Source organism: Lissotriton vulgaris, unplaced genomic scaffold, assembly GCF_964263255.1.
Source record: "Lissotriton vulgaris unplaced genomic scaffold, aLisVul1.2 SCAFFOLD_303, whole genome shotgun sequence".
Lineage (NCBI taxonomy): Eukaryota > Metazoa > Chordata > Amphibia > Caudata > Salamandridae > Lissotriton > Lissotriton vulgaris.
The window spans coordinates 1,671,808-1,813,667 of NW_028246227.1; positions in this window are offsets into that span (position 1 = coordinate 1,671,808).

Here is a 141,860-nt window from a genome sequence, read left to right on the forward strand (position 1 = left end):
CTGGCGGTGTCATGCAGCACCGAGGCCTGGCGGTGTCATGCAGCACCGAGGCCTGGCGGTGTCATGCAGCACGGAGGCCTGGCGGTGTCATGCAGCACAGAGGCCTGGCGGTGTCATGCAGCACAGAGGCCTGGCGGTGTCATGCAGCACGGAGGCCTGCCGGTGTCATGCAGCACGGAGGCCTGGCGGTGTCATGCAGCACGGAGGCCTGGCGGTGTCATGCAGCACGGAGGCATGGCGGTGTCATGCAGCAAGGAGGCCTGCCGGTGTCATGCAGCACGGAGGCCTGCCGGTGTCATGCAACACGGAGGCCTGGCGGTGTCATGCAGCACGGAGGCCTGGCGGTGTCATGCACGGAGGCCTGGCGGTGTCATGCAGCACGGAGGCCTGGCGGTGTCATGCACGGAGGCCTGGCGGTGTCATGCAGCATGGAGGCCTGGCGGTGTCATGCAGCACGGAGGCCTGGCGGTGTCATGCAGCACGGAGGCCTGGCGGTGTCATGCAGCACGGAGGCCTGGCGGTGTCATGCAGCACGGAGGCCTGGCGGTGTCATGCAGCACGGAGGCCTGGCGGTGTCCTGCAGCATGGAGGCCTGGCGGTGTCATGCAGCACGGAGGCCTGGCGGTGTCATGCAGCACGGAGGCCTGGCGGTGTCATGCAGCACGGAGGCCTGGCGGTGTCATGCACGGAGGCCTGGCGGTGTCATGCAGCACGGAGGCCTGGCGGTGTCATGCAGCTCGGAGGCCTGGCGGTGTCATGCAGCACGGAGGCCTGGCGGTTTCATGCAGCACGGAGGCCTGGCGGTGTCATGCAGCACGGAGGCCTGGCAGTGTCATGCACGGAGGCCTGGCAGTGTCATGCAGCACGGAGGCCTGGCGGTGTCATGCACGGAGGCCTGGCGGTGTCATGCAGCACGGAGGCCTGGCGGTGTCATGCACGGAGGCCTGGCGGTGTCATGCAGCACGGAGGCCTGGCGGTGTCATGCAGCACGGAGGCCTGGCGGTCTCATGCAGCATGGAGGCCTGGCGGTGTCATGCAGCACAGAGGCCTGGCAGTGTCATGCAGCACGGAGGCCTGGCGGTGTCATGCAGCACGGAGGCCTGGCAGTGTCATGCACGGAGGCCTGGCGGTGTCATGCACGGAGGCCTGGCGGTGTCATGCACGGAGGCCTGGTGGTGTCATGCAGCACAGAGGCCTGGCGGTGTCATGCAGCACAGAGGCCTGGCGGTGTCATGCATGGAGGCCTGGCGGTGTCATGCAGCAGGGAGGCCTGGCCGTGTCATGCAGCACAGAGGCCTGGCGGTGTCATGCACGGAGGCCTGGCGGTGTCATGCAGCATGGAGGCCTGGCGGTGTCATGCAGCACGGAGGCCTGGCGGTGTCATGCAGCACGGAGGCCTGGCGGTGTCATGCAGCATGGAGGCCTGGCGGTGTCATGCAGCACGGAGGCCTGGCAGTGTCATGCACGGAGGCCTGGCGGTGTCATGCACGGAGGCCTGGCGGTGTCATGCACGGAGGCCTGGCGGTGTCATGCACGGAGGCCTGGCGGTGTCATGCAGCACGGAGGCCTGGCGGTGTCATGCAGCACGGAGGCCTGGCGGTGTCATGCAGCACGGAGGCCTGGCGGTGTCATGCACGGAGGCCTGCCGGTGTCATGCAGCACGGAGGCCTGGCGGTGTCATGCACGGAGGCCTGCCGGTGTCAATCACGGAGGCCTGGCGGTGTCATGCAGCACAGAGGCCTGGCGGTGTCATGCAGCACGGAGGCCTGGCGGTGTCATGCAGCACAGAGGCCTGGCGGTGTCATGCAGCACGGAGGCCTGGCGGTGTCATGCTGCACGGAGGCCTGGCGGTGTCATGCATGGAGGCCTGGCGGTGTCATGCAGCACGGAGGCCTGACGGTGTCATGCACGAGGCCTGGTGGTGTCATGCAGCACGGAGGCCTGGCAGTGTCATGCACGGAGGCCTGGCGGTGTCATGCACGGAGGCCTGGCGGTGTCATGCACGGAGGCCTGGTGGTGTCATGCAGCACAGAGGCCTGGCGGTGTCATGCAGCACAGAGGCCTGGCAGTGTCATGCATGGAGGCCTGGCGGTGTCATGCAGCAGGGAGGCCTGGCCGTGTCATGCAGCACAGAGGCCTGGCGGTGTCATGCACGGAGGCCTGGCGGTGTCATGCAGCACGGAGGCCTGGCGGTGTCATGCAGCACGGAGGCCTGGCGGAGTCATGCACGGAGGCCTGGCGGTGTCATGCAGCACGGAGGCCTGGCGGTGTCATGCAGCACGGAGGCCAGGCGGTGTCATGCAGCACGGAGGCCTGTCGGTGTCATGCGCGGAGGCCTGACGGTGTCATGCAGCACAGAGGCCTGGCGGTGTCATGCACGGAGGCCTGGCGGTGTCATGCAGCACAGAGGCCTGGCGGTGTCATGCAGCACGGAGACCTGGCGGTGTCATGCACGGAGGCCTGGCAGTGTCATGCAACACTGAGGCCTGGCGGTGTCATGCAGCACGGAGGCCTGGCGGTGTCATGCAGCACGGAGGCCTGGCGGTGTCATGCACGGAGGCCTGGCGGTGTCATGCAGCACGGAGGCCTGGCGGTGTCATGCACGGAGGCCAGGCGGTGTCATGCAGCACGGAGGCCTGGCGGTGTCATGCAGCACGGAGGCCTGGCGGTGTCATGCAGCACGGAGGCCTGGCGGTGTCATGCAGCACGGAGGCCTGGCGGTGTCATGCACGGAGGCCTGGCGGTGTCATGCAGCATGGAGGCCTGGTGGTGTCATGCAGCACGGAGGCCTGGCGGTGTCATGCAGCACGGAGGCCTGGCGGTGTCATGCAGCACGGAGGCCTGGCGGTGTCATGCACGGAGGCCTGGCGGTGTCATGCAGCACGGAAGCCTGGCGGTGTCATGCAGCACGGAGGCCTGGCGGTGTCATGCACGGATGCCTGGCGCCTGGCGGTGTCATGCACGGAGGCCTGGCGGTGTCATGCACGGACGCCTGGCGGTGTCATGCACGGAGGTCTGGCGGTGTCATGCAGCACGGAGGCCTGGCGGTGTCATGCAGCACGGAGGCCTGGCGGTGTCATGCAGCACGGAGGCCTGGCGGTGTCATACACGGAGGCCTGGCGGTGTCATGCAGCACAGAGGCCTGGCGGTGTCATGCAGCACGGAGGCCTGGCGGTGTCATGCACGGAGGCCTGGCGGTGTCATGCACGGAGGCCTGGCGGTGTCATGCAGCACGGAGGCCTGGCGGTGTCATGCAGCACGGAGGCCTGGCGGTGTCATGCAGCACGGAGGCCTGGCGGTGTCATGCACGGAGGCCTGCCGGTGTCATGCAGCACGGAGGCCTGGCGGTGTCATGCACGGAGGCCTGCCGGTGTCAATCACGGAGGCCTGGCGGTGTCATGCAGCACAGAGGCCTGGCGATGTCATGCAGCACGGAGGCCTGGCGGTGTCATGCAGCACGGAGGCCTGGCGGTGTCATGCAGCACGGAGGCCTGGCGGTGTCATGCACGGAGGCATGGCGGTGTCATGCAGCAAGGAGGCCTGCCGGTGTCATGCAGCACGGAGGCCTGCCGGTGTCATGCAACACGGAGGCCTGGCGGTGTCATGCAGCACGGAGACTGGCGGTGTCATGCACGGAGGCCTGGCGGTGTCATGCAGCACGGAGGCCTGGCGGTGTCATGCACAGAGGCCTGGCAGTGTCATGCAGCACGGAGGCCCGGCGGTGTCATGCAGCACGGAGGCCTGGCGGTGTCATGCAGCACGGAGGCCTGGCGGTGTCATGCACGGAGGCCTTCCGGTGTCAATCACGGAGGCCTGGCGGTGTCATGCAGCAAAGAGGCCTGGCGGTGTCATGCAGCACGGAGGCCTGGCGGTGTCATGCAGCACGGAGGCCTGGCGGTGTCATGCAGCACGGAGGCCTGGCGGTGTCATGCAGCACGGAGGCCTGGCGGTGTCATGCAGCACGGAGGCCTGGCGGTGTCATGCATGGAGGCCTGGCGGTGTCATGCAGCACGGAGGCCTGGCGGTGTCATGCAGCACGGAGGCCTGGCGGTGTCATGCAGCACGGAGGCCTGGCGGTGTCATGCAGCACGGAGGCCTGGCGGTGTCATGCACGGAGGCCTGGCGGTGTCATGCAGCATGGAGGCCTGGCGGTGTCATGCAGCACGGAGGCCTGGCGGTGTCATGCAGCACGGAGGCCTGGCGGTGTCATGCAGCACGGAGGCCTGGTGGTGTCATGCAGCACGGAGGCCTGGCGGTGTCATGCACGGAGGCCTGCCGGTGTCAATCACGGACGCCTGGCGGTGTCATGCAGCACAGAGGCCTGGCGGTGTCATGCAGCATGGAGGCCTGGCGGTGTCATGCAGCACGGAGGCCTGGCGGTGTCATGCAGCACGGAGGCCTGGCGGTGTCATGCACGGAGGCATGGCGGTGTCATGCAGCAAGGAGGCCTGCCGGTGTCATGCAGCACGGAGGCCTGCCGGTGTCATGCAACACGGAGGCCTGGCGGTGTCATGCAGCACGGAGGCCTGGCGGTGTCATGCACGGAGGCCTGGCGGTGTCATGCAGCACGGAGGCCTGGCGGTGTCATGCACAGAGGCCTGGCGGTGTCATGCAGCATGGAGGCCTGGCGGTGTCATGCAGCACGGAGGCCTGGCGGTGTCATGCAGCACGGAGGCCTGGCGGTGTCATGCAGCACGGAGGCCTGGCGGTGTCATGCAGCACGGAGGCCTGGCGGTGTCATGCAGCATGGAGGCCTGGCGGTGTCATGCAGCACGGAGGCCTGGCGGTGTCATGCAGCACGGAGGCCTCGCGGTGTCATGCACAGAGGCCTGGCAGTGTCATGCAGCACGGAGGCCTGGCGGTGTCATGCAGCACGGAGGCCTGGCGGTGTCATGCAACACGGAGGCCTGGCGGTGTCATGCAGCACGGAGGCCTGCCGGTGTCATGCAGCACGGAGGCCTGGCGGTGTCATGCAACACGGAGGCCTGGCGGTGTCATGCAGCACGGAGGCCTGTCGGTGTCATGCAGCACAGAGGCCTGGCGGTGTCATGCAGCACGGAGGCCTGGCGGTGTCATGCAGCACGGAGGCATGTCGGTGTCATGCAGCACGGAGGCCTGGCGGTGTCATGCAGCACGGAGGCCTGGCGGTGTCATGCTGCACGGAGGCCTGGCGGTGTCATGCATGGAGGCCTGGCGGTGTCATGCAGCACGGAGGCCTGACGGTGTCATGCACGAGGCCTGGTGGTGTCATGCAGCACGGAGGCCTGGCGGTGTCATGCACGGAGGCCTGGCGGTGTCATGCACGGAGGCCTGGCGGTGTCATGCAGCATGGAGGCCTGGCGGTGTCATGCACAGAGGCCTGGCAGTGTCATGCAGCACGGAGGCCTGGCGGTGTCATGCAGCACGGAGGCCTGGCGGTGTCATGCACGGAGGCCTGGCGGTGTCATGCAGCACGGAGGCCTGGCGGTGTCATGCAGCTCGGAGGCCTGGCGGTGTCATGCAGCACGGAGGCCAGGCGGTTTCATGCAGCACAGAGGCCTGGCGGTGTCATGCACGGAGGCCTGGCGGTGTCATGCAGCACAGAGGCCTGGCGGTGTCATGCACGGAGGCCTGGCGGTGTCATGCAGCACAGAGGCCTGGCGGTGTCATGCAGCACAGAGGCCTGGCGGTGTCATGCAGCACGGAGGCCTGGCGGTGTCATGCACGGAGGCCAGGCGGTGTCATGCAGCACGGAGGCCTGGCGGTGTCATGCAGCACGGAGGCCTGGCGGTGTCATGCAGCACGGAGGCCTGGCGGTGTCATGCAGCACGGAGGCCTGGCGGTGTCATGCACGGAGGCCTGGCGGTGTCATGCAGCATGGAGGCCTGGTGGTGTCATGCAGCACGGAGGCCTGGCGGTGTCATGCAGCACGGAGGCCTGGCGGTGTCATGCAGCACGGAGGCCTGGCGGTGTCATGCACGGAGGCCTGGCGGTGTCATGCAGCACGGAAGCCTGGCGGTGTCATGCAGCACGGAGGCCTGGCGGTGTCATGCACGGATGCCTGGCGCCTGGCGGTGTCATGCACGGAGGCCTGGCGGTGTCATGCACGGACGCCTGGCGGTGTCATGCACGGAGGTCTGGCGGTGTCATGCAGCACGGAGGCCTGGCGGTGTCATGCAGCACGGAGGCCTGGCGGTGTCATGCAGCACGGAGGCCTGGCGGTGTCATACACGGAGGCCTGGCGGTGTCATGCAGCACAGAGGCCTGGCGGTGTCATGCAGCACGGAGGCCTGGCGGTGTCATGCACGGAGGCCTGGCGGTGTCATGCACGGAGGCCTGGCGGTGTCATGCAGCACGGAGGCCTGGCGGTGTCATGCAGCACGGAGGCCTGGCGGTGTCATGCAGCACGGAGGCCTGGCGGTGTCATGCACGGAGGCCTGCCGGTGTCATGCAGCACGGAGGCCTGGCGGTGTCATGCACGGAGGCCTGCCGGTGTCAATCACGGAGGCCTGGCGGTGTCATGCAGCACAGAGGCCTGGCGATGTCATGCAGCACGGAGGCCTGGCGGTGTCATGCAGCACGGAGGCCTGGCGGTGTCATGCAGCACGGAGGCCTGGCGGTGTCATGCACGGAGGCATGGCGGTGTCATGCAGCAAGGAGGCCTGCCGGTGTCATGCAGCACGGAGGCCTGCCGGTGTCATGCAACACGGAGGCCTGGCGGTGTCATGCAGCACGGAGACTGGCGGTGTCATGCACGGAGGCCTGGCGGTGTCATGCAGCACGGAGGCCTGGCGGTGTCATGCACAGAGGCCTGGCAGTGTCATGCAGCACGGAGGCCCGGCGGTGTCATGCAGCACGGAGGCCTGGCGGTGTCATGCAGCACGGAGGCCTGGCGGTGTCATGCACGGAGGCCTTCCGGTGTCAATCACGGAGGCCTGGCGGTGTCATGCAGCAAAGAGGCCTGGCGGTGTCATGCAGCACGGAGGCCTGGCGGTGTCATGCAGCACGGAGGCCTGGCGGTGTCATGCAGCACGGAGGCCTGGCGGTGTCATGCAGCACGGAGGCCTGGCGGTGTCATGCAGCACGGAGGCCTGGCGGTGTCATGCATGGAGGCCTGGCGGTGTCATGCAGCACGGAGGCCTGGCGGTGTCATGCAGCACGGAGGCCTGGCGGTGTCATGCAGCACGGAGGCCTGGCGGTGTCATGCAGCACGGAGGCCTGGCGGTGTCATGCACGGAGGCCTGGCGGTGTCATGCAGCATGGAGGCCTGGCGGTGTCATGCAGCACGGAGGCCTGGCGGTGTCATGCAGCACGGAGGCCTGGCGGTGTCATGCAGCACGGAGGCCTGGTGGTGTCATGCAGCACGGAGGCCTGGCGGTGTCATGCACGGAGGCCTGCCGGTGTCAATCACGGACGCCTGGCGGTGTCATGCAGCACAGAGGCCTGGCGGTGTCATGCAGCATGGAGGCCTGGCGGTGTCATGCAGCACGGAGGCCTGGCGGTGTCATGCAGCACGGAGGCCTGGCGGTGTCATGCACGGAGGCATGGCGGTGTCATGCAGCAAGGAGGCCTGCCGGTGTCATGCAGCACGGAGGCCTGCCGGTGTCATGCAACACGGAGGCCTGGCGGTGTCATGCAGCACGGAGGCCTGGCGGTGTCATGCACGGAGGCCTGGCGGTGTCATGCAGCACGGAGGCCTGGCGGTGTCATGCACAGAGGCCTGGCGGTGTCATGCAGCATGGAGGCCTGGCGGTGTCATGCAGCACGGAGGCCTGGCGGTGTCATGCAGCACGGAGGCCTGGCGGTGTCATGCAGCACGGAGGCCTGGCGGTGTCATGCAGCACGGAGGCCTGGCGGTGTCATGCAGCATGGAGGCCTGGCGGTGTCATGCAGCACGGAGGCCTGGCGGTGTCATGCAGCACGGAGGCCTCGCGGTGTCATGCACAGAGGCCTGGCAGTGTCATGCAGCACGGAGGCCTGGCGGTGTCATGCAGCACGGAGGCCTGGCGGTGTCATGCAACACGGAGGCCTGGCGGTGTCATGCAGCACGGAGGCCTGCCGGTGTCATGCAGCACGGAGGCCTGGCGGTGTCATGCAACACGGAGGCCTGGCGGTGTCATGCAGCACGGAGGCCTGTCGGTGTCATGCAGCACAGAGGCCTGGCGGTGTCATGCAGCACGGAGGCCTGGCGGTGTCATGCAGCACGGAGGCATGTCGGTGTCATGCAGCACGGAGGCCTGGCGGTGTCATGCAGCACGGAGGCCTGGCGGTGTCATGCTGCACGGAGGCCTGGCGGTGTCATGCATGGAGGCCTGGCGGTGTCATGCAGCACGGAGGCCTGACGGTGTCATGCACGAGGCCTGGTGGTGTCATGCAGCACGGAGGCCTGGCGGTGTCATGCACGGAGGCCTGGCGGTGTCATGCACGGAGGCCTGGCGGTGTCATGCAGCATGGAGGCCTGGCGGTGTCATGCACAGAGGCCTGGCAGTGTCATGCAGCACGGAGGCCTGGCGGTGTCATGCAGCACGGAGGCCTGGCGGTGTCATGCAACACGGAGGCCTGGTGGTGTCATGCAGCACGGAGGCCTGCCGGTGTCATGCACGGAGGCCTGGCGGTGTCATGCAACACGGAGGCCTGGCGGTGTCATGCAGCACGGAGGCCTGGCGGTGTCATGCACGGAGGCCTGGCGGTGTCATGCAGCACGGAGGCCTGGCCGTGTCATGCAGCACGGAGGCCTGGCGGTGTTATGCACGGAGGCCTGGCGGTGTCATGCAGCACGGAGCCCTGGGGGTGTCATGCAGCACGGAGGCCTGGCGGTGTCATGCAGCATGGAGGCCTGGCGGTGTCATGCAGCACGGAGGCCTGGCGGTGTAATGCAGCACGGAGGCCTGGCGGTGTCATGCAGCACGGAGGCCTGGCGGTGTCATGCAGCACAGAGGCCTGGCGGTGTCATGCAGCACGGAGGCCTGGCGGTGTCATGCAGCACGGAGGCATGTCGGTGTCATGCAGCACGGAGGCCTGGCGGTGTCATGCAGCACGGAGGCCTGGCGGTGTCATGCTGCACGGAGGCCTGGCGGTGTCATGCATGGAGGCCTGGCGGTGTCATGCAGCACGGAGGCCTGACGGTGTCATGCAGCATGGAGGCCTGGCGGTGTCATGCAGCACGGAGGCCTGGCGGTGTCATGCAGCACGGTGTCATGCAGCACGGAGGCCTGGCGGTGTCATGCAGCACGGAGGCCTGGCGGTGTCATGCAGCACGGAGGCCTGGCGGTGTCATGCACGGAGGCCTGGCGGTGTCATGCAGCAAGGAGGCCTGGCGGTGTCATGCAGCACGGAGGCCTGGCGGTGTCATGCAGCACGGAGGCCTGGCGGTGTCATGCAGCACGGAGGCCTGACGGTGTCATGCATGGAGGCCTGGCGGTGTCATGCAGCACGGAGGCCTGGCGGTGTCATGCAGCACGGAGGCCTGGCGGTGTCATGCAGCACGGAGGCCTGGCGGTGTCATGCAGCACGGAGGCCTGGCGGTGTCATGCAGCACGGAGGCCTGGCGGTGTCATGCACGGAGGCCTGGCGGTGTCATGCACGGTGGCCTGGCGGTGTCATGCAGTACAGAGGCCTGGCGGTGTCATGCACGGAGGCCTGGCGGTGTCATGCAGCACGGAGGCCTGGCGGTGTCATGAACGGAGGCCTGGCGGTGTCATGCAGCACAGAGGCCTGGCGGTGTCATGCAGCACGGAGGCCTGGCGGTGTCATACATGGAGGCTCGGTGGTGTCATGCAGCACGGAGGCCTGGTGGTGTCATGCACGGAGGCCTGGCGGTGTCATGCACGAGGCCTGGTGGTGTCATGCAGCACGGAGGCCTGGCGGTGTCATGCACGGAGGCCTGGCGGTGTCATGCAGCACGGAGGCCTGGCGGTGTCATGCAGCACGGAGGCATGGCGGTGTCATGCACGGAGGCCTGGCGGTGTCATGCAGCACGGATGCCTGGCGGTGTCATGCACGGAGGCCTGGCAGTGTCATGCAGCACGGAGGCCTGGCGGTGTCATGCAGTACGGAGGCCTGGCGGTGTCATACATGGAGGCTCGGCGGTGTCATGCAGCACGGAGGCCTGGCGGTGTCATGCACGGAGGCCTGGCGGTGTCATGCACGGAGGCCTGGCGGTGTCATGCAGCACGGAGACCTGGCGGTGTCATGCAGCGCGGAGGCCTGGCGGTGTCATGCACGGAGGCCTGGCGGTGTCATGCAGCACGGAGGCCTGGCGGTGTCATGCAGCACGGAGGCCTGGCGGTGTCATGCAGCACAGAGGCCTGGCGGTGTCATGCAGCACGGAGGCCTGGCGGTGTCATGCAGCACGGAGGCCTGGCGGTGTCATGCAGCACGGAGGCCTGGCGGTGTCATGCAGCACGGAGAGGCCTGGCGGTGTCATGCAGCATGGAGGCCTGGCGGTGTCATGCAGCATGGAGGCCTGGCGGTGTCATGCAGCACGGAGGCCTGGCGGTGTCATGCAGCACAGAGGCCTGGCGGTGTCATGCACGGAGGCCTGGCGGTGTCATGCACGGAGGCCTGGCGGTGTCATGCACGGAGGCCTGGCGGTGTCATGCAGCACGGAGGCCTGGCGGTGTCATGCAGCGCGGAGGCCTGGCGGTGTTATGCAGCACAGAGGCCTGGCGGTGTCATGCACGGAGGCCTGGCGGTGTCATGCACGGAGGCCTGGCGGTGTCATGCACGGAGGCCTGGCGGTGTCATGCAGCACGGAGGCCTGGCGGTGTCATGCAGCACGGAGGCCTGGCGGTGTCATGCAGCACGGAGGCCTGGCGGTGTCATGCACGGAGGCCTGGCGGTGTCATGCAGCATGGAGGCCTGGCGGTGTCATGCACGGAGGCCTGGCGGTGTCATGCACGGAGGCCTGGCGGTGTCATGCAGCACAGAGGCCTCTCGGTGTCATGCAGCACGGAGGCCTGGCGGTGTCATACATGGAGGCTCGGCGGTGTCATGCAGCACGGAGGCCTGGTGATGTCATGCAGCACGGAGGCCTGGCGGTGTCATGCAGCACGGAGGCCTGGCGGTGTCATGCAGCACGGAGGCCTGGCGGTGTCATGCAGCACGGAGGCCTGGCGGTGTCATGCACGGAGGCCTGGCGGTGTCATGCAGCACGGAGGCCTGGCGGTGTCATGCAGCACGGAGGCCTGGCGGTGTCATGCAGCATGGAGGCCTGGCGGTGTCATACACGGAGGCCTGGCGGTGTCATACACGGAGGCCTGGCGGTGTCATGCAGCACGGAGGCCTGACGGTGTCATGCAAGGAGGCCTGGCGGTGTCATGCAGCACGGAGGCCTGGCGGTATCATGCACGGAGGCCTGGCGGTGTCATGCACGAGGCCTGGCGGTGTCATGCAGCACGGAGGCCTGGCGGTGTCATGCAGCACGGAGGCCTGGCGGTGTCATGCAGCACGGAGGCCTGGCGGTGTCATGCACGGAGGCCTGGCGGTGTCATGCAGCAAGGAGGCCTGGCGGTGTCATGCAGCACAGAGGCCTGGCGGTGTCATGCAACACGGAGGCCTGGCAGTGTCATGCAGCACGGAGGCCTGGCGGTGTCATGCAGCACGGAGGCCTGGCGGTGTCATGCAGCACGGAGGCCTGGCGGTGTCATGCAGCACTGAGGCCTGGCGGTGTCATGCACGGAGGCCTGGCGGTGTATGCACGGAGGCCTGGCGGTGTCATGCACGGAGGCCTGGCGGTGTCATGCAGCACGGAGGCCTGGCGGTGTCATGCAGCACGGAGGCCTGGCGGTGTCATACACGGAGGCCTGGCGGTGTCATGCAGCACGGAGGCCTGGCGGTGTCATGCAGCAGAGAGGCCTGGCGGTGTCATGCAGCACGGAGGCTTGGCGGTGTCATGCAGCACGGAGGCCTGGCGGTGTCATGCAGCACGGAGGCCTGGCGGTGTCATGCAGCACGGAGGCCTGGCGGTGTAATGCAGCACGGAGGCCTGGCGGTGTCATGCACGGAGGCCTGGCGGTGTCATGCACGGAGGCCTGGCGGTGTCATGCAGCACGGAGCCCTGGCGGTGTCATGCAGCACGGAGGCCTGGCTTTGTCATGCACGGAGGCCTGGCAGTGTCATGCAGCACGGAGGCCTGGCGGTGTCATGCAGCACTGAGGCATGGCGGTGTCATGCAGCACGGAGGCCTGGCGGTGTCATGCAGCACTGAGGCCTGGCGGTGTCATGCATGGAGGCCTGGCAGTGTCATGCAGCACGGAGGCCTGGCGGTGTCATGCAGCACGGAGGCCTGGCGGTGTCATGCACGGAGGCCTGGCGGTGTCATGCAGCACGGAGGCCTGGCGGTGTCATGCACGGAGGCCTGGCGGTGTCATGCACGGAGGCCTGGCGGTGTCATGCAGCACGGAGGCCTGGTGGTGTCATGCAGCACGGAGGCCTGGCGGTGTCATACACGGAGGCCTGGCGGTGTCATGCAGCACGGAGGCCTGACGGTGTCATGCAGCACAGAGGCCTGGCGGTGTCATGCAGCACGGAGGCCTGGCGGTGTCATGCAGCACAGAGGCCTGGCGGTGTCATGCAGCACGGAGGCCTGGCGGTGTCATGCACGGAGGCATGGCGGTGTCATGCAGCAAGGAGGCCTGCCGGTGTCATGCAGCACGGAGGCCTGCCGGTGTCATGCAACACGGAGGCCTGGCGGTGTCATGCAGCACGGAGGCCTGGTGGTGTCATGCAGCACGGAGGCCTGGCGGTGTCATGCAGCACAGAGGCCTGGCAGTGTCATGCACGGAGGCCTGGCGGTGTCATGCAGCACGGAGGCCTGGCGGTGTCATGCACGGAGGCCTGGCGGTGTCATGCAGCACGGAGGCCTGGCGGTGTCATGCACGGAGGCCTGGCGGTGTCATGCAGCATGGAGGCTGTTGGACTTGGCCCTTCTGGCAGGTTCACCCCTGAACTTTTTGCCTAGTGATTTCTGGTCTTTGCGCACTTTGACACTGTGGCGCAGTGTAAAGTGCGTGCTCTCCCTGAGTGCATGTGTGAGATTGGCCTGCTCTCCCATAGGAATGCATGGGGAATGTCTGTGTCCCTGGTAGTTCCTGATGCGTGAGGCGTGCATGGTCAAGTTTGGTATGTGCGAACTCGTGAGAGTGAATGCTGCCCTGACCTTGGGAATGGTGATCCCTGACTGACCTCGACACGAGTCTTGGCCAGCCAGGGTCCCGTTTCTAACAGAGGCCTGGCGGTGTCATGCAGCACGGAGGCCTGGCGGTGTCATGCAGCACGGAGGCCTGGCGGTGTCATGCAGCACGGAGGCCTGGCGGTGTCATGCAGCACGGAGGCCTGGCGGTGTCATGCAGCATGGAGGCCTGGCGGTGTCATGCAGCACGGAGGCCTGGCGGTGTCATGCACGGAGGCCTGGCGGTGTCATGCAGCACGGAGGCCTGGCGGTGTCATGCAGCACGGAGGCCTGGCGGTGTCATACACGGAGGCCTGGCAGTGTCATGCAGCACGGAGGCCTGACGGTGTCATGCACGGAGGCCTGGCGGTGTCATGCAGCACAGAGGCCTGGCGGTGTCATGCAGCACGGAGGCCTGGCGGTGTCATGCAGCACGGAGGCCTGGCGGTGTCATGCAGCACGGAGGCCTGGCGGTGTCATGCAGCACGGAGGCCTGGCGGTGTCATGCAGCACGGAGGCCTGGCGGTGTCATGCAGCACGGAGGCCTGGCGGTGTCATGCAGCACGGAGGCCTGGCGGTGTCATGCAGCACGGAGGCCTGGCGGTGTCATGCAGCACGGAGGCCTGGCGGTGTCATGCAGCATGGAGGCCTGGCGGTGTCATACACGGAGGCCTGGCGGTGTCATACACGGAGGCCTGGCGGTGTCATGCAGCACGGAGGCCTGACGGTGTCATGCACGGAGGCCTGGCGGTGTCATGCAGCACGGAGGCCTGGCGGTATCATGCACGGAGGCCTGGCGGTGTCATGCACGAGGCCTGGCGGTGTCATGCACGGAGGCCTGGCGGTGTCATGCAGCACGGAGGCCTGGCGGTGTCATGCAGCACGGAGGCCTGGCGGTGTCATGCAGCACGGAGGCCTGGCGGTGTCATGCACGGAGGCCTGGCGGTGTCATGCAGCAAGGAGGCCTGGCGGTGTCATGCAGCACAGAGGCCTGGCGGTGTCATGCAACACGGAGGCCTGGCAGTGTCATGCAGCACGGAGGCTGGCGGTGTCATGCAGCACGGAGGCCTGGCGGTGTCATGCAGCACGGAGGCCTGGTGGTGTCATGCAGCACGGAGGCCTGGCGGTGTCATGCAGCACGGAGGCCTGGCGATGTCATGCACGGAGGCCTGGCGGTGTATGCACGGAGGCCTGGCGGTGTCATGCACGGAGGCCTGGCGGTGTCATGCAGCACGGAGGCCTGGCGGTGTCATGCAGCACGGAGGCCTGGCGGTGTCATACACGGAGGCCTGGCGGTGTCAGGCAGCACGGAGGCCTGGCGGTGTCATGCAGCACAGAGGCCTGGCGGTGTCATGCAGCACGGAGGCCTGGCGGTGTCATGCAGCACGGAGGCCTGGCGGTGTCATGCAGCACGGAGGCCTGGCGGTGTAATGCAGCACGGAGGCCTGGCGGTGTCATGCACGGAGGCCTGGCGGTGTCATGCACGGAGGCCTGGCGGTGTCATGCAGCACGGAGCCCTGGCGGTGTCATGCAGCACGGAGGCCTGGCTTTGTCATGCACGGAGGCCTGGCAGTGTCATGCAGCACGGAGGCCTGGCGGTGTCATGCAGCACGGAGGCATGGCGGTGTCATGCAGCACGGAGGCCTGGCGGTGTCATGCAGCACTGAGGCCTGGCGGTGTCATGCATGGAGGCCTGGCAGTGTTATGCAGCACGGAGGCCTGGCGGTGTCATGCAGCACGGAGGCCTGGCGGTGTCATGCACGGAGGCCTGGCGGTGTCATGCAGCACGGAGGCCTGGCGGTGTCATGCACGGAGGCCTGGCGGTGTCATGCACGGAGGCCTGGCGGTGTCATGCAGCACGGAGGCCTGGCGGTGTCATGCAGCACGGAGGCCTGGCGGTGTCATGCACGGAGGCCTGGCGGTGTCATGCAGCACGGAGGCCTGACGGTGTCATGCAGCACAGAGGCCTGGCGGTGTCATGCAGCACGGAGGCCTGGCGGTGTCATGCAGCACAGAGGCCTGGCGGTGTCATGCAGCACGGAGGCCTGGCGGTGTCATGCACGGAGGCATGGCGGTGTCATGCAGCAAGGAGGCCTGCCGGTGTCATGCAGCACGGAGGCCTGCCGGTGTCATGCAACACGGAGGCCTGGCGGTGTCATGCAGCACGGAGGCCTGGTGGTGTCATGCAGCACGGAGGCCTGGCGGTGTCATGCAGCACAGAGGCCTGGCAGTGTCATGCACGGAGGCCTGGCGGTGTCATGCAGCACGGAGGCCTGGCGGTGTCATGCACGGAGGCCTGGCGGTGTCATGCATGGAGGCCTGGCGGTGTCATGCAGCATGGAGGCTGTTGGACTTGGCCCTTCTGGCAGGTTCACCCCTGAACTTTTTGCCTAGTGATTTCTGGTCTTTGCGCACTTTGACACTGTGGCGCAGTGTAAAGTGCGTGCTCTCCCTGAGTGCATGTGTGAGATTGGCCTGCTCTCCCATAGGAATGCATGGGGAATGTCTGTGTCCCTGGTAGTTCCTGATGCGTGAGGCGTGCATGGTCAAGTTTGGTATGTGCGAACTCGTGAGAGTGAATGCTGCCCTGACCTTGGGAATGGTGATCCCTGACTGACCTCGACACGAGTCTTGGCCAGCCAGGGTCCCGTTTCTAACAGAGGCCTGGCGGTGTCATGCAGCACGGAGGCCTGGCGGTGTCATGCAGCACGGAGGCCTGGCGGTGTCATGCAGCACGGAGGCCTGGCGGTGTCATGCAGCACGGAGGCCTGGCGGTGTCATGCAGCATGGAGGCCTGGCGGTGTCATGCAGCACGGAGGCCTGGCGGTGTCATGCAGCACGGAGGCCTGGCGGTGTCATGCACGGAGGCCTGGCGGTGTCATGCAGCACGGAGGCCTGGCGGTGTCATGCAGCACGGAGGCCTGGCGGTGTCATACACGGAGGCCTGGCAGTGTCATGCACGGAGGCCTGGCGGTGTCATGCACGGAGGCCTGGCGGTGTCATGCACGGAGGCCTGGCGGTGTCATGCAGCACGGAGGCCTGGTGGTGTCATGCAGCACGGAGGCCTGGCGGTGTCATACACGGAGGCCTGGCGGTGTCATGCAGCACGGAGGCCTGACGGTGTCATGCAGCACAGAGGCCTGGCGGTGTCATGCAGCACGGAGGCCTGGCGGTGTCATGCAGCACGGAGGCCTGGCGGTGTCATGCAGCACGGAGGCCTGGCGGTGTCATGCACGGAGGCATGGCGGTGTCATGCAGCAAGGAGGCCTGCCGGTGTCATGCAGCACGGAGGCCTGCCGGTGTCATGCAACACGGAGGCCTGGCGGTGTCATGCAGCACGGAGGCCTGGTGGTGTCATGCAGCACGGAGGCCTGGCGGTGTCATGCAGCACAGAGGCCTGGCGGTGTCATGCACGGAGGCCTGGCGGTGTCATGCATGGAGGCCTGGCGGTGTCATGCAGCATGGAGGCTGTTGGACTTGGCCCTTCTGGCAGGTTCACCCCTGAACTTTTTGCCTAGTGATTTCTGGTCTTTGCGCACTTTGACACTGTGGCACAGTGTAAAGTGCGTGCTCTCCCTGAGTGCATGTGTGAGATTGGCCTGCTCTCCCATAGGAATGCATGGGGAATGTCTGTGTCCCTGGTAGTTCCTGATGCGTGAGGCGTGCATGGTCAAGTTTGGTATGTGCGAACTCGTGAGAGTGAATGCTGCCCTGACCTTGGGAATGGTGATCCCTGACTGACCTCGACACGAGTCTTGGCCAGCCAGGGTCCCGTTTCTAACAGAGGCCTGGCGGTGTCATGCAGCACGGAGGCCTGGCGGTGTCATGCAGCACGGAGGCCTGGCGGTGTCATGCAGCACGGAGGCCTGGCGGTGTCATGCAGCACGGAGGCCTGGCGGTGTCATGCACGGAGGCCTGGTGGTGTCATGCAGCACGGAGGCCTGGCGGTGTCATGCACGGAGGCCAGGCGGTGTCATGCAGCACGGAGGCCTGGCGGTGTCATGCAGCACGGAGGCCTGGCGGTGTCATGCAGCACGGAGGCCTGGCGGTGTCATGCAGCACGGAGGCATGGCGGTGTCATGCAGCACGGAGGCCTGGCGGTGTCATGCAGCACTGAGGCCTGGCGGTGTCATGCATGGAGGCCTGGCAGTGTTATGCAGCACGGAGGCCTGGCAGTGTCATGCAGCACGGAGGCCTGGCGGTGTCATGCACGGAGGCCTGGCGGTGTCATGCAGCACGGAGGCCTGGCGGTGTCATGCAGCACGGAGGCCTGGCGGTGTCATGCAGCACGGAGGCCTGGCGGTTTCATGCAGCACGGAGGCCTGGCGGTGTCATGCAGCACGGAGGCCTGGCGGTGTCATGCAGCACGGAGGCCTGGCGGTGTCATGCAGCACGGAGGTCTAGCGGTGTCATGCAGCACGGAGGCCTGGCGGTGTCATGCACGGAGGCCTGGCGGTGTCATGCACGGAGGCCTGGCGGTGTCATGCAGCACGGAGGCCTGGCGGTGTCATGCAGCACGGAGGCCTGGCGGTGTCATGCAGCACGCAGGCCTGGCAGTGTCATGCAGCACGGAGGCCTGGCGGTGTCATGCAGCACGGAGGCCTGGCTGTGTCATGCAGCACGGAGGCCTGGCGGTGTCATGCAGCATGGAGGCCTGGCGGTGTCATGCAGCACGGAGGCCTGGCGGTGTCAAGCAGCACAGAGGCCTGGCGGTGTCATGCAGCACGGAGGCCTGGCGGTGTCATGCAGCACGGAGGCCTGGCGGTGTCAAGCACGGAGGCCTGGCGGTGTCATGCAGCACGGAGGCCTGGCGGTGTCATGCACGGAGGCCTGGCGGTGTCATGCAGCACGGAGGCCTGGCGGTGTCATGCACGGAGGCCTGGCGGTGTCATGCAGCACGGAGGCCTGGCGGTGTCATGCACGGAGGCCTGGCGGTGTCATGCAGCACGGAGGCCTGGCGGTGTCATGCACGGAGGCCTGGCGTTGTCATGCAGCATGTAGGCCTGGCGGTGTCATGCACGGAGGCCTGGCGATGTCATGCAGCACGGAGGCCTGGCGATGGCATGCAGCACGGAGGCCTGGCGGTGTCATGCAGCACGGAGGCCTGGCGGTGTCATGCAGCACGGAGGCCTGGCGGTGTCATGCAGCACGGAGGCCTGGCGGTGTAATGCAGCACGGAGGCCTGGCGGTGTCATGCACGGAGGCCTGGCGGTGTCATGCAGCACGGAGCCCTGGCGGTGTCATGCAGCACGGAGGCCTGGCTTTGTCATGCACGGAGGCCTGGCAGTGTCATGCAGCACGGAGGCCTGGCGGTGTCATGCAGCACGGAGGCATGGCGGTGTCATGCAGCACGGAGGCCTGGCGGTGTCATGCAGCACTGAGGCCTGGCGGTGTCATGCACGGAGGCCTGGCAGTGTCATGCAGCACGAAGGCCTGGCGGTGTCATGCAGCACGGAGGCCTGGCGGTGTCATGCACGGAGGCCTGGCGGTGTCATGCAGCACGGAGGCCTGGCGGTGTCATGCACGGAGGCCTGGCGGTGTCATGCAGCACGGAGGCATGGCGGTGTCATGCAGCAAGGAGGCCTGCCGGTGTCATGCAGCACGGAGGCCTGCCGGTGTCATGCAACACGGAGGCCTGGCGGTGTCATGCAGCATGGAGGCCTGGCGGTGTCATGCAGCACGGAGGCCTGGCGGTGTCATGCAGCACGGAGGCCTGGCGGTGTCATGCACGGAGGCCTGGCGGTGTCATGCAGCATGGAGGCCTGGCGGTGTCATGCACGGAGGCCTGGCGGTGTCATGCATGGAGGCCTGGCGGTGTCATGCACGGAGGCCTGGCGGTGTCATGCAGCACGGAGGCCTGGCGGTGTCATGCAGCACGGAGGCCTGGCGGTGTCATGCAGCACGGAGGCCTGGCGGTGTCATACACGGAGGCCTGGCGGTGTCATGCAGCACTGAGGCCTGACGGTGTCATGCACGGAGGCCTGGCGGTGTCATGCAGCACGGAGGCCTGGCGGTGTCATGCACGGAGGCCTGGCGGTGTCATGCACGGAGGCCTGGCGGTGTCATGCAGCACGGAGGCCTGGCGGTGTCATGCAGCACGGAGGCCTGGTGTCATGCAGCACGGAGGCCTGGCGGTGTCATGCAGCACGGAGGCCTGGCGGTGTCATGCAGCACGGAGGCCTGGCGGTGTCATGCAGCACGGAGGCCTGGTGGTGTCATGCACGGAGGCCTGGTGGTGTCATGCACGGAGGCCTGGTGGTGTCATGCAGCACGGAGGCCTGGCGGTGTCATGCCCGGAGGCCTGGCGGTGTCATGCACGGAGGCCTGGCGGTGTCATGCACGTAGGCCTGGCGGTGTCATGCACGGAGGCCTGGCGGTGTCATGCAGCATGGAGGCCTGGCAGTGTCATGCAGCACGGAGGCCTGGCGGTGTCATGCAGCACGGAGGCCTGGCGGTGTCATGCAGCACGGAGGCCTGGCGGTGTCATGCACGGAGGCCTGGCGGTGTCATGCAGCACGGAGGCCTGGCGGTGTCATGCAGCACGGAGGCCTGGCGGTGTCATGCAGCACGTAGGCCTGGCGGTGTCATGGACGGAGGCCTGTCAGTGTCATGCAGCACGGTGGCCTGGCGGTGTCCTGCAGCACAGAGGCCTGGCGGTGTCATGCAGCATGGAGGCCTGGCGGTGTCATGCAGCACGGAGGCCTGGCGGTGTCATGCAGCACGGAGGCCTGGCGGTGTCAAGCACGGAGGCCTGGCGGTGTCATGCAGCACGGAGGCCTGGCGGTGTCATGCACGGAGGCCTGGCGTGTCATGCAGCACGGAGGCCTGGCGGTGTCATGCACGGAGGCCTGGCGGTGTCATGCAGCACGGAGGCCTGGCGGTGTCATGCACGGAGGCCTGGCGGTGTCATGCAGCACGGAGGCCTGGTGGTGTCATGCAGCACGGAGGCCTGGCGGTGTCATGCACGGAGGCCTGGCGTTGTCATGCAGCACGGAGGCCTGGCAGTGTCATGCACGGAGGCCTGGCGGTGTCATGCAGCACGGAGGCCTGGCGGTGTCATGCAGCACAGAGGCCTGGCGGTGTCATGCAGCATGGAGGCCTGGCGGTGTCATGCAGCACGGAGGCCTGGTGGTGTCATGCAGCATGTAGGCCTGGCGGTGTCATGGACGGAGGCCTGGCGGTGTCATGCAGCACGGAGGCCTGGCGGTGTCATGCACGGAGGCCTGGTGGTGTCATGCAGCACGGAGGCCTGGCGGTGTCATGCAGCACGGAGGCCTGGCGGTGTCATGCAGCACGGAGGCCTGGCGGTGTCATGCGCGGAGGCCTGGCGGTGTCATGCAGCACAGAGGCCTGGCGGTGTCATGCACGGAGGCCTGGCGGTGTCATGCAGCACGGAGGCCTGGCGATGTCATGCAGCACGGAGGCCTGGCGGTGTCATGCAGCACGGAGGCCTGGCGGTGTAATGCAGCACGGAGGCCTGGCGGTGTCATGCACGGAGGCCTGGCGGTGTCATGCACAGAGGCCTGGCGGTGTCATGCAGCACGGAGCCCTGGCGGTGTCATGCAGCACGGAGGCCTGGCTTTGTCATGCACGGAGGCCTGGCAGTGTCATGCAGCACGGAGGCCTGGCGGTGTCATGCAGCATGGATGCATGGCGGTGTCATGCAGCACGGAGGCCTGGCGGTGTCATGCAGCACTGAGGCCTGGCAGTGTCATGCACGGAGGCCTGGCAGTGTCATGCAGCACGGAGGCCTGGCGGTGTCATGCAGCACGGAGGCCTGGCGGTGTCATGCACGGAGGCCTGGCGGTGTCATGCAGCACGGAGGCCTGGCGGTGTCATGCACGGAGGCCTGGCGGTGTCATGCACGGAGGCCTGGCGGTGTCATGCACGGAGGCCTGGCGGTGTCCTGCAGCACGGAGGCCTGGCGGTGTCATGCAGCACGGAGGCCTGGCGGTGTCATACACGGAGGCCTGGCGGTGTCATGCAGCACGGAGGCCTGGTGGTGTCATGCAGCACGGAGGCCTGGCGGTGTCATGCAGCACGGAGGCCTGGCGGTGTCATGCACGGAGGCCTGGCGGTGTCATGCAGCATGGAGGCCTGGCGGTGTCATGCACGGAGGCCTGGCGGTGTCATGCATGGAGGCCTGGCGGTGTCATGCACGGAGGCCTGGCGGTGTCATGCAGCACAGAGGCCTGGCGGTGTCATGCAGCACGGAGGCCTGGCGGTGTCATGCAGCACGGAGGCCTGGCGGTGTCATACACGGAGGCCTGCCGGTGTCATGCAGCACTGAGGCCTGACGGTGTCATGCACGGAGGCCTGGCGGTGTCATGCAGCACGGAGGCCTGGCGGTTTCATGCACGGAGGCCTGGCGGTGTCATGCACGGAGGCCTGGCGGTGTCATGCAGCACGGAGGCCTGGCGGTGTCATGCAGCACGGAGGCCTGGCGGTGTCATGCAGCACGGAGGCCTGGCGGTGTCATGCAGCACGGAGGCCGGGTGGTGTCATGCAGCACGGAGGCCTGGCGGTGTCATGCACGGAGGCCTGGTGGTGTCATGCAGCACGGAGGCCTGGCGGTGTCATGCACGGAGGCCTGGCGGTGTCATGCAGCACGGAGGCCTGGCGGTGTCATGCAGCACGGAGGCCTGGCGGTGTCATGCAGCACGGAGGCCTGGCGGTGTCATGCAGCACGGAGGCCTGGCAGTGTCATGCACGGAGGCCTGGCGGTGTCATGCAGCACGGAGCCCTGGCGGTGTCATGCACGGAGGCCTGGCGGTGTCGTGCACGGAGGCCTGGCGGTGTCATGCAGCACGGAGGCCTGGCGGTGTCATGCAGCACGGAGGCCTGGCGGTGTCATGCAGCACGGAGGCCTGGCGGTGTCATGCAGCACGGAGGCCTGGCGGTGTCATGCAGCATGGAGGCCTGGCGGTGTCATGCAGCATGGAGGCCTGGCGGTGTCATGCAGCACGGAGGCCTGGCGGTGTCATGCAGCACAGAGGCCTGGCGGTGTCATGCACGGAGGCCTGGCGGTGTCATGCACGGAGGCCTGGCGGTGTCATGCACGGAGGCCTGGCGGTGTCATGCACGGAGGCCTGGTGGTGTCATGCAGCACGGAGGCCTGGCGGTGTCATGCAGCACGGAGGCCTGGCGGTGTCATGCAGCACAGAGGCCTGGCGGTGTCATGCACGGAGGCCTGGCGGTGTCATGCACGGAGGCCTGGCGGTGTCATGCAGCACGGAGGCCTGGCGGTGTCATGCAGCACGGAGGCCTGGCGGTGTCATGCAGCACGGAGGCCTGGCGGTGTCATGCACGGAGGCCTGGCGGTGTCATGCAGCACGGAGGCATGGCGGTGTCATGCAGCAAGGAGGCCTGCCGGTGTCATGCAGCACGGAGGCCTGCCGGTGTCATGCAACACGGAGGCCTGGCGGTGTCATGCAGCATGGAGGCCTGGCGGTGTCATGCAGCACGGAGGCCTGACGGTGTCATGCAGCATGTAGGCCTGGCGGTGTCATGCACGGAGGCCTGGCGGTGTCATGCAGCATGGAGGCCTGGCGGTGTCATGCACGGAGGCCTGGCGGTGTCATGCATGGAGGCCTGGCGGTGTCATGCACGGAGGCCTGGCGGTGTCATGCAGCACGGAGGCCTGGCGGTGTCATGCAGCACGGAGGCCTGGCGGTGTCATGCAGCACGGAGGCCTGGCGGTGTCATACACGGAGGCCTGGCGGTGTCATGCAGCACTGAGGCCTGACGGTGTCATGCACGGAGGCCTGGCGGTGTCATGCAGCACGGAGGCCTGGCGGTGTCATGCACGGAGGCCTGGCGGTGTCATGCACGGAGGCCTGGCGGTGTCATGCAGCACGGAGGCCTGGCGGTGTCATGCAGCACGGAGGCCTGGCGGTGTCATGCAGCACGGAGGCCTGGCGGTGTCATACACGGAGGCCTGGCGGTGTCATGCAGCACTGAGGCCTGACGGTGTCATGCACGGAGGCCTGGCGGTGTCATGCAGCACGGAGGCCTGGCGGTGTCATGCCCGAAGGCCTGGCGGTGTCATGCACGGAGGCCTGGCGGTGTCATGCACGTAGGCCTGGCGGTGTCATGCACGGAGGCCTGGCGGTGTCATGCAGCATGGAGGCCTGGCGGTGTCATGCAGCACGGAGGCCTGGCGGTGTCATGCAGCACGGAGGCCTGGCGGTGTCATGCAGCACGGAGGCCTGGCGGTGTCATGCAGCACGGAGGCCTGGCGGTGTCATGCACGGAGGCCTGGCGGTGTCATGCAGCACGGAGGCCTGGCGGTGTCATGCAGCACGGAGGCCTGGCGGTGTCATGCAGCACGTAGGCCTGGCGGTGTCATGGACGGAGGCCTGTCAGTGTCATGCAGCACGGTGGCCTGGCGGTGTCCTGCAGCACAGAGGCCTGGCGGTGTCATGCAGCATGGAGGCCTGGCGGTGTCATGCAGCACGGAGGCCTGGCGGTGTCATGCAGCACGGAGGCCTGGCGGTGTCAAGCATGGAGGCCTGGCGGTGTCATGCAGCACGGAGGCCTGGCGGTGTCATGCACGGAGGCCTGGCGTGTCATGCAGCACGGAGGCCTGGCGGTGTCATGCACGGAGGCCTGGCGGTGTCATGCAGCACGGAGGCCTGGCGGTGTCATGCACGGAGGCCTGGCGGTGTCATGCAGCACGGAGGCCTGGTGGTGTCATGCAGCACGGAGGCCTGGCGGTGTCATGCACGGAGGCCTGGCGTTGTCATGCAGCACGGAGGCCTGGCAGTGTCATGCACGGAGGCCTGGCGGTGTCATGCAGCACGGAGGCCTGGCGGTGTCATGCAGCACAGAGGCCTGGCGGTGTCATGCAGCACGGAGGCCTGGCGGTGTCATGCAGCACGGAGGCCTGGCGGTGTCATGCAGCATGTAGGCCTGGCGGTGTCATGGACGGAGGCCTGGCGGTGTCATGCAGCACGGAGGCCTGGCGGTGTCATGCACGGAGGCCTGGCGGTGTCATGCAGCACGGAGGCCTGGCGGTGTCATGCAGCACGGAGGCCTGGCGGTGTCATGCAGCACGGAGGCCTGGCGGTGTCATGCGCGGAGGCCTGGCGGTGTCATGCAGCACAGAGGCCTGGCGGTGTCATGCACGGAGGCCTGGCGATGTCATGCAGCACGGAGGCCTGGCGATGTCATGCAGCACGGAGGCCTGGCGGTGTCATGCAGCACGGAGGCCTGGCGGTGTAATGCAGCACGGAGGCCTGGCGGTGTCATGCACGGAGGCCTGGCGGTGTCATGCACAGAGGCCTGGCGGTGTCATGCAGCACGGAGCCCTGGCGGTGTCATGCAGCACGGAGGCCTGGCTTTGTCATGCACGGAGGCCTGGCAGTGTCATGCAGCACGGAGGCCTGGCGGTGTCATGCAGCATGGATGCATGGCGGTGTCATGCAGCACGGAGGCCTGGCGGTGTCATGCAGCACTGAGGCCTGGCAGTGTCATGCACGGAGGCCTGGCAGTGTCATGCAGCACGGAGGCCTGGCGGTGTCATGCAGCACGGAGGCCTGGCGGTGTCATGCATGGAGGCCTGGCGGTGTCATGCAGCACGGAGGCCTGGCGGTGTCATGCACGGAGGCCTGGCGGTGTCATGCACGGAGGCCTGGCGGTGTCATGCACGGAGGCCTGGCGGTGTCATGCAGCACGGAGGCCTGGCGGTGTCATGCAGCACGGAGGCCTGGCGGTGTCATACACGGAGGCCTGGCGGTGTCATGCAGCACGGAGGCCTGGTGGTGTCATGCAGCACGGAGGCCTGGCGGTGTCATGCAGCACGGAGGCCTGGCGGTGTCATGCACGGAGGCCTGGCGGTGTCATGCAGCATGGAGGCCTGGCGGTGTCATGCACGGAGGCCTGGCGGTGTCATGCATGGAGGCCTGGCGGTGTCATGCACGGAGGCCTGGCGGTGTCATGCAGCACAGAGGCCTGGCGGTGTCATGCAGCATGGAGGCCTGGCGGTGTCATGCAGCACGGAGGCCTGGCGGTGTCATACACGGAGGCCTGCCGGTGTCATGCAGCACTGAGGCCTGACGGTGTCATGCACGGAGGCCTGGCGGTGTCATGCAGCACGGAGGCCTGGCGGTTTCATGCACGGAGGCCTGGCGGTGTCATGCACGGAGGCCTGGCGGTGTCATGCAGCACGGAGGCCTGGCGGTGTCATGCAGCACGGAGGCCTGGCGGTGTCATGCAGCACGGAGGCCTGGCGGTGTCATGCAGCACGGAGGCCGGGTGGTGTCATGCAGCACGGAGGCCTGGCGGTGTCATGCACGGAGGCCTGGTGGTGTCATGCAGCACGGAGGCCTGGCGGTGTCATGCACGGAGGCCTGGCGGTGTCATGCAGCACGGAGGCCTGGCGGTGTCATGCAGCACGGAGGCCTGGCGGTGTCATGCAGCACGGAGGCCTGGCGGTGTCATGCAGCACGGAGGCATGGCAGTGTCATGCACGGAGGCCTGGCGGTGTCATGCAGCACGGAGCCCTGGCGGTGTCATGCACGGAGGCCTGGCGGTGTCGTGCACGGAGGCCTGGCGGTGTCATGCAGCACGGAGGCCTGGCGGTGTCATGCAGCACGGAGGCCTGGCGGTGTCATGCAGCACGGAGGCCTGGCGGTGTCATGCAGCACGGAGGCCTGGCGGTGTCATGCAGCATGGAGGCCTGGCGGTGTCATGCAGCATGGAGGCCTGGCGGTGTCATGCAGCACGGAGGCCTGGCGGTGTCATGCAGCACAGAGGCCTGGCGGTGTCATGCACGGAGGCCTGGCGGTGTCATGCACGGAGGCCTGGCGGTGTCATGCACGGAGGCCTGGCGGTGTCATGCACGGAGGCCTGGTGGTGTCATGCAGCACGGAGGCCTGGCGGTGTCATGCAGCACGGAGGCCTGGCGGTGTCATGCAGCACAGAGGCCTGGCGGTGTCATGCACGGAGGCCTGGCGGTGTCATGCACGGAGGCCTGGCGGTGTCATGCAGCACGGAGGCCTGGCGGTGTCATGCAGCACGGAGGCCTGGCGGTGTCATGCAGCACGGAGGCCTGGCGGTGTCATGCACGGAGGCCTGGCGGTGTCATGCACGGAGGCCTGGCGGTGTCATGCAGCACGGAGGCCTGGCGGTGTCATGCAGCACGGAGGCCTGGCGGTGTCATGCAGCACGGAGGCATGGCGGTGTCATGCAGCACGGAGGCCTGGCGGTGTCATGCACGGAGGCCTGGTGGTGTCATGCAGCACGGAGGCCTGGCGGTGTCATGCACGGAGGCCTGGCAGTGTCATGCAGCACGGAGGCCTGGCGGTGTCATGCAGCACGGAGGCCTGGCGGTGTCATGCAGCACGGAGGCCTGGCGGTGTCATGCAGCACGGAGGCCTGGCGGTGTCATGCACGGAGGCCTGGCGGTGTCATGCACGGAGGCCTGGCGGTGTCATGCAGCACGGAGGCCTGGCGGTGTCATGCAGCACGGAGGCCTGGCGGTGTCATGCAGCACGGAGGCCTGGCAGTGTCATGCAGCACGGAGGCCTGGCGGTGTCATGCAGCATGGAGGCCTGGCGGTGTCATACACGGAGGCCTGGCGGTGTCATGCAGCACGGAGGCCTGACGGTGTCATGCAGCACAGAGGCCTGGCGGTGTCATGCAGCACGGAGGCCTGGCGGTGTCATGCAGCACGGAGGCCTGGCGGTGTCATGCAGCACGGAGGCCTGGCGGTGTCATGCACGGAGGCATGGCGGTGTCATGCAGCAAGGAGGCCTGCCAGTGTCATGCAGCACGGAGGCCTGCCGGTGTCATGCAACACGGAGGCCTGGCGGTGTCATGCAGCACGGAGGCCTGGCGGTGTCATGCAGCACGGAGGCCTGGCGGTGTCATGCAGCACGGAGGCCTGGCGGTGTCATGCACGGAGGCCTGGCGGTGTCATGCAGCATGGAGGCCTGGCGGTGTCATGCACGGAGGCCTGGCGGTGTCATGCATGGAGGCCTGGCGGTGTCATGCACGGAGGCCTGGCGGTGTCATGCAGCACGGAGGCCTGGCGGTGTCATGCAGCACGGAGGCCTGGCGGTGTCATGCAGCACGGAGGCCTGGCGGTGTCATACACGGAGGCCTGGCGGTGTCATGCAGCACTGAGGCCTGACGGTGTCATGCACGGAGGCCTGGCGGTGTCATGCAGCACGGAGGCCTGGCGGTGTCATGCACGGAGGCCTGGCGGTGTCATGCACGGAGGCCTGGCGGTGTCATGCAGCACGGAGGCCTGGCGGTGTCATGCAGCACGGAGGCCTGGCGGTGTCATGCAGCACGGAGGCCTGGTGTCATGCAGCACGGAGGCCTGGCGGTGTCATGCAGCACGGAGGCCTGGCGGTGTCATGCAGCACGGAGGCCTGGCGGTGTCATGCAGCACGGAGGCCTGGTGGTGTCATGCACGGAGGCCTGGCGGTGTCATGCACGGAGGCCTGGTGGTGTCATGCAGCACGGAGGCCTGGCGGTGTCATGCCCGGAGGCCTGGCGGTGTCATGCACGGAGGCCTGGCGGTGTCATGCACGTAGGCCTGGCGGTGTCATGCACGGAGGCCTGGCGGTGTCATGCAGCATGGAGGCCTGGCGGTGTCATGCAGCACGGAGGCCTGGCGGTGTTATGCAGCACGGAGGCCTGGCGGTGTCATGCAGCACGGAGGCCTGGCGGTGTCATGCAGCACGGAGGCCTGGCGGTGTCATGCAGCACGGAGGCCTGGCGGTGTCATGCACGGAGGCCTGGCGGTGTCATGCAGCACGGAGGCCTGGCGGTGTCATGCAGCACGTAGGCCTGGCGGTGTCATGGACGGAGGCCTGTCAGTGTCATGCAGCACGGTGGCCTGGCGGTGTCCTGCAGCACAGAGGCCTGGCGGTGTCATGCAGCATGGAGGCCTGGCGGTGTCATGCAGCACGGAGGCCTGGCGGTGTCAAGCACGGAGGCCTGGCGGTGTCATGCAGCACAGAGGCCTGGCGGTGTCATGCACAGAGGCCTGGCGGTGTCATGCAGCACGGAGGCCTGGCGGTGTCATGCACGGAGGCCTGGCGGTGTCATGCAGCACGGAGGCCTGGCGGTGTCATGCACGGAGGCCTGGCGGTGTCATGCAGCACGGAGGCCTGGCGGTGTCATGCAGCACGGAGGCCTGGCGGTGTCATGCACGGAGGCCTGGCGTTGTCATGCAGCACGGAGGCCTGGCAGTGTCATGCACGGAGGCCTGGCGGTGTCATGCAGCACGGAGGCCTGGCGGTGTCATGCAGCACAGAGGCCTGGCGGTGTCATGCAGCACGGAGGCCTGGCGGTGTCATGCAGCACGGAGGCCTGGCGGTGTCATGCAGCATGTAGGCCTGGCGGTGTCATGGACGGAGGCCTGGCGGTGTCATGCAGCACGGAGGCCTGGCGGTGTCATGCACGGAGGCCTGGCGGTGTCATGCAGCACGGAGGCCTGGCGGTGTCATGCAGCACGGAGGCCTGGCGGTGTCATGCAGCACGGAGGCCTGGCGGTGTCATGCGCGGAGGCCTGGCGGTGTCATGCAGCACGTAGGCCTGGCGGTGTCATGGACGGAGGCCTGTCAGTGTCATGCAGCACGGTGGCCTGGCGGTGTCCTGCAGCACAGAGGCCTGGCGGTGTCATGCAGCATGGAGGCCTGGCGGTGTCATGCAGCACGGAGGCCTGGCGGTGTCAAGCACGGAGGCCTGGCGGTGTCATGCAGCACAGAGGCCTGGCGGTGTCATGCACAGAGGCCTGGCGGTGTCATGCAGCACGGAGGCCTGGCGGTGTCATGCACGGAGGCCTGGCGGTGTCATGCAGCACGGAGGCCTGGCGGTGTCATGCACGGAGGCCTGGCGGTGTCATGCAGCACGGAGGCCTGGCGGTGTCATGCAGCACGGAGGCCTGGCGGTGTCATGCACGGAGTCCTGGCGTTGTCATGCAGCACGGAGGCCTGGCAGTGTCATGCACGGAGGCCTGGCGGTGTCATGCAGCACGGAGGCCTGGCAGTGTCATGCAGCACAGAGGCCTGGCGGTGTCATGCAGCACGGAGGCCTGGCGGTGTCATGCAGCACGGAGGCCTGGCGGTGTCATGCAGCATGTAGGCCTGGCGGTGTCATGGACGGAGGCCTGGCGGTGTCATGCAGCACGGAGGCCTGGCGGTGTCATGCACGGAGGCCTGGCGGTGTCATGCAGCACGGAGGCCTGGCGGTGTCATGCAGCACGGAGGCCTGGCGGTGTCATGCAGCACGGAGGCCTGGCGGTGTCATGCGCGGAGGCCTGGCGGTGTCATGCAGCACAGAGGCCTGGCGGTGTCATGCACGGAGGCCTGGCGATGTCATGCAGCACGGAGGCCTGGCGATGTCATGCAGCACGGAGGCCTGGCGGTGTCATGCAGCACGGAGGCCTGGCGGTGTCATGCAGCACGGAGGCCTGGCGGTGTAATGCAGCACGGAGGCCTGGCGGTGTCATGCACGGAGGCCTGGCGGTGTCATGCACGGAGGCCTGGCGGTGTCATGCAGCACGGAGCCCTGGCGGTGTCATGCAGCACGGAGGCCTGGCTTTGTCATGCACGGAGGCCTGGCAGTGTCATGCAGCACGGAGGCCTGGCGGTGTCATGCAGCACGGAGGCATGGCGGTGTCATGCAGCACGGAGGCCTGGCGGTGTCATGCAGCACTGAGGCCTGGCGGTGTCATGCACGGAGGCCTGGCAGTGTCATGCAGCACGGAGGCCTGGCGGTGTCATGCAGCACGGAGGCCTGGCGGTGTCATGCACGGAGGCCTGGCGGTGTCATGCAGCACGGAGGCCTGGCGGTGTCATGCACGGAGGCCTGGCGGTGTCATGCACGGAGGCCTGGCGGTGTCATGCACGGAGGCCTGGCGGTGTCATGCAGCACAGAGGCCTGGCGGTGTCATGCAGCACGGAGGCCTGGCGGTGTCATACACGGAGGCCTGGCGGTGTCATGCAGCACGGAGGCCTGACGGTGTCATGCAGCACAGAGGCCTGGCGGTGTCATGCAGCACGGAGGCCTGGCGGTGTCATGCAGCATGGAGGCCTGGCGGTGTCATGCAGCATGGAGGCCTGGCGGTGTCATGCACGGAGGCCTGGCGGTGTCATGCATGGAGGCCTGGCGGTGTCATGCACGGAGGCCTGCTGGTGTCATGCAGCACAGAGGCCTGGCGGTGTCATGCAGCACGGAGGCCTGGCGGTGTCATGCAGCACGGAGGCCTGGCGGTGTCATGCACGGAGGCCTGGCGTTGTCATGCAGCACGGAGGCCTGGCAGTGTCATGCACGGAGGCCTGGCGGTGTCATGCAGCACGGAGGCCTGGTGGTGTCATGCAGCACAGAGGCCTGGCGGTGTCATGCAGCACGGAGGCCTGGCGGTGTCATGCAGCACGGAGGCCTGGCGGTGTCATGCAGCATGTAGGCCTGGCGGTGTCATGGACGGAGGCCTGGCGGTGTCATGCAGCACGGAGGCCTGGCGGTGTCATGCACGGAGGCCTGGCGGTGTCATGCAGCACGGAGGCCTGGCGGTGTCATGCAGCACGGAGGCCTGGCGGTGTCATGCAGCACGGAGGCCTGGCGGTGTCATGCGCGGAGGCCTGGCGGTGTCATGCAGCACGTAGGCCTGGCGGTGTCATGGACGGAGGCCTGTCAGTGTCATGCAGCACGGTGGCCTGGCGGTGTCCTGCAGCACAGAGGCCTGGCGGTGTCATGCAGCATGGAGGCCTGGCGGTGTCATGCAGCACGGAGGCCTGGCGGTGTCAAGCACGGAGGCCTGGCGGTGTCATGCAGCACAGAGGCCTGGCGGTGTCATGCACAGAGGCCTGGCGGTGTCATGCAGCACGGAGGCCTGGCGGTGTCATGCACGGAGGCCTGGCGGTGTCATGCAGCACGGAGGCCTGGCGGTGTCATGCACGGAGGCCTGGCGGTGTCATGCAGCACGGAGGCCTGGCGGTGTCATGCAGCACGGAGGCCTGGCGGTGTCATGCACGGAGTCCTGGCGTTGTCATGCAGCACGGAGGCCTGGCAGTGTCATGCACGGAGGCCTGGCGGTGTCATGCAGCACGGAGGCCTGGCGGTGTCATGCAGCACAGAGGCCTGGCGGTGTCATGCAGCACGGAGGCCTGGCGGTGTCATGCAGCACGGAGGCCTGGCGGTGTCATGCAGCATGTAGGCCTGGCGGTGTCATGGACGGAGGCCTGGCGGTGTCATGCAGCACGGAGGCCTGGCGGTGTCATGCACGGAGGCCTGGCGGTGTCATGCAGCACGGAGGCCTGGCGGTGTCATGCAGCACGGAGGCCTGGCGGTGTCATGCAGCACGGAGGCCTGGCGGTGTCATGCGCGGAGGCCTGGCGGTGTCATGCAGCACAGAGGCCTGGCGGTGTCATGCACGGAGGCCTGGCGATGTCATGCAGCACGGAGGCCTGGCGATGTCATGCAGCACGGAGGCCTGGCGGTGTCATGCAGCACGGAGGCCTGGCGGTGTCATGCAGCACGGAGGCCTGGCGGTGTAATGCAGCACGGAGGCCTGGCGGTGTCATGCACGGAGGCCTGGCGGTGTCATGCACGGAGGCCTGGCGGTGTCATGCAGCACGGAGCCCTGGCGGTGTCATGCAGCACGGAGGCCTGGCTTTGTCATGCACGGAGGCCTGGCAGTGTCATGCAGCACGGAGGCCTGGCGGTGTCATGCAGCACGGAGGCATGGCGGTGTCATGCAGCACGGAGGCCTGGCGGTGTCATGCAGCACTGAGGCCTGGCGGTGTCATGCACGGAGGCCTGGCAGTGTCATGCAGCACGGAGGCCTGGCGGTGTCATGCAGCACGGAGGCCTGGCGGTGTCATGCACGGAGGCCTGGCGGTGTCATGCAGCACGGAGGCCTGGCGGTGTCATGCACGGAGGCCTGGCGGTGTCATGCACGGAGGCCTGGCGGTGTCATGCACGGAGGCCTGGCGGTGTCATGCAGCACAGAGGCCTGGCGGTGTCATGCAGCACGGAGGCCTGGCGGTGTCATACACGGAGGCCTGGCGGTGTCATGCAGCACGGAGGCCTGACGGTGTCATGCAGCACAGAGGCCTGGCGGTGTCATGCAGCACGGAGGCCTGGCGGTGTCATGCAGCATGGAGGCCTGGCGGTGTCATGCAGCATGGAGGCCTGGCGGTGTCATGCACGGAGGCCTGGCGGTGTCATGCATGGAGGCCTGGCGGTGTCATGCACGGAGGCCTGCTGGTGTCATGCAGCACAGAGGCCTGGCGGTGTCATGCAGCATGGAGGCCTGGCGGTGTCATGCAGCACGGAGGCCTGGCGGTGTCATACACGGAGGCCTGGCGGTGTCATGCAGCACGGAGGCCTGGTGGTGTCATGCAGCACGGAGGCCTGGCGGTGTCATGCACGGAGGCCTGGTGGTGTCATGCAGCACGGAGGCCTGGCGGTGTCATGCACGGAGGCCTGGCGGTGTCATGCAGCACGGAGGCCTGGCGGTGTCATGCAGCACGGAGGCCTGGCGGTGTCATGCAGCACGGAGGCCTGGCGGTGTCATGCAGCACGGAGGCCTGGCGGTGTCATGCACAGAGGCCTGGCGGTGTCATGCAGCACGGAGCCCTGGCGGTGTCATGCACGGAGGCCTGGCGGTGTCGTGCACGGAGGCCTGGCGGTGTCATGCACGAAGGCCCGGCGGTGTCATGCAGCACGGAGGCCTGGCGGTGTCATGCAGCACGGAGGCCTGGCGATGTCATGCAGCACGGAGGCCTGGCGGTGTCATGCAGCACGGAGGCCTGGCGGTGTCATGCAGCACGGAGGCCTGGCGGTGTCATGCAGCACGGAGGCCTGGCGGTGTCATGCACAGAGGCCTGGCGGTGTCATGCAGCGCGGAGGCCTGGCGGTGTCATGCACGGAGGCCTGGCGGTGTCATGCAGCACGGAGGCCTGGCGGTGTCATGCAGCACGGAGGCCTGGCAGTGTCATGCAGCACAGAGGCCTGGCGGTGTCATGCAGCACGGAGGCCTGGCGGTGTCATGCAGCACGGAGGCCTGGCGGTGTCATGCAGCACGGAGGCCTGGCGGTGTCATGCAGCACGGAGGCCTGGCGGTGTCATGCAGCACGGAGGCCTGGCGGTGTCATGCAGCATGGAGGCCTGGCGGTGTCATGCAGCACGGAGGCCTGGCGGTGTCATGCAGCACAGAGGCCTGGCGGTGTCATGCACGGAGGCCTGGCGGTGTCATGCACGGAGGCCTGGCGGTGTCATGCACGGAGGCCTGGTGGTGTCATGCAGCACGGAGGCCTGGCGGTGTCATGCAGCACGGAGGCCTGGCGGTGTCATGCAGCACAGAGGCCTGGCGGTGTCATGCACGGAGGCCTGGCGGTGTCATGCACGGAGGCCTGGCGGTGTCATGCAGCACGGAGGCCTGGCGGTGTCATGCACCACGGAGGCCTGGCGGTGTCATGCAGCACGGAGGCCTGGCGGTGTCATGCACGGAGGCCTGGCGGTGTCATGCACGGAGGCCTGGCGGTGTCATGCAGCACGGAGGCCTGGCGGTGTCATGCAGCACGGAGGCCTGGCGGTGTCATGCAGCACGGAGGCCTGGCGGTGTCATGCAGCACGGAGGCCTGGCGGTGTCATGCACGGAGGCCTGGCGGTGTCATGCAGCACGGAGGCCTGGCGGTGTCATGCACGGAGGCCTGGCGGTGTCATGCACGGAGGCCTGGCGGTGTCATGCAGCACAGAGGCCTCTCGGTGTCATGCAGCACGGAGGCCTGGCGGTGTCATACATGGAGGCTCGGCGGTGTCATGCAGCACGGAGGCCTGGCGATGTCATGCAGCACGGAGGCCTGGCGGTGTCATGCACGGAGGCCTGGCGGTGTCATGCAGCACGGAGGCCTGGCGGTGTCATGCAGCACGGAGGCCTGGCCGTGTCATGCAGCACGGAGGCCTGGCGGTGTCATGCAGCACGGAGGCCTGGCGGTGTCATGCAGCACGGAGGCCTGGCGGTGTCATGCAGCACGGAGGGCTGGTGGTGTCATGCAGCACGGAGGCCTGGCGGTGTCATGCACGGAGGCCTGGTGGTGTCATGCAGCACGGAGGCCTGGCGGTGTCATGCACGGAGGCCTGGCGGTGTCATGCAGCACGGAGGCCTGGCGGTGTCATGCAGCACGGAGACCTGGCGGTGTCATGCAGCACGGAGGCCTGGCGGTGTCATGCAGCACGGAGGCCTGGCGGCGTCATGCAGCATGGAGGCCTGGCGGTGTCATGCACGGATGTCTGGCGGTGTCATGCACGGAGGCCTGGCGGTGTCATGCAGCACGGAGGCCTGGCGGTGTCATGCAGCACGGAGGCCTGGCGGTGTCATGCAGCACGGAGGCCTGGCAGTGTCATGCAGCACGGAGGCCTGGCGGTGTCATGCAGCACAGAGGCCTGGCGGTGTCATGCAGCACAGAGGCCTGGCGGTGTCATGCAGCACGGAGGCCTGCCGGTGTCATGCACGGAGGCCTGGCGGTGTCATGCAGCACGGAGCCCTGGCGGTGTCATGCACGGAGGCCTGGCGGTGTCATGCAGCACTGAGGCCTGGCGGTGTCATGCACGGAGGCCTGGCGGTGTCATGCAGCACGGAGGCCTGGCAGTGTCATGCAGCACGGAGGCCTGGCGGTCTCATGCAGCACGGAGGCCTGGTGGTGTCATGCAGCACGGAGGCCTGGTGGTGTCATGCAGCACGGAGGCCTGGCGGTGTCATGCAGCACGGAGGCCTGGCGGTGTCATGCAGCACGGAGGCCTGGCGGTGTCATGCAGCACGGAGGCCTGGCGGTGTCATGCAGCACGGAGGCCTGGCGGTGTCATGCAGCATGGAGGCCTGGCGGTGTCATGCAGCATGGAGGCCTGGCGGTGTCATGCAGCACGGAGGCCTGGCGGTGTCATGCAGCACGGAGGCCTGGCGGTGTCATGCAGCACGGAGGCCTGGCAGTGTCATGCAGCACGGAGGCCTGGCGGTGTCATGCACGGAGGCCTGGCGGTGTCATGCAGCACAGAGGCCTGGCGGTGTCATAAAGCACGGTGGCCTGGCGGTGTCATGCAGCACGGAGGCCTGGCGGTGTCATGCAGCACGGAGGCCTGGCGGTGTCATGCAGCACGGAGGCCTGGCGGTGTCATGCAGCACGGAGGCCTGGCGGTGTCATGCAGCACGGAGGCCTGGCGGTGTCATGCAGCACGGAGGCCTGGCGGTGTCATGCAGCACGGAGGCCTGGCGGTGTCATGCAGCATGGAGGCCTGGCGGTGTCAAGCACGGAGGCCTGGCGGTGTCATGCACGGAGGCCCGGCGGTGTCATGCAGCACAGAGGCCTGGCGGTGTCATGCAGCACAGAGGCCTGGCGGTGTCATGCAGCACGGAGGCCTGGCGGTGTCATACATGGAGGCTTGATGGTGTCATGCAGCACGGAGGCCTGGCGGTGTCATGCAGCACAGAGGCCTGACGGTGTCATGCAGCACAGAGGCCTGGCGGTGTCATGCACGGAGGCCTGGCGGTGTCATGCAGCACGGAGGCCTGGCGGTGTCATGCAGCACGGAGGCCTGGCGGTGTCATGCAGCACGGAGGCCTGGCGGTGTCATGCAGCACGGAGGCCTGGCGGTGTCATGCAGCACGGAGGCCTGGCGGTGTCATGCAGCACAGAGGCCTGGCGGTGTCATGCAGCACGGAGGCCTGGCGGTGTCATACATGGAGGCTCGGTGGTGTCATGCAGCACGGAGGCCTGGCGGTGTCATGCGCGGAGGCCTGATGGTGTCATGCAGCACAGAGGCCTGGCGGTGTCATGCACGGAGGCCTGGCGGTGTCATGCAGCACGGAGGCCTGGCGGTGTCATGCAGCACGGAGGCCTGGCGGTGTCATGCAGCACGGAGGCCTGGCGGTGTCATGCAGCACGGAGGCCTGGCGGTGTCATGCAGCACGGATGCCTGGCGGTGTCATGCAGCACGGAGGCCTGGCGGTGTCATGCACGGAGGCCTGGCGGTGTCATGCAGCACGGAGGCCTGGCGGTGTCATGCAGCACGGAGGCCTGGCGGTGTCATGCACGGAGGCCTGGCAGTGTCATGCAGCACGGAGGCCTGGCGGTGTCATGCAGCACGGAGGCCTGGCTGTGTCATGCAGCACGGAGGCCTGGCGGTGTCATGCAGGGAGGCCTGACGGTGTCATGCACGGAGGCCTGGCGGTGTCATGCAGCATGGAGGCCTGGCGGTGTCATGCAGCACGGAGACCTGGCGGTGTCATGCAGCACGGAGGCCTGGCGGTGTCATGCAGCACGGAGGCCTGGCGGTGTCATGCAGCACGGAGGCCTGGCGGTGTCATGCAGCACGGAGGCCTGGCGGTGTCATGCAGGGAGGCCTGGCGGTGTCATGCAGCACGGAGGCCTGGCGGTGTCATGCAGCACGAAGGCCTGGCGGTGTCATGCAGCACGGAGGCCTGACGGTGTCATGCAGCACGGAGGCCTGGCGGTGTCATGCAGCACGGAGGCCTGGCGGTGTCATGCAGCACAGAGGCCTGGCGGTGTCATGCACGGAGGCCTGGCGGTGTCATGCAGCACGGAGGCCTGGCAGTGTCATGCAGCACGGAGGCCTGGCGGTGTCATGCAGCACAGAGGCCTGGCGGTGTCATGCACGGAGGCCTGGCGGTGCCATGCAGCACGGAGGCCTGGCGGTGCCATGCAGCACGGAGGCCTGGCGGTGTCATGCAGCACGGAGGCCTGGCGGTGTCATGCAGCACGGAGGCCTGGCGGTGTCATGCAGCACGGAGGCCTGGCAGTGTCATGCACGGAGGCCTGGCGGTGTTATGCAGCACGGAGGCCTGGTGGTGTCATGCAGCACGGAGGCCTGGCGGTGTCATGCACGGAGGCCTGGTGGTGTCATGCAGCACGGAGGCCTGGCGGTGTAATGCACGGAGGCCTGGCGGTGTGATGCAGCACGCAGGCCTGGCGGAGTCATGCAGGGAGGCCTGACGGTGTCATGCACAGAGGCCTGGCAGTGTCATGCAGCACGGAGGCCTGGCGGTGTCATGCAGCACGGAGGCCTGGCGATGTCATGCAGCACGGAGGCCTGGCGGTGTCATGCAGCACGGAGGCCTGGCGGTGTCATGCAGCACGGAGGCCTGGCGGTGTCATGCAGCACGGAGGCCTGGCGGTGTCATGCAGCAGGGAGGCCTGGCGGTGTCATGCAGCACGGAGGCCTGGTGGTGTCATGCAGCACGGAGGCCTGGTGGGGTCATGCAGCACGGAGGCCTGGCGGTGTCATGCACGGAGGCCTGGCGGTGTTATGCAGCACGGAGGCCTGGCGGTGTCATGCAGCACTGAGGCCTGGCGGTGTCATGCAGCACGGAGGCCTGGCGGTGTCATGCAGCACGGAGGCCTGGCGGTGTCATGCAGCACGGAGGCCTGGCGGTGTCATGCACGGAGGCCTGGCGGTGTTATGCAGCACGGAGGCCTGGCGGTGTCATGCAGCGCGGAGGCCAGGCGGTGTCATGCATGGAGGCCTGGCGGTGTCATGCAGCACGGAGGCCTGGCGGTGTCATGCACGGAGGCCTGGCAGTGTCATGCAGCACGGAGGCCTGGCGGTCTCATGCAGCACGGAGGCCTGGTGGTGTCATGCAGCACGGAGGCCTGGCGGTGTCATGCAGCACGGAGGCCTGGCGGTGTCATGCAGCACGGAGGCCTGGCGGTGTCATGCAGCACGGAGGCCTGGCGGTGTCATGCAGCACGGAGGCCTGGCGGTGTCATGCAGCACGGAGGCCTGGCGGTGTCATGCAGCATGGAGGCCTGGCGGTGTCATGCAGCACGGAGGCCTGGCGGTGTCATGCAGCACGGAGGCCTGGCGGTGTCATGCAGCAGGGAGGCCTGGCAGTGTCATGCAGCACGGAGGCCTGGCGGTGTCATGCACGGAGGCCTGGCGGTGTCATGCAGCACAGAGGCCTGGCGGTGTCATAAAGCACGGTGGCCTGGCGGTGTCATGCAGCACGGAGGCCTGGCGGTGTCATGCAGCACGGAGGCCTGGCGGTGTCATGCAGCACGGAGGCCTGGCGGTGTCATGCAGCACGGAGGCCTGGCGGTGTCATGCAGCACGGAGGCCTGGCGGTGTCATGCAGCACGGAGGCCTGGCGGTGTCATGCAGCACGGAGGCCTGGCGGTGTCATGCAGCATGGAGGCCTGGCGGTGTCAAGCACGGAGGCCTGGCGGTGTCATGCACGGAGGCCCGGCGGTGTCATGCAGCACAGAGGCCTGGCGGTGTCATGCAGCACAGAGGCCTGGCGGTGTCATGCAGCACGGAGGCCTGGCGGTGTCATACATGGAGGCTCGATGGTGTCATGCAGCACGGAGGCCTGGCGGTGTCATGCAGCACAGAGGCCTGACGGTGTCATGCAGCACAGAGGCCTGGCGGTGTCATGCACGGAGGCCTGGCGGTGTCATGCAGCACGGAGGCCTGGCGGTGTCATGCAGCACGGAGGCCTGGCGGTGTCATGCAGCACGGAGGCCTGGCGGTGTCATGCAGCACGGAGGCCTGGCGGTGTCATGCAGCACGGAGGCCTGGCGGTGTCATGCAGCACGGAGGCCTGGCGGTGTCATGCAGCACAGAGGCCTGGCGGTGTCATGCAGCACGGAGGCCTGGCGGTGTCATACATGGAGGCTCGGTGGTGTCATGCAGCACGGAGGCCTGGCTGTGTCATGCGCGGAGGCCTGATGGTGTCATGCAGCACAGAGGCCTGGCGGTGTCTTGCACGGAGGCCTGGCGGTGTCATGCAGCACGGAGGCCTGGCGGTGTCATGCAGCACGGAGGCCTGGCGGTGTCATGCAGCACGGAGGCCTGGCGGTGTCATGCAGCACGGAGGCCTGGCGGTGTCATGCAGCACGGATGCCTGGCGGTGTCATGCAGCACGGAGGCCTGGCGGTGTCATGCACGGAGGCCTGGCGGTGTCATGCAGCACGGAGGCCTGGCGGTGTCATGCAGCACGGAGGCCTGGCGGTGTCATGCACGGAGGCCTGGCAGTGTCATGCAGCACGGAGGCCTGGCGGTGTCATGCAGCACGGAGGCATGGCGGTGTCATGCAGCACGGAGGCCTGGCGGTGTCATGCAGCACGGAGGCCTGGCGGTGTCATGCAGCACTGAGGCCTGGCGGTGTCATGCATGGAGGCCTGGCGGTGTCATGCAGCACGGAGGCCTGGCGGTGTCATGCAGCACGGAGGCCTGGCGGTGTCATGCACGGAGGCCTGGCGGTGTCATGCACGGAGGCCTGGCGGTGTCATGCACGGAGGCCTGGCGGTGTCATGCAGCACGGAGGCCTGGCGGTGTCATGCAGCACGGAGGCCTGGCGGTGTCATACACGGAGGCCTGGCGGTGTTATACACGGAGGCCTGGCGGTGTCATGCAGCACGGAGGCCTGGCGGTGTCATGCACGGAGGCCTGGCGGTGTCATGCAGCATGGAGGCCTGGCGGTGTCATGCAGCACGGAGGACTGGCGGTGTCATGCACGGAGGCCTGGTGGTGTCATGCAGCACGGAGATCTGGCGGTGTCATGCACGGAGGCCTTGCGGTGTCATGCAGCACGGAGGCCTGGCGGTGTCATGCACGGAGGCCTGGCGGTGTCATGCAGCATGGAGGCCTGGCGGTGTCATGCACGGAGGCCTGGCGGTGTCATGCAGCACGGAGGCCTGGCGGTGTCATGCAGCACAGAGGCCTGGCGATGTCATGCACGGAGGCCTGGCGGTGTCATGCAGCACGGAGGCCTGGCGGTGTCAAGCAGGCCGGAGGCCTGGCGGTGTCATGCAGCACGGAGGCCTGGCGGTGTCATGCAGCACGGAGGCCTGGCGGTGTCATGCAGCACGGAGGCCTGGCGGTGTCATGCAGCACTGAGGCCTGGCGGTGTCATGCATGGAGGCCTGGCGGTGTCATGCAGCACGGAGGCCTGGCGGTGTCATGCAGCACGGAGGCCTGGCGGTGTCATGCACGGAGGCCTGGCGGTGTCATGCACGGAGGCCTGGCGGTGTCATGCACGGAGGCCTGGCGGTGTCATGCAGCACGGAGGCCTGGCGGTGTCATGCAGCACGGAGGCCTGGCGGTGTCATACACGGAGGCCTGGCGGTGTTATACACGGAGGCCTGGCGGTGTCATGCAGCACGGAGGCCTGGCGGTGTCATGCACGGAGGCCTGGCGGTGTCATGCAGCATGGAGGCCTGGCGGTGTCATGCAGCACGGAGGACTGGCGGTGTCATGCACGGAGGCCTGGTGGTGTCATGCAGCACGGAGATCTGGCGGTGTCATGCACGGAGGCCTTGCGGTGTCATGCAGCACGGAGGCCTGGCGGTGTCATGCACGGAGGCCTGGCGGTGTCATGCACGGAGGCCTGGCGGTGTCATGCACGGAGGCCTGGCGGTGTCATGCAGCACGGAGGCCTGGCGGTGTCATGCAGCACAGAGGCCTGGCGATGTCATGCACGGAGGCCTGGCGGTGTCATGCAGCACGGAGGCCTGGCGGTGTCAAGCAGGCCGGAGGCCTGGCGGTGTCATGCAGCACGGAGGCCTGGCGGTGTCATGCAGCACGGAGGCCTGGCGGTGTCATGCAGCACGGAGGCCTGGCGGTGTCATGCAGCACGGAGGCCTGGCGGTGTCATGCACCACGGAGGCCTGGCGGTGTCATGCACGGAGGCCTGGCGGTGTCATGCACGGAGGCCTGGCGATGTCATGCACGGAGGCCTGGCGGTGTCATGCAGCACGGAGGCCTGGCGGTGTCATGCAGCACGGAGGCCTGGCGGTGTCATGCAGCACGGAGGCCTGGCGGTGTCATGCAGCACGGAGGCCTGGCGGTGTCATGCAGCACGGAGGCCTGGCGGTGTCATGCAGCACGGCGGCCTGGCGGTGTGCTGCAGCACGGAGGCCTGGCGGTGTCATGCAGCACGGAGGCCTGGCGGTGTCATGCAGCACGGAGGCCTGGCGGTGTCATGCAGCACGGAGGCCTGGCGGTGTCATGCACGGAGGCCTGGCGGTGTCATGCAGCACGGAGGCCTGGCGGTGTCATGCAGCACGGAGGCCTGGCGGTGTCATGCAGCACGGAGGCCTGGCGGTGTCATGCAGCACGGAGGCCTGGCGGTGTCATGCAGCACGGCGGCCTGGCGGTGTGCTGCAGCACGGAGGCCTGGCGGTGTCATGCAGCACGGAGGCCTTGCGGTGTCATGCAGCACGGAGGCCTGGCGGTGTCATGCACGGAGGCCTGGCGGTGTCATGCAGCACGGAGGCCTGGCGGTGTCATGCAGCACGGAGGCCTGGCGGTGTCATGCAGCACGGAGGCCTGGCGGTGTCATGCACGGAGGCCTGGCGGTGTCATGCAGCACGGAGGCCTGGCGGTGTCATGCAGCACGGAGGCCTGGTTGTGTGTTCTGCTCGACTTTTCCGGCCCTCTTTTGAGGGAAGGTGATTGGAGGTGACTTCAGTCTACTATCATTCCAGTGTGAGGGTTGGAACCGTGAATATTGCCTATTTACAAGGCATTTTGACATAATTCTGTATTCCTCTCCTTAGATTAGGGCTTATAAACTTATGCTAGGGGATAGATTCATTAGTACTAGGGAAAATCTGTCCTTTTGTAAGGGTATTAGTATACTTTCTATTGAATTATGCTTAGTTCTGGTCTGGTAGGCCTCAAACGGGAGAGACTCCATCTTTCTTTCTGCTCCGGCAGCTTGAGACGCTTCTAGGTCAAATGTAATGTTTTAGTTATGAGGTGTTGTTCGCCTGGAGAGAACCGGCTCAGGCTGGCCCTTGTCGAAGGATTGTATTTTTCTTCATGCCGAAGACACAACATCAGGCCGGCCGGCTGGGAACGTGTCCTTGGTACGGGGAGGTACAAGAATTTGGTGGGCGGCAGGCTACTGGCCGTATTTTTCCATGAAGGAACAAGCTTCTATATTAGTGAAAGCACGAAGCAGTTGTGGAGTCAGTCCGTAGGCGGCATCCAGCCGTCAGCAGCGAAGCTAATAATTATTTCAGGGAAGATAGTCGCCATTCCAAAGACGTCATGCAACACTGAGGCCTGGCGGTGTCATGCAGCACGGAGGCTTGGCGGTGTCATGCACGGAGGCCTGGCTGTGTCATGCACGGAGGCCTGGCGCTGTCATGCAGCACGGAGGCCTGGCGGTGTCATGCAGCACGGAGGCCTGGCGGTGTCATGCACGGAGGCCTGGCGGTGTCATGCAGCATGGAGGCCTGGCGGTGTCATGCAGCACGGAGGCCTGGCGGTGTGATGCAGCACGGAGGCCTGGCGGTGTCATGCAGCACGGAGGCCTGGTGGTGTCATGCAGCATGGAGGCCTGGCGGTGTCATGCATGGAGGCCTGGCGGTGTCATGCACGGAGGCCTGGCGGTGTCATGCAGCACGGAGGCCTGGCGGTGTCATGCAGAACGGAGGCCTGGCGGTGTCATGCAGCACGGAGGCCTGGCGGTGTCATGCACGGAGGCCTGGTGGTGTCATGCACGGAGGCCTGGCGGTGTCATGCAGCACGGAGGCCTGGCGGTGTCATGCAGCACGGAGGCCTGGCGGTGTCATGCAACACGGAGGCCTGGCGGTGTCATGCATGGAGGCCTGGCGGTGTCATGCAGCACGGAGGCCTGGCGGTGTCATGCAGCACGGAGGCCTGGCGGTGTCATGCAACACGGAGGCCTGGCGGTGTCATGCATGGAGGCCTGGCGGTGTCATGCAGCACGGAGGCCTGGCGGTGTCATGCACGGAGGCCTGGCAGTGTCATGCAGCACGGAGGCCTGGCGGTCTCATGCAGCACGGAGGCCTGGCGGTCTCATGCAGCACGGAGGCCTGGCGGTGTCATGCAGCACGGAGGCCTGGCGGTGTCATGCAGCACGGAGGCCTGGCGGTGTCATGCACGGAGGCCTGGCGGTGTCATGCACGGAGGCCTGGCGGTGTCATGCACGGAGGCCTGGCGGTGTCATGCACGGAGGCCTGGTGGTGTCATGCACGGAGGCCTGGCAGTGTCATGCAGCACGGAGGCCTGGCGGTGTCATAAAGCACGATGGCCTGGCGGTGTCATGCAGCACAGAGGCCTGGCGGTGTCATGCAGCACGGAGGCCTGGCGGTGTCATGCAGCACGGAGGCCTGGCGGTGTCATGCACGGAGGCCTGGCGGTGTCATGCAGCACAGAGGCCTGGCGGTGTCATGCAGCACGGAGGCCTGGCGGTGTCATGCAGCACGGAGGCCTGGCGGTGTCATGCAGCACGGAGGCCTGGCGGTGTCATGCACGGAGGCATGGCGGTGTCATGCAGCAAGGAGGCCTGGCGGTGTCATGCATCACGGAGGCCTGCCGGTGTCATGCAACACGGAGGCCTGGCGGTGTCATGCAACACGGAGGCCTGGCGGTGTCATGCAGCACGGAGGCCTGGCGGTGTCATGCACGGAGGCCTGGCGGTGTCATGCAGCATGGAGGCCTGGCGGTGTCATGCAGCATGGAGGCCTGGCGGTGTCATGCAGCACGGAGGACTGGCGGTGTCATGCACGGAGGCCTGGTGGTGTCATGCAGCACGGAGGCCTGGCTGTGTCATGCACGGAGGCCTTGCGGTGTCATGCAGCACGGAGGCCTGGCGGTGTCATGCACGGAGGCCTGGCGGTGTCATGCAGCATGGAGGCCTGGCGGTGTCATGCACGGAGGCCTGGCGGTGTCATGCAGCATGGAGGCCTTGCGGTGTCATGCAGCACAGAGGCCTGGCGATGTCATGCACGGAGGCCTGGCAGTGTCATGCAGCACGGAGGCCTGGCGGTGTCATGCAGCACGGAGGCCTGGCGGTGTCATGCACGGAGGCCTGGTGGTGTCATGCAGCACGGAGGCCTGGCGGTGTCATGCAGCACGGAGGCCTGGCGGTGTCATGCAGCACGGAGGCCTGGCGGTGTCATGCACGGAGGCCTGGCAGTGTCATGCACTGAGGCCTGGCGGTGTCATGCACTGAGGCCTGGCAGTGTCATGCAGCACGGAGGCCTGGCGGTGTCATGCAGCACGGAGGCCTGGCGGTGTCATGCAGCACGGAGGCCTGGCGGTGTCATGCAGCACGGAGGCCTGGCGGTGTCATACAGCACGGAGGCCTGGCGGTGTCATGCACGGAGGCCTGGCGGTGTCATGCAAGGAGGCCTGGCGGTGTCATGCAGCACGGAGGCCTGGCGGTGTCATGCAGCACGGAGGCCTGGCGGTGTCATAAAGCACGATGGCCTGGCGGTGTCATGCAGCACAGAGGCCTGGCGGTGTCATGCAGCACGGAGGCCTGGCGGTGTCATGCAGCACGGAGGCCTGGCGGTGTCATGCACGGAGGCCTGGCGGTGTCATGCAGCACAGAGGCCTGGCGGTGTCATGCAGCACGGAGGCCTGGCGGTGTCATGCAGCACGGAGGCCTGGCGGTGTCATGCAGCACGGAGGCCTGGCGGTGTCATGCACGGAGGCATGGCGGTGTCATGCAGCAAGGAGGCCTGGCGGTGTCATGCATCACGGAGGCCTGCCGGTGTCATGCAACACGGAGGCCTGGCGGTGTCATGCAACACGGAGGCCTGGCGGTGTCATGCTGCACGGAGGCCTGGCGGTGTCATGCACGGAGGCCTGGCGGTGTCATGCACGGAGGCCTGGCGGTGTCATGCACGGAGGCCTGGTGGTGTCATGCACGGAGGCCTGGCGGTGTCATGCAGCACGGAGGCCTGGCGGTGTCATAAAGCACGATGGCCTGGCGGTGTCATGCAGCACAGAGGCCTGGCGGTGTCATGCAGCACGGAGGCCTGGCGGTGTCATGCAGCACGGAGGCCTGGCGGTGTCATGCACGGAGGCCTGGCGGTGTCATGCAGCACAGAGGCCTGGCGGTGTCATGCAGCACGGAGGCCTGGCGGTGTCATGCAGCACGGAGGCCTGGCGGTGTCATGCAGCACGGAGGCCTGGCGGTGTCATGCACGGAGGCATGGCGGTGTCATGCAGCAAGGAGGCCTGGCGGTGTCATGCATCACGGAGGCCTGCCGGTGTCATGCAACACGGAGGCCTGGCGGTGTCATGCAACACGGAGGCCTGGCGGTGTCATGCAGCACGGAGGCCTGGCGGTGTCATGCACGGAGGCCTGGCGGTGTCATGCAGCATGGAGGCCTGGCGGTGTCATGCAGCATGGAGGCCTGGCGGTGTCATGCAGCACGGAGGACTGGCGGTGTCATGCACGGAGGCCTGGTGGTGTCATGCAGCACGGAGGCCTGGCTGTGTCATGCACGGAGGCCTTGCGGTGTCATGCAGCACGGAGGCCTGGCGGTGTCATGCACGGAGGCCTGGCGGTGTCATGCAGCATGGAGGCCTGGCGGTGTCATGCACGGAGGCCTGGCGGTGTCATGCAGCACGGAGGCCTGGCGGTGTCATGCAGCACAGAGGCCTGGCGATGTCATGCACGGAGGCCTGGCAGTGTCATGCAGCACGGAGGCCTGGCGGTGTCATGCAGCACGGAGGCCTGGCGGTGTCATGCACGGAGGCCTGGTGGTGTCATGCAGCACGGAGGCCTGGCGGTGTCATGCAGCATGGAGGCCTGGCGGTGTCATGCAGCACGGAGGCCTGGCGGTGTCATGCACGGAGGCCTGGCAGTGTCATGCACTGAGGCCTGGCGGTGTCATGCACTGAGGCCTGGCAGTGTCATGCAGCACGGAGGCCTGGCGGTGTCATGCAGCACGGAGGCCTGGCGGTGTCATGCAGCACGGAGGCCTGGCGGTGTCATGCAGCACGGAGGCCTGGCGGTGTCATGCAGCACGGAGGCCTGGCGGTGTCATGCACGGAGGCCTGGCGGTGTCATGCAAGGAGGCCTGGCGGTGTCATGCAGCACGGAGGCCTGGCGGTGTCATGCAGCACGGAGGCCTGGCGGTGTCATAAAGCACGATGGCCTGGCGGTGTCATGCAGCACAGAGGCCTGGCGGTGTCATGCAGCACGGAGGCCTGGCGGTGTCATGCAGCACGGAGGCCTGGCGGTGTCATGCACGGAGGCCTGGCGGTGTCATGCAGCACAGAGGCCTGGCGGTGTCATGCAGCACGGAGGCCTGGCGGTGTCATGCAGCACGGAGGCCTGGCGGTGTCATGCAGCACGGAGGCCTGGCGGTGTCATGCACGGAGGCATGGCGGTGTCATGCAGCAAGGAGGCCTGGCGGTGTCATGCATCACGGAGGCCTGCCGGTGTCATGCAACACGGAGGCCTGGCGGTGTCATGCAACACGGAGGCCTGGCGGTGTCATGCAGCACGGAGGCCTGGCGGTGTCATGCACGGAGGCCTGGCGGTGTCATGCAGCATGGAGGCCTGGCGGTGTCATGCAGCATGGAGGCCTGGCGGTGTCATGCAGCACGGAGGACTGGCGGTGTCATGCACGGAGGCCTGGTGGTGTCATGCAGCACGGAGGCCTGGCTGTGTCATGCACGGAGGCCTTGCGGTGTCATGCAGCACGGAGGCCTGGCGGTGTCATGCACGGAGGCCTGGCGGTGTCATGCAGCATGGAGGCCTGGCGGTGTCATGCACGGAGGCCTGGCGGTGTCATGCAGCACGGAGGCCTGGCGGTGTCATGCAGCACAGAGGCCTGGCGATGTCATGCACGGAGGCCTGGCGGTGTCATGCAGCACGGAGGCCTGGCGGTGTCATGCAGCACGGAGGCCTGGCGGTGTCATGCACGGAGGCCTGGTGGTGTCATGCAGCATGGAGGCCTGGCGGTGTCATGCAGCACGGAGGCCTGGCGGTGTCATGCAGCACGGAGGCCTGGCGGTGTCATGCACGGAGGCCTGGCAGTGTCATGCACTGAGGCCTGGCGGTGTCATGCACTGAGGCCTGGCAGTGTCATGCAGCACGGAGGCCTGGCGGTGTCATGCAGCACGGAGGCCTGGCGGTGTCATGCAGCACGGAGGCCTGGCGGTGTCATGCAGCACGGAGGCCTGGCGGTGTCATGCAGCACGGAGGCCTGGCGGTGTCATGCAGCACGGAGGCCTGGCGGTGTCATGCACGGAGGCCTGGCAGTGTCATGCAGCACGGAGGCCTGGCGGTGTCATGCAGCACGGAGGCATGGCGGTGTCATGCAGCACGGAGGCCTGGCGGTGTCATGCAGCACGGAGGCCTGGCGGTGTCATGCAGCACAGAGGCCTGGCGGTGTCATGCACGGAGGCCTGGCGGTGTCATGCAGCACGGAGGCCTGACGGTGTCATGCAGCACGGAGGCCTGGCGGTGTCATGCACGGAGGCCTGGCGGTGTCATGCAGCACGGAGGCCTGGCGGTGTCATGCAGCATGGAGGCCTGGCGGTGTCATGCAGCACGGAGGCCTGGCGGTGTCATGCAGCACGGAGGCCTGGTGGTGCCATGCACGGAGGCCTGGCGTTGTCATGCACGGAGGCCTGGCGGTGTCATGCAAGGAGGCCTGGCGGTGTCATGCAGCACGGAGGCCTGGCGGTGTCATGCAGCACGGAGGCCTGGCGGTGTCATAAAGCACGATGGCCTGGCGGTGTCATGCAGCACAGAGGCCTGGCGGTGTCATGCAGCACGGAGGCCTGGCGGTGTCATGCAGCACGGAGGCCTGGCGGTGTCATGCACGGAGGCCTGGCGGTGTCATGCAGCACAGAGGCCTGGCGGTGTCATGCAGCACGGAGGCCTGGCGGTGTCATGCAGCACGGAGGCCTGGCGGTGTCATGCAGCACGGAGGCCTGGCGGTGTCATGCACGGAGGCATGGCGGTGTCATGCAGCAAGGAGGCCTGGCGGTGTCATGCATCACGGAGGCCTGCCGGTGTCATGCAACACGGAGGCCTGGCGGTGTCATGCAACACGGAGGCCTGGCGGTGTCATGCTGCACGGAGGCCTGGCGGTGTCATGCACGGAGGCCTGGCGGTGTCATGCACGGAGGCCTGGCGGTGTCATGCACGGAGGCCTGGTGGTGTCATGCACGGAGGCCTGGCGGTGTCATGCAGCACGGAGGCCTGGCGGTGTCATAAAGCACGATGGCCTGGCGGTGTCATGCAGCACAGAGGCCTGGCGGTGTCATGCAGCACGGAGGCCTGGCGGTGTCATGCAGCACGGAGGCCTGGCGGTGTCATGCACGGAGGCCTGGCGGTGTCATGCAGCACAGAGGCCTGGCGGTGTCATGCAGCACGGAGGCCTGGCGGTGTCATGCAGCACGGAGGCCTGGCGGTGTCATGCAGCACGGAGGCCTGGCGGTGTCATGCACGGAGGCATGGCGGTGTCATGCAGCAAGGAGGCCTGGCGGTGTCATGCATCACGGAGGCCTGCCGGTGTCATGCAACACGGAGGCCTGGCGGTGTCATGCAACACGGAGGCCTGGCGGTGTCATGCAGCACGGAGGCCTGGCGGTGTCATGCACGGAGGCCTGGCGGTGTCATGCAGCATGGAGGCCTGGCGGTGTCATGCAGCATGGAGGCCTGGCGGTGTCATGCAGCACGGAGGACTGGCGGTGTCATGCACGGAGGCCTGGTGGTGTCATGCAGCACGGAGGCCTGGCTGTGTCATGCACGGAGGCCTTGCGGTGTCATGCAGCACGGAGGCCTGGCGGTGTCATGCACGGAGGCCTGGCGGTGTCATGCAGCATGGAGGCCTGGCGGTGTCATGCACGGAGGCCTGGCGGTGTCATGCAGCACGGAGGCCTGGCGGTGTCATGCAGCACAGAGGCCTGGCGATGTCATGCACGGAGGCCTGGCAGTGTCATGCAGCACGGAGGCCTGGCGGTGTCATGCAGCACGGAGGCCTGGCGGTGTCATGCACGGAGGCCTGGTGGTGTCATGCAGCACGGAGGCCTGGCGGTGTCATGCAGCACGGAGGCCTGGCGGTGTCATGCAGCACGGAGGCCTGGCGGTGTCATGCACGGAGGCCTGGCAGTGTCATGCACTGAGGCCTGGCGGTGTCATGCACTGAGGCCTGGCAGTGTCATGCAGCACGGAGGCCTGGCGGTGTCATGCAGCACGGAGGCCTGGCGGTGTCATGCAGCACGGAGGCCTGGCGGTGTCATGCAGCACGGAGGCCTGGCGGTGTCATGCAGCACGGAGGCCTGGCGGTGTCATGCACGGAGGCCTGGCGGTGTCATGCAAGGAGGCCTGGCGGTGTCATGCAGCACGGAGGCCTGGCGGTGTCATGCAGCACGGAGGCCTGGCGGTGTCATAAAGCACGATGGCCTGGCGGTGTCATGCAGCACAGAGGCCTGGCGGTGTCATGCAGCACGGAGGCCTGGCGGTGTCATGCAGCACGGAGGCCTGGCGGTGTCATGCACGGAGGCCTGGCGGTGTCATGCAGCACAGAGGCCTGGCGGTGTCATGCAGCACGGAGGCCTGGCGGTGTCATGCAGCACGGAGGCCTGGCGGTGTCATGCAGCACGGAGGCCTGGCGGTGTCATGCACGGAGGCATGGCGGTGTCATGCAGCAAGGAGGCCTGGCGGTGTCATGCATCACGGAGGCCTGCCGGTGTCATGCAACACGGAGGCCTGGCGGTGTCATGCAACACGGAGGCCTGGCGGTGTCATGCAGCACGGAGGCCTGGCGGTGTCATGCACGGAGGCCTGGCGGTGTCATGCAGCATGGAGGCCTGGCGGTGTCATGCAGCATGGAGGCCTGGCGGTGTCATGCAGCACGGAGGACTGGCGGTGTCATGCACGGAGGCCTGGTGGTGTCATGCAGCACGGAGGCCTGGCTGTGTCATGCACGGAGGCCTTGCGGTGTCATGCAGCACGGAGGCCTGGCGGTGTCATGCACGGAGGCCTGGCGGTGTCATGCAGCATGGAGGCCTGGCGGTGTCATGCACGGAGGCCTGGTGGTGTCATGCAGCACGGAGGCCTGGCGGTGTCATGCAGCACAGAGGCCTGGCGATGTCATGCATGGAGGCCTGGCGGTGTCATGCAGCACGGAGGCCTGGCGGTGTCATGCAGCACGGAGGCCTGGCGGTGTCATGCACGGAGGCCTGGTGGTGTCATGCAGCACGGAGGCCTGGCGGTGTCATGCAGCACGGAGGCCTGGCGGTGTCATGCAGCACGGAGGCCTGGCGGTGTCATGCACGGAGGCCTGGCAGTGTCATGCACTGAGGCCTGGCGGTGTCATGCACTGAGGCCTGGCAGTGTCATGCAGCACGGAGGCCTGGCGGTGTCATGCAGCACGGAGGCCTGGCGGTGTCATGCAGCACGGAGGCCTGGCGGTGTCATGCAGCACGGAGGCCTGGCGGTGTCATGCACGGAGGCCTGGCGGTGTCATGCAGCACGGAGGCCTGGCGGTGTCATACACGGAGGCCTGGCAGTGTCATGCAGCACGGAGGCCTGGCGGTGTCATGCAGCACGGAGGCATGGCGGTGTCATGCAGCACGGAGGCCTGGCGGTGTCATGCAGCACGGAGGCCTGGCGGTGTCATGCAGCACAGAGGCCTGGCGGTGTCATGCACGGAGGCCTGGCGGTGTCATGCAGCACGGAGGCCTGACGGTGTCATGCAGCACGGAGGCCTGGCGGTGTCATGCACGGAGGCCTGGCGGTGTCATGCAGCACGGAGGCCTGGCGGTGTCATGCAGCATGGAGGCCTGGCGGTGTCATGCAGCACGGAGGCCTGGCGGTGTCATGCAGCACGGAGGCCTGGTGGTGCCATGCACGGAGGCCTGGCGTTGTCATGCAGCACGGAGGCCTGGCGGTATCATGCAGCACGGAGGCCTGGCGGTGTCATGCAGCACGGAGGCCTGGCGGTGTCATGCAGCACGGAGGCCTGGCGGTGTCATGCAGCACGGAGGCCTAGCGGTGTCATTTAGCACGGAGGCCTGGCGGTGTCATGCAGCACGGAAGCCTGGCGGTGTCATGCAGCACGGAGGTCTGGCGGGGTCATGCAGCACGGAGGCCTGGCGGTGTCATGCAGCACGGAGGCCTGGCGGTGTCATGCAGCATGTAGGCCTGGCGGTGTCATGCACGGAGGCCTGGCGGTGTCATGCAGCACGGAGGCCTGGCGGTGTCATGCAGCACGGAGGCCTGGCGGTGTCATGCAGCACGGAGGCCTGGCGGTGTCATGCAGCACGGAGGCCTGGTGGTGTCATGCACGGAGGCCTGGCGGTGTCATGCAGCACAGAGGCCTGGTGGTGTCATGCACCACGGAGGCCTGGCGGTGTCATGCAGCATGGAGGCCTGGCGGTGTCATGCAGCACGGAGGCCTGGCGGTGTCATGCAGCACGGAGGCCTGGCGGTGTCATGCACGGAGGCCTGGCGGTGTCATGCAGCACAGAGGCCTGGCGGTGTCATGCACGGAGGCCTGGCGGTGTCATGCAGCACGGAGGCCTGGCGGTGTCATGCAGCACGGAGGCCTGGCGGTGTCTAGCAGCACGGAGGCCTGGCGGTGTCATGCACGGAGGCCTGGCGGTGTCATGCAGCACGGAGGCCTGGCGGTGTCATGCACGGAGGCCTGGCGGTGTCATGCACGGAGGCCTGGCGGTGTCATGCAGCACAGAGGCCTGGTGGTGTCATGCACCACGGAGGCCTGGCGGTGTCATGCAGCATGGAGGCCTGGCGGTGTCATGCAGCATGGAGGCCTGGCGGTGTCATGCAGCACGGAGGCCTGGCGGTGTCATGCAGCACAGAGGCCTGGCGGTGTCATGCACGGAGGCCTGGCGGTGTCATGCACGGAGGCCTGGCGGTGTCATGCACGGAGGCCTGGCGGTGTCATGGACGGAGGCCTGTCAGTGTCATGCAGCACGGTGGCCTGGCGGTGTCCTGCAGCACAGAGGCCTGGCGGTGTCATGCAGCATGGAGGCCTGGCGGTGTCATGCAGCACGGAGGCCTGGCGGTGTCAAGCACGGAGGCCTGGCGGTGTCATGCAGCACGGAGGCCTGGCGGTGTCATGCAGCACGGAGGCCTGGCGGTGTCATGCAGCACGGAGGCCTGGCGGTGTCATGCACGGAGGCCTGGCAGTGTCATGCAGCACGGAGGCCTGGCGGTGTCATGCAGCACGGAGGCCTGGCGGTGTCATGCAGCACGGAGGCCTAGCGGTGTCATGCAGCACGGAGGCATGGCGGTGTCATGCAGCACGGAGGCCTGGCGGTGTCATGCAGCATGGAGGCCTGGCAGTGTCATGCAGCACGGAGGCCTGGCGGTGTAATGCACGGAGGCCTGGCGGTGTCATGCAGCACGGAGGCCTGGTGGTGTCATGCAGCACGGAGGCCTGGCGGTGTCATGCATCACGGAGGCCTGGCGGTGTCATGCAGCACGGAGGCCTGGCGGTGTCATGCACGGAGGCCTGGCGGTGTCATGCAGCACGGAGGCCTGGCGGTGTCATGCAGCACGGAGGCCTGGCAGTGTCATGCAGCACGGAGGCCTGGCGGTGTCATACACGGAGGCCTGGCGGTGTCATGCAGCACGGAGGCCTGACGGTGTCATGCACGGAGGCCTGGCGGTGTCATGCAGCACAGAGGCCTGGCGGTGTCATGCAGCACGGAGGCCTGGCGGTGTCATGCACGGAGGCCTGGCGGTGTCATGCACGGAGGCCTGGCGGTGTCATGCAGCACGGAGGCCTGGCGGTGTCATGCAGCACGGAGGCCTGGCGGTGTCATGCAGCACGGAGGCCTGGCGGTGTCATGCAGCACAGAGGCCTGGTGGTGTCATGCAGCACGGAGGCCTGGTGGTGTCATGCAGCACGGAGGCCTGGCGGTGTCATGCACGGAGGCCTGGTGGTGTCATGCAGCACGGAGGCCTGGCGGTGTCATGCACGGAGGCCAGGCGGTGTCATGCAGCACGGAGGCCTGGCGGTGTCATGCAGCACGGAGGCCTGGCGGTGTCATGCAGCACGGAGGCCTGGCGGTGTCATGCAGCACGGAGGCCTGGCGGTGTCATGCACGGAGGCCTGGCGGTGTCATGCACGGAGGCCTGGCGGTGTCATGCAGCACGGAGGCCTGGCGGTGTCATGCACGGAGGCCTGGCGGTGTCATGCAGCACAGAGGCCTGGCGGTGTCATGCACGGAGGCCTGGCGGTGTCATGCACGGAGGCCTGGCGGTGTCATGCAGCACAGAGGCCTGGTGGTGTCATGCACCACGGAGGCCTGGCGGTGTCATGCAGCATGGAGGCCTGGCGGTGTCATGCAGCACGGAGGCCTGGCGGTGTCATGCAGCACGGAGGCCTGGCGGTGTCATGCACGGAGGCCTGGCGGTGTCATGCAGCACGGAGGCCTGGCGGTGTCATGCACGGAGGCCTGGCGGTGTCATGCAGCACGGAGGCCTGGCGGTGTCATGCAGCACGGAGGCCTGGCGGTGTCATGCAGCACGGAGGCCTGGCGGTTTCATGCAGCACGGAGGCCTGGCGGTGTCATGCAGCACGGAGGCCTGGCGGTGTCATGCAGCACGGAGGCCTGGCGGTGTCATGCAGCACGGAGGCATGGCGGTGTCATGCAGCAAGGAGGCCTGCCGGTGTCATGCAGCACGGAGGCCTGCCGGTGTCATGCAACACGGAGGCCTGGCGGTGTCATGCAGCATGGAGGCCTGGCGGTGTCATGCAGCACGGAGGCCTGGCGGTGTCATGCAGCATGTAGGCCTGGCGGTGTCATGCACGGAGGCCTGGCGGTGTCATGCAGCATGGAGGCCTGGCGGTGTCATGCACGGAGGCCTGGCGGTGTCATGCATGGAGGCCTGGCGGTGTCATGCACGGAGGCCTGGCGGTGTCATGCAGCACGGAGGCCTGGCGGTGTCATGCAGCACGGAGGCCTGGCGGTGTCATGCAGCACGGAGGCCTGGCGGTGTCATACACGGAGGCCTGGCGGTGTCATGCAGCACTGAGGCCTGACGGTGTCATGCACGGAGGCCTGGCGGTGTCATGCAGCACGGAGGCCTGGCGGTGTCATGCACGGAGGCCTGGCGGTGTCATGCACGGAGGCCTGGCGGTGTCATGCAGCACGGAGGCCTGGCGGTGTCATGCAGCACGGAGGCCTGGTGTCATGCAGCACGGAGGCCTGGCGGTGTCATGCAGCACGGAGGCCTGGCGGTGTCATGCAGCACGGAGGCCTGGCGGTGTCATGCAGCACGGAGGCCTGGTGGTGTCATGCACGGAGGCCTGGTGGTGTCATGCACGGAGGCCTGGTGGTGTCATGCAGCACGGAGGCCTGGCGGTGTCATGCCCGAAGGCCTGGCGGTGTCATGCACGGAGGCCTGGCGGTGTCATGCACGTAGGCCTGGCGGTGTCATGCACGGAGGCCTGGCGGTGTCATGCAGCATGGAGGCCTGGCGGTGTCATGCAGCACGGAGGCCTGGCGGTGTCATGCAGCACGGAGGCCTGGCGGTGTCATGCAGCACGGAGGCCTGGCGGTGTCATGCACGGAGGCCTGGCGGTGTCATGCAGCACGGAGGCCTGGCGGTGTCATGCAGCACGGAGGCCTGGCGGTGTCATGCAGCACGTAGGCCTGGCGGTGTCATGGACGGAGGCCTGTCAGTGTCATGCAGCACGGTGGCCTGGCGGTGTCCTGCAGCACAGAGGCCTGGCGGTGTCATGCACGGAGGCCTGGCGGTGTCATGCACGGAGGCCTGGCGGTGTCATGCAGCATGGAGGCCTGGCGGTGTCATGCAGCACGGAGGCCTGGCGGTGTCATGCAGCACGGAGGCCTGGCGGTGTCATGCAGCACGGAGGCCTGGCGGTGTCATGCAGCACGGAGGCCTGGCGGTGTCATGCACGGAGGCCTGGCAGTGTCATGCAGCACGGAGGCCTGGCGGTGTCATGCAGCACGGAGGCCTGGCGGTGTCATGCAGCACGGAGGCCTAGCGGTGTCATGCAGCACGGAGGCATGGCGGTGTCATGCAGCACGGAGGCCTGGCGGTGTCATGCAGCATGGAGGCCTGGCAGTGTCATGCAGCACGGAGGCCTGGCGGTGTAATGCACGGAGGCCTGGCGGTGTCATGCAGCACGGAGGCCTGGTGGTGTCATGCAGCACGGAGGCCTGGCGGTGTCATGCATCACGGAGGCCTGGCGGTGTCATGCAGCACGGAGGCCTGGCGGTGTCATGCACGGAGGCCTGGCGGTGTCATGCAGCACGGAGGCCTGGCGGTGTCATGCAGCACGGAGGCCTGGCAGTGTCATGCAGCACGGAGGCCTGGCGGTGTCATACACGGAGGCCTGGCGGTGTCATGCAGCACGGAGGCCTGACGGTGTCATGCACGGAGGCCTGGCGGTGTCATGCAGCACAGAGGCCTGGCGGTGTCATGCAGCACGGAGGCCTGGCGGTGTCATGCACGGAGGCCTGGCGGTGTCATGCACGGAGGCCTGGCGGTGTCATGCAGCACGGAGGCCTGGCGGTGTCATGCAGCACGGAGGCCTGGCGGTGTCATGCAGCACGGAGGCCTGGCGGTGTCATGCAGCACAGAGGCCTGGTGGTGTCATGCAGCACGGAGGCCTGGCGGTGTCAAGCACGGAGGCCTGGCGGTGTCATGCAGCACGGAGGCCTGGCGGTGTCATGCAGCACGGAGGCCTGGCGGTGTCATGCACGGAGGCCAGGCGGTGTCATGCAGCACGGAGGCCTGGCGGTGTCATGCAGCACGGAGGCCTGGCGGTGTCATGCAGCACGGAGGCCTGGCGGTGTCATGCAGCACGGAGGCCTGGCGGTGTCATGCACGGAGGCCTGGCGGTGTCATGCACGGAGGCCTGGCGGTGTCATGCAGCACGGAGGCCTGGCGGTGTCATGCACGGAGGCCTGGCGGTGTCATGCAGCACAGAGGCCTGGCGGTGTCATGCACGGAGGCCTGGCGGTGTCATGCACGGAGGCCTGGCGGTGTCATGCAGCACAGAGGCCTGGTGGTGTCATGCACCACGGAGGCCTGGCGGTGTCATGCAGCATGGAGGCCTGGCGGTGTCATGCAGCACGGAGGCCTGGCGGTGTCATGCAGCACGGAGGCCTGGCGGTGTCATGCACGGAGGCCTGGCGGTGTCATGCAGCACGGAGGCCTGGCGGTGTCATGCACGGAGGCCTGGCGGTGTCATGCAGCACGGAGGCCTGGCGGTGTCATGCAGCACGGAGGCCTGGCGGTGTCATGCAGCACGGAGGCCTGGCGGTTTCATGCAGCACGGAGGCCTGGCGGTGTCATGCAGCACGGAGGCCTGGCGGTGTCATGCAGCACGGAGGCCTGGCGGTGTCATGCAGCACGGAGGTCTAGCGGTGTCATGCAGCACGGAGGCCTGGCGGTGTCATGCACGGAGGCCTGGCGGTGTCATGCACGGAGGCCTGGCGGTGTCATGCAGCACGGAGGCCTGGCGGTGTCATGCAGCACGGAGGCCTGGCGGTGTCATGCAGCACGGAGGCCTGGCGGTGTCATGCACGGAGGCCTGGCGGTGTCATGCAGCACAGAGGCCTGGCTGTGTCATGCAGCACGGAGGCCTGGCGGTGTCATGCAGCATGGAGGCCTGGCGGTGTCATGCAGCACGGAGGCCTGGCGGTGTCAAGCAGCACGGAGGCCTGGCGGTGTCATGCAGCACGGAGGCCTGGCGGTGTCATGCAGCACGGAGGCCTGGCGGTGTCATGCAGCACGGAGGCCTGGCGGTGTCATGCAGCACGGAGGCCTGGCGGTGTCATGCGCGGAGGCCTGGCGGTGTCATGCAGCACAGAGGCCTGGCGGTGTCATGCACGGAGGCCTGGCGATGTCATGCAGCACGGAGGCCTGGCGATGTCATGCAGCACGGAGGCCTGGCGGTGTCATGCAGCACGGAGGCCTGGCGGTGTAATGCAGCACGGAGGCCTGGCGGTGTCATGCACGGAGGCCTGGCGGTGTCATGCAGCACGGAGCCCTGGCGGTGTCATGCAGCACGGAGGCCTGGCTTTGTCATGCACGGAGGCCTGGCAGTGTCATGCAGCACGGAGGCCTGGCGGTGTCATGCAGCATGGATGCATGGCGGTGTCATGCAGCACGGAGGCCTGGCGGTGTCATGCAGCACTGAGGCCTGGCAGTGTCATGCACGGAGGCCTGGCAGTGTCATGCAGCACGGAGGCCTGGCGGTGTCATGCAGCACGGAGGCCTGGCGGTGTCATGCACGGAGGCCTGGCGGTGTCATGCAGCACGGAGGCCTGGCGGTGTCATGCACGGAGGCCTGGCGGTGTCATGCACGGAGGCCTGGCGGTGTCATGCACGGAGGCCTGGCGGTGTCATGCAGCACGGAGGCCTGGCGGTGTCATGCAGCACGGAGCCCTGGCGGTGTCATGCACGGAGGCCTGGCGGTGTCGTGCACGGAGGCCTGGCGGTGTCATGCAGCACGGAGGCCTGGCGGTGTCATGCAGCACGGAGGCCTGGCGGTGTCATGCAGCACGGAGGCCTGGCGGTGTCATGCAGCATGGAGGCCTGGCGGTGTCATGCAGCATGGAGGCCTGGCGGTGTCATGCAGCACGGAGGCCTGGCGGTGTCATGCAGCACAGAGGCCTGGCGGTGTCATGCACGGAGGCCTGGCGGTGTCATGCACGGAGGCCTGGCGGTGTCATGCACGGAGGCCTGGCGGTGTCATGCACGGAGGCCTGGTGGTGTCATGCAGCACGGAGGCCTGGCGGTGTCATGCAGCACGGAGGCCTGGCGGTGTCATGCAGCACAGAGGCCTGGCGGTGTCATGCACGGAGGCCTGGCGGTGTCATGCACGGAGGCCTGGCGGTGTCATGCAGCACGGAGGCCTGGCGGTGTCATGCAGCACGGAGGCCTGGCGGTGTCATGCACGGAGGCCTGGCGGTGTCATGCACGGAGGCCTGGCGGTGTCATGCAGCACGGAGGCCTGGCGGTGTCATGCAGCACGGAGGCCTGGCGGTGTCATGCAGCACGGAGGCATGGCGGTGTCATGCAGCACGGAGGCCTGGCGGTGTCATGCACGGAGGCCTGGTGGTGTCATGCAGCACGGAGGCCTGGCGGTGTCATGCACGGAGGCCTGGCAGTGTCATGCAGCACGGAGGCCTGGCGGTGTCATGCAGCACGGAGGCCTGGCGGTGTCATGCAGCACGGAGGCCTGGCGGTGTCATGCAGCACGGAGGCCTGGCGGTGTCATGCACGGAGGCCTGGCGGTGTCATGCACGGAGGCCTGGCGGTGTCATGCAGCACGGAGGCCTGGCGGTGTCATGCAGCACGGAGGCCTGGCGGTGTCATGCAGCACGGAGGCCTGGCAGTGTCATGCAGCACGGAGGCCTGGCGGTGTCATGCAGCATGGAGGCCTGGCGGTGTCATACACGGAGGCCTGGCGGTGTCATGCAGCACGGAGGCCTGACGGTGTCATGCAGCACAGAGGCCTGGCGGTGTCATACAGCACGGAGGCCTGGCGGTGTCATGCAGCACGGAGGCCTGGCGGTGTCATGCAGCACGGAGGCCTGGCGGTGTCATGCACGGAGGCATGGCGGTGTCATGCAGCAAGGAGGCCTGCCAGTGTCATGCAGCACGGAGGCCTGCCGGTGTCATGCAACACGGAGGCCTGGCGGTGTCATGCAGCACGGAGGCCTGGCGGTGTCATGCAGCACGGAGGCCTGGCGGTGTCATGCAGCACGGAGGCCTGGCGGTGTCATGCACGGAGGCCTGGCGGTGTCATGCAGCATGGAGGCCTGGCGGTGTCATGCACGGAGGCCTGGCGGTGTCATGCATGGAGGCCTGGCGGTGTCATGCACGGAGGCCTGGCGGTGTCATGCAGCACGGAGGCCTGGCGGTGTCATGCAGCACGGAGGCCTGGCGGTGTCATGCAGCACGGAGGCCTGGCGGTGTCATACACGGAGGCCTGGCGGTGTCATGCAGCACTGAGGCCTGACGGTGTCATGCACGGAGGCCTGGCGGTGTCATGCAGCATGGAGGCCTGGCGGTGTCATGCACGGAGGCCTGGCGGTGTCATGCACGGAGGCCTGGCGGTGTCATGCAGCACGGAGGCCTGGCGGTGTCATGCAGCACGGAGGCCTGGCGGTGTCATGCAGCACGGAGGCCTGGTGTCATGCAGCACGGAGGCCTGGCGGTGTCATGCAGCACGGAGGCCTGGCGGTGTCATGCAGCACGGAGGCCTGGCGGTGTCATGCAGCACGGAGGCCTGGTGGTGTCATGCACGGAGGCCTGGCGGTGTCATGCACGGAGGCCTGGTGGTGTCATGCAGCACGGAGGCCTGGCGGTGTCATGCCCGGAGGCCTGGCGGTGTCATGCACGGAGGCCTGGCGGTGTCATGCACGTAGGCCTGGCGGTGTCATGCACGGAGGCCTGGCGGTGTCATGCAGCATGGAGGCCTGGCGGTGTCATGCAGCACGGAGGCCTGGCGGTGTTATGCAGCACGGAGGCCTGGCGGTGTCATGCAGCACGGAGGCCTAGAGGTGTCATGCAGCACGGAGGCCTGGCGGTGTCATGCAGCACGGAGGCCTGGCGGTGTCATGCACGGAGGCCTGGCGGTGTCATGCAGCACGGAGGCCTGGCGGTGTCATGCAGCACGGAGGCCTGGCGGTGTCATGCAGCACGTAGGCCTGGCGGTGTCATGGACGGAGGCCTGTCAGTGTCATGCAGCACGGTGGCCTGGCGGTGTCCTGCAGCACAGAGGCCTGGCGGTGTCATGCAGCATGGAGGCCTGGCGGTGTCATGCAGCACGGAGGCCTGGCGGTGTCAAGCACGGAGGCCTGGCGGTGTCATGCAGCACAGAGGCCTGGCGGTGTCATGCACAGAGGCCTGGCGGTGTCATGCAGCACGGAGGCCTGGCGGTGTCATGCACGGAGGCCTGGCGGTGTCATGCAGCACGGAGGCCTGGCGGTGTCATGCACGGAGGCCTGGCGGTGTCATGCAGCACGGAGGCCTGGCGGTGTCATGCAGCACGGAGGCCTGGCGGTGTCATGCACGGAGGCCTGGCGTTGTCATGCAGCACGGAGGCCTGGCAGTGTCATGCACGGAGGCCTGGCGGTGTCATGCAGCACGGAGGCCTGGCGGTGTCATGCAGCACAGAGGCCTGGCGGTGTCATGCAGCACGGAGGCCTGGCGGTGTCATGCAGCACGGAGGCCTGGCGGTGTCATGCAGCATGTAGGCCTGGCGGTGTCATGGACGGAGGCCTGGCGGTGTCATGCAGCACGGAGGCCTGGCGGTGTCATGCACGGAGGCCTGGCGGTGTCATGCAGCACGGAGGCCTGGCGGTGTCATGCAGCACGGAGGCCTGGCGGTGTCATGCAGCACGGAGGCCTGGCGGTGTCATGCGCGGAGGCCTGGCGGTGTCATGCAGCACAGAGGCCTGGCGGTGTCATGCAGCACGGAGGCCTGGCGGTGTCATGCAGCACGGAGGCCTGGTGGTGTCATGCACGGAGGCCTGGCGGTGTCATGCACGGAGGCCTGGTGGTGTCATGCAGCACGGAGGCCTGGCGGTGTCATGCCCGGAGGCCTGGCGGTGTCATGCACAGAGGCCTGGCGGTGTCATGCACGTAGGCCTGGCGGTGTCATGCACGGAGGCCTGACGGTGTCATGCAGCATGGAGGCCTGGCGGTGTCATGCAGCACGGAGGCCTGGCGGTGTTATGCAGCACGGAGGCCTGGCGGTGTCATGCAGCACGGAGGCCTGGCGGTGTCATGCAGCACGGAGGCCTGGCGGTGTCATGCAGCACGGAGGCCTGGCGGTGTCATGCACGGAGGCCTGGCGGTGTCATGCAGCACGGAGGCCTGGCGGTGTCATGCAGCACGGAGGCCTGGCGGTGTCATGCAGCACGTAGGCCTGGCGGTGTCATGGACGGAGGCCTGTCAGTGTCATGCAGCACGGTGGCCTGGCGGTGTCCTGCAGCACAGAGGCCTGGCGGTGTCATGCAGCATGGAGGCCTGGCGGTGTCATGCAGCACGGAGGCCTGGCGGTGTCAAGCACGGAGGCCTGGCGGTGTCATGCAGCACAGAGGCCTGGCGGTGTCATGCACAGAGGCCTGGCGGTGTCATGCAGCACGGAGGCCTGGCGGTGTCATGCACGGAGGCCTGGCGGTGTCATGCAGCACGGAGGCCTGGCGGTGTCATGCACGGAGGCCTGGCGGTGTCATGCAGCACGGAGGCCTGGCGGTGTCATGCAGCACGGAGGCCTGGCGGTGTCATGCACGGAGTCCTGGCGTTGTCATGCAGCACGGAGGCCTGGCAGTGTCATGCAGCACAGAGGCCTGGCGGTGTCATGCAGCACGGAGGCCTGGCGGTGTCATGCAGCACGGAGGCCTGGCGGTGTCATGCAGCATGTAGGCCTGGCGGTGTCATGGACGGAGGCCTGGCGGTGTCATGCACGGAGGCCTGGCGGTGTCATGCAGCACGGAGGCCTGGCGGTGTCATGCAGCACGGAGGCCTGGCGGTGTCATGCAGCACGGAGGCCTGGCAGTGTCATGCAGCACAGAGGCCTGGCGGTGTCATGCACGGAGGCCTGGCGATGTCATGCAGCACGGAGGCCTGGCGATGTCATGCAGCACGGAGGCCTGGCGGTGTCATGCAGCACGGAGGCCTGGCGGTGTCATGCAGCACGGAGGCCTGGCGGTGTCATGCAGCACGGAGGCCTGGCGGTGTCATGCAGCACGGAGGCCTGGCGGTGTCATGCAGCACGGAGGCCTGGCGGTGTCATGCAGCACAGAGGCCTGGCGGTGTCATGCACGGAGGCCTGGCGATGTCATGCAGCACGGAGGCCTGGCGATGTCATGCAGCACGGAGGCCTGGCGGTGTCATGCAGCACGGAGGCCTGGCGGTGTCATGCAGCACGGAGGCCTGGCGGTGTAATGCAGCACGGAGGCCTGGCGGTGTCATGCACGGAGGCCTGGCGGTGTCATGCACGGAGGCCTGGCGGTGTCATGCAGCACGGAGCCCTGGCGGTGTCATGCAGCACGGAGGCCTGGCTTTGTCATGCACGGAGGCCTGGCAGTGTCATGCAGCACGGAGGCCTGGCGGTGTCATGCAGCACGGAGGCATGGCGGTGTCATGCAGCACGGAGGCCTGGCGGTGTCATGCAGCACTGAGGCCTGGCGGTGTCATGCACGGAGGCCTGGCAGTGTCATGCAGCACGGAGGCCTGGCGGTGTCATGCAGCACGGAGGCCTGGCGGTGTCATGCACGGAGGCCTGGCGGTGTCATGCAGCACGGAGGCCTGGCGGTGTCATGCACGGAGGCCTGGCGGTGTCATGCACGGAGGCCTGGCGGTGTCATGCACGGAGGCCTGGCGGTGTCATGCAGCACAGAGGCCTGGCGGTGTCATGCAGCACGGAGGCCTGGCGGTGTCATACACGGAGGCCTGGCGGTGTCATGCAGCACGGAGGCCTGACGGTGTCATGCAGCACAGAGGCCTGGCGGTGTCATGCAGCACGGAGGCCTGGCGGTGTCATGCAGCATGGAGGCCTGGCGGTGTCATGCAGCATGGAGGCCTGGCGGTGTCATGCACGGAGGCCTGGCGGTGTCATGCATGGAGGCCTGGCGGTGTCATGCACGGAGGCCTGCTGGTGTCATGCAGCACAGAGGCCTGGCGGTGTCATGCAGCACGGAGGCCTGGCGGTGTCATGCAGCACGGAGGCCTGGCGGTGTCATACACGGAGGCCTGGCGGTGTCATGCAGCACGGAGGCCTGGTGGTGTCATGCAGCACGGAGGCCTGGCGGTGTCATGCACGGAGGCCTGGTGGTGTCATGCAGCACGGAGGCCTGGCGGTGTCATGCACGGAGGCCTGGCGGTGTCATGCAGCACGGAGGCCTGGCGGTGTCATGCAGCACGGAGGCCTGGCGGTGTCATGCAGCACGGAGGCCTGGCGGTGTCATGCAGCACGGAGGCCTGGCGGTGTCATGCACGGAGGCCTGGCGGTGTCATGCAGCACGGAGCCCTGGCGGTGTCATGCACGGAGGCCTGGCGGTGTCGTGCACGGAGGCCTGGCGGTGTCATGCACGGAGGCCTGGCGGTGTCATGCAGCACGGAGGCCTGGCGGTGTCATGCAGCACGGAGGCCTGGCGGTGTCATGCAGCACGGAGGCCTGGCGGTGTCATGCAGCACGGAGGCCTGGCGGTGTCATGCAGCACGGAGGCCTGGCGGTGTCATGCAGCACGGAGGCCTGGCGGTGTCATGCACAGAGGCCTGGCGGTGTCATGCAGCGCGGAGGCCTGGCGGTGTCATGCACGGAGGCCTGGCGGTGTCATGCAGCACGGAGGCCTGGCGGTGTCATGCAGCACGGAGGCCTGGCAGTGTCATGCAGCACAGAGGCCTGGCGGTGTCATGCAGCACGGAGGCCTGGCGGTGTCATGCAGCACGGAGGCCTGGCGGTGTCATGCAGCACGGAGGCCTGGCGGTGTCATGCAGCACGGAGGCCTGGCGGTGTCATGCAGCACGGAGGCCTGGCGGTGTCATGCAGCACGGAGGCCTGGCGGTGTCATGCAGCACGGAGGCCTGGCGGTGTCATGCAGCACAGAGGCCTGGCGGTGTCATGCACGGAGGCCTGGCGGTGTCATGCACGGAGGCCTGGCGGTGTCATGCACGGAGGCCTGGCGGTGTCATGCACGGAGGCCTGGTGGTGTCATGCAGCACGGAGGCCTGGCGGTGTCATGCAGCACGGAGGCCTGGCGGTGTCATGCAGCACAGAGGCCTGGCGGTGTCATGCACGGAGGCCTGGCGGTGTCATGCACGGAGGCCTGGCGGTGTCATGCAGCACGGAGGCCTGGCGGTGTCATGCACCACGGAGGCCTGGCGGTGTCATGCAGCACGGAGGCCTGGCGGTGTCATGCACGGAGGCCTGGCGGTGTCATGCACGGAGGCCTGGCGGTGTCATGCAGCACGGAGGCCTGGCGGTGTCATGCAGCACGGAGGCCTGGCGGTGTTATGCAGCACGGAGGCCTGGCGGTGTCATGCAGCACGGAGGCCTGGCGGTGTCATGCAGCACGGAGGCCTGGCGGTGTCATGCAGCACGGAGGCCTGGCGGTGTCATGCAGCACGGAGGCCTGGCGGTGTCATGCAGCACAGAGGCCTGGCGGTGTCATGCACGGAGGCCTGGCGGTGTCATGCACGGAGGCCTGGCGGTGTCATGCACAGAGGCCTGGCGGTGTCATGCAGCGCGGAGGCCTGGCGGTGTCATGCACGGAGGCCTGGCGGTGTCATGCAGCACGGAGGCCTGGCGGTGTCATGCAGCACGGAGGCCTGGCAGTGTCATGCAGCACAGAGGCCTGGCGGTGTCATGCAGCACGGAGGCCTGGCGGTGTCATGCAGCACGGAGGCCTGGCGGTGTCATGCAGCACGGAGGCCTGGCGGTGTCATGCAGCACGGAGGCCTGGCGGTGTCATGCAGCACGGAGGCCTGGCGGTGTCATGCAGCATGGAGGCCTGGCGGTGTCATGCAGCACGGAGGCCTGGCGGTGTCATGCAGCACAGAGGCCTGGCGGTGTCATGCACGGAGGCCTGGCGGTGTCATGCACGGAGGCCTGGCGGTGTCATGCACGGAGGCCTGGCGGTGTCATGCACGGAGGCCTGGTGGTGTCATGCAGCACGGAGGCCTGGTGGTGTCATGCAGCACGGAGGCCTGGCGGTGTCATGCAGCACGGAGGCCTGGCGGTGTCATGCAGCACAGAGGCCTGGCGGTGTCATGCACGGAGGCCTGGCGGTGTCATGCACGGAGGCCTGGCGGTGTCATGCAGCACGGAGGCCTGGCGGTGTCATGCACCACGGAGGCCTGGCGGTGTCATGCAGCACGGAGGCCTGGCGGTGTCATGCACGGAGGCCTGGCGGTGTCATGCACGGAGGCCTGGCGGTGTCATGCAGCACGGAGGCCTGGCGGTGTCATGCAGCACGGAGGCCTGGCGGTGTCATGCAGCACGGAGGCCTGGCGGTGTCATGCAGCACGGAGGCCTGGCGGTGTCATGCACGGAGGCCTGGCGGTGTCATGCAGCACGGAGGCCTGGCGGTGTCATGCACGGAGGCCTGGCGGTGTCATGCACGGAGGCCTGGCGGTGTCATGCAGCACAGAGGCCTCTCGGTGTCATGCAGCACGGAGGCCTGGCGGTGTCATACATGGAGGCTCGGCGGTGTCATGCAGCACGGAGGCCTGGCAATGTCATGCAGCACGGAGGCCTGGCGGTGTCATGCACGGAGGCCTGGCGGTGTCATGCAGCACGGAGGCCTGGCGGTGTCATGCAGCACGGAGGCCTGGCCGTGTCATGCAGCACGGAGGCCTGGCGGTGTCATGCAGCACGGAGGCCTGGCGGTGTCATGCAGCACGGAGGCCTGGCGGTGTCATGCAGCACGGAGGGCTGGTGGTGTCATGCAGCACGGAGGCCTGGCGGTGTCATGCACGGAGGCCTGGTGGTGTCATGCAGCACGGAGGCCTGGCGGTGTCATGCACGGAGGCCTGGCGGTGTCATGCAGCACGGAGGCCTGGCGGTGTCATGCAGCACGGAGACCTGGCGGTGTCATGCAGCACGGAGGCCTGGCGGTGTCATGCAGCACGGAGGCCTGGCGGCGTCATGCAGCACGGAGGCCTGGCGGTGTCATGCAGCACGGAGGCCTGCCGGTGTCATGCACGGAGGCCTGGCGGTGTCATGCAGCACGGAGCCCTGGCGGTGTCATGCACGGAGGCCTGGCGGTGTCATGCAGCACTGAGGCCTGGCGGTGTCATGCACGGAGGCCTGGCGGTGTCATGCAGCACGGAGGCCTGGCGGTGTCATGCAGCACGGAGGCCTGGCGGTGTCATGCAGCACGGAGGCCTGGCGGTGTCATGCAGCACGGAGGCCTGGTGGTGTCATGCAGCACGGAGGCCTGGCGGTGTCATGCAGCACGGAGGACTGGCGGTGTCATGCAGCACGGAGGCCTGGCGGTGTCATGCAGCACGGAGGCCTGGCGGTGTCATGCAGCACGGAGGCCTGGCGGTGTCATGCAGCACGGAGGCCTGGCGGTGTCATGCACGGAGGCCTGGCGGTGTCATGCAGCATGGAGGCCTGGCGGTGTCATGCAGCACGGAGGCCTGGCGGTGTCATGCAGCACGGAAACCTGGCGGTGTCATGCACGGAGGCCTGGCGGTGTCATGCAGCACGGAGGCCTGGCGGTGTCATGCAGCACGGAGGCCTGGCGGTGTCATGCAGCACGGAGGCCTGGCGGTGTCATGCAGCACGGAGGCCTGGCGGTGTCATGCAGCACGGAGGCCTGGCGGTGTCAAGCAGCACAGAGGCCTGGCGGTGTCATGCAGCACGGAGGCCTGGCGGTGTCATGCAGCACAGAGGCCTGGCGGTGTCATGCAGCACTGAGGCCTGGCGGTGTCATGCAGCACGGAGGCCTGGCGGTGTCATGCACGGAGGCCTGGCGGTGTCATGCAGCACGGAGGCCTGGCGGTGTCATGCACGGAGGCCTGGCGGTGTCATGCAGCACGGAGGCCTGGCGGTGTCATGCACGGAGGCCTGGCGGTGTCATGCACTGAGGCCTGGCGGTGTCATGCAGCACAGAGGCCTGGTGGTGTCATGCAGCACGGAGGCCTGGCGGTGTCATGCACGGAGGCCTGGCAGTGTCATGCACGGAGGCTTGGCGGTGTCATGCAGCACGGAGGCCTGGCGGTGTCATGCAGCACGGAGGCCTGGCGGTGTCATGCACGGAGGCCTGGCAGTGTCATGCAGCACGGAGGCCTGGCGGTGTCATGCAGCACGGAGGCCTGGCGGTGTCATGCAGCACGGAGGCCTAGCGGTGTCATGCAGCACGGAGGCATGGCGGTGTCATGCAGCACGGAGGCCTGGCGGTGTCATGCAGCATGGAGGCCTGGCAGTGTCATGCAGCACGGAGGCCTGGCGGTGTAATGCACGGAGGCCTGGCGGTGTCATGCAGCACGGAGGCCTGGTGGTGTCATGCAGCACGGAGGCCTGGCGGTGTCATGCAGCACGGAGGCCTGGCGGTGTCATGCAGCACGGAGGCCTGGCGGTGTCATGCACGGAGGCCTGGCGGTGTCATGCAGCACGGAAGCCTGGCGGTGTCATGCAGCACGGAGGCCTGGTGGTGTCATGCACGGACGCCTGGCGGTGTCATGCACGGAGGCCTGGCGGTGTCATGCAGCACGGAGGCCTGGCGGTGTCATGCAGCACGGAGGCCTGGCGGTGTCATGCAGCACGGAGGCCTGGCGGTGTCATACACGGAGGCCTGGCAGTGTCATGCAGCACGGAGGCCTGACGGTGTCATGCACGGAGGCCTGGCGGTGTCATGCAGCACAGAGGCCTGGCGGTGTCATGCAGCACGGAGGCCTGGCGGTGTCATGCACGGAGGCCTGGCGGTGTCATGCACGGAGGCCTGGCGGTGTCATGCAGCACGGAGGCCTGGTGGTGTCATGCAGCACGAAGGCCTGGCGGTGTCATGCACGGAGGCCTGGCGATGTCATGCAGCACGGAAGCCTGGCGGTGTCATGCAGCACGGAGGCCTGGCGGTGTCATGCACGGACGCCTGGCGGTGTCATGCACGGAGGCCTGGTGGTGTCATGCAGCACGGAGGCCTGGCGGTGTCATGCAGCACGGAGGCCTGGCGGTGTCATGCAGCACGGAGGCCTGGCGGTGTCATGCACGGAGGCCTGGCGATGTCATGCAGCACGGAAGCCTGGCGGTGTCATGCAGCACGGAGGCCTGGCGGTGTCATGCACGGACGCCTGGCGGTGTCATGCACGGAGGCCTGGAGGTGTCATGCAGCACGGAGGCCTGGTGGTGTCATGCAGCACGGAGGCCTGGCGGTGTCATGCAGCACGGAGGCCTGGCGGTGTCATGCACGGAGGCCTGGCGGTGTCATGCACGGAGGCCTGGCGGTGTCATGCAGCACGGAGGCCTGACGGTGTCATGCACGGAGGCCTGGCGGTGTCATGCAGCACAGAGGCCTGGCGGTGTCATGCAGCACGGAGGCCTGGCGGTGTCATGCAGCACGGAGGCCTGGCGGTGTCATGCAGCACGGAGGCCTGGCGGTGTCATGCACGGAGGCCTGGCGGTGTCATGCAGCACGGAGGCCTGGCGGTGTCATGCAGCACGGAGGCCTGGCGGTGTCATGCAGCACGGAGGCCTGGCGGTGTCATGCAGCACGGAGGCCTGGTGGTGTCATGCAGCACGGAGGCCTGGCGGTGTCATGCAGCACGGAGGCCTGGCGGTGTCATTCAGCACGGAGGCCTGGCGGTGTCATGCAGCACGGAGGCCTGGCGGTGTCATGCAGCACGGAGGCCTGGCGGTGTCATGCAGCACGGAGGCCTGGCGGTGTCATGCAGCACGGAGGCCTGGCGGTGTCATGCAGCACGGAGGCCTGGTGGTGTCATGCAGCACGGAAACCTGGCGGTGTCATGCACGGAGGCCTGGCCGTGTCATGCAGCACGGAGGCCTGGCGGTGTCATGCACGGAGGCCTGGCGGTGTCATGCAGCACGGAGGCCTGGCTGTGTCATGCAGCACGGAGGCCTGGCGGTGTCATGCAGCACGGAGGCCTGGCGGTGTCATGCAGCACGGAGGCCTGGCGGTGTCATGCAGCACGGAGGCCTGGCGGTGTCATGCAGCACGGAGGCCTGGCGGTGTCATGCACGGAGGCCTGGCGGTGTCATGCAGCACGGAGGCCTGGCGGTGTCATGCAGCACGGAGGCCTGGCAGTGTCATGCAGCACAGAGGCCTGGCGGTGTCATGCAGCACGGAGGCCTGGCGGTGTCATGCAGCACGGAGGCCTGGCGGTGTCATGCAGCACGGAGGCCTGGCGGTGTCATGCAGCACGGAGGCCTGGCGGTGTCATGCAGCATGGAGGCCTGGCGGTGTCATGCAGCATGGAGGCCTGGCGGTGTCATGCAGCACGGAGGCCTGGCGGTGTCATGCAGCACAGAGGCCTGGCGGTGTCATGCACGGAGGCCTGGCGGTGTCATGCACGGAGGCCTGGCGGTGTCATGCACGGAGGCCTGGCGGTGTCATGCACGGAGGCCTGGTGGTGTCATGCAGCACGGAGGCCTGGCGGTGTCATGCAGCACGGAGGCCTGGCGGTGTCATGCAGCACAGAGGCCTGGCGGTGTCATGCACGGAGGCCTGGCGGTGTCATGCACGGAGGCCTGGCGGTGTCATGCAGCACGGAGGCCTGGCGGTGTCATGCACCACGGAGGCCTGGCGGTGTCATGCAGCACGGAGGCCTGGCGGTGTCATGCACGGAGGCCTGGCGGTGTCATGCACGGAGGCCTGGCGGTGTCATGCAGCACAGAGGCCTGGCGGTGTCATGCAGCACGGAGGCCTGGCGGTGTCATGCAGCACGGAGGCCTGGCGGTGTCATGCACGGAGGCCTGGCGGTGTCATGCAGCACGGAGGCCTGGCGGTGTCATGCACGGAGGCCTGGCGGTGTCATGCACGGAGGCCTGGCGGTGTCATGCAGCACAGAGGCCTCTCGGTGTCATGCAGCACGGAGGCCTGGCGGTGTCATACATGGAGGCTCGGCGGTGTCATGCAGCACGGAGGCCTGGTGATGTCATGCAGCACGGAGGCCTGGCGGTGTCATGCACGGAGGCCTGGCGGTGTCATGCAGCACGGAGGCCTGGCGGTGTCATGCAGCACGGAGGCCTGGCGGTGTCATGCAGCACGGAGGCCTGGCCGTGTCATGCAGCACGGAGGCCTGGCGGTGTCATGCAGCACGGAGGCCTGGCGGTGTCATGCACGGAGGCCTGGCGGTGTCATGCAGCACGGAGGCCTGGCGGTGTCGTGCACGGAGGCCTGGCGGTGTCATGCACGGAGGCCTGGCGGTGTCATGCAGCACGGAGGCCTGGCGGTGTCATGCAGCACGGAGGCCTGGCCGTGTCATGCAGCACGGAGGCCTGGCAGTGTCATGCAGCACGGAGGCCTGGCGGTGTCATGCAGCACGGAGGCCTGGCGGTGTCATGCAGCACGGAGGGCTGGTGGTGTCATGCAGCACGGAGGCCTGGCGGTGTCATGCACGGAGGCCTGGTGGTGTCATGCAGCACGGAGGCCTGGCGGTGTCATGCACGGAGGCCTGGCGGTGTCATGCAGCACGGAGGCCTGGCGGTGTCATGCAGCACGGAGGCCTGGTGGTGTCATGCAGCACGGAGGCCTGGCGCTGTCATGCAGCACGGAGGCCTGGCGGCGTCATGCAGCACGGAGGCCTGGCGGTGTCATGCAGCACGGAGGCCTGGCGGTGTCATGCAGCACGGAGGCCTGGCGGTGTCATGCAGCACGGAGGCCTGGCGGTGTCATGCAGCACGGAGGCCTGGCGGTGTCATGCAGCACGGAGGCCTGGTGGTGTCATGCAGCACGGAAACCTGGCGGTGTCATGCACGGAGGCCTGGCGGTGTCATGCAGCACGGAGGCCTGGCGGTGTCATGCACGGAGGCCTGGCGGTGTCATGCAGCACGGAGGCCTGGCTGTGTCATGCAGCACGGAGGCCTGGCGGTGTCATGCAGCACGGAGGCCTGGCGGTGTCATGCAGCACGGAGGCCTGGCGGTGTCATGCAGCACGGAGGCCTGGCGGTGTCATGCAGCACGGAGGCCTGGCGGTGTCATGCACGGAGGCCTGGCGGTGTCATGCAGCACGGAGGCCTGGCGGTGTCATGCAGCACGGAGGCCTGGCAGTGTCATGCAGCACAGAGGCCTGGCGGTGTCATGCAGCACGGAGGCCTGGCGGTGTCATGCAGCACGGAGGCCTGGCGGTGTCATGCAGCACGGAGGCCTGGCGGTGTCATGCAGCATGGAGGCCTGGCGGTGTCATGCAGCATGGAGGCCTGGCGGTGTCATGCAGCACGGAGGCCTGGCGGTGTCATGCAGCACAGAGGCCTGGCGGTGTCATGCACGGAGGCCTGGCGGTGTCATGCACGGAGGCCTGGCGGTGTCATGCACGGAGGCCTGGCGGTGTCATGCACGGAGGCCTGGCGGTGTCATGCAGCACGGAGGCCTGGCGGTGTCATGCACGGAGGCTTGGCGGTGTCATGCAGCACGGAGGCCTGGCGGTGTCATGCACGGAGACCTGGCGGTGTCATGCAGCACGGAGGCCTGGCGGTGTCATGCACGGAGGCCTGGTGGTGTCATGCAGCACGGAGGCCTGGCGGTGTCATGCAGCACGGAGGCCTGGCGGTGTCATGCAGCACAGAGGCCTGGCGGTGTCATGCAGCACGGAGGCCTGGCGGTGTCATGGACGGAGGCCTGTCAGTGTCATGCAGCACGGAGGCCTGGCGGTGTCATGCACGGAGGCCTGGCGGTGTCATGCAGCACGGAGGCCTGGCGGTGTCATGCAGCACGGAGGCCTGGAGGTGTCATGCAGCACGGAGGCCTGGCGGTGTCATGCAGCACGGAGGCCTGGCGGTGTCATGCAGCACGGAGGCCTGGCGGTGTCATGCAGCACGTAGGCCTGGCGGTGTCATGCACGGAGGCCTGGCGGTGTCATGCAGCACGGAGGCCTGGCGGTGTCATGCACGGAGGCTTGGCGGTGTCATGCAGCACGGAGGCCTGGCGGTGTCATGCACGGAGACCTGGCGTTGTCATGCAGCACGGAGGCCTGGCGGTGTCATGCACGGAGGCCTGGTGGTGTCATGCAGCACGGAGGCCTGGCGGTGTCATGCAGCACGGAGGCCTGGCGGTGTCATGCAGCATGGAGGCCTGGCGGTGTCATGCAGCACGGAGGCCTGGCGGTGTCATGGACGGAGGCCTGTCAGTGTCATGCAGCACGGAGGCCTGGCAGTGTCATGCACGGAGGCCTGGCGGTGTCATGCAGCACGGAGGCCTGGCGGTGTCATGCAGCACAGAGGCCTGGAGGTGTCATGCAGCACGGAGGCCTGGCGGTGTCATGCAGCACGGAGGCCTGGCGGTGTCATGCAGCACGGAGGCCTGGCGGTGTCATGCAGCACGTAGGCCTGGCGGTGTCATGGACGGAGGCCTGTCAGTGTCATGCAGCACGGAGGCCTGGCGGTGTCATGCACGGAGGCCTGGCGGTGTCATGCAGCACGGAGGCCTGGCGGTGTCATGCAGCACGGAGGCCTGGCGGTGTCATGCAGCACGGAGGCCTGGTGGTGTCATGCAGCACGGAGCCCTGGCGGTGTCATGCACGGAGGCCTGGCGGTGTCATGCAGCACGGAGGCTTGGCGGTGTCATGCAGCACGGAGGCCTGGTGGTGTGTTCTGCTCGACTTTTCCGGCCCTCTTTTGAGGGAAGGTGATTGGAGGTGACTTCAGTCTACTATCATTCCAGTGTGAGGGTTGGAACCGTGAATAGTGCCTATTTACAAGGCATTTTGACATAATTCTGTATTCCTCTCCTTAGATTAGGGCTCATAAACTTATGCTAGGTGATAGATTATTTAGTACTAGGGAAAATCTGTCCTTTTGTAAGGGTATTAGTATACTTTCTATTGAATTATGCTTAGTTCTGGTCTGGTAGGCCTCAAACGGGAGAGACTCCATCTTTCTTTCTGCTCCGGCAGCTTGAGACGCTTCTAGGTCAAATGTAATGTTTTAGTTATGAGGTGTTGTTCGCCTGGAGAGAACCGGCTCAGGCTGGCCCTTGTCGAAGGATTGTATTTTTCTTCATGCCGAAGACACAACATCAGGCCGGCCGGCTGGGAACGTGTCCTTGGTACGGGGAGGTACAAGAATTTGGTGGGCGGCAGGCTACTGGCCGTATTTTTCCATGAAGGAACAAGCTTCTATATTAGTGAAAGCACGAAGCAGTTGTGGAGTCAGTCCGTAGGCGGCATCCAGCCGTCAGCAGCGAAGCTAATAATTATTTCAGGGAAGATAGTCGCCATTCCAAAGACTGAGAAGAATTAAGAAACTGATACTCTCTTAGAAAGATTGAAGTTATTTTAGTGGAGACGGCTGGAGAGCTTTGACATTAAGAGCACGGAGGCCTGGCGGTGTCATGCAGCACGGAGGCCTGGCTTTGTCATGCAGCACGGAGGCCTGGCGGTGTCATGCAGCACGGAGGCCTGGCGGTGTCATGCAGCACGGAGGCCTGGTGGTGTCATGCAGCACGGAGCCCTGGCGGTGTCATGCACGGAGGCCTGGCGGTGTCATGCAGCACGGAGGCCTGGCGGTGTCATGCACGGAGGCCTGGCGGTGTCATGCACGGAGGCCTGGCGGTGTCATGCAGCACGGAGGCCTGGCGGTGTCATGCAGCACGTAGGCCTGGCGATGTCATGGACGGAGGCCTGTCAGTGTCATGCAGCACGGAGTCCTGGCGGTGTAATGCACGGAGGCCTGGCGGTGTCATGCAGCATGGAGGCCTGGCGGTGTCATGCAGCACGGAGGCCTGGCGGTGTCATGCAGCACGGAGGCCTGGTGGTGTCATGCAGCACGGAGTCCTGGCGGTGTCATGCAGCACGGAGGCCTGGTGGTGTCATGCAGCACGGAGGCCTGGCGGTGTCATGGACGGAGGCCTGTCAGTGTCATGCAGCACGGAGGCCTGGCGGTGTCATGCACGGAGGCCTGGCGGTGTCATGCAGCACGGAGGCCTGGCGGTGTCATGCACGGAGGCCTGGCGGTGTCATGCAGCATGGAGGCCTGGCGGTGTCATGCAGCACGGAGGCCTGGCGGTGTCATGCAGCACGGAGGCCTGGCGGTGTCATGCAGCACTGAGGCCTGGCGGTGTCATGCATGGAGGCCTGGCAGTGTCATGCAGCACGGAGGCCTGGCGGTGTCATGCAGCACGGAGGCCTGGCGGTGTCATGCATGGAGGCCTGGTGGTGTCATGCAGCACGGAGGCCTGGTGGTGTCATGCAGTGCGGAGGCCTGGCGGTGTCATGCAGCACGGAGGCCTGGCGGTGTCATGCAGCACGGAGGCCTGGCGGTGTCATGCAGCACGGAGGCCTGGCGGTGTCATGCAGCACGGAGGCCTGGCGGTGTCATGCAGCATGGAGGCCTGGCGGTGTCATGCAGCACGGAGGCCTGGCGGTGTCATGCAGCACGGAGGCCTGGCGGTGTCATGCAGCATGGAGGCCTGGCGGTGTCATGCAGCACGGAGGCCTTGCGGTGTCATGCAGCACGGAGGCCTGGCGGTGTCATGCAGCACGGAGGCCTGGCGGTGTCATGCAGCACGGAGGCCTGGCGGTGTCATGCAGCACGGAGGCCTGGCGGTGTCATGCAGCACGGAGGCCTGGCGGTGTCATGCAGCACGGAGGCCTGGCAGTGTCATGCAGCACGGAGGCCTGGCGGTGTCATGCAGCACGGCGGCCTGGCGGTGTCATGCAGCATGGAGGCCTGGCGGTGTCATGCAGCATGGAGGCCTGGCGGTGTCATGCAGCATGGAGGCCTGGCGGTGTCATGCAGCACGGAGGCTTGGCGGTGTCATGCAGCACGGAGGCCTGGCGTTGTCATGCAGCACGGAGGCCTGGCGGTGTCATGCACAGAGGCCTGGCGGTGTCATGCAGCACGGAGCCCTGGCGGTGTCATGCAGCACGGAGCCCTGGCGGTGTCATGCACGGAGGCCTGGCGGTGTCATGCAGCACGGAGGCCTGGCGGTGTCATGCAGCACGGAGGCCTGGCGGTGTCATGCACAGAGGCCTGGCGGTGTCATGCAGCACGGAGGCCTGGCGGTGTCATGCAGCACGGAGGCCTGGCGGTGTCATGCAGCACGGAGGCCTGGTGGTGTCATGCAGTACGGAGGCCTGGCGGTGTCATGCAGCACGGAGGCCTGGCGGTGTCATGCAGCACGGAGGCCTGGCAGTGTCATGCAGCACGGAGGCCTGGCGGTGTCATGCAGCACGGAGGCCTGGCGGTGTCATGCACGGAGGCCTGGCGGTGTCATGCAGCACGGAGGCCTGGCGGTGTCATGCACGGAGGCCTGGCGGTGTCATGCACGGAAGCCTGGCGGTGTCATGCAGCACAGAGGCCTCTCGGTTAGGTGTGGGCGGAAAATCCGTTCCGCTCGCGGATTTTGCGGATTTTCGGGAAATCCGCAATCCGCGAGATTTGCGAATTTCCCGCAAAATCCGCAAATCCGCGAGCAGCGGATTTTGCTCGCGCTGCTCGCACTGTTAGCGTGAGTTCGCGCCCCGCGAATAAGTGCGAAATTGCAGAAATACGATCTTGGCAAAACTGAAAGTAACTACTTACCAGGTTCAAAAGTTCAGGCACATCATTAGTAGCCATTTCCTGTAGGGCTTCCTGAGGGGCCCCTCCAGAGTTCAGTTGCCAGTTGAAACTATTATGTGACCCTGCTCTGAACCTCAGAATAGTTACACATATGCCACAAAGGTCCTGAATTACAGCTAAGGGAGACAAGCAGGAGCCAGGCTGGAAGTTAAAATCCATTAATCAGCCCCTAATTCATTATTGTCAGTTGGGGCAGGGCAGGTGTTGTAACTAATTTTGCAACAATGAAAGCACTTAGCAAGTGCAAAAGATCACTAATCAGGGCGCACTAAGGAAGCAGGTGCCAGCTAAAAAAATATTCTGTGACACATTAATCAGCCCCAAATTAATTCAGGTCACTTGAGGCAGGGAAGGTGTGCTTTGCTTTGCCGAAAATAATGTACACTGGACAACCAGAGGGTGTAGTGATGAAACAGAGGGTGGCATGGGTGGGCCAGAGGGTGGCATGAGTAGTCAGAGAGTGGCAGTGGTGACAGAGAGTGGCAGTGATGAAGAAGAGTGTCCCAAACAGGCTGGACACGTAGAAACAACAAGTTCGCAAAACTTGCGACCCGACAGGTAAGTTCGCAAATTGCGAAATTGTAAAAACCCTCGCGAACTGGCAGAAACACGGGCGAACACAAAAAAAAAAAAAATCCGCAAATTCGCGGGAATTCGCGGATTTTGCGGATTGCGAATCCGCAAATCCGCAAAATTCGCGGATTGCCAATCCGCAAAATCCGCTCATGCTTACTCTCGGTGTCATGCAGCACGGAGGCCTGGCGGTGTCATACATGGAGGCTCGGCGGTGTCATGCAGCACGGAGGCCTGGTGATGTCATGCAGCACGGAGGCCTGGTGGTGTCATGCACGGAGGCCTGGCGGTGTCATGCAGCACGGAGGCCTGGCGGTGTCATGCAGCACGGAGGCCTGGCCGTGTCATGCAGCACGGAGGCCTGGCGGTGTCATGCAGCACGGAGGCCTGGCGGTGTCATGCAGCACAGAGGCCTGGCGGTGTCATGCAGCACGGAGGGCTGGTGGTGTCATGCAGCACGGAGGCCTGGCGGTGTCATGCACGGAGGCCTGGTGGTGTCATGCAGCACGGAGGCCTGGCGGTGTCATGCACGGAGGCCTGGTGGTGTCATGCAGCACGGAGGCCTGGCGGTGTCATGCAGCACGGAGGCCTGGCGGTGTCATGCAGCACGGAGGCCTGGCGGTGTCATGCAGCACGGAGGCCTGGCGGTGTCATGCACGGATGTCTGGCGGTGTCATGCACGGAGGCCTGGCGGTGTCATGCAGCATGGAGGCCTGGCAGTGTCATGCAGCACGGAGGCCTGGCGGTGTCATGCAGCACGGAGGCCTGGCAGTGTCATGCAGCACGGAGGCCTGGCGGTGTCATGCAGCACGGAGGCCTGGCGGTGTCATGCAGCACAGAGGCCTGGCGGTGTCATGCAGCACGGAGGCCTGCCGGTGTCATGCACGGAGGCTTGGCGGTGTCATGCAGCACGGAGCCCTGGCGGTGTCATGCACGGAGGCCTGGCGGTGTCATGCAGCACTGAGGCCTGGCGGTGTCATGCACGGAGGCCTGGCGGTGTCATGCAGCACGGAGGCCGGGCGGTGTCATGCAGCACGGAGGCCTGGCGGTGTCATGCAGCACGGAGGCCTGGCGGTGTCATGCAGCACGGAGGCCTGGTGGTGTCATGCAGCACGGAGGCCTGGCGGTGTCATGCAGCACGGAGGACTGGCGGTGTCATGCAGCACGGAGGCCTGGGGGTGTCATGCAGCACGGAGGCCTGGCGGTGTCATGCACGGAGGCCTGGCGGTGTCATGCAGCACGGAGGCCTGGCGGTGTCATGCACGGAGGCCTGGCGGTGTCATGCAGCACGGAGGCCTGGCGGTGTCATGCAGCACGGAGGCCTGGCGGTCTCATGCAGCACGGAGGCCTGGCGGTGTCATGCAGCACAGAGGCCTGGCGGTGTCATGCAGCACGGAGGCCTGGCGGTGTCATGCAGCACGGAGGCCTGGCAGTGTCATGCACGGAGGCCTGGCGGTGTCATGCACGGAGGCCTGGCGGTGTCATGCAGCACGGAGGCCTGGCGGTGTCATGCAGCACGGAGGCCTGCCGGTGTCATGGACGGAGGCCTGTCAGTGTCATGCAGCACGGAGGCCTGGCGGTGTCATGCACGGAGGCCTGGCGGTGTCATGCAGCACGGAGGCCTGGCGGTGTCATGCAGCACGGAGGCCTGGAGGTGTCATGCAGCACGGAGGCCTGGCGGTGTCATGCAGCACGGAGGCCTGGCGGTGTCATGCAGCACGGAGGCCTGGCGGTGTCATGCAGCACGTAGGCCTGGCGGTGTCATGGACGGAGGCCTGTCAGTGTCATGCAGCACGGAGGCCTGGCGGTGTAATGCACGGAGGCCTGGCGGTGTCATGCAGCACGGAGGCCTGGCGGTGTCATGCAGCACGGAGGCCTGGCGGTGTCATGCAGCACGGAGGCCTGGTGGTGTCATGCAGCACGGAGTCCTGGCGGTGTCATGCAGCACGGAGGCCTGGTGGTGTCATGCAGCACGGAGGCCTGGCGGTGTCATGGACGGAGGCCTGTCAGTGTCATGCAGCACAGAGGCCTGGCGGTGTCATGCACGGAGGCCTGGCGGTGTCATGCAGCACGGAGGCCTGGCGGTGTCATGCACGGAGGCCTGGCGGTGTCATGCAGCATGGAGGCCTGGCGGTGTCATGCAGCACGGAGGCCTGGCGGTGTCATGCAGCACGGAGGCCTGGCGGTGTCATGCAGCACTGAGGCCTGGCGGTGTCATGCATGGAGGCCTGGCAGTGTCATGCAGCACGGAGGCCTGGCGGTGTCATGCAGCACGGAGGCCTGGCGGTGTCATGCACGGAGGCCTGGTGGTGTCATGCAGCACGGAGGCCTGGTGGTGTCATGCAGCGCGGAGGCCTGGCGGTGTCATGCAGCACGGAGGCCTGGCGGTGTCATGCAGCACGGAGGCCTGGCGGTGTCATGCAGCACGGAGGCCTGGCGGTGTCATGCAGCACGGAGGCCTGGCGGTGTCATGCAGCATGGAGGCCTGGCGGTGTCATGCAGCATGGAGGCCTGGCGGTGTCATGCAGCACGGAGGCCTTGCGGTGTCATGCAGCATGGAGGCCTGGCGGTGTCATGCAGCACGGAGGCCTGGCGGTGTTATGCAGCACGGAGGCCTGGCGGTGTCATGCAGCACGGAGGCCTGGCAGTGTCATGCAGCACGGAGGCCTGGCGGTGTCATGCAGCACGGAGGCCTGGCGGTGTCATGCAGCGCGGAGGCCTGGCGGTGTCATGCAGCACGGAGGCCTGGCGGTGTCATGCAGCACGGAGGCCTGGCGGTGTCATGCAGCACGGAGGCCTGGCGGTGTCATGCAGCACGGAGGCCTGGCGGTGTCATGCAGCATGGAGGCCTGGCGGTGTCATGCAGCATGGAGGCCTGGCGGTGTCATGCAGCATGGAGGCCTGGCGGTGTCATGCAGCACGGAGGCTTGGCGGTGTCATGCAGCACGGAGGCCTGGCGTTGTCATGCAGCACGGAGGCCTGGCGGTGTCATGCACAGAGGCCTGGCGGTGTCATGCAGCACGGAGCCCTGGCGGTGTCATGCAGCACGGAGCCCTGGCGGTGTCATGCACGGAGGCCTGGCGGTGTCATGCAGCACGGAGGCCTGGCGGTGTCATGCAGCACGGAGGCCTGGCGGTGTCATGCACAGAGGCCTGGCAGTGTCATGCAGCACGGAGGCCTGGCGGTGTCATGCAGCACGGAGGCCTGGCGGTGTCATGCAGCACGGAGGCCTGGTGGTGTCATGCAGTACGGAGGCCTGGCGGTGTCATGCAGCACGGAGGCCTGGCGGTGTCATGCAGCACGGAGGCCTGGCGTTGTCATGCAGCACGGAGGCCTGGCGGTGTCATGCACGGAGGCCTGGCGGTGTCATGCACGGAGGCCTGGCGGTGTCATGCAGCACGGAGGCCTGGCGGTGTCATGCACGGAGGCTTGGCGGTGTCATGCAGCACGGAGGCCTGGCGGTGTCATGCACGGAGACCTGGCGTTGTCATGCAGCACGGAGGCCTGGCGGTGTCATGCATGGAGGCCTGGTGGTGTCATGCAGCACGGAGGCCTGGCGGCGTCATGCAGCACGGAGGCCTGGCGGTGTCATGCAGCATGGAGGCCTGGCGGTGTCATGCAGCACGGAGGCCTGGCGGTGTCATGGACGGAGGCCTGTCAGTGTCATGCAGCACGGAGGCCTGGCAGTGTCATGCACGGAGGCCTGGCGGTGTCATGCAGCACGGAGGCCTGGCGGTGTCATGCAGCACAGAGGCCTGGAGGTGTCATGCAGCACGGAGGCCTGGCGGTGTCATGCAGCACGGAGGCCTGGCGGTGTCATGCAGCACGGAGGCCTGGCGGTGTCATGCAGCACGTAGGCCTGGCGGTGTCATGGACGGAGGCCTGTCAGTGTCATGCAGCACGGAGGCCTGGCGGTGTCATGCACGGAGGCCTGGCGGTGTCATGCACGGAGGCCTGGCGGTGTCATGCAGCACGGAGGCCTGGCGGTGTCATGCAGCACGTAGGCCTGGCGATGTCATGGACGGAGGCCTGTCAGTGTCATGCAGCACGGAGGCCTGGCGGTGTAATGCACGGAGGCCTGGCGGTGTCATGCAGCACGGAGGCCTGGCGGTGTCATGTAGCACGGAGGCCTGGCGGTGTCATGCAGCACGGAGGCCTGGTGGTGTCATGCAGCACGGAGTCCTGGCGGTGTCATGCAGCACGGAGGCCTGGTGGTGTCATGCAGCACGGAGGCCTGGCGGTGTCATGGACGGAGGCCTGTCAGTGTCATGCAGCACGGAGGCCTGGCGGTGTCATGCACGGAGGCCTGGCGGTGTCATGCACGGAGGCCTGGCGGTGTCATGCACGGAGGCCTGGCGGTGTCATGCAGCATGGAGGCCTGGCGGTGTCATGCAGCACGGAGGCCTGGCGGTGTCATGCAGCACGGAGGCCTGGCGGTGTCATGCAGCACTGAGGCCTGGCGGTGTCATGCATGGAGGCCTGGCAGTGTCATGCAGCACGGAGGCCTGGCGGTGTCATGCAGCACGGAGGCCTGGCGGTGTCATGCATGGAGGCCTGGTGGTGTCATGCAGCACGGAGGCCTGGTGGTGTCATGCAGTGCGGAGGCCTGGCGGTGTCATGCAGCACGGAGGCCTGGCGGTGTCATGCAGCACGGAGGCCTGGCGGTGTCATGCAGCACGGAGGCCTGGCGGTGTCATGCAGCACGGAGGCCTGGCGGTGTCATGCAGCATGGAGGCCTGGCGGTGTCATGCAGCATGGAGGCCTGGCGGTGTCATGCAGCATGGAGGCCTGGCGGTGTCATGCAGCACGGAGGCCTTGCGGTGTCATGCAGCACGGAGGCCTGGCGGTGTCATGCAGCATGGAGGCCTGGCGGTGTCATGCAGCACGGAGGCCTGGCGGTGTCATGCAGCATGGAGGCCTGGCGGTGTCATGCAGCACGGAGGCCTGGCGGTGTCATGCAGCACGGAGGCCTGGCGGTGTCATGCAGCGCGGAGGCCTGGCGGTGTCATGCAGCACGGAGGCCTGGCGGTGTCATGCACGGAGGCTTGGCGGTGTCATGCAGCACGGAGGCCTGGCGGTGTCCTGCACGGAGACCTGGCGGTGTCATGCAGCACGGAGGCCTGGCGGTGTCATGCACGGAGGCCTGGTGGTGTCATGCAGCACGGAGGCCTGGCGGTGTCATGCAGCACGGAGGCCTGGCGGTGTCATGCAGCACAGAGGCCTGGCGGTGTCATGCAGCACGGAGGCCTGGCGGTGTCATGGACGGAGGCCTGTCAGTGTCATGCAGCACGGAGGCCTGGCGGTGTCATGCACGGAGGCCTGGCGGTGTCATGCAGCACGGAGGCCTGGCGGTGTCATGCAGCACGGAGGCCTGGAGGTGTCATGCAGCACGGAGGCCTGGCGGTGTCATGCAGCACGGAGGCCTGGCGGTGTCATGCAGCACGGAGGCCTGGCGGTGTCATGCAGCACGTAGGCCTGGCGGTGTCATGCACGGAGGCCTGGCGGTGTCATGCAGCACGGAGGCCTGGCGGTGTCATGCACGGAGGCTTGGCGGTGTCATGCAGCACGGAGGCCTGGCGGTGTCATGCACGGAGACCTGGCGTTGTCATGCAGCACGGAGGCCTGGCGGTGTCATGCACGGAGGCCTGGTGGTGTCATGCAGCACGGAGGCCTGGCGGTGTCATGCAGCACGGAGGCCTGGCGGTGTCATGCAGCATGGAGGCCTGGCGGTGTCATGCAGCACGGAGGCCTGGCGGTGTCATGGACGGAGGCCTGTCAGTGTCATGCAGCACGGAGGCCTGGCAGTGTCATGCACGGAGGCCTGGCGGTGTCATGCAGCACGGAGGCCTGGCGGTGTCATGCAGCACAGAGGCCTGGAGGTGTCATGCAGCACGGAGGCCTGGCGGTGTCATGCAGCACGGAGGCCTGGCGGTGTCATGCAGCACGGAGGCCTGGCGGTGTCATGCAGCACGTAGGCCTGGCGGTGTCATGGACGGAGGCCTGTCAGTGTCATGCAGCACGGAGGCCTGGCGGTGTCATGCACGGAGGCCTGGCGGTGTCATGCAGCACGGAGGCCTGGCGGTGTCATGCAGCACGGAGGCCTGGCGGTGTCATGCAGCACGGAGGCCTGGTGGTGTCATGCAGCACGGAGCCCTGGCGGTGTCATGCACGGAGGCCTGGCGGTGTCATGCAGCACGGAGGCTTGGCGGTGTCATGCAGCACGGAGGCCTGGTGGTGTGTTCTGCTCGACTTTTCCGGCCCTCTTTTGAGGGAAGGTGATTGGAGGTGACTTCAGTCTACTATCATTCCAGTGTGAGGGTTGGAACCGTGAATAGTGCCTATTTACAAGGCATTTTGACATAATTCTGTATTCCTCTCCTTAGATTAGGGCTCATAAACTTATGCTAGGTGATAGATTATTTAGTACTAGGGAAAATCTGTCCTTTTGTAAGGGTATTAGTATACTTTCTATTGAATTATGCTTAGTTCTGGTCTGGTAGGCCTCAAACGGGAGAGACTCCATCTTTCTTTCTGCTCCGGCAGCTTGAGACGCTTCTAGGTCAAATGTAATGTTTTAGTTATGAGGTGTTGTTCGCCTGGAGAGAACCGGCTCAGGCTGGCCCTTGTCGAAGGATTGTATTTTTCTTCATGCCGAAGACACAACATCAGGCCGGCCGGCTGGGAACGTGTCCTTGGTACGGGGAGGTACAAGAATTTGGTGGGCGGCAGGCTACTGGCCGTATTTTTCCATGAAGGAACAAGCTTCTATATTAGTGAAAGCACGAAGCAGTTGTGGAGTCAGTCCGTAGGCGGCATCCAGCCGTCAGCAGCGAAGCTAATAATTATTTCAGGGAAGATAGTCGCCATTCCAAAGACTGAGAAGAATTAAGAAACTGATACTCTCTTAGAAAGATTGAAGTTATTTTAGTGGAGACGGCTGGAGAGCTTTGACATTAAGAGCACGGAGGCCTGGCGGTGTCATGCAGCACGGAGGCCTGGCTTTGTCATGCAGCACGGAGGCCTGGCGGTGTCATGCAGCACGGAGGCCTGGCGGTGTCATGCAGCACGGAGGCCTGGCGGTGTCATGCAGCACGGAGGCCTGGCGGTGTCATGCAGCACGGAGGCCTGGCGGTGTCATGCAGCACGGAGGCCTGGCGGTGTCATGCACGGAGGCCTGGCGGTGTCATGCACGGAGGCCTGGCGGTGTCATGCACGGAGGCCTGGCGGTGTCATGCAGCACGGAGGCCTGGCGGTGTCATGCAGCACGTAGGCCTGGCGATGTCATGGACGGAGGCCTGTCAGTGTCATGCAGCACGGAGTCCTGGCGGTGTAATGCACGGAGGCCTGGCGGTGTCATGCAGCACGGAGGCCTGGCGGTGTCATGCAGCACGGAGGCCTGGCGGTGTCATGCAGCACGGAGGCCTGGTGGTGTCATGCAGCACGGAGTCCTGGCGGTGTCATGCAGCACGGAGGCCTGGTGGTGTCATGCAGCACGGAGGCCTGGCGGTGTCATGGACGGAGGCCTGTCAGTGTCATGCAGCACGGAGGCCTGGCGGTGTCATGCACGGAGGCCTGGCGGTGTCATGCAGCACGGAGGCCTGGCGGTGTCATGCACGGAGGCCTGGCGGTGTCATGCAGCATGGAGGCCTGGCGGTGTCATGCAGCACGGAGGCCTGGCGGTGTCATGCAGCACGGAGGCCTGGCGGTGTCATGCAGCACTGAGGCCTGGCGGTGTCATGCATGGAGGCCTGGCAGTGTCATGCAGCACGGAGGCCTGGCGGTGTCATGCAGCACGGAGGCCTGGCGGTGTCATGCATGGAGGCCTGGTGGTGTCATGCAGCACGGAGGCCTGGCGGTGTCATGCAGCACGGAGGCCTGGCGGTGTCATGCACAGAGGCCTGGCGGTGTCATGCAGCACGGAGGCCTGGCGGTGTCATGCAGCACGGAGGCCTGGCGGTATCATGCAGCACGGAGGCCTGGTGGTGTCATGCAGTACGGAGGCCTGGCGGTGTCATGCAGCACGGAGGCCTGGCGGTGTCATGCAGCATGGAGGCCTGGCGGTGTCATGCAGCACGGAGGCCTGGCGGTGTCATGCACGGAGGCCTGGCGGTGTCATGCACGGAGGCCTGGCGGTGTCATGCAGCACGGAGGCCTGGCGGTGTCATGCACGGAGGCTTGGCGGTGTCATGCAGCACGGAGGCCTGGCGGTGTCATGCACGGAGACCTGGCGGTGTCATGCAGCACGGAGGCCTGGCGGTGTCATGCAGCACGGAGGCCTGGCGGTGTCATGCAGCATGGAGGCCTGGCGGTGTCATGCAGCACGGAGGCCTGGCGGTGTCATGGACGGAGGCCTGTCAGTGTCATGCAGCACGGAGGCCTGGCAGTGTCATGCACGGAGGCCTGGCGGTGTCATGCAGCACGGAGGCCTGGCGGTGTCATGCAGCACAGAGGCCTGGAGGTGTCATGCAGCACGGAGGCCTGGCGGTGTCATGCAGCACGGAGGCCTGGCGGTGTCATGCAGCACGGAGGCCTGGCGGTGTCATGCAGCACGTAGGCCTGGCGGTGTCATGGACGGAGGCCTGTCAGTGTCATGCAGCACGGAGGCCTGGCGGTGTCATGCACGGAGGCCTGGCGGTGTCATGCAGCACGGAGGCCTGGCGGTGTCATGCAGCACGGAGGCCTGGCGGTGTCATGCAGCACGGAGGCCTGGTGGTGTCATGCAGCACGGAGTCCTGGCGGTGTCATGCAGCACGGAGGCCTGGCGGTGTCATGCAGCACGGAGGCCTGGCGGTGTCATGGACGGAGGCCTGGCGGTGTCATGCAGCACGGAGGCCTGGCGGTGTCATGCACGGAGGCCTGGCGGTGTCATGCAGCATGGAGGCCTGGCGGTGTCATGCAGCACGGAGGCCTGGCGGTGTCATGCAGCACGGAGGCCTGGCGGTGTCATGCAGCACTGAGGCCTGGCGGTGTCATGCATGGAGGCCTGGCAGTGTCATGCAGCACGGAGGCCTGGCGGTGTCATGCAGCACGGAGGCCTGGCGGTGTCATGCACGGAGGCCTGGCGGTGTCATGCAGCACGGAGGCCTGGCGGTGTCATGCAGCGCGGAGGCCTGGCGGTGTCATGCAGCACGGAGGCCTGGCGGTGTCATGCAGCACGGAGGCCGGGCGGTGTCATGCAGCACGGAGGCCTGGCGGTGTCATGCAGCACAGCGGCCTGGCGGTGTCATGCAGCACGAAGGCCTGGCGGTGTCATGCAGCATGGAGGCCTGGCGGTGTCATGCAGCATGGAGGCCTGGCGGTGTCATGCAGCATGGAGGCCTGGCGGTGTCATGCAGCACGGAGGCCTGGCGGTGTCATGTGCGGAGGCCTGGCGGTGTCATGCAGAACAGAGGCCTGGCGGTGTCATGCAGCACGGAGGCCTGGCGGTGTCATGCAGCACGGAGGCCTGGCGGTGTCATGCAGCACGGAGGCCTGGCGGTGTCATGCAGCACGTAGGCCTGGCGGTGTCATGGACGGAGGCCTGTCAGTGTCATGCAGCACGGAGGCCTGGCGGTGTCATGCACGGAGGCCTGGCGGTGTCATGCAGCACGGAGGCCTGGCGGTGTCATGCAGCACGGAGGCCTGGCGGTGTCATGCAGCACGGAGGCCTGGTGGTGTCATGCAGCACGGAGTCCTGGCGGTGTCATGCAGCACGGAGGCCTGGCGGTGTCATGCAGCACGGAGGCCTGGCGGTGTCATGGACGGAGGCCTGTCAGTGTCATGCAGCACGGAGGCCTGGCGGTGTCATGCACGGAGGCCTGGCGGTGTCATGCAGCACGGAGGCCTGGCGGTGTCATGCACGGAGGCCTGGCGGTGTCATGCAGCATGGAGGCCTGGCGGTGTCATGCAGCACGGAGGCCTGGCGGTGTCATGCAGCACGGAGGCCTGGCGGTGTCATGCAGCACTGAGGCCTGGCGGTGTCATGCATGGAGGCCTGGCGGTGTCATGCAGCACGGAGGCCTGGCGGTGTCATGCAGCACGGAGGCCTGGCGGTGTCATGCACGGAGGCCTGGCGGTGTCATGCAGCGCGGAGGCCTGGCGGTGTCATGCAGCGCGGAGGCCTGGCGGTGTCATGCAGCACGGAGGCCTGGCGGTGTCATGCAGCACGGAGGCCGGGCGGTGTCATGCAGCACGGAGGCCTGGCGGTGTCATGCAGCACGGATGCCTGGCGGTGTCATGCAGCACGAAGGTATGGCGGTGTCATGCAGCATGGAGGCCTGGCGGTGTCATGCAGCATGGAGGCCTGGCGGTGTCATGCAGCATGGAGGCCTGGCGGTGTCATGCAGCACGGAGGCCTGGCGGTGTCATGTGCGGAGGCCTGGCGGTGTCATGCAGAACGGAGGCCTGGCGGTGTCATGCAGCACGGAGGCCTGGCGGTGTCATGCAGCACGGAGGCCTGGCGGTGTCATGCAGCACGGATGCCTGGCGGTGTAATGCAGCACGGAGGCCTGGCGGTGTCATGCACGGAGGCCTGGCGGTGTCATGCAGCACGGAGGCCTGGTGGTGTCATGCAGCACGGAGGCCTGGCGGTGTCATGCACGGAGGCCTGGCGGTGTCATGCAGCATGGAGGCCTGGCGGTGTCATGCAGCACGGAGGCATGGCGGTGTCATGCAGCACGGAGGCCTGGCGGTGTCATGCAGCACTGAGGCCTGGCGGTGTCATGCATGGAGGCCTGGCGGTGTCATGCAGCACGGAGGCCTGGCGGTGTCATGCAGCACGGAGGCCTGGCGGTGTCATGCACGGAGGTCTGGCGGTGTCATGCAGCACGGAGGCCTGGCGGTGTCATGCATGGAGGCCTGGCGGTGTCATGCACGGAGGCCTGGCGGTGTCATGCACGGAGGCCTGGCGGTGTCATGCAGCACGGAGGCCTGGCGGTGTCATGCAGCACGGAGGCCTGGCGGTGTCATGCAGCACGGAGGCCTGGCGGTGTCATACACGGAGGGCTGGCGTTGTCATACACGGAGGCCTGGCGGTGTCATACACGGAGGCCTGGCGGTGTCATGCAGCACGGAGGCCTGACGGTGTCATGCACGGAGGCCTGGCGGTGTCATGCAGCACGGAGGCCTGGCGGTGTCATGCACGGAGGCCTGGCGGTGTCATGCACGGAGGCCTGGCGGCGTCATGCACGGCTCACCGGCTTCCTCCTGGCGGGCGGGGCGCTCCTCCTCACACAGGAGCCTCGCTCCCTGCAGCACTTCTCCCGCGGTCGCTCTGGGGCCGCGGGCGGGGCTCCTCTCGCTCTCCTGGGCTCTCCTGCCCTGGGGAACCTCGCGCCCAGTCTCACTTCTTCTCGCTGCACGTCCTGGTACCGGAGCGCAGGGTGGGCTCCTGTCGACTTCCGGTTGTCCCACCTGTTCCGCCTGACTTCCGGTTCGGGGCCGCCAATGGCAGCGCGGCCCTGGGGGTGTGAAAGCGGGACTTCCGGGTCGCCGTAGGCAGCTCGGCGGCCCGGCCGGGTTCCTGGGCTGCGGCGGTGATTTCCACACGGGGTGAGCTCCCGATAATTTAAATAAGGCGAGGTGGGCTCTCGCTATGGCCACGAATATAGCGGCACGGTCCCTGGCGAGGTGGGCACTCGCCAGGGGCTTCAAAATCAGCAAATCAGCGAGGCGGTGTCATGCAGCACGGAGGCCTGGCGGTGTCATGCAGCACGGAGGCCTGGCGGTGTCATACACGGAGGCCTGGCGGTGTCATGCAGCGCAGAGGCCTGACGGTATCATGCACGGAGGCCTGGCGGTGTCATGCAGCACAGAGGCCTGGCGGTGTCATGCAGCACGAAGGCCTGGCGGTGTCATGCAGCACGGAGGCCTGGCGGTGTCATGCAGCACGGAGGCCTGGCGGTGTCATGCACGGAGGCATGGCGGTGTCATGCAGCAAGGAGGCCTGGCGGTGTCATGCAGCACGGAAGCCTGCCGGTGTCATGCAACACGGAGGCCTGGCGGTGTCATGCAGCACGGAGGCCTGGCGGTGTCATGCAGCACGGAGGCCTGGCGGTGTCATGCAGCACAGAGGCCTGGCAGTGTCATGCACAGAGGCCTGGCGGTGTCATGCAGCACAGAGGCCTGGCGGTGTCATGCAGCATGGAGGCCTGGCGGTGTCATGCAGCACGGAGGCCTGGCTTTGTCATGCACGGAGGCCTGGCGGTGTCATGCAGCACGGAGGCCTTGCGGTGTCATGCAGCACGGAGGCATGACGGTGTCATGCAGCACAGAGGCCTGGCGGTGTCATGCAGCACTGAGGCCTGGCGGTGTCATGCATGGAGGCCTGGCGGTGTCATGCACGGAGGCCTGGCGGTGTCATGCAGCACGGAGGCCTGGCGGTGTCATGCAGCACGGAGGCCTGGCGGTGTCATACACGGAGGCCTGGCGGTGTCATGCAGCGCAGAGGCCTGACGGTGTCATGCACGGAGGCCTGGCGGTGTCATGCAGCACGGAGGCTTGGCGGTGTCATGCAGCACGAAGGCCTGGCGGTGTCATGCAGCACGGAGGCCTGGCGGTGTCATGCACAGAGGCCTGGCGGTGTCATGCAGCACGGAGCCCTGGCGGTGTCATGCAGCACGGAGCCCTGGCGGTGTCATGCACGGAGGCCTGGCGGTGTCATGCAGCATGGAGGCCTGGCGGTGTCATGCAGCACGGAGGCCTGGCGGTGTCATGCACAGAGGCCTGGCAGTGTCATGCAGCACGGAGGCCTGGCGGTGTCATGCAGCACGGAGGCCTGGCGGTGTCATGCAGCACGGAGGCCTGGTGGTGTCATGCAGTACGGAGGCCTGGCGGTGTCATGCAGCACGGAGGCCTGGCGGTGTCATGCAGCACGGAGGCCTGGCGGTGTCATGCAGCACGGAGGCCTGGCGTTGTCATGCAGCACGGAGGCCTGGCGGTGTCATGCACGGAGGCCTGGCGGTGTCATGCACGGAGGCCTGGCGGTGTCATGCAGCACGGAGGCCTGGCGGTGTCATGCACGGAGGCTTGGCGGTGTCATGCACGGAGACCTGGCGTTGTCATGCAGCACGGAGGCCTGGCGGTGTCATGCACGGAGGCCTGGTGGTGTCATGCAGCACGGAGGCCTGGCGGTGTCATGCAGAACGGAGGCCTGGCGGTGTCATGCAGCATGGAGGCCTGGCGGTGTCATGCAGCATGGAGGCCTGGCGGTGTCATGGACGGAGGCCTGTCAGTGTCATGCAGCACGGAGGCCTGGCAGTGTCATGCACGGAGGCCTGGCGGTGTCATGCAGCACGGAGGCCTGGCGGTGTCATGCAGCACAGAGGCCTGGAGGTGTCATGCAGCACGGAGGCCTGGCGGTGTCATGCAGCACGGAGGCCTGGCGGTGTCATGCAGCACGGAGGCCTGGCGGTGTCATGCAGCACGTAGGCCTGGCGGTGTCATGGACCGAGGCCTGTCAGTGTCATGCAGCACGGAGGCCTGGCGGTGTCATGCACGGAGGCCTGGCGGTGTCATGCAGCACGGAGGCCTGGCGGTGTCATGCAGCACGGAGGCCTGGCGGTGTCATGCAGCACGGAGGCCTGGTGGTGTCATGCAGCACGGAGCCCTGGCGGTGTCATGCAGCACGGAGCCCTGGCGGTGTCATGCACGGAGGCCTGGCGGTGTCATGCAGCACGGAGGCTTGGCGGTGTCATGCAGCACGGAGGCCTGGTGGTGTGTTCTGCTCGACTTTTCCGGCCCTCTTTTGAGGGAAGGTGATTGGAGGTGACTTCAGTCTACTATCATTCCAGTGTGAGGGTTGGAACCGTGAATAGTGCCTATTTACAAGGCATTTTGACATAATTCTGTATTCCTCTCCTTAGATTAGGGCTCATAAACTTATGCTAGGTGATAGATTATTTAGTACTAGGGAAAATCTGTCCTTTTGTAAGGGTATTAGTATACTTTCTATTGAATTATGCTTATTTCTGGTCTGGTAGGCCTCAAACGGGAGAGACTCCATCTTTCTTTCTGCTCCGGCAGCTTGAGACGCTTCTAGGTCAAATGTAATGTTTTAGTTATGAGGTGTTGTTCGCCTGGAGAGAACCGGCTCAGGCTGGCCCTTGTCGAAGGATTGTATTTTTCTTCATGCCGAAGACACAACATCAGGCCGGCCGGCTGGGAACGTGTCCTTGGTACGGGGAGGTACAAGAATTTGGTGGGCGGCAGGCTACTGGCCGTATTTTTCCATGAAGGAACAAGCTTCTATATTAGTGAAAGCACGAAGCAGTTGTGGAGTCAGTCCGTAGGCGGCATCCAGCCGTCAGCAGCGAAGCTAATAATTATTTCAGGGAAGATAGTCGCCATTCCAAAGACTGAGAAGAATTAAGAAACTGATACTCTCTTAGAAAGATTGAAGTTATTTTAGTGGAGACGGCTGGAGAGCTTTGACATTAAGAGCACGGAGGCCTGGCGGTGTCATGCAGCACGGAGGCCTGGCTTTGTCATGCAGCACGGAGGCCTGGCGGTGTCATGCAGCACGGAGGCCTGGCGGTGTCATGCAGCACGGAGGCCTGGCGGTGTCATGCAGCACGGAGGCCTGGCGGTGTCATGCAGCACGGAGGCCTGGCGGTGTCATGCAGCACGGAGGCCTGGCGGTGTCATGCACGGAGGCCTGGCGGTGTCATGCACGGAGGCCTGGCGGTGTCATGCACGGAGGCCTGGCGGTGTCATGCAGCACGGAGGCCTGGCGGTGTCATGCAGCACGTAGGCCTGGCGATGTCATGGACGGAGGCCTGTCAGTGTCATGCAGCACGGAGGCCTGGCGGTGTAATGCACGGAGGCCTGGCGGTGTCATGCAGCACGGAGGCCTGGCAGTGTCATGCAGCACGGAGGCCTGGCGGTGTCATGCAGCACGGAGGCCTGGTGGTGTCATGCATGGAGGCCTGGTGGTGTCATGCAGCACGGAGGCCTGGTGGTGTCATGCAGTGCGGAGGCCTGGCGGTGTCATGCAGCACGGAGGCCTGGCGGTGTCATGCAGCACGGAGGCCTGGCGGTGTCATGCAGCACGGAGGCCTGGCGGTGTCATGCAGCACGGAGGCCTGGCGGTGTCATGCAGCATGGAGGCCTGGCGGTGTCATGCAGCATGGAGGCCTGGCGGTGTCATGCAGCATGGAGGCCTGGCGGTGTCATGCAGCACGGAGGCCTTGCGGTGTCATGCAGCACGGAGGCCTGGCGGTGTCATGCAGCACGGAGGCCTGGCGGTGTCATGCAGCACGGAGGCCTGGCGGTGTCATGCAGCATGGAGGCCTGGCGGTGTCATGCAGCACGGAGGCCTGGCGGTGTCATGCAGCACGGAGGCCTGGCGGTGTCATGCAGCGCGGAGGCCTGGCGGTGTCATGCAGCACGGAGGCCTGGCAGTGTCATGCAGCACGGAGGCCTGGCGGTGTCATGCAGCACGGAGGCCTGGCGGTGTCATGCAGCATGGAGGCCTGGCGGTGTCATGCAGCATGGAGGCCTGGCGGTGTCATGCAGCATGGAGGCCTGGCAGTGTCATGCAGCACGGAGGCTTGGCGGTGTCATGCAGCACGGAGGCCTGGCGTTGTCATGCAGCACGGAGGCCTGGCGGTGTCATGCACAGAGGCCTGGCGGTGTCATGCAGCACGGAGCCCTGGCGGTGTCATGCAGCACGGAGCCCTGGCGGTGTCATGCACGGAGGCCTGGCGGTGTCATGCAGCACGGAGGCCTGGCGGTGTCATGCAGCACGGAGGCCTGGCGGTGTCATGCACAGAGGCCTGGCGGTGTCATGCAGCACGGAGGCCTGGCGGTGTCATGCAGCACGGAGGCCTGGCGGTGTCATGCAGCACGGAGGCCTGGTGGTGTCATGCAGTATGGAGGCCTGGCGATGTCATGCAGCACGGAGGCCTGGCGGTGTCATGCAGCACGGAGGCCTGGCGGTGTCATGCAGCACGGAGGCCTGGCGGTGTCATGCACGGAGGCCTGGCGGTGTCATGCACGGAGGCCTGGCGGTGTCATGCAGCACGGAGGCCTGGCGGTGTCATGCACGGAGGCTTGGCGGTGTCATGCAGCACGGAGGCCTGGCGGTGTCATGCACGGAGACCTGGCGGTGTCATGCAGCACGGAGGCCTGGCGGTGTCATGCAGCACGGAGGCCTGGCGGTGTCATGCAGCATGGAGGCCTGGCGGTGTCATGCAGCACGGAGGCCTGGCGGTGTCATGGACGGAGGCCTGTCAGTGTCATGCAGCACGGAGGCCTGGCAGTGTCATGCACGGAGGCCTGGCGGTGTCATGCAGCACGGAGGCCTGGCGGTGTCATGCAGCACGGAGGCCTGGCGGTGTCATGCAGCACGGAGGCCTGGCGGTGTCATGCAGCACGTAGGCCTGGCGGTGTCATGGACGGAGGCCTGTCAGTGTCATGCAGCACGGAGGCCTGGCGGTGTCATGCACGGAGGCCTGGCGGTGTCATGCAGCACGGAGGCCTGGCGGTGTCATGCAGCACGGAGGCCTGGCGGTGTCATGCAGCACGGAGGCCTGGTGGTGTCATGCAGCACGGAGTCCTGGCGGTGTCATGCAGCACGGAGGCCTGGCGGTGTCATGCAGCACGGAGGCCTGGCGGTGTCATGGACGGAGGCCTGTCAGTGTCATGCAGCACGGAGGCCTGGCGGTGTCATGCACGGAGGCCTGGCGGTGTCATGCAGCACGGAGGCCTGGCGGTGTCATGCACGGAGGCCTGGCGGTGTCATGCAGCATGGAGGCCTGGCGGTGTCATGCAGCACGGAGGCCTGGCGGTGTCATGCAGCACGGAGGCCTGGCGGTGTCATGCAGCACTGAGGCCTGGCGGTGTCATGCATGGAGGCCTGGCAGTGTCATGCAGCACGGAGGCCTGGCGGTGTCATGCAGCACGGAGGCCTGGCGGTGTCATGCACGGAGGCCTGGCGGTGTCATGCAGCACGGAGGCCTGGCGGTGTCATGCAGCGCGGAGGCCTGGCGGTGTCATGCAGCACGGAGGCCTGGCGGTGTCATGCAGCACGGAGGCCGGGCGGTGTCATGCAGCACGGAGGCCTGGCGGTGTCATGCAGCACGGAGGCCTGGCGGTGTCATGCAGCACGAAGGCCTGGCGGTGTCATGCAGCATGGAGGCCTGGCGGTGTCATGCAGCATGGAGGCCTGGCGGTGTCATGCAGCATGGAGGCCTGGCGGTGTCATGCAGCACGGAGGCCTGGCGGTGTCATGTGCGGAGGCCTGGCGGTGTCATGCAGAACAGAGGCCTGGCGGTGTCATGCAGCACGGAGGCCTGGCGGTGTCATGCAGCACGGAGGCCTGGCGGTGTCATGCAGCACGGAGGCCTGGCGGTGTCATGCAGCACGGAGGCCTGGCGGTGTCATGGACGGAGGCCTGTCAGTGTCATGCAGCACGGAGGCCTGGCGGTGTCATGCACGGAGGCCTGGCGGTGTCATGCAGCACGGAGGCCTGGCGGTGTCATGCAGCACGGAGGCCTGGCGGTGTCATGCAGCACGGAGGCCTGGTGGTGTCATGCAGCACGGAGTCCTGGCGGTGTCATGCAGCACGGAGGCCTGGCGGTGTCATGCAGCACGGAGGCCTGGCGGTGTCATGCACGGAGGCCTGGTGGTGTCATGCAGCACGGAGGCCTGGTGGTGTCATGCATGGAGGCCTGGCGGTGTCATGCAGCACGGAGGCCTGGCCGTGTCATGCAGCACGGAGGCCTGCCGGTGTCATGCACGGAGGCCTGGCGGTGTCATGCAGCACGGAGGCCTGGCGGTGTCATGCAGCACGGAGGCCTGGCGGTGTCATGCACGGAGGCCTGGCGGTGTCATGCAGCACGGAGGCCTGGCGGTGTCATGCAGCACGGAGGCCTGGCGGTGTCATGCAGCACGTAGGCCTGGCGGTGTCATGGACGGAGGCCTGTCAGTGTCATGCAGCACGGTGGCCTGGCGGTGTCCTGCAGCACAGAGGCCTGGCGGTGTCATGCAGCATGGAGGCCTGGCGGTGTCATGCAGCACGGAGGCCTGGCGGTGTCATGCAGCACGGAGGCCTGGCGGTGTCAAGCACGGAGGCCTGGCGGTGTCATGCAGCACGGAGGCCTGGCGGTGTCATGCAGCACGGAGGCCTGGCGGTGTCATGCAGCACGGAGGCCTGGCGGTGTCATACACGGAGGCCTGACGGTGTCATGCAGCACAGAGGCCTGGCGGTGTCATGCAGCACGGAGGCCTGGCGGTGTCATGCAGCATGGAGGCCTGGCGGTGTCATGCAGCACGGAGGCCTGGCGGTGTCATGCACGGAGGCATGGCGGTGTCATGCAGCAAGGAGGCCTGCCGGTGTCATGCAGCACGGAGGCCTGCTGGTGTCATGCAACACAGAGGCCTGGCGGTGTCATGCAGCACGGAGGCCTGGTGGTGTCATGCAGCACGGAGGCCTGGCGGTGTCATGCAGCACGGAGGCCTGGCGGTGTCATGCACGGAGGCCTGGCGGTGTCATGCAGCATGGAGGCCTGGCGGTGTCATGCACGGAGGCCTGGCGGTGTCATGCATGGAGGCCTGGCGGTGTCATGCACGGAGGCCTGGCGGTGTCATGCAGCACAGAGGCCTGGCGGTGTCATGCAGCACGGAGGCCTGGCGGTGTCATGCAGCACGGAGGCCTGGCGGTGTCATACACGGAGGCCTGGCGGTGTCATGCAGCACTGAGGCCTGACGGTGTCATGCACGGAGGCCTGGCGGTGTCATGCAGCATGGAGGCCTGGCGGTGTCATGCACGGAGGCCTGGCGGTGTCATGCACGGAGGCCTGGCGGTGTCATGCAGCACGGAGGCCTGGCGGTGTCATGCAGCACGGAGGCCTGGCGGTGTCATGCAGCACGGAGGCCTGGCGGTGTCATGCAGCACGGAGGCCTGGTGGTGTCATGCAGCACGGAGGCCTGGCGGTGTCATGCACGGAGGCCTGGTGGTGTCATGCAGCACGGAGGCCTGGCGGTGTCATGCACGGAGGCCTGGCGGTGTCATGCAGCACGGAGGCCTGGCGGTGTCATGCAGCACGGAGGCCTGGCGGTGTCATGCAGCACGGAGGCCTGGCGGTGTCATGCAGCACGGAGGCCTGGCGGTGTCATGCACGGAGGCCTGGCGGTGTCATGCAGCACGGAGGCCTGGCGGTGTCATGCACGGAGGCCTGGCGGTGTCGTGCACGGAGGCCTGGCGGTGTCATGCACGGAGGCCTGGCGGTGTCATGCAGCACGGAGGCCTGGCGGTGTCATGCAGCACGGAGGCCTGGCGGTGTCATGCAGCACGGAGGCCTGGCGGTGTCATGCAGCACGGAGGCCTGGCGGTGTCATGCAGCACGGAGGCCTGGCGGTGTCATGCAGCACGGAGGCCTGGTGGTGTCATGCACGGAGGCCTGGCGGTGTCATGCAGCGCGGAGGCCTGGCGGTGTCATGCACGGAGGCCTGGCGGTGTCATGCAGCACAGAGGCCTGGCGGTGTCATGCAGCACGGAGGCCTGGCGGTGTCATGCAGCACAGAGGCCTGGCGGTGTCATGCAGCACGGAGGCCTGGCGGTGTCATGCAGCACGGAGGCCTGGCGGTGTCATGCAGCACGGAGGCCTGGCGGTGTCATGCAGCACGGAGGCCTGGCGGTGTCATGCAGCATGGAGGCCTGGCGGTGTCATGCAGCATGGAGGCCTGGCGGTGTCATGCAGCACGGAGGCCTGGCGGTGTCATGCAGCACAGAGGCCTGGCGGTGTCATGCACGGAGGCCTGGCGGTGTCATGCACGGAGGCCTGGCGGTGTCATGCACGGAGGCCTGGCGGTGTCATGCACGGAGGCCTGGTGGTGTCATGCAGCACGGAGGCCTGGCGGTGTCATGCAGCACGGAGGCCTGGCGGTGTCATGCAGCACAGAGGCCTGGCGGTGTCATGCACGGAGGCCTGGCCGTGTCATGCACGGAGGCCTGGCGGTGTCATGCAGCACGGAGGCCTGGCGGTGTCATGCACCACGGAGGCCTGGCGGTGTCATGCAGCACGGAGGCCTGGCGGTGTCATGCACGGAGGCCTGGCGGTGTCATGCATGGAGGCCTGGCGGTGTCATGCAGCACGGAGGCCTGGCGGTGTCATGCAGCACGGAGGCCTGGCGGTGTCATGCAGCACGGAGGCCTGGCGGTGTCATGCAGCACGGAGGCCTGGCGGTGTCATGCACGGAGGCCTGGCGGTGTCATGCAGCACGGAGGCCTGGCGGTGTCATGCACGGAGGCCTGGCGGTGTCATGCACGGAGGCCTGGCGGTGTCATGCAGCACAGAGGCCTCTCGGTGTCATGCAGCACGGAGGCCTGGCGGTGTCATACATGGAGGCTCGGCGGTGTCATGCAGCACGGAGGCCTGGTGATGTCATGCAGCACGGAGGCCTGGCGGTGTCATGCACGGAGGCCTGGTGGTGTCATGCAGCACGGAGGCCTGGCGGTGTCATGCAGCACGGAGGCCTGGCCGTGTCATGCAGCACGGAGGCCTGGTGGTGTCATGCAGCACGGAGTCCTGGCGGTGTCATGCAGCATGGAGGCCTGGCGGTGTCATGCAGCATGGAGGCCTGGCGGTGTCATGCAGCACGGAGGCCTGGCGGTGTCATGCACGGAGGCTTGGCGGTGTCATGCAGCACGGAGGCCTGGCGGTGTCATGCAGCACGGAGGCCTGGCGGTGTCATGCACGGAGGCCTGGCGGTGTCATGCAGCACGGAGGCCTAGCGGTGTCATGCAGCACGGAGGCCTGGCGGTGTCATGCAGCACGGAGGCCTGGCGGTGTCATGCAGCACGGAGGCCTGGCGGTGTCATGCACGGATGTCTGGCGGTGTCATGCACGGAGGCCTGGCGGTGTCATGCAGCACGGAGGCCTGGCGGTGTCATGCAGCACGGAGGCCTGGCGGTGTCATGCAGCACGGAGGCCTGGCGGTGTCATGCAGCACGGAGGCCTGGCGGTGTCATGCAGCACGGAGGCCTGGCGGTGTCATGCAGCACGGAGGCCTGGTGGTGTCATGCACGGAGGCCTGGCGGTGTCATGCAGCGCGGAGGCCTGGCGGTGTCATGCACGGAGGCCTGGCGGTGTCATGCAGCACAGAGGCCTGGCGGTGTCATGCAGCACGGAGGCCTGGCGGTGTCATGCAGCACAGAGGCCTGGCGGTGTCATGCAGCACGGAGGCCTGGCGGTGTCATGCAGCACGGAGGCCTGGCGGTGTCATGCAGCACGGAGGCCTGGCGGTGTCATGCAGCACGGAGGCCTGGCGGTGTCATGCAGCATGGAGGCCTGGCGGTGTCATGCAGCATGGAGGCCTGGCGGTGTCATGCAGCACGGAGGCCTGGCGGTGTCATGCAGCACAGAGGCCTGGCGGTGTCATGCACGGAGGCCTGGCGGTGTCATGCACGGAGGCCTGGCGGTGTCATGCACGGAGGCCTGGCGGTGTCATGCACGGAGGCCTGGTGGTGTCATGCAGCACGGAGGCCTGGCGGTGTCATGCAGCACGGAGGCCTGGCGGTGTCATGCAGCACAGAGGCCTGGCGGTGTCATGCACGGAGGCCTGGCCGTGTCATGCACGGAGGCCTGGCGGTGTCATGCAGCACGGAGGCCTGGCGGTGTCATGCACCACGGAGGCCTGGCGGTGTCATGCAGCACGGAGGCCTGGCGGTGTCATGCACGGAGGCCTGGCGGTGTCATGCATGGAGGCCTGGCGGTGTCATGCAGCACGGAGGCCTGGCGGTGTCATGCAGCACGGAGGCCTGGCGGTGTCATGCAGCACGGAGGCCTGGCGGTGTCATGCAGCACGGAGGCCTGGCGGTGTCATGCACGGAGGCCTGGCGGTGTCATGCAGCACGGAGGCCTGGCGGTGTCATGCACGGAGGCCTGGCGGTGTCATGCACGGAGGCCTGGCGGTGTCATGCAGCACAGAGGCCTCTCGGTGTCATGCAGCACGGAGGCCTGGCGGTGTCATACATGGAGGCTCGGCGGTGTCATGCAGCACGGAGGCCTGGTGATGTCATGCAGCACGGAGGCCTGGCGGTGTCATGCACGGAGGCCTGGTGGTGTCATGCAGCACGGAGGCCTGGCGGTGTCATGCAGCACGGAGGCCTGGCCGTGTCATGCAGCACGGAGGCCTGGCGGTGTCATGCAGCACGGAGGCCTGGCGGTGTCATGCAGCACGGAGGCCTGGCGGTGTCATGCAGCACGGAGGGCTGGTGGTGTCATGCAGCACGGAGGCCTGGCGGTGTCATGCACGGAGGCCTGGTGGTGTCATGCAGCACGGAGGCCTGGCGGTGTCATGCACGGAGGCCTGGCGGTGTCATGCAGCACGGAGGCCTAGCGGTGTCATGCAGCACGGAGGCCTGGCGGTGTCATGCAGCACGGAGGCCTGGCGGTGTCATGCAGCACGGAGGCCTGGCGGTGTCATGCACGGATGTCTGGCGGTGTCATGCACGGAGGCCTGGCGGTGTCATGCAGCACGGAGGCCTGGCGGTGTCATGCAGCACGGAGGCCTGGCGGTGTCATGCAGCACGGAGGCCTGGCAGTGTCATGCAGCACGGAGGCCTGGCGGTGTCATGCAGCACGGAGGCCTGGCGGTGTCATGCAGCACAGAGGCCTGGCGGTGTCATGCAGCACGGAGGCCTGCCGGTGTCATGCACGGAGGCTTGGCGGTGTCATGCAGCACGGAGCCCTGGCGGTGTCATGCACGGAGGCCTGGCGGTGTCATGCAGCACTGAGGCCTGGCGGTGTCATGCACGGAGGCCTGGCGGTGTCATGCAGCACGGAGGCCTGGCGGTGTCATGCAGCACGGAGGCCTGGCGGTGTCATGCAGCACGGAGGCCTGGCGGTGTCATGCAGCACGGAGGCCTGGTGGTGTCATGCAGCACGGAGGCCTGGCGGTGTCATGCAGCACGGAGGACTGGCGGTGTCATGCAGCACGGAGGCCTGGGGGTGTCATGCAGCACGGAGGCCTGGCGGTGTCATGCACGGAGGCCTGGCGGTGTCATGCAGCACGGAGGCCTGGCGGTGTCATGCACGGAGGCCTGGCGGTGTCATGCAGCACGGAGACCTGGCGGTCTCATGCAGCACGGAGGCCTGGCGGTGTCATGCAGCACAGAGGCCTGGCGGTGTCATGCAGCACAGAGGCCTGGCGGTGTCATGCAGCACGGAGGCCTGGCAGTGTCATGCACGGAGGCCTGGCGGTGTCATGCACGGAGGCCTGGCGGTGTCATGCACGGAGGCCTGGCGGTGTCATGCAGCACGGAGGCCTGGCGGTGTCATGCAGCACGGAGGCCTGGTGTCATGCAGCACGGAGGCCTGGCGGTGTCATGCAGCATGGAGGCCTGGCGGTGTCATGCAGCACGGAGGCCTGGCGGTGTCATGCACGGAGGCATGGCGGTGTCATGCAGCAAGGAGGCCTGCCGGTGTCATGCAGCACGGAGGCCTGCTGGTGTCATGCAACACAGAGGCCTGGCGGTGTCATGCAGCACGGAGGCCTGGTGGTGTCATGCAGCACGGAGGCCTGGCGGTGTCATGCAGCACGGAGGCCTGGCGGTGTCATGCACGGAGGCCTGGCGGTGTCATGCAGCATGGAGGCCTGGCGGTGTCATGCACGGAGGCCTGGCGGTGTCATGCATGGAGGCCTGGCGGTGTCATGCACGGAGGCCTGGCGGTGTCATGCAGCACAGAGGCCTGGCGGTGTCATGCAGCACGGAGGCCTGGCGGTGTCATGCAGCACGGAGGCCTGGCGGTGTCATACACGGAGGCCTGGCGGTGTCATGCAGCACTGAGGCCTGACGGTGTCATGCACGGAGGCCTGGCGGTGTCATGCAGCATGGAGGCCTGGCGGTGTCATGCACGGAGGCCTGGCGGTGTCATGCACGGAGGCCTGGCGGTGTCATGCAGCACGGAGGCCTGGCGGTGTCATGCAGCACGGAGGCCTGGCGGTGTCATGCAGCACGGAGGCCTGGCGGTGTCATGCAGCACGGAGGCCTGGTGGTGTCATGCAGCACGGAGGCCTGGCGGTGTCATGCACGGAGGCCTGGTGGTGTCATGCAGCACGGAGGCCTGGCGGTGTCATGCACGGAGGCCTGGCGGTGTCATGCAGCACGGAGGCCTGGCGGTGTCATGCAGCACGGAGGCCTGGCGGTGTCATGCAGCACGGAGGCCTGGCGGTGTCATGCAGCACGGAGGCCTGGCGGTGTCATGCACGGAGGCCTGGCGGTGTCATGCAGCACGGAGGCCTGGCGGTGTCATGCACGGAGGCCTGGCGGTGTCGTGCACGGAGGCCTGGCGGTGTCATGCACGGAGGCCTGGCGGTGTCATGCAGCACGGAGGCCTGGCGGTGTCATGCAGCACGGAGGCCTGGCGGTGTCATGCAGCACGGAGGCCTGGCGGTGTCATGCAGCACGGAGGCCTGGCGGTGTCATGCAGCACGGAGGCCTGGCGGTGTCATGCAGCACGGAGGCCTGGTGGTGTCATGCACGGAGGCCTGGCGGTGTCATGCAGCGCGGAGGCCTGGCGGTGTCATGCACGGAGGCCTGGCGGTGTCATGCAGCACAGAGGCCTGGCGGTGTCATGCAGCACGGAGGCCTGGCGGTGTCATGCAGCACAGAGGCCTGGCGGTGTCATGCAGCACGGAGGCCTGGCGGTGTCATGCAGCACGGAGGCCTGGCGGTGTCATGCAGCACGGAGGCCTGGCGGTGTCATGCAGCACGGAGGCCTGGCGGTGTCATGCAGCATGGAGGCCTGGCGGTGTCATGCAGCATGGAGGCCTGGCGGTGTCATGCAGCACGGAGGCCTGGCGGTGTCATGCAGCACAGAGGCCTGGCGGTGTCATGCACGGAGGCCTGGCGGTGTCATGCACGGAGGCCTGGCGGTGTCATGCACGGAGGCCTGGCGGTGTCATGCACGGAGGCCTGGTGGTGTCATGCAGCACGGAGGCCTGGCGGTGTCATGCAGCACGGAGGCCTGGCGGTGTCATGCAGCACAGAGGCCTGGCGGTGTCATGCACGGAGGCCTGGCCGTGTCATGCACGGAGGCCTGGCGGTGTCATGCAGCACGGAGGCCTGGCGGTGTCATGCACCACGGAGGCCTGGCGGTGTCATGCAGCACGGAGGCCTGGCGGTGTCATGCACGGAGGCCTGGCGGTGTCATGCATGGAGGCCTGGCGGTGTCATGCAGCACGGAGGCCTGGCGGTGTCATGCAGCACGGAGGCCTGGCGGTGTCATGCAGCACGGAGGCCTGGCGGTGTCATGCAGCACGGAGGCCTGGCGGTGTCATGCACGGAGGCCTGGCGGTGTCATGCAGCACGGAGGCCTGGCGGTGTCATGCACGGAGGCCTGGCGGTGTCATGCACGGAGGCCTGGCGGTGTCATGCAGCACAGAGGCCTCTCGGTGTCATGCAGCACGGAGGCCTGGCGGTGTCATACATGGAGGCTCGGCGGTGTCATGCAGCACGGAGGCCTGGTGATGTCATGCAGCACGGAGGCCTGGCGGTGTCATGCACGGAGGCCTGGTGGTGTCATGCAGCACGGAGGCCTGGCGGTGTCATGCAGCACGGAGGCCTGGCCGTGTCATGCAGCACGGAGGCCTGGTGGTGTCATGCAGCACGGAGTCCTGGCGGTGTCATGCAGCATGGAGGCCTGGCGGTGTCATGCAGCATGGAGGCCTGGCGGTGTCATGCAGCACGGAGGCCTGGCGGTGTCATGCACGGAGGCTTGGCGGTGTCATGCAGCACGGAGGCCTGGCGGTGTCATGCAGCACGGAGGCCTGGCGGTGTCATGCACGGAGGCCTGGCGGTGTCATGCAGCACGGAGGCCTAGCGGTGTCATGCAGCACGGAGGCCTGGCGGTGTCATGCAGCACGGAGGCCTGGCGGTGTCATGCAGCACGGAGGCCTGGCGGTGTCATGCACGGATGTCTGGCGGTGTCATGCACGGAGGCCTGGCGGTGTCATGCAGCACGGAGGCCTGGCGGTGTCATGCAGCACGGAGGCCTGGCGGTGTCATGCAGCACGGAGGCCTGGCGGTGTCATGCAGCACGGAGGCCTGGCGGTGTCATGCAGCACGGAGGCCTGGCGGTGTCATGCAGCACGGAGGCCTGGTGGTGTCATGCACGGAGGCCTGGCGGTGTCATGCAGCGCGGAGGCCTGGCGGTGTCATGCACGGAGGCCTGGCGGTGTCATGCAGCACAGAGGCCTGGCGGTGTCATGCAGCACGGAGGCCTGGCGGTGTCATGCAGCACAGAGGCCTGGCGGTGTCATGCAGCACGGAGGCCTGGCGGTGTCATGCAGCACGGAGGCCTGGCGGTGTCATGCAGCACGGAGGCCTGGCGGTGTCATGCAGCACGGAGGCCTGGCGGTGTCATGCAGCATGGAGGCCTGGCGGTGTCATGCAGCATGGAGGCCTGGCGGTGTCATGCAGCACGGAGGCCTGGCGGTGTCATGCAGCACAGAGGCCTGGCGGTGTCATGCACGGAGGCCTGGCGGTGTCATGCACGGAGGCCTGGCGGTGTCATGCACGGAGGCCTGGCGGTGTCATGCACGGAGGCCTGGTGGTGTCATGCAGCACGGAGGCCTGGCGGTGTCATGCAGCACGGAGGCCTGGCGGTGTCATGCAGCACAGAGGCCTGGCGGTGTCATGCACGGAGGCCTGGCCGTGTCATGCACGGAGGCCTGGCGGTGTCATGCAGCACGGAGGCCTGGCGGTGTCATGCACCACGGAGGCCTGGCGGTGTCATGCAGCACGGAGGCCTGGCGGTGTCATGCACGGAGGCCTGGCGGTGTCATGCATGGAGGCCTGGCGGTGTCATGCAGCACGGAGGCCTGGCGGTGTCATGCAGCACGGAGGCCTGGCGGTGTCATGCAGCACGGAGGCCTGGCGGTGTCATGCAGCACGGAGGCCTGGCGGTGTCATGCACGGAGGCCTGGCGGTGTCATGCAGCACGGAGGCCTGGCGGTGTCATGCACGGAGGCCTGGCGGTGTCATGCACGGAGGCCTGGCGGTGTCATGCAGCACAGAGGCCTCTCGGTGTCATGCAGCACGGAGGCCTGGCGGTGTCATACATGGAGGCTCGGCGGTGTCATGCAGCACGGAGGCCTGGTGATGTCATGCAGCACGGAGGCCTGGCGGTGTCATGCACGGAGGCCTGGTGGTGTCATGCAGCACGGAGGCCTGGCGGTGTCATGCAGCACGGAGGCCTGGCCGTGTCATGCAGCACGGAGGCCTGGCGGTGTCATGCAGCACGGAGGCCTGGCGGTGTCATGCAGCACGGAGGCCTGGCGGTGTCATGCAGCACGGAGGGCTGGTGGTGTCATGCAGCACGGAGGCCTGGCGGTGTCATGCACGGAGGCCTGGTGGTGTCATGCAGCACGGAGGCCTGGCGGTGTCATGCACGGAGGCCTGGCGGTGTCATGCAGCACGGAGGCCTAGCGGTGTCATGCAGCACGGAGGCCTGGCGGTGTCATGCAGCACGGAGGCCTGGCGGTGTCATGCAGCACGGAGGCCTGGCGGTGTCATGCACGGATGTCTGGCGGTGTCATGCACGGAGGCCTGGCGGTGTCATGCAGCACGGAGGCCTGGCGGTGTCATGCAGCACGGAGGCCTGGCGGTGTCATGCAGCACGGAGGCCTGGCAGTGTCATGCAGCACGGAGGCCTGGCGGTGTCATGCAGCACGGAGGCCTGGCGGTGTCATGCAGCACAGAGGCCTGGCGGTGTCATGCAGCACGGAGGCCTGCCGGTGTCATGCACGGAGGCTTGGCGGTGTCATGCAGCACGGAGCCCTGGCGGTGTCATGCACGGAGGCCTGGCGGTGTCATGCAGCACTGAGGCCTGGCGGTGTCATGCACGGAGGCCTGGCGGTGTCATGCAGCACGGAGGCCTGGCGGTGTCATGCAGCACGGAGGCCTGGCGGTGTCATGCAGCACGGAGGCCTGGCGGTGTCATGCAGCACGGAGGCCTGGTGGTGTCATGCAGCACGGAGGCCTGGCGGTGTCATGCAGCACGGAGGACTGGCGGTGTCATGCAGCACGGAGGCCTGGGGGTGTCATGCAGCACGGAGGCCTGGCGGTGTCATGCACGGAGGCCTGGCGGTGTCATGCAGCACGGAGGCCTGGCGGTGTCATGCACGGAGGCCTGGCGGTGTCATGCAGCACGGAGACCTGGCGGTCTCATGCAGCACGGAGGCCTGGCGGTGTCATGCAGCACAGAGGCCTGGCGGTGTCATGCAGCACAGAGGCCTGGCGGTGTCATGCAGCACGGAGGCCTGGCAGTGTCATGCACGGAGGCCTGGCGGTGTCATGCACGGAGGCCTGGCGGTGTCATGCACGGAGGCCTGGTGGTGTCATGCAGCACGGAGGCCTGGCGGTGTCATGCATGGAGGCCTGGCGGTGTCATGCAGCACGGAGGCCTGGCCGTGTCATGCAGCACGGAGGCCTGCCGGTGTCATGCACGGAGGCCTGGCGGTGTCATGCAGCACGGAGGCCTGGCGGTGTCATGCAGCACGGAGGCCTGGCGGTTTCATGCAGCACGGAGGCCTGGCGGTGTCATGCAGCATGGAGGCCAGGCGGTGTCATGCAGCACGGAGGCCTGGCGGTGTCATGCGCGGAGGCCTGACGGTGTCATGCAGCACAGAGGCCTGGCGGTGTCATGCACGGAGGCCTGGCGGTGTCATGCAGCACGGAGGCCTGGCGGTGTCATGCAGCACGGAGGCCTGGCGGTGTCATGCACGGAGGCCTGGCGGTGTCATGCAGCACAGAGGCCTGGCGGTGTCATGCAGCACGGAGGCCTGGCGGTGTCATGCAGCACGGAGGCCTGGCGGTGTCATGCACGGAGGCCTGGCGGTGTCATGCAGCACGGAGGCCTGGCGGTGTCATGCACGGAGGCCAGGCGGTGTCATGCAGCACGGAGGCCTGGCGGTGTCATGCAGCACGGAGGCCTGGCGGTGTCATGCACGGAGGCCTGGCGGTGTCATGCACGGAGGCCTGGCGGTGTCATGCAGCACGGAGGCCTGGCGGTGTCATGCACGGAGGCCTGGCGGTGTCATGCAGCACGGAGGCCTGGCGGTGTCTTGCACGGAGGCCTGGCGGTGTCATGCACGGAGGCCTGGCGGTGTCATGCAGCACAGAGGCCTGGTGGTGTCATGCACCATGGAGGCCTGGCGGTGTCATGCACGGAGGCCTGGCAGTGTCATGCACGGAGGCTTGGCGGTGTCATGCAGCACGGAGGCCTGGCGGTGTCATGCAGCACGGAGGCCTGGCGGTGTCATGCAGCACGGAGGCCTGGTGGTGTCATGCAGCACGGAAACCTGGCGGTGTCATGCACGGAGGCCTGGCGGTGTCATGCAGCACGGAGGCCTGGCGGTGTCATGCACGGAGGCCTGGCGGTGTCATGCAGCACGGAGGCCTGGCGGTGTCATGCAGCACGGAGGCCTGGCTGTGTCATGCAGCACGGAGGCCTGGCGGTGTCATGCAGCACGGAGGCCTGGCGGTGTCATGCAGCACGGAGGCCTGGCGGTGTCATGCAGCACGGAGGCCTGGCGGTGTCATGCACGGAGGCCTGGCGGTGTCATGCACGGAGGCCTGGCGGTGTCATGCAGCACGGAGGCCTGGCGGTGTCATGCAGCACGGAGGCCTGGCGGTGTCATGCAGCACGGAGGCCTGGCGGTGTCATGCAGCACGGAGGCCTGGCGGTGTCATGCAGCACGGAGGCCTGGCGGTGTCATGCAGCACGGAGGCCTGGCGGTGTCATGCAGCACGGAGGCCTGGCGGTGTCATGCACGGAGGCCTGGCGGTGTCATGCACGGAGGCCTGGCGGTGTCATGCAGCACGGAGGCCTGGCAGTGTCATGCAGCACGGAGGCCTGGCGGTGTCATGCAGCACGCAGGCCTGGCGGTGTCATGCAGCACGTAGGCCTGGCGGTGTCATGCAGCACGGAGGCCTGGCGGTGTCATGCAGCACGGAGGCCTGGCGGTGTCATGCAGCACGGAGGCCTGGCGGTGTCATGCAGCACGGAGGCCTGGCAGTGTCATGCAGCACGGAAACCTGGCGGTGTCATGCACGGAGGCCTGGCGGTGTCATGCAGCACGGAGGCCTGGCCGTGTCATGCAACACGGAGGCCTGGCGGTGTCATGCAGCACGGAGGCCTGGCGGTGTCATGCAGCACGGAGGCCTGGCGGTGTCATGCAGCACGGAGGCCTGGCGGTGTCAAGCAGCACAGAGGCCTGGCGGTGTCATGCAGCACGGAGGCCTGGCGGTGTCATGCAGCACAGAGGCCTGGCGGTGTCATGCAGCACTGAGGCCTGGCGGTGTCATGAAGCACGGAGGCCTGGCGGTGTCATGCACGGAGGCCTGGTGGTGTCATGCAGCACGGAGGCCTGGCGGTGTCATGCACGGAGGCCTGGCGGTGTCATGCTGCACGGAGGCCTGGCGGTGTCATGCACGGAGGCCTGGCGGTGTCATGCACGGAGGCCTGGCGGTGTCATGCAGCACAGAGGCCTGGTGGTGTCATGCAGCACGGAGGCCTGGCGGTGTCATGCACGGAGGCCTGGCAGTGTCATGCACGGAGGCTTGGCGGTGTCATGCAGCACGGAGGCCTGGCGGTGTCATGCAGCACGGAGGCCTGGCGGTGTCATGCAGCACGGAGGCCTGGCGGTGTCATGCACGGAGGCCTGGCAGTGTCATGCAGCACGGAGGCCTGGCGGTGTCATGCAGCACGGAGGCCTGGCGGTGTCATGCAGCACGGAGGCCTAGCGGTGTCATGCAGCACGGAGGCATGGCGGTGTCATGCAGCACGGAGGCCTGGCGGTGTCATGCAGCACGGAGGCCTGGCGGTGTAATGCACGGAGGCCTGGCGGTGTCATGCACGGAGGCCTGGCGGTGTCATGCAGCACGGAAGCCTGGCGGTGTCATGCAGCACGGAGGCCTGGTGGTGTCATGCAGCACGGAGGCCTGGCGGTCTCATGCAGCACGGAGGCCTGGGGGTGTCATGCAGCACGGAGGCCTGGCGGTGTCATGCATGGAGGCCTGGCGGTGTCATGCAGCACGGAGGCCTGGCGGTGTCATGCACGGAGGCCTGGCAGTGTCATGCAGCACGGAGGCCTGGCGGTGTCATGCATGGAGGCCTGGCGGTGTCATGCACGGAGGCCTGGCGGTGTCATGCAGCACGGAGGCCTGGCGGTGTCATGCAGAACGGAGGCCATGCATTTTTGCCATTGGCTTACTTTGGTGGCCCTCAAGGTAGCTGTATTGCGTGTTTTGGGGGGCTATTTGGGGATGATCTAGATATGTGGGAGTGGGTTTAGGGGCCTGGGAGCACTGCTGGGAAGGTCTAATTTTGTGTCAAAATAGCAGTTTGGGCGTAGGTTGCCGGGAAAGGGGAATTAAGCCTTGTTTCTGAGGTGCATTTTTCCCTTTGGCTTACATTGGCAGCCTGCAAGGTAAATGTATTGTGTGTTTTTGGGAAGCTATTTGGGGGTGTTCTAGATCTTTGGGAGTGGGTTTAGGGGTCTGGGAGCACTGCTGGGAAGGTCTAATTTTATGTCAAAATAGCAGTTTGGGCGTAGGTTGAGGGAAAAGGGGAATTAGGCCCTGTTTCTGAGGTGCATTTTTGCCTTTGGCTAACATTGGCGGCCTGCAAGGTAGCTGTATTGCGTGTTTTTGGAAGCTATTTGGGGTTGTTCTAGATTTTTGGGAGTGGGTTTAGGGGTCTGGAAGAACTGCTGGGAAGGTCTAATGTTGTGCCTAAATATCAGTTTGGTCATAGGTTGAGGGGAAAGGGGAATTAGTCCCTGTTTCTGAGGTGCATTTTTGCCATTGGTTTACATTGGCGGCCTGCAAGACAGCTGTATTGCGTGTTTTGGGAAGCTGTTTGGGGGTGTTCTAGATTTTTGGGAGTGGGTTTAGGGGTCTGGGAGCACTGCTGGGAAGGTCTAATTTTGTCTCAAAATAGCAGTTTGGTTTTAGGTTGAGGGGAAAAGGGAATTAGTCCCTGTTTCTGAGGTGCATTTTGGCCATTGGCTTACATTGGCGGCCTGCAAAGTAGCTGTATTGCGTGTTTTTGGGAAGCTATTTGGGGGTGTTCTAGATTTTTGGGAGTGGGTTTAGGGGTGTGAGAGCACTGATGGGAAGGTCTCATTTTGTGTCAAAATAGCAGTTTGGCCGTAGATTGAGGGGAAAGGGGAATTAGGCCCTGTTTCTGAGGTGCATTTTTGCCATTGGCTTACATAGGCGGCCTGCAAGGCAGCTGTATTGCGTGTTTTGGGAAGCTGTTTGGGGGTGTTCTAGATTTTTGGAGTGGGTTTAGGGGTCTGGGAGTACTGCTGGGAAGGTCTAATCTTGTCTCAAAATAGCAGTTTGATTGAAGGTTGAGGGGAAAAGGGAATTAGTCCCTGTTTCTGAGGTGCATTTTGGCCATTGGCTTACATTGGCGGCCTGCAAAGTAGCTGTATTGCGTGTTTTTGGGAAGCTATTTGGGGGTGTTCTAGATTTTTGGGAGTGGGTTTAGGGGTGTGAGAGCACTGATGGGAAGGTCTCATTTTGTGTCAAAATAGCAGTTTGGGCGTAGGTTGAGGGAAAAGGGGAATTAGGCCCTGTTTCTGAGGTGCATTTTTGCCTTTGGCTAACATTGGCGGCCTGCAAGGTAGCTGTATTGCGTGTTTTTGGAAGCTATTTGGGGTTGTTCTAGATTTTTGGGAGTGGGTTTAGGGGTCTGGAAGAACTGCTGGGAAGGTCTAATGTTGTGCCTAAATATCAGTTTGGTCATAGGTTGAGGGGAAAGGGGAATTAGTCCCTGTTTCTGAGGTGCATTTTTGCCATTGGTTTACATTGGCGGCCTGCAAGACAGCTGTATTGCGTGTTTTGGGAAGCTGTTTGGGGGTGTTCTAGATTTTTGGGAGTGGGTTTAGGGGTCTGGGAGCACTGCTGGGAAGGTCTAATTTTGTGTCAAAATAGCGGTTTGGTCGTAGGTTGAGAGGAAAGGGGAATTAGGCCCTGTTTCTGAGGGGTTTTTTTGCCATTGGCTTACATTGGTGGCCTGCAAAGTAGCTGTATTGCGTGTTTTTGGGAAGCTATTTGGGGGTGTTCTAGATTTTTGGGAGTGGGTTTAGGGGTGTGAGAGCACTGATGGGAAGGTCTCATTTTGTGTCAAAATAGCAGTTTGGCCGTAGATTGAGGGGAAAGGGGAATTAGGCCCTGTTTCTGAGGTGCATTTTTGCCATTGACTTACTTTGGTGGCCCGCAAGGTAAATGTATTGTGTGTTTTTTGGAAGCTATTTGGGGGTGTTCTAGATATTTGGGAGTTGGTTTAGGGGTCTGGGAGCACTGCTGGGAAGGTCTAATTTTGTGTCAAAATAGCAGTTTGGGCGTAGGTTGAGGGGAAAGGGGAATTAGGCCTTGTTTCTGAGGTGCATTGTTGCCAATGGCTTACATTGGCAGCCTGCAAGGTAGCAGTATTGCGTGTTTTTGGTGAGCAATTTGGGGGTTTTCTAGATTGTTGGGAGTGGGTTTTGGGGTCTGGGAGCACTGCTGGGAAGGTCTAATGTTGTGTCAAAATAGCAGTTTGGGCGTAGGTTGAGGGGAAAGGTGAATTAGGCCTTGTTTCTGAGGTGCATTGTTGCCATTGGCTTACATTGGCGGCCTGCAAGGTAGCAGTATTGCATGTTTTTGGTGGGCAATTTGGGGGTGTTCTAGATTGTTGGGAGTGGGTTTAGGGGTCTGGGAGCACTGCTGGGAAGGTCTAATTTTGTGTCAAAATAGCAGTTTGGTCGTAGGTTGAGAGGAAAGGGGAATTAGGCCCTGTTTCTGAGGTGTTTTTTTGCCATTGGATACATTGGCGGCCTGCAAGGTAGCTGTATTGCGTGTTTTTGGGAAGCTATTTGGGGGTGTTCTAGATTTTTGGGAGTGGGTTTAGAGGTGTGGGAGCACTACTGGGAAGGTCTCATTTTGCGTCAAAATAGCAGTTTGGGCGTAGGTTGAGGGAAAAGGGGAATTAGGCCCTGTTTCTGAGGTGCATTTTTGCCATTGGCTTACTTTGGTGGCCTGCAAGGTAGCTGTATTGCGTGTTTTTGGGAAGCTATTTGGGGGTGTTCTAGATTTTTGGGAGTGGGTTTAGGGGTCTGGGAGCACTGCTGGGAAGGTCTCATTTTGTGTCAAAATAGCAGTTTGGGCGTAGGTTGCCGGGAAAGGGGAATTAGGCCGTTTCTGAGGTGCATTTTTGCCATTGGCTTACATTGGCAGCCTGCAAGGTAAATGTATTGTGTGTTTTTGGGAAGCTATTTGGGGGTGTTCTAGATTTTTGGGAGTGGGTTTAGGGGTCTGGGAGCACTGCTAGGAAGGTCTAATTTTGTGTCAAAATAGCAGTTTGGGTGTAGGTTGAGGGGAAAGGGGAATTAGGCCCTGTTTCTGAGGTGCATTTTTGCCATTGGCTTACATAGGCGGCTTGCAAGGCAGCTGTATTGCGTGTTTTGGGAAGCTGTTTGGGGGTGTTCTAGTTTTTTGGAGTGGGTTTAGGGGCCTTGGAGCACTGCTGGGAATGTCTAATTTTGTCTCAAAATATCAGTTTGGGCGTAGGTTGAGGGGAAAGGTGAATTAGGCCCTGTCTCTGAGGTGCATTTTTGCCATTGTCTTACATTGGCGGCCTGCAAGGTAGCTGCATTGCATGTTTTTGGGAAGCTATTTGTGGGTGTTCTAGATTTCTGGGAGAGGGTTTAGGGGTCTGGGAGCACTGCTGGGAAGGTCTAATTTTGTGTCAAAATAGCAGTTTGGGCGTAGGTTGAGGGGAAAGGGGAATTAGGCCTTGTTTCTGAGGTGCATTTTTGCCATTGGCTTACATTGCATTGGCGGCTTGCAAGGTAGCAGTATTGCGTGTTTTTGGTGGGCAATTTGGGGGTGTTCTAGATTGTTGGGAGTGGGTATAGGGGCCTGGGAGCACTGCTTGGAAGGTCTAATTTTGTGTCAAAATAGCAGTTTGGGCGTAGGTTGAGGGGAAAGGGGAATTAGGCCTTGTTTCTGAGGTGCATTGTTGCCATTGGCTTACATTGGCGGCCTGCAAGGTAGCAGTATTGCGTGTTTTTGGTGAGCAATTTAGGGGTGTTCTAGATTGTTGGGAGTGGGTTTAGGGGTCTGGGAGCACTGCTGGGAAGGTCTAAAGTTGTGCCTAAATATCAGTTTGGTCATAGGTTGAGGGGAAAGGGGAATTAGTCCCTGTTTCTGAGGTGCATTTTTGCCATTGGCTTACATTGGCGGCCTGCAAGACAGCTGTATTGCGTGTTTTGGGAAGCTGTTTGGGGGTGTTCTAGATTTTTGGGAGTGGGTTTAGGGGTCTGGGAGCACTGCTGGGAAGGTCTCATTTTGTGTCAAAATAGCAGTTTGGGTGTAGGTTGAGGGAAAAGGGGAATTAGGCCCTGTTTCTGAGGTGCATTTTTGCCATTGGCTTACTTTGGTGGCCTGCAAGGCAGCTGTATTGCGTGTTTTTGGTGAGCAATTTAGGGGTGTTCTAGATTGTTGGGAGTGGGTTTAGGGGTCTGGGAGCACTGCTGGGAAGGTCTAATGTTGTGCCTAAATATCAGTTTGGTCATAGGTTGAGGGGAAAGGGGAATTAGTCCCTGTTTCTGAGGTGCATTTTTGCCATTGGCTTACATTGGCGGCCTGCAAGACAGCTGTATTGCGTGTTTTGGGAAGCTGTTTGGGGGTGTTCTAGATTTCTGGGAGAGGGTTTAGGGGTCTGGGAGCACTGCTGGGAAGGTCTAATTTTGTGTCAAAATAGCAGTTTGGGCGTAGGTTGAGGGGAAAGGGGAATTAGGCCTTGTTTCTGAGGTGCATTTTTGCCATTGGCTTACATTGCACTGGCGGCTTGCAAGGTAGCAATATTGCGTGTTTTTGGTGGGCAATTTGGGGGTGTTCTAGATTGTTGGGAGTGGGTATAGGGGCCTGGGAGCACTGCTTGGAAGGTCTAATTTTGTGTCAAAATAGCAGTTTGGGCGTAGGTTGAGGGGAAAGGGGAATTAGGCCTTGTTTCTGAGGTGCATTGTTGCCATTGGCTTACATTGGCGGCCTGCAAGGTAGCAGTATTGCGTGTTTTTGGTGAGCAATTTAGGGGTGTTCTAGATTGTTGGGAGTGGGTTTAGGGGTCTGGGAGCACTGCTGGGAAGGTCTAATTTTGTGTCAAAATAGCAGTTTGGGCATAGGTTGAGGGGAAAGGTGAATTAGGCCTTGTTTCTGAGGTGCATTGTTGCCATTGGCTTACATTGGCGGCCTGCAAGGTAGCAGTATTGCGTGTTTTTGGTGGGCAATTTGGGGGTGTTCTAGATTGTTGGGAGTGGGTTTAGGGGCCTGGGAGCACTGCTTGGAAGGTCTAATTTTGTGTAAAAATAGCAGTTTGGGCGTAGGTTGAGGGGAAAGGGGAATTAGGCCTTGTATCTGAGGTGCATTGTTGCCCTTGGCTTACATTGGCGGCCTGCAAGGTAGCAGTATTGCGTGTTTTTGGTGAACAATTTGGGGGTGTTCTAGATTGTTGGGAGTGGGTTTAGGGGTCTGGGAGCACTGCTGGGAAGGTCTAATTTTCTGTCAAAATAGCAGTTTGGTCGTAGGTTGAGAGGAAAGGGGAATTAGGCCCTGTTTCTGAGGTATTTTTTTGCCATTGGATACATTGGCGGCCTGCAGGGTAGCTTTATTGCGTCTTTTTGGGAAGCTATTTGGGGGTGTTCTAGATTTTTGCGAGTGGGTTTAGGGGTCTGGGAGCACTGCTGGGAAGGTCTAATTTTCTGTCAAAATAGCAGTTTGGTCGTAGGTTGAGAGGAAAGGGGAATTAGGCCCTGTTTCTGAGGTATTTTTTTGCCATTGGATACATTGGCGGCCTGCAGGGTAGCTTTATTGCGTCTTTTTGGGAAGCTATTTGGGGGTGTTCTAGATTTTTGCGAGTAGGTTTAGGGGTGTGGGAGCACTGCTGGGAAGGTCTCATTTTGTGTCAAAATAGCAGTTTGGGCGTAGGTTGAGGGAAAAGGGGAATTAGGCCCTGTTTCTGAGGTGCATTTTTGCCATTGGCTTACTTTGGTGGCCTGCAAGGTACCTGTATTGCGTGTTTTTGGGTGGCTATTTGGGGGTGATCTAGATTTTTGGGAGTGGGTTTAGGGGTCTGGGTGCACTGCTGGGTAGTTCTAATTGTGTGTCAAAAAAGCAGTTTGGGCGTAGGTTGAGGGGAAAGGGGAATTAGGCCCTATTTCTGCGGTGCATTTTTGCCTTTAGCGGAATTGTAATCTTTTTGCCATCGTTTTGGCGCGTGGCCGCCATCTTGGGGGTGGCTAGTGGCGAGTGTGCCACTTGTAGAGCGCTCTAGCGCTTATTCCAACTACAGGTGTGCCCTACTTAATGCTCGCTCTACCCGCGCAGCGGTGACGCGCTGCGGTAGCGCCTGAGTCAAGCCAGAGTCCTGCCCGTCTGCGCCCGTCAGCGACCCGAAGGCGCGCGGGGCGGGCTCGGCCTTTCAATATGTGCCGAACAGGACCTCCTGCATTGCGCTACACTGCGGGGGAGCTTCGTGCTCTCCTCACTGCTTCCAGTGGCTGCTGTACTGTCTTCCCTGGGCATCACTGTGGTAAGTCCATCTGCCCCGGTTGCGGTTGGCGTCCCTCACGTGCTCTGCCATGGCCCCCTGGCAATACCAGCGCCAGTGTGCGATATCACTGCATGCTACTAAACACTAGATCGGCATGCAGACATGCACAAGATATCTTTGAACTTCTGGTGTGGAAAATTAGTACGATTTGGTAAACATTATCTGCGCCATCTTGCCTTTTCCCCTGATGCCACACTTTTTGTCGTGCGCACCCGCCATTTTAGGTGCCTCGATCAGAACCACCCTCTGCACGCCACTGGCCCCCCAGCACAGCCCTTCGCCCTCACAAACCCCCCCACTCTCACATGCCTTGGGTCATAAACCCCTCTTCAGCGCAGCTCTGCCTCAGAACCCCATCCTGTTCCCAGCGCGACACCTCCCTTCATTCCTTTCATGATCCCAGGCCCTTTGATACAAACCCCTTTTCCTGTGTGCCCGTTTGTCTTCCTCGTTCCCAGGCCGCCACCTAGCTCTGCGGATACTGTTTATTGCCACCCCCCGTACAGTAGGAAGCTTCCCCCATTAAAGGACCCTCGAGTTGATCAAAGCCCCCACCCTATGAGATCCGATCAACCCCCCACCTTCCGTGAATCGGCGGAATGTCCAGCTGCGCGATGATCATCACCTGTTGTGACCGGGGTGGGGACTTCAACTGTAAATGTGTGTGGGAACGGGCCTGAAGGGGAGATTCCGAGGATGTCCTTTCATACTTCAAAGCATTGCAAGAATGTGTTACCTGCAATAAAATTCGTAAACTGTGTATAAGAGGCCAGGCCTCAGAGATGCGGTTAGAGCACCTCGTGACGATACTGGCTGTCCGAACTGATGTGTTCTCCTCCGGAGAGAATAAACCTTGTTTCCTGCCTTCCAGTCTCCAGCGCCTGCCTCTTCATTGATTAATATTTTGTGGGTTAAAGAGGCGATACCGCCGGGCAAATATTGATTGTCCCTGACCTGTTTTTACAATTGGCGTCCCAAGCGTGGGGCCCATCAGCAACACGTGGATCCAGTGGGAGAGGTCCTGACGACAGAGTGAACGACTGCAACGATCTGGAGAGCTCTTGCCCAATAGACCCTCGTCTGGCAGCCGATCATCCGAACTTCACTGGTTCCGAACAGACCTCTCTCGAGTGATCTACGGTCCTGACTGGGAACCATCAGGAGTGCCACGAGGAATACGAGGAAAAGAGGACGATCGGGCGCTGGATTCGGAAGATAAGAAACTGTCCATACGGTCCGGGTAAGGTCGTGTAAACACGACGAATTGCGAAATGATTGTTTAATTGTTCGGAAAATACTAGTATTACTCTTTGTCGACTTGTTTGGAGATTCACTGTCTGCAAGCGGAGAAACAACAGGCTCTTTCTCTGTGCAAACAGTGAAGGATAGGTAACGCAGCCAGCGTGCCTATCTTTCTCCCCCACTGATTGGTTGTTTATTCACGGATTGTTTTCGGGAGATTTCCCTCTCCCACACTGATTAATTGTTTTTGACCCCGAGCTACTGTTCGCGGATTGTTTTCTGGAGATTCTCTGTCTGCAAACAGGAAAGAACAGGTTCCTCTTTGCAGATAGTGAAAGGGTAGAGGACGCAGACCTTTTGCGGGCCTACTTATTCTCCCCACTGATTGTTTATTGACTGTTTTGTTATTGGTTCATGAGGTATTCACTGCCTGCAAACAACGTAGAATAGAAATATTCTGTCTAGTCTTTGCACGCAGTGATAAGATAGGCAGTGCTGACTTTTGTCCTCGTTGCGAGCCGTCATGTCTGTCTTCTCCCCACTGATTGGTAGTTGGTTCAGCCCGGACCGTTTATTAGAGGTGGACCATCTAGCTCCGCTGGAAGGCACCCCTAATAAAGACATGTTCACAAAATATGGATTAGTTACCATAGCCTACAGTAAGCTGTGGCACAAGTGTACCAAAGAAAATCAAGAGAAACAGTGGCCACTGATAGGATCCTTCGATCTTGATAAAATAGAAACGTTAGAAATAGCCCTTTGTAGTAATAAGACAACGCCTATTATGCTCGACAGTCTCGGTATGTGGCGCAAAGAAGCAATGCAACGAAAGAAAAGAGACTAAGTCAGAGTAGGTAAAGGGATATATCGACAGGACAACCCTAAGACACAACGACCCGAAAGTAATCCCCCGACACTACGCACAGGACGACCAGACTTAGGGCAAAACCAATGTGCTTTTTGTAAATGTTCCGGGCACTGGAAAGCCCAATGCCCGACTCTACTGAACGAGGGTAAGAGCAGAGGGCCGACAGAAATAACAGGCCGGCAGAAAGGGAAAAGGCGTGAGACAAAGATGAATCAGACTGACACGGACAGGCCAGATAGAACCACCACGTTTGATTATGCCCGATGGCACAGATTTCGCCAGACCGATTTCAGCGACATGTTTGAGACCTCATAGATCGAACAACGCTAAGACGGAAAACCCAGTCTAGCTCTAAGTTACCCGGTGACGAACCCCGTACTACCGCTACTGTTCCCTAACACAAAAAGCCACCCTTTTCGGATAACCTACAGAAACAATACACAGAGTAGTCTCGGACAGATTAGTATACATTCCAATAATGAACTCAAACTTCGAGTGCAATGGGACTGATTACTCTCTGCTGCCCCCCCCACTCTGTAAAAAAGGAAGCAATTACAGGCCTGCATAGACAACCCCCCATTACCCAGACATGCCTGTCCAAACAAAATACCTACCCCCACTCCGGAAGTTCCCAAAAATGCAGGTCACCGGTCACGCCCATCCGGAAGGTGAAACACACAGCACGTGTGGGGCGGGGCCTGCTGACAGCCATCGATCGAATCGCCAGTGGGATGTCCAGGAGGCACCACGGGCCCGGCATGAAATGGCCATCCCATCCTCTTCTTCATGGGGTGGGCTGGGAGGGAGAGGCGACGCGAACGAGCCTCTCCCACCTCCTCGGATAGGAGGTTTCCCAGCCCCGGTCCGGCCATCACAAATACCTCCGCTGAAATTGGTCCAGGTTGGGCTGGGAGGGAGAGGCGACGCGGACGAGCCTCTCCCACCTCCTCGGATAGGAGGTTTCCCAGCCCCGGCCCGGCGCCGAAATCCTCCAGCCAGGCGGCGCCCATACTTGCACAGCACAGAACATGCACTGCGGCGGCCATACTTCCGCAGCACAGGACATACCACAGGCGGCCATACTTCCGCAGCACAGGACATGGGATGGCGCCGGCCATACTTGCGCAGCACAAGACATACGATGGCCCTCAAGTGTACTTGTGGAGCACGGGATGTGGAGTGGCCATCATGCATGCCCATGAAAGAGGGCAGCGTGGAGTGCACCGGGAGAGGGAGACGGCGCGAACGAGTCTCCCTCGCCCCCCCCCAGGTGGGGGCGCCACAGCTGCACCCTAGCCGAATTTCCTGCTCCTACGGCACGGTGTTCCATTTTTTCACCCCAAAAGGTCTCTTCCACTCTTGCAGGCTCGACGAAGGGCGGCTGCTGCAGGGCCTCAAAATGGCGTCTGGGCCCCCTGGAAGGCGGGTCTAGGCCGCTAAAGTAACTCTGACCAGCAGTGTAACTCGGACGCTTGCCCACCGGGGCACGAGCCCCCACCTCCGACAGCATCTCCACAGCCTTGAAGATTCTACAAAAGTCCCCGGAGCCCTCGGCCCCTGCAGGCTTCCGGTGAGGAACAATTGCCTTGATCGCTAACGAAATAACCACGACATAGCCACCCCTTCTGTTAGCACGAGTTTTTGAACTGCCGAAAAGGACTCTGGTCCAACCGCCGGTTGTGGGTAACATTTTGTCCCTGATGCTACTTCCGGACTAACCCGGCCTTGCCCAAAATGGCGCCGGTGTCAATGAGAACTTACGAACACCTCGTGGTGTTTTTGCTAATAAGACTTGATGTTCTGAGATATGTATAGGATCCTTTGTACACTTGACGAAAAAGAGGGAGGGTTCACTTGACGAACATGTAAAAAGGATCCTGTTAAAAATGTTGGTTTCAATGTACGATTTATTATGATATTATTGTAACTGATACATAACCTCGCTTATGACACACACCCACGGTATGCATATAGGAAATCTGATTGCAACTAGTCCGACTGTGCTCCCAATTATGAAATGAATGCCCCTTGACCCCTTAACTATTGATAGACGTTTTTAGTTTCCTGCAAATGAATGAATGAACCTTTTTACATGTTTTTAATGCTGCAAAATACCCCCCTTACTGTACGTGCTTCAGCCATCGCCGTGTCCGGCCAAATACGATTGCACCCTCATATCTACATGCTGAACGATTGTGCAAATAAAGGTTTTCCAAACTATGAACAGGTATTGCATGCTTTTTAAATATGGGATCAGCGGGAGAGTTTTTCTGTGCACCCTGCTTTGCTCTCTTTTTAAGGTTATTAGAAGATGGTTGCTCAGCCCCGGATGGAGGATCGAATCTAAGACACGATACTCTGCCTTCAAATATGCGACTGGCTCAGGAACTAACGCATGGAGAAGGACCTCGACTTCTGAGGATGGGTAAAGCGAAGCGGTGTAAATGATAGAATGTTGAGGATGGGTAAAGTGAAACGGTGTAAATGATAGAATGTTGAGGATGGGTAAAGTGAAACGGTGTAAATGATAGAATGTTATAAGGGTATGGTACTCAAAGGTACGAGGGAACAGAGTTGGCCGAAGAGCTGATATGCCTTTGGACATCACAGCGTTGGAAAAGACTTAAGGACCCCGATAGCTAGATACATCTACAAACTAGATACCTTGCACTAAGTGCCTCTGATTTTTAACGTTTCCCTACACACGGCCTATAAGGACACACTGCCCCCCCTGGCTTCAGAAACCAAGACCCCAGGGATTCTATCCCGAGGAGATAAGACGAGTATGTGGTAAGTAAAGGGTTTTCGTGCCCATGCATTTGATATGCTCGAATGTTGTCCCCCCATGCATGCCCATGAAAGAGGGCAGCGTGGAGTGCACCGGGAGAGGGAGACGGCGCGAACGAGTCTCCCTCGCCCCCCCCAGGTGGGGGCGCCACAGCTGCACCCTAGCCGAATTTCCTGCTCCTACGGCACGGTGTTCCATTTTTTCACCCCAAAAGGTCTCTTCCACTCTTGCAGGCTCGACGAAGGGCGGCTGCTGCAGGGCCTCAAAATGGCGTCTGGGCCCCCTGGAAGGCGGGTCTAGGCCGCTAAAGTAACTCTGACCAGCAGTGTAACTCGGACGCTTGCCCACCGGGGCACGAGCCCCCACCTCCGACAGCATCTCCACAGCCTTGAAGATTCTACAAAAGTCCCCGGAGCCCTCGGCCCCTGCAGGCTTCCGGTGAGGAACAATTGCCTTGATCGCTAACGAAATAACCACGACATAGCCACCCCTTCTGTTAGCACGAGTTTTTGAACTGCCGAAAAGGACTCTGGTCCAACCGCCGGTTGTGGGTAACATTTTGTCCCTGATGCTACTTCCGGACTAACCCGGCCTTGCCCAAAATGGCGCCGGTGTCAATGAGAACTTACGAACACCTCGTGGTGTTTTTGCTAATAAGACTTGATGTTCTGAGATATGTATAGGATCCTTTGTCCCCTTTTTCCTCCCTCTACAGGTTACATTGGAATCACGACTGAGGCATGGTGAAGATCTGAAGCCTCGCCATGTCTGATACATGAAGCGGACTAACGCTGCAAGATGGCACCTAAGGACACCCACAAACTACTCTTGTAACGAAAGAGCCAATAAGTTGTATGATATGATGAAACACGATCACCCCTAATCCGTGTTGCGTGAATGAGCACATGTCACGTATGTCTGGAACTATGAGAAAATGTTTTTATGCGACTGAAGCGTTGACTTAACTAGTCAAAGGACCGAGAGTGCGAGAAGTGCGACACAATGGTGCCTTTTACTCAATGCATGTCCCTTGTACCCGGCCTAATGCTCGCCCGTCCCAAACTGCATGCTTTCGAAATTCTAACACAGACCCGTAATGTCTCATGTTGTGTAATGCGCTGAATAGCCTATCTTAATACACGGCCACCCCCCCATGTCGCACGTGTACTATTTAGCCTATTGTTGCACATCTCTCTCTCTCTCTCTCTCTCTCTCTCTCTCTCTCTCTCTCTCTCTCTCTCTCTCTCCTCCACACTCTCACTCTTCTGAACGACTAGCACCTAATTGGCAAACCGCCACCCCTGGTGCACCACCCGATTGGCTCCAAATACCGCAAGTAATTACACAAATTCATCTTAAATAAAATCACCTTGATGCCATGTTACTACCTCTCCTTTCTGCTAAATATTGATGAAACCTAAGAACTGGCCAAAAAAGAAAAAGGAAAGGACAGGTAAGACGACTGAGGTTCCCTAATCTGACCCGTAATAAGGGAACTACATGTCAGTGGCTTTTATGATAAAAATGCCTCAGGTAACACGACCTTCCCCGTCCCGAATTGTCCCAATACCCAAACAGTAAAGGTGATCGAAACATCCCCATCTTCCCAGAACGCCCCCAGTTTTGTATCAGCTGCCCCGGACGAGAGTTTAAAAACTGTCCCTCACCCCCGGTTGTAAGAGATGGGTCAACTTACAACTAACACAGGCCAGCCGTTGTTCCTAGAAATGATTTGTTGATGAGCAAGCTACAGAGTTTAGAATTCGAGAAATGTCACTGAACGCTTACCAACTGAACTCTGGCCTTCTGCTAGATAACACCCTCATGACACAAAGCAAGACGATAGTCCCTCACCCCAGTTTGCTATGTTCCTAGTTGTTTTCCATAAGACCCCGGTTTTTAATGAAGTAGTCAGGTTGTAAGAGACTCTGTAGGAATTAGAATGATGTTTGCAAAGTTAAGATTAGACCGAAATGAAGAAATTGTTGCAATAAACCCTGTTAAAAGTGAAATGTTTAGCTGAAAGGTAGGAGGCATTGGTAGAATGAAAAATTGTTTAGCCTATGTTCGTTCCTCAGAAAGATGCCTATCAGACCATGGTGATAGCCCGTTGCACTTTTTCGTAACATATAAAGCCCTGGAGAACGGTATAGCTTCGTAAGGCTCGTACTAGGAAAGTGGGTCTCTGCCAGAAGAACTGACGTGACTGTAATAAACAAAATGCAATGAATAAGTACCAGATCTCGTACCACGACAATGAATGTAACACCAACAAACACCAAAGAAATAGTTACGAAGGAAAGTTATAGGAAATCCAGCAAGCCCATCATCAATTATTTATATATTGGTTGTGAACCCCAATGTAACGGATGTTCCTCATTTGCTTGGAGCTGGGAGAGAAATAGACTTATGTGATTACCTTCCTCTGCCAATTCTCTAAAGACTGCCTTTTCAAACTCATTTAAGGGTACCACTGTCGGAGGAGAGAGGGACCAGATGTGGGAGCATGCGGCCTGACTACAGATCGTGGAACATCTGCGACATTGGCCAAGGCGAGACCGCAACAGTAAGGAGTCGCAGGACGAGGCACTGTTTCCGACAAAATGAGAGGAAAGGGCTGACCTGATGCCCCTGCTCGATGATCAACGTGTGCCGAAAAGTCCCCGCTCTCTGAACTCGGTCATGGGCCCGCCTACCTAAAATTTTCCGTCCCCCTGGTCTGTTCCCGATCTGGCCCTGCTCCATCCCCCCTTTTTCTCCGACCTACCCTAAGGACTACTCACCCACCCCTTCTTCCACCCGAACTCTTTGACAATCGACTCGAAAGGACACAGGGCGAAAAGGACCTTTTTGACCAGGAAAGCGAGGAAAAGGTCATGCCCTGCAACGCGGGACCTAGAATAGAGCTGGACACATAGCTCCACCGCCGGTGCTCCACAGTGCCAACAGAAGACGACAAAGAATGCTGAGAACTCACTAATAATGGTCCATGACCATAGGACTTCCCCTTCGAACAATGACACCCCTGACTATCGTTTTTATTACGTCTCATTTCTCTCCCAGCCACCATTGTATTGATTATACTCCAACCGAATACGAAATGAACTTACATATGTAATAACCTATCAGTCCATATTCCGAATGACTATAAGCATCTATGAAATGTACCTAATGCTCTCACGACAGAATTGTTTTTGTCCGATATTGCATTACTATGACTTTCCTGCAACGACCTTAACGATAGGCCCGCCTCCTAAGACGAAAGATTTTAAATGTAATGTTTATAGCTCCTTCACCTGGGTTCCTACTTCTTTACTTATGACCGCCGCAGTAGACATGGATAGGAAATAGGCCAGCAAGATGTCTTGGAAATGTTAAAGGGAGGACTGTGGAAAATTAGTACGATTTGGTAAACATTATCTGCGCCATCTTGCCTTTTCCCCTGATGCCACACTTTTTGTCGTGCGCACCCGCCATTTTAGGTGCCTCGATCAAAACCACCCTCTGCACGCCACTGGCCCCCCAGCACAGCCCTTCGCCCTCACAAACCCCCCCACTCTCACATGCCTTGGGTCATAAACCCCTCTTCAGCGCAGCTCTGCCTCAGAACCCCATCCTGTTCCCAGCGCGACACCTCCCTTCATTCCTTTCATGATCCCAGGCCCTTTGATACAAACCCCTTTTCCTGTGTGCCCGTTTGTCTTCCTCGTTCCCAGGCCGCCACCTAGCTCTGCGGATACTGTTTATTGCCCCCCCCCGTACAGTAGGAAGCTTCCCCCATTAAAGGACCCTCGAGTTGATCAAAGCCCCCACCCTATGAGATCCGATCAACCCCCCACCTTCCGTGAATCGGCGGAATGTCCAGCTGCGCGATGATCATCACCTGTTGTGACCGGGGTGGGGACTTCAACTGTAAATGTGTGTGGGAACGGGCCTGAAGGGGAGATTCCTAGGATGTCCTTTCATACTTCAAAGCATTGCAAGAATGTGTTACCTGCAATAAAATTCGTAAACTGTGTATAAGAGGCCAGGCCTCAGAGATGCGGTTAGAGCACCTCGTGACGATACTGGCTGTCCGAACTGATGTGTTCTCCTCCGGAGAGAATAAACCTTGTTTCCTGCCTTCCAGTCTCCAGCGCCTGCCTCTTCATTGATTAATATTTTGTGGGTTAAAGAGGCGATACCGCCGGGCAAATATTGATTGTCCCTGACCTGTTTTTACACTGGACACGGCTAAGCCACTGTGTCTCATGCTCACCGAGACATGGTGGGGAGAATTTTCGAATCCAGACGTCGCCATGGCAATCCCGCCTGATTACAATGTTTTCAGGAGGGACAGAGCTATGGGAAGGGGCGGTGGAGTGGCACTGGTGGTGAGGAAAGACACGGCTTGTACTATCTTGCCAGTGGAGGATATTCGTGGTTCGGAGGCCCTTGCTTTTTCCATCGCTCTGGCTCCGCATCAATCAGTTAAGGGGCTATTGGTCTACAGACCGCCTGGCCCAACCGGAATGTTTTTTGAAGATCTTGACTCCGTCTTATTGAGACTGGCCCTGAAAGCAGGACACTGCATCATGGCCGGGGATTTTAACTTCCGGATGGATGATCCTTCGGACGCGGTCGCAATTAAAATCTTAGAGGCTACGGCACCATTGGGATTGCTTCCCTATTTACATGGGCCCACGCATGACAGGGGGCACACTCTGGACCAGGTTTTCTCGACTTCCCCTTTAGAGGTGGTAGAGATTATCCCGGTACTATGGTCAGACCATTTGCTGGTTAACTTCTCGATCAAAGGCACAGTTAAACTGACTGTTGCCGCCCCACAGCAGCATGGTCGAACCCATAGGGCGTACCATCGAGCGACCCCTGAGATGCTGGCTCAGGCTGCTCTGGATCCTCCCTGCCCTCTCTCTGGAGACCTGACGAAGGATTTGGAGTCCCTGCAGGTGTGGCTGGCTGACAGGCTTAACGATCTCGTCCCAGAACTAGCCCCCCGTCTCACTCCTAAACGAGTTTCCGCCCCTTGGTTTACCGTAGCATTGTCGGCTAAGCGGCAGCAGTGCAAGGTAGCTGAAAGAGCTTGGCGGGTAAAATATGATGTGGAGGCTAAGGTGACTTTTAAGAGCGTGGTTAAGGAGTATCATCGGACATTCGCCTAGGTAAGAAAGTCTACCTGGCAGGGAGGATAGAAGCTGCCTCCAACTCCTGCAAGGAGATTTTCTCTATAGTCAGGGAATTTACATCTCCACGGATAAACATCGCTGAGGAGAGGCCCTCTGACTCTTGGGCCGCGGATCTTGCGGGTTTTTTCACTAGCAAGATCCAACTTATACAGGCTTCCTTTCCGCCGGTTACACCCGCGGAGCGGACTATCACTGAGGCCAATCGATCGCCCCCGGCTTCGCCAGGCCTGACACTGGGCGCATTTCCACCTATATCGGCGCCCGCCTCTTTAGCACTTATGGGCAACTTGAAATCAGGCTCGCCCTTGGACCCTTGCCCTGCTAAAATTCTGGCGAAATTGGCTGAGGTGATTAATCCATTGGCTAATCCGTTGCTGAATCTCTCGCTGAGCCAGGGAGTAGTCCCGCAGGCTTGGAAGCAGGCAATGGTCATCCCGCTGCTCAAGAAGCCTGGTCTGGACCCTAAGGCCCCTGTTAACTATCGGCCTATCTCTCTGCTGCCGGCTCTTACAAAAATTGTTGAAAAGCACGTGCAGACGGTGCTCTCCAATTTTCTAGAGTCGAATGAGATTCTGCACGCCACCCAGTCAGGTTTCCGCCCTAATCTCAGCACGGAGACTGCGCTCCTCGAGGTCTCCGAAACAATCAAGGGGATCTTGGATTCAGGGGGCAAAGCCATGCTGGTGATGCTGGATTTGTCGGCGGCTTTCGACACCGTCCCCCATGATGGTCTTCTCACAAGACTCTATGAGATAGGACTTCGGGGGACGGTGTTCAGCTGGTTTTCTTCCTTTCTAGCTGGCCGCCGGCAAACGGTCTGGGCCACGCCAGATTCCGCCGCGATGCCGCCTCTGGGTGTCGGGGTCCCTCAGGGCTCTATCTTGAGCCCGACCCTCTTTAATATCTTCATGACCCCTTTGGCGGCGTTGGTGGAGTCGTTTGGGGCCCGGATCGTATCTTATGCCAACGACACCCAGCTCCTCTTCTCGTGTAAGAGAGGAGGAGATTTTGAGGGGGAGAGTATCCGGGATTGCCTTGGGGCTGTGTTTCAATGGTTCCAACTGCACAGCCTCAAGTGCAATTCCGATAAGTCCGAGGTACTCTTCTTTGGGTGCGACATGGAGCCAGACTGGCAGGCTTGGTGGCCTATTAACATGTTCCCCCCAACGTGTTCATCCCAAATGGCTAAGAACTTGGGTGTTAAGATGGACACGGGGCTGACAATGAAGGCCCAGATTCTGGGGGTGTCGGGCATGTGTTTCGGTCTCCTCAGGATGCTACGGAGGTTTCTTCCCCTATTATCGGAGGAGCACAGTAAGTTGACTGTACAGGCCCTGATAGGCTCCAGGTTGGATTATTCAAACGTTCTATACCTGGGCCTGCCAGAGTACCTGTTACAGCGGCTACAAGTTGTGCAGAATGCTGCGGCGAGAGCGATCTACGGACTGAACAGACGTGCCAGTGCCGCGGGCTTGCTCCAGACCTTGCACTGGCTCCCAATCCGTAAGCGGATTGCCTTTAAAGCTCTGACCCTGACATTCAAGGCCCTCCATGGGACGGGAGCCAAGTATCTCAAAAGGAGACTTGCCTTTTACCAACCGGCTCGCTCTCTGAGGTCAGAATCCCTATTTTTGGCGACTGTCCCACGAGTGAAGAGAGCGCGCCTGGGAGGTCGCTCCTTTGGATTACTGGCGCCCCAATTATGGAACTCTCTGCCTCTTTCACTTCGGGGAGCCACTTGCTTACTAGCTTTTAGAAAGGACCTTAAAACCTGGTTGTTCACCCAGTAGGCCTCCTTTTTTTTTCCTTGTTGTTTTCTTTTTGTCTGTAATTCTTATCTTTTAATGTGTTATGTTAGTTTACTGCAGCCTCTTCAATTAAAAGCGCCGGGACACTCTTTTTGAGTAGCCGCGCGCTCTACACAAACCATTTTAACATAACATAACATTGGCGGCCTGCAAGGTAGCTGTATTGCGTGTTTTTGGGAAGCTATTCGGGGGTGTTCTAGATTTTTGGGAGTGGGTTTAGGGGTCTGGGAGCACTGCTGGGAAGGTCTAATTTTGTGTCAAAATAGCAGTTTGGGCGTAGGTTGCCGGGAAAGGGGAATTAGGCCGTTTCTGAGGTGCATTTTTGCCATTGGCTTACAATGGCAGCCTGCAAGGTAAATGTATTGTGTGTTTTTGGGAAGCTATTTGGGGGTGTTCTAGATTTTTGGGAGTGGGTTTGGGGGTCTGGGAGCACTGCTGGGAAGGTCTAATTTTGTGTCAAAATAGCAGTTTGGGCGCAGGTTGAGGGGAAAGGTGTGGATTTTTAGTTTGTGAACTGAACATCATCTGCGCCATCTTGCCCCTTCCTCAGACTCACGTATGAACATACACAACAGCCATTTTAGGTACCATGGTCTCCCCGTTCACGATCGCTCATCAGTGCACTTCCCTGACCCTGCAAGCATCCCCCGTGCACCCTGGCTGCCCCCGCTCTCACATGCGCAAGTCATGAACTCTCCCCTTCCACATGACTCTGTCTCTGAGAATCACACCCCGCGCCTGACCAACACCTCCTTTCCTTCCATGAATACCCCTCTTTTGATAAACCCTTCCTCTACGCTCGATTGTCCACACCAATCCTTCCTTTCATGAATATCTCTCCTTTGATGACCCCTTCCTCTGAGCCTAATTGTCTACACGGACCGCTGGTCATCCCTTAGCCTGAGGATACAGTTTATTGCTCACTACTGTATGCACTCGCCCCTCTTCAAAGGAGCTACTATTGATCACGACCTCCCCACCCCCTGAGATTCGATCAGGCGCACACATCCCAAAGGAATCGGCAGAACACTCAGCTGCCAGATAGCCCCCTCCTATTGTATGAGGGGTAAGGGCCTCTACTGTAGCCATGTGTTGAAATGGGCTGGAACTGGAGGGGGGTACCGGGGATGTCATCTTCACAATGTCTTTATTGTAATAAAGAGTGTTCACATGTCTTAAACCAGTGTTTAAAAGACCAGGCCTCAGAGAGGCTAAAGAGAGCACCTCGAGACGATGCCTTGTTGTCCGATCTGACATGTTCTGCTCCGTCGGAATAAAACTTGTTTCCTGTCTTCCTGTTTCCAGCGCCTGCCTCTTTATTTGATAACTCGTAATGGTATCAGAGGCGTTTAACGCCGGGCAAAATTAACTTAAAAGCATCGACTGAATCGCCTGACCATTTTTGTATTTGATTTTCATCAATTGGCGTCCCAAACGCGGGGCCCATCAGCGACACGTGGATCCAGTGGGAGAGGTCCCGACGACAGAGTGAATGACTGCAACGATCGGGAGAGCTCCTGTCCGATAGACCCTCGTCTGACAGCCGATCATCTGAACTTCACTGATTCCGAGCAGACCTCTCCCAAGTGATCTACGGTCCTGACTGGGAACCACCAGGAGTGCCACGGTAGCAACAGAGAGTAGAGGACGATCGGGCGCTGGAAGCGGAAGACGAGAAACTGTCCATGCGGTCCGGGTAAGGTCGTGACACACGACGAATTGCGAATTGATTGATTGTTTTTTGATTGAAATACTAGTATTTGCTTTGTCGCTCTTTGAGATATTCGCTGCCTGCAAACGGGGAGGAATAGGAATATTCTATCTCCCTTTGCGGATAGTGAAGGGTAGGTAACGCAGACTTTTGTCCCCCATTGTAATCTGCCGTACCTATTTTTCTCCCCATTGATTGATTGTTTGATCGAGCATTGAATTGTTCGAAGTTGGTTCTCTTAAAGTATCTTCTCTGCCTACAAACGGGGAAGAATAGGAATATTCTCTCTCCCTTTGCAGAAAGTGAAGGGTAGGTAACGCAGGCTTTTGCCCCCATTGTAACCCGTCGTGCCTATTTCATTCCTCATTGATTGATTGTTTGTCCGAACATTGACTGTTTGGAATTGGTTCTTTTTGGAGGTATTCTCTGTTTGCAAATAACGTAGAATAAAAATATTCTGTCTAGTCTTTGCAAGTAGTGAAAAGATAGGTAGTGCAGACCTTTGTCTCACGTTGTAATCCGTCATGCCTATCTTCTCCCCATTGGTTAGTAGTTGGGTCAACCCGGACCGCTTATTAGAGATGAACCATCCAGCTCCATTGGAAGGCACCCCTAATAAGGACATGTTCACTAAGCAAGGACTAGTCGCTATAGCTTATAGTAAGTTATGGCATAAATATACAAAAAAGGATCCCGAAAGTCAGTGGCCACTGATAGGTTCCTTTGATGATCATAAAATAAAAACATTAGAAGCAGCTGTAAAAAAAATAAGGCAACGCCCACCATGCTCGATAGTATCGGCATGTGGCGCAAAGAAGCAGAGCAACGAAGGAAAAGAGAAGACGCAAAAATAGGGAAAGAATTACGAAAGGCAGCCCACCTGGCCGCTAAAGAACTAAATGAAGAAATAAGAAAGAGAGAGGAAGTTAAACAAACGCAAGAATCAGGGTTGGCAGGCCAATGCCCTGTTAGGACCCCCTCTACGCTCTACCCGGAGATGCCCTCCAAACAGCGGGCAAATGACGAGTTACTGCTCGGTCCTCCGATTATCTACATGCCCCCTCCTTATGCTCCCTGCCAGCCTCTAGCACAGCACTTACCAGTTCTGAGTGCGGGCGAGGGTGACCCTAGTGCTAGTGCCCCGGCTCTTGCGGCCTTCGCACCGGCCACATTGGTAACAACATCAGATGAACTCGAGACTGGCAAGCAGCCAACAGCCAGACCAAATAGGTTGAGCAAAGACGAGCGGGATGGAATTGACAAGATAGCAAAGACACTGGTAGAACGGAAGGAGAGTGAAGAATATACGATGGATATGCACAATTCACACGCCGGTAGTCACAGACGGCATTTCATTTTACGGTTCAGCTACCACACCCTGAACGCATATGAGGATTGGTATCAAAATAAGGGTCCTGCTAAGCTGACGGCTCTATATAGAAGGGTCGATGTTGGAGATGGGACTGAGAGCGAAGAAAAAGGACTTAAAGGAACGAGTGATGATTGCTCAATTGCAGGGAGTAACTACAGGAAGGGAACGGTATAGGGGAAACTACCAGTCGAATGCCCCTAGGAATCCACCCTCTAGAGACCGCACACCCACACCCGGCGCTCCACGAACAGACCTCGATGAGAACCAGTGTGCATTTTGTAAAGAATTTGGCCATTGGAAGTCTCAATGCCCGGCCCTCCGGGAAATGATTAAAAATAAAGAGACAAGGGACATGGCAAATGGCCCCAGGACTAGAGGGCAGGGACGAGGGCACACCCACGACACCAACAATGACAGACCTGGCAGACCGAACACATTTGACCGCCCCCGACAGAATCAGTGCCAACAGTCTGACTGCAGCAATGCTCACGACTCTGCATAGGACTGCCAGGGGCAAGGGAGGGATCCAGTCGAGCTCTGTGTTGACCAGCAAGGTCCTTACGTCACCGCTAAGGTCCTGGGTACAAAGTCTCCATTCTTGGTAGACACTGGAGCGACACGTAGTGTATTATCAAAGCAACTGATTCCAAGGGCACCCTTGTCTGGCTCACACATTACATCGATAGGTTTCGATGGAACGCCCTCCACTAATCCCCTGTCTGTACCTATCTCCTTTGACCTAGGAAACAACCCCACTGACACAACATTTCTGCTCTCCTCCAACTCCCCTGACGCCATTATGGGTATTGATTTACTAAAACATTTCCGAGCTACTATTAGGTGTTCCCCAGATGGAGTCCGAGTCATCCTGTACGACAACCGGAGCATGTCCAGATCCCGCCCCGCACGACATATGTATCCTATAACAGATGCTGACCTATCCTTGCTCGACACCCTACCCCTGTACCTATGGGCCAGAAACGACTCGGATGTAGGACGAATGATGATCGACCCTGTACACATAACTGTTCGACCAGATGCAATACTCCCGAAACTCCCACAGTACCGGATATCGCCCGAAGGCGAGAAGGCATTGGTAGCGATTATTCAGTCCCTGGTAGATGCAGGAGTGGTAGAGGAAGTGGTTAGTAATGTCTGCAACAGCCCTATCCTACCCATTGTTAAGAAGCAAGGTGAGGGAGATGAGAAAGCATACCTCTTCATCATCGACCTGCGAGAAGTCAACAAAGTAGTGGTGCCACAGTACCCTGTAGTCTCAGACATCACCACCATTCTGACCCTCATCCCGTCCACTGTCACCACCTTCACCGTTATTGATCTCAAGAATGCATTTTTCTCTATCCCCATCCATCCAGACAGCCGTTATCTCTTCGGCTTCACTTTAAAAAACCGTTCATACCGATTTTGTAGAGCTCCCCAGGGCTACACTGAAAGTCCCAGCATTTACAGCCAGGCCCTCAAAAGACAGCTGTGTAGAAAAGTTAGCCCATATCGCACCCGATGCCCAGGCTGCTGGTGCAGGGCGACTCTTCGTTTCCATCTTGAATAATTACCAAATAAAGAGACGGGCACTGGAAGCAGGAAGACAAGGAAAAAGGTGTATTACTCATGAGGAGAGCCTGTCATTTGGGACACTCGCATAGTGTCTTCGGGAGGTGCTCTAACAAGTTTCTCTGAGGCTTCATCTTTTATACACAGGTTTATGGCACACACACATCCTTCATTACAATCAAGACATTGTAAAGTACGAAGATATTCCAACACGTGGCTACAGTAGGGGCCCTTATCCTCCATACAATAGGAAGGGGCTGTCATGCAGCTGAGTGTTTCTGCTGATTCCTTTGGAATGTGTGCTCCTGAGCGAATCTCAGGGGGTGGGGTGGTCATGATCAATAGTGGCTCCTTTCAAGAGAGGCGAGTGCATACAGTAGTGGGCAATGAACTGTATCCTCAGGCTAAGGGATGACCAGCGGTCCATGTAGACAATTAGGTTCAGAGGAAGAGGTCATCAAAGGAGGGGTATTCATGGAGGGACAGGAGGTGTTTGGTCAGGCGCGGGGTGCGATTCTCAGAGACAGTCATGCGGGAGGGGAGGGCTCATGACTTGTGCATGTGAGAGCGGGGCAGTCAGGGTGCATGGGGGAAGCTTGCAGGGTCAGGGAAGGGGCGCTGGTGATCGACCGCAAACTGAGAGACCATGGTACCTAAAATGGCTGTCATGTACGTGTGTGCATGGGTCTATGCTAGCGGGATAACACAGTCAGTGTTTGAGCGATATCTGTTCTGCTTACACCGAGGGGTACTGTGAACACAAATGAACGCCGCTTATGTACATACACATTGCTATTTTCAACAGTCGCCGCTTTTTTACATAAGCAAGTTCAATTTCTATCTAGTCGATGCTATAGGCAGAATGCAATACATGTTAATTTACATTTGTTGGTTCTTCATACAAGCCTAGAGATTGGCATAATGTTTTAGTCGGTGTAGAATCAAGGAAGAATGTTCCGACATATTAAAAAAACAGGTTCACATTTTCTCTCCAGTGACATCAACATACAGGGAAAATTGCTCTGATACCTTCGGGTCTTGTCAGTACTATAAGAGACGTTTGAAAAACTAACTACATGAGTGACCGATGAAACATTTTGAAAGGCAATACAAAAATGGTTGAGGGAGGGATTCAATTCGATACAAGCAATTTAGTCAAGGGGTGAGTAGAAAGTTCTGGAAAGGGGGAGGGTCTTTGTCGCAATGTCTTTTAACAGAGTCCGTCTTCTCTTGTTGGCGCTGCTGAGCACCGGCGGTGGAGCTATAGGTCCAGCTCGGGTTCATCCTTACACGTTGCAGGGTGCGATCAGTCCTCTGCTGTTAGATCACAGTCCTGTTTCCTAACATATTTTCTTAGGGGTGCCTCAAGCTGGGCACCTGCGTGTCTTTTCTTTTTCCGTGGCAAAACCTCATTCTATAGTCAAAAGTTTATGCGAAAAGGGTGAGTTTGTTGGATAATCGAAGGAAGAGAGGGCGGAGCGGGGCCAGATCTTTGAACACACCAAGGGACCAAGGGAGCAAAGGACAACGAGCAGGCAAGCCCAACAGTCGGACTCAAAAGGGGACGGGGGACTTCAGGCACGAGTGGGTCAGCGAGTCGAGGGCTTCAAGGCAGCCCTTCATTCCTCCATCTGCTGAGTTTTGAAAGTTATGCCTCGTCCCGCGTCTCGTTGCTCTGCGGCTCCACCTTTGGTCGTCACACGTGCTCCATGATCTGTGGCCAGGCTGTGCGTCACGTCCAGCTCCTCTCCTCCGGTGATTGTATCTTTGAATGGGTAGAAAACAAGTTTTAGAAAAACTGGCAGGAGAAGACATTTATACATCTCAATTCCGTCCCCAATCCTATGTAGGTGGGGAAAAGGTTCATCGGTCACAGTCAGAAGTCGTCACTTATGGAGTCTGTAGAAGGGCATGGCTTATTGAATTCATAGACCTGCTTAGCGTTCATTCGCGACATATGATGAAAGAAGTTGGAATTTTATACACAGTGTATTACATCAAATTCAAAATCGAGTCCTTATGTGGAGACTCGTCCTTCCCTTTAACCCAAGTATCGACAATCTTACATCTCCCTTCGGGGTCGGCTAACTCTTGCAAGCAGGGGCGTTATCGTCATGAAGAAGGGGGAAGGGGCAGATGTAAAACATGGCTTTCCTGGGGAATGACCGTTAATCAAGGTCATCAATTACGTTTCGTGGGTAGCTGACATGATGCTAGGGTTGATCGGGGGCGCGTGGGTGCTTTGGACAGGGAGCCGGGGTCGATCGGGAGAAGTGGGGTACTCTGGACATCCGCACTTAGGTGCAGGGGGCTGGGGCAATCGGGGCATTGGGGATCGCATTTCTAACGAACTGAGAAACAGAAGACCATTGACGTTATAGTTCCCTTATAAAAGGCCAGATTAGGGGACATCCGTCGTCTTACCTGTCCTTTCCTTCATTACCAACTCGGGTTCTATCGTTTGAAGAAAGGAGAGGTAGTAATATGGCAAGTCACAATCGTTTTGGTTTTTGGTCAATTTTGCTGAACACCTTTGAGTTCGAGGAAACCCAATTATGTTTTGTGCCGGAGGGGCACAACGTCACCAGACACGAAAAGAGGAAACAGGGGCTTTTTGGAGAGAGAAAGAGAGAGAGAGAGAGAGAGAGAGAGAGAGAGAGAGAGAGAGAGAGAGAGGGAGAGAGGGAGAGAGAGAGAGAGAGACGGCACCCTAAATGATCCATTCGGTACACGTATGACATGGAGAGAGAAAGAGAGAGAGAGGAGGACGTGTACAATAATGGGCCATTCAGTGCGCGCACAACACAGAACAACAGGGGTTAAGTAACACGGAAACACAGGCAGAGGGATGACGTAGATTCATGCATCACGCACACACAAACTCGGACGGGGGAGACAGTACATGTATTATATACAAAAATCCAAGACAAAACATAGAACAGTTATTGACCAAAAAATGATCTCCTCCTGTACGCTGCGCGTTCTCAGTATTTTAAGCTCTCTTTACTTTTTCTTCTCTTTTTTATTGTCGGCTGCCTTTACTGGAGGTTGTGGTTGCGCACACTTACATCTCTGCCACTTGGTCATGAACTAACCTGGTCGGGCTAATGCTCATGGTGGTCTTTTCGAGTCATTTTAGCAAATGTGTTTCCAGGCTGAGACAACAGTTGGTGTCAATTTGAGAACAATGGGACAGCTTTTAGTTATATGTCTATGAGGATGCGAAAAGGAGGTAGTAGGTCTTCAAATATTGGCAATATCCCTAGTCCTCTCGGCGGAGGATACTTGTGTAACCCTTACCTCGAAATACCCTAAACTTTCCCCTACTTTAGTTAAAAGTAGGAATGTATTCATTATTGTATGTTTATTTTTCGTTGCAATATTCGGGGTTTGTCGTGGTCAGGCACCATAATCAAACGCCTTTTTCCCGTCTCGTCGTTCGTTAGATCACCATTTTCCTTTTCGTATCTTTAATCGATGTTCCAAAGTGACCTGCAGAAAGAGGGAAAAAGAAAGGGGGCGGGGGCAGCATTTAAGAACACATCAGCGCGCATGAACCCGAAAAGGCTTTTACTTACTACATACCCGGTCCATCTCCACGGAACGCAGTTCTTGCCAACTCGGCATTTAAGCCCAGATGAACCTTTTAGTGTGTGAGAGATGATTATCGGAAGCCGGTGTGTGGTATTATGGACCATATGTAGGGAGGCCAGGTGGCACTCCTTCGGGGCGACTTAGGACATTTTAGCACAATTTTCCTGATACAGGTGGCATATAAAGTATAGACTGAATTCCAGGGTCTTTTAGTGGTTGGTTTAGGCTGTACAAAAATGTGCAAAGTACATACAACAAAAACCTGGACCGTTCATGTTTGCAGTATTTCTGCGTACTATACCCTTATCTAATCGAACTGAGTCATTTCACCTATATTCTAGTTATATCGAAAATAGTGATCATTCATTCAAGACTTATCAATTTACGCGGACAACTATAATTGCTTTCTCAAAAACAATCTTTAATAAGAATGTCGGTGCACAAATACGGGCCTACAACCCCGTGGGCCGGCCACGGAGCAGGCTGGAACTGTAAATGTGGGGATACTTTATTAGTAGAAAACTTAGTGGAGTCGGTGGTCGTTAATTTCATAAAAAGTGCGCCAAGTGCAATAAAAATCATATTGAATCTTTAGTGTGAGCGAATATCATAAGCATCGAAATTTCGAACTTTCAATAATCATGATGCGCCAAACTCAACAACAATTCATTGTCCGAATGTTCAATCGGTACCCATCTCATGTCAATTCATTGTCCTTCATTGTCCGAACACACAATCAGTACCCATCTCATATCAATTCATTGTCCTAGCTGACAGTATACATCCTATATCAATCCATTGTCCGAACTCATAATCAGTACACATCCTATATCAATCTATATGTTTGAAAACTTCATACATATCCTATGACACCAAGGCTGAGCAATCGGGGTACAATAAGGAGTTGAGAGTTTCATTTGCATCGGCGCCATTTTGGGTGCAGTCAGGCAGAACCAGGCATAGTCTAAATCTCTATTAACTCATGGTTGGCCCAGAGCTTCTTTTGGCAGTCCAAAGTTCCGTTAAAGGGCAAAAGAAGGGATCGGTGGTTTGAACCATCAGTCAAAAAGGGGAGGGGGTGCAACAATTTTCCTACCGGGTCATACTGTGCTTTCACCGGAACTGATCCGAACTGTAGTCTGCAGGATTCTAGTCATTCAAACTGAGGCTGGCGCCAGCATGGGAGCGCCGACGTCCCGCGGCTACAGTTTCGTCGTTCCACGGGCGATCATGGCAGTCATTCCCCATCGGGGGTGTCTGCGGGGGTTGGGGACTCCCGCGGCTCCTCTAGAATCTTCAAGGTTGTGGAGGACTATGACGGTGGAGTCAACAAGTGACCGGGCCATTCCTTCATGCTGGGCCCGCTCTTGCCAGGTCGATCGCCATTTTGAGAGTTCGGCAGCTACCGGCGATCGCGGGGTCAAATGAGCAGACGGGCTCCACCTTTCCGGGCGAGGCGTTGCAGCATCGCCATAGTGGAAGAACCCTTTTCCGGGCGCCTGGAGCGCTGAGGGTGCAGCTGGGAAGCCTCCACCTGGGGAGGCGGGAGAGGCTTGTTCGCACCGTCTCTCCCTCCCAGTGCACCCCACGGCGTCTCGCTTGACATTTGTTATGGCCGGACCAGGTGATGAGGACAAGGGAGGGGTCGGAGGCATGTGCAAGACATCCCCCCTCAGGGTTGTAGCAGCCATTATTGAAGAAAGAAGAAATGTCCCGTCCGTCTTTGGGCCGGGCCTCTGGTGGATGGTGGCCGGACGCTCCTTGCCCTGGCCCCATGAACGGGTTCCTTGGCTCATCCGGTGGGGCAGGTCTTGGCATGTGGCGCCTCTCCTGGGCCTTTCGTGCAGTGGCCTCTCCACTCCCAGGCCCTCCATGGGTGCTGGTCCAGACTGGGAGAGAGAGGGGGGGTCGAGGACACGGACATTCCCCCCCTGCAACTCTCCAGGGTTGTCGTAGCAATCCCCCTGGCCGGGTCCCGTTGGCCTCGGCCTCTCCTCCGGCTACACCCTACGTGATGATCTCCGGCCGACGGTTGGCAGCAGGACCCGCCCTATATGTACTGCTTCCGGCTGGGCATAGCCGTAAACCTGTTGCACTTTGGAAGTTTCCAGAAAGGGGCGGATGTCTGCTGACTTGTATCTTTCCTAGTTTGCCGTTATTTGGGCGTGGCAGGCGGTGGGACAGACACGTTTGGGGCAGTGAGGGGCGATGAAGCCTCGTTGCCTTGTGGCCGTTGCAATGTCACGCTTGGTTTCTCTTACTGTTTTCAGGTTTCTCATTACGGGCTTATTTCTAACGTTTCTTGTTTCTAGGACAACAATAGGTTTTATCATTACGTATTGTTATCGTTTCCTCGTTCGTTATTTAATAAAAAGTTCATCAGTGGCCTACTGATTTCGTTTTCCTATTCCTTTCTTTCCAGGTTGTTTCATGCTAAAGTTTCCGTTAACAGGATACAGTGATCACTTCGTTATTATTGCATATGTCCTTTTCACTAGGGGTGCTCTCTGGTTGGGCCAGATGACCTACCTCTAGTGAATGGTCCGGGTGAGACTGGTGCATCAATCAGTGGGGAGTAGATAGGCATGACAGATTACAACGGGGGACAAAGGTCCGCATTACCTACCCTTTCACTACTTGCAAAGATTTTCCTACGTTTATTTGCAAACAGGGAATACCTCCAAAAAGAACCAATTCCCAAACAGTCAATATTCGGGCAAACAATCAATCAATGAGGAACGAAATAGGCACGACGTGTTAAAGGTTTGCGTTACCTACCCTTCACTATCTGCAAAGGGGGAGAGAATATTCCTATTCTTCCCCGTTTGCAGGCAGAGAAGATCCTTAAGAGAACCAACTTCGAACAATTCAATGCTCGATTCAATCAATCAATCAATGGGGAGAAAAATAGGTATGACGGATTACAATGGGGACAAAAGTCTGCATTACCTATCCTTCACTATCTGCAAAGACTAAACAGAGTATGGCGATTCTGTGCTTGTTTGCAAATAGAGAATCTCTCAGAAACAATCAATAAGTAATACTAGTATTTTCAAACAATCAATCAATCAATTTCGCAATTTGTCGTGTGTCACGACCTTACCCGGACCGGACCATGTGGACAGTTCTTCGCCTTCCTTTTTCCAGCGCCCGATCGTTCTCTTTCTCCATGTTTTTACCGCAGCATTCCTGTGGGATTCCAGTCAGGACAATAGGTCACTTGAGAGAGGTCCGTTCGGAATCGGTGAAGTTCATTCAATCGGCAGCCGGACGAGGGCCCTCTCAAGGCAGGTATACTCCAATCATTTAGATGTTCACCTCATCGTCTGGACCTCTCTTACCGGACCTTATGTCGCTGATGGGCCCAACGTTGGGCGCCAATTGTAGAAAAGTTAACCCATATCGCACCCGATGCCCAGGCTGCTGGTGCAGGGCGACTCTTCGTTTCCATCTTGAATAATTACCAAATAAAGAGACGGGCACTGGAAGCAGGAAGACAAGGAAAAAGGTTTATTACTCATGAGGAGAGCCTGTCATTTGGGACACTCGCATAGTGTCTTCGGGAGGTGCTCTAACAAGTTTCTCTGAGGCTTCGTCTTTTATACACAGGTTTATGGCACACACACATCCTTCATTACAATCAAGACATTGTAAAGTACGAAGATATTCCAACACGTGGCTACAGTAGGGGCCCTTATCCTCCATACAATAGGAAGGGGCTGTCATGCAGCTGAGTGTTTCTGCTGATTCCTTTGGAATGTGTGCTCCTGAGCGAATCTCAGGGGGTGGGGTGGTCATGATCAATAGTGGCTCCTTTCAAGAGAGGCGAGTGCATACAGTAGTGGGCAATGAACTGTATCCTCAGGCTAAGGGATTACCAGCGGTCCATGTAGACAATTAGGTTCAGAGGAAGAGGTCATCAAAGGAGGGGTACTATTCATGAAGGGACAGGAGGTGTTTGGTCAGGCGCGGGGTGCGATTCTCAGAGACAGAGTCATGCGGGAGGGGAGGGCTCATGACTTGTGCATGTGAGAGCGGGGCAGTCAGGGTGCATGGGGGAAGCTTGCAGGGTCAGGGAAGGGGCGCTGGTGATCGACCGCAAACTGAGAGACCATGGTACCTAAAATGGCTGTCATGTACGTGTGTGCATGGGTCTATGCTAGCGGGATAACACAGTCAGTGTTTGAGCGATATCTGTTCTGCTTACACCGAGGGGTACTGTGAACACAAATGAACGCCGCTTATGTACATACACATTGCTATTTTCAACAGCTGGATGCTGTCCAGCTACCAGATGGAGTGGTGTTGATCCAATATGTCGATGATATCCTTTTGGCGGCCGACACCACTCCACTTGCAATCACGGCCACTATCCAACTCTTGCACTTTCTTGCCGAAAACGGCCACAAAATCTCCAAAAAGAAACTGCAGTTCTGCCAGCCTCAAGTGACATACCTAGGCCATCTCCTGTCCAAAGAAGGGAGGAAACTTACGCCCGACCGAATCCAAACCATCCTAGACACCCCCATCCCAAAAACACAGAAGCAAGTCCGTTCATTGGTGGGCCTTACCTCTTTTTGCCGACAATGGTTACCAAATTTCAGTCTCATTATAAAACCCCTACTTTCCCTGTTGGCCAAAGATGTTCCTTTCCCACTCCCTTGGACCCCCGAATGCCAAGCGTCCTTTAAGGAGTTGCGGGATGCCCTTTGCTCTGCACCCGTCCTAGGAACACCAGATTACTCCAAGCCCTTCTCCCTCTTCACTCACGAAAGGGAGGGATGCGCATTGTCTGTTCTAACTCCCTCCATAGGACCCCGAAATCATGAACAACGCCAAAGGCATATTGTGAATCAGTATAAATGTTTACTTTCAAGTGCTTAGCTCTTATGCAGGCTTGTGTCAGAGCAATGAGCTCTGCTGCTTGTGCTGACAATGTGTCTATTTTTTGTGTCTCTATGACTTCAGTAGCAGTGGTCACAGCATAGGCTGCTACTAACTCTCCTGCACTCGTTCTCATGCATGATCCATCTACATAGAGCGTTAGGTCAGGGTCTGGAAGTGCAATATCTGTCAGGTCTTGTCTTGGCTTTGTCACTATATTCATTACTTCCACACAGTCATGTGGTGGTGCTTTTACTGTACTTGAGGGCAAAAGTGTTGCAGGATTCAGAATATTACAACGTCTGATCTCTATGTGTGGTTGAAATAATGTCAGTTCATATCCTGTCAGTCTTGCTACGGTCAAGTTTTGTGTTTGAGTCCTGTTTAAGAGAACCTCCACTGCATGTGGAACCTGTACTGTCAGAGGGTGACCCAGCACTATCGAGTCACTTTGTCTTATGGCTAGGGCTGTTGCTGCAACTGATTTCAGGCATGCAGGCAGATCCTGGGCCACTGGGTCTAGCGTGCTAGAAAAATAAGCACAAGGCTTGTGTTTTCCTGCTTGATCTTGTGTGAGGACAGATAACGTTGTTCCTTCTCTTTCAGTTACAAAAAGCATAAAAGGTTTGCTGTAACATGGAGTCGCTAACACTGGCGCTTGACATAAAGCTCTTTTTAATTCCTCGAATGCCAAGGTGTGTTCTTGTGTCCAAGGGAGGACAGTCCCCCCTGCCTCCTGTGTAGTTAACTGTATGAGTGGTTTGGCTAGAAAGGCATACTGGGGAATCCATTGCCTACAGTATGAAGTGAGGCCAATAAAGGCACGTACTTCTTTCTGTGTCTTGGGCTGTGAAAGGTTAGAAATTAACTGTATGCGTTCTCGTGTTAGTTGTCTACCCTCTTTGGAAAGTAAGTGTCCAAGGTACACCACTTGCTTTTCACAGAATTGCAACTTCGAAGGCGACACCTTGTGTCCCTTATCTGCCAGAAAATGTAACACTGTCAGTGAAGCATTTTCGCATTCTTTTTCTGAACGTGCTGTAATCAGGATGTCATCTACGTACTGGAGCAGGGCAGTGTCAGTAGGCATGTGAACACTGTCTAGCTGTCTCTTTAATGCCTGACTGTAAATACTAGGGCTTTCTGTAAAACCTTGAGGAGCTCTTGTAAAGACAAAGCTACGACCTTTTAATGAAAATCCGAACAGGTACTGGCTGTCTGGGTGAATGGGAACACTAAAGAAAGCGTTCTTCAAGTCGATAACAGTAAAGTAAGTAGCCTCTGAATCAATAGCAGTCAACAATGAAGAAATGTCTGGCACCACTGGATATTGTGGTGCTACACATTTGTTCAATTCTCGCAGGTCAATAATCAATCGGTACACTGGCAGTACACTAGGATCAGATCTTTTAAGGATAGGAATGACAGGTGAGTTACATACATTTGAGACTGTCTCTACCACTACCCCCCGTGCAATAAATTCGTCAACTATTTTCAGTAATGCTGTTTCGGCGTCAGGTGGTAACTTGTATTGTCTAATACGTGGAAGTACTACTCCTGCTTTGAGTGTAACATGGTGAGGCGTAATGTCCATGTAACCTACGTCAGTCGGTCCTTGTGCCCACAGGATCTGTGGCACATTCTTGAGTCTGGTCAAAATCAGTCAGTACATAATGTCCCTTAAAATCACGTAGGAACAGGCGTACTCCTTCTGGAGAACAGCAGATAACTGCTCCTAGATCTTTTAATGTCTTCATACCAAGTAAGTTTTCTGGACATGACTTAGTAAGTTGCAAGTCAGTGGTACGTGACAGTGGACCAACCCCTAGGGAGACTGGTTTTGATACTTCATTAACAATAGGCTTTCCTGAAAATCCCAGGGAAACATTCTGTGAGCCTGAGAGAGGTGCCCCTGGAACCTCGTCATGACTGATGGTAGTTCTGCTCGCCCCTGTGTCAATCAGAAACTTTCGATCCTGACCTAGAACACGACTATGTACAACGGACCCTCTTGATCTACAGGAACCTCAATAAGGGGCAAGCCAACTTCCCTCTCGAGGCTGTTTCATGAGAACTGTTGATACACTGGATAGTCACACTGTGTGTACTGATACATTTGTGGTGTGGCATTAACAGGCAGTGGTGGAGGATAATTTGCTACTGTCTGTTGCGTGTTCTGTTGCGTGTTATTCTGTCTAGGAGTGTACTGTCTCTCCTTTGTCTTGCCTGTAGCTATATTGTGTTTCAGAACAGTGCAGTCCTTTACAAAGTGACCTGGTTGTTTGCAATAATTACAGTTCCCTTTGACAGGTGTCGTGTTATGTTTGTTTGAATTAGCCAGTACCGTCTGGGCAACCAGCACCTTCATTTTTGTCTCTTTCATGCGTCTCTTTTCCTGATCCTGCTCTTCTCTAATCCTGTTCTGGTGATACTGTAGCATCTGTAACATTTGTGAAGGGCTGTTTGCTTGCCAAGTACTCTCAACCTTCAGTACTCTATTCTTGATCTGGGGTAAGGAATTCTCAACTAATTTGCTCACAAAAAGATGTGGAAATGACTCGCTACCTGGCTTAAGGCCACTATTAATAGTAAAGCATTTCTCAAATCTAGAATAGAAATCACTAGTGTCCTCGTCTTGCTTTTGTTTACATGCTGAAATAGCATCCCAATCTTCCTTTTTAGTAATCAATAATCTTGGCAAAACTTGTATCAGGAATTCAGGTAGTTCTCTAGCTCTATCTCCAAGACCAACTCCTGGGGCCCTGCCCTTCTCTTCTGTTTCCAATGCATCCCAACTTAACTTTTTCTCACCCACTTCCCAGTCTTTTTCCTTAAGCTTTTCATAAATCCCTGCAGGTAACAGTACTTTTAATAGCTTCAGAATGTCAGCGTATGTATAATCTCCTATGCGGAGGATGTCTTTTAATTCACGGTGAAATCCCCCTGGGTCTTTATCATGACAAGGCAACATATTTTTCATTTCTAAAATCTCTAGTTTCGTTAAGGGGGTGTAAACATACACTCGTTGTAACTCATTGGCCGCATTCTAAATGGGATGAACCTCTCGTAGGGGGTTCTGTCTGTCTATGTGTACGTTATGTCTGTCATGGTGTAAGACTGGAGGCATGTATGTAGTCAGAGAATCTATGTACTTATGTCGTTGATCCAGGATTACATTAATTAATTCAGTACCTAAACCTGTCCATCTATCTAGTAAAATGTCGTCAAGTATTTTATGCAAGTGACCAGGATCAGAATGCTGACTTTTATACAACGTTATCAAGTGTTGAACCATGTAAATACCAGCCAAACGCTGTTCGTTCGGTGGAAGGCTTAAGAAAGTCTGAGCCACTATATCACTGCTATATATATTGGCATTGGACACCCACTGGGTGGCTGACCGGGCCAACTCTATTTCGTGTTGTGTGGGAGGTCTCTCATTCCCTATCCATTGTTTCAGTGCTTTCTCAGTAGCTTGGAATAGAGCTTCAAGGGAATACCTTTCTTTTATAGCTGGCCCTTGTTTACGGTAATCAAGGCACTTGGGTCTGTC